The sequence below is a fragment of the Nerophis lumbriciformis genome, linkage group LG17 (genome assembly GCF_033978685.3).
Source record: "Nerophis lumbriciformis linkage group LG17, RoL_Nlum_v2.1, whole genome shotgun sequence".
NCBI lineage: Eukaryota > Metazoa > Chordata > Actinopteri > Syngnathiformes > Syngnathidae > Nerophis > Nerophis lumbriciformis.
In genome coordinates this window covers 28,882,532-29,026,710 of record NC_084564.2, presented here as the reverse complement: position 1 = coordinate 29,026,710, position 144,179 = coordinate 28,882,532, and the positions used below count along the sequence as shown (strand labels likewise).

General features: G+C 40.7%; 3 protein-coding genes across 9 annotated transcripts in view; all 3 read right to left on the bottom strand.

Moving 5' to 3' along the window:
* schip1 (schwannomin interacting protein 1) overlaps positions 1-22,459 on the bottom strand; it is a 797,934-nt gene extending 775,475 nt beyond the window's left edge. The window contains exons 1-2 of one of the 2 annotated variants that reach the window (XM_061973019.1): positions 22,299-22,459; positions 22,146-22,230 (exon numbers count right to left, since the gene is read on the bottom strand). In XM_061973019.1, coding sequence (XP_061829003.1) covers positions 22,146-22,230; positions 22,299-22,321 — 108 coding nt within the window. In that variant the 5' untranslated portion in view covers positions 22,322-22,459. Of the gene's footprint in view, positions 1-739; positions 819-22,145; positions 22,231-22,298 lie in introns of those variants that run through there. The other variant, XM_061973020.1, reaches the window with a different exon arrangement.
* Positions 22,460-32,806: 10,347 nt separating this feature from the next.
* Positions 32,807-61,270, bottom strand: mfsd1 (major facilitator superfamily domain containing 1). 4 transcript variants are annotated; one of them, XM_061973014.1, is made up of 17 exons: positions 61,047-61,270; positions 60,846-60,898; positions 57,961-58,073; positions 57,801-57,843; positions 57,652-57,719; positions 54,488-54,596; positions 54,315-54,417; positions 53,694-53,792; positions 53,406-53,517; positions 45,528-45,584; positions 44,861-45,017; positions 44,362-44,459; positions 44,134-44,246; positions 43,995-44,060; positions 43,838-43,904; positions 37,182-37,287; positions 32,807-33,409 (listed from the first exon to the last, which is right to left on the bottom strand). In XM_061973014.1, the coding sequence occupies exons 1-17, from the start codon at positions 61,219-61,221 to the stop codon at positions 33,350-33,352; spliced, it is 1,599 nt and encodes a 532-aa protein (XP_061828998.1). In that variant the 5' UTR covers positions 61,222-61,270; the 3' UTR covers positions 32,807-33,349. The 4 variants fall into 4 exon arrangements, with proteins under 4 accessions (XP_061828998.1, XP_061829000.1, XP_061829001.1 ...); XM_061973016.1 differs by having other exon boundaries at positions 32,809-33,409; positions 43,995-44,042; XM_061973017.1 differs by lacking the exons at positions 32,807-33,409; positions 37,182-37,287 and adding an exon at positions 37,394-38,158.
* A 13,641-nt stretch (positions 61,271-74,911) lies between these two features.
* p2ry13 (purinergic receptor P2Y13) lies at positions 74,912-124,638 on the bottom strand. Of its 3 annotated transcripts, XM_061973032.1 has the most exons (6): positions 119,280-124,638; positions 119,071-119,190; positions 118,792-118,875; positions 87,013-87,217; positions 86,532-86,921; positions 74,912-76,482 (listed from the first exon to the last, which is right to left on the bottom strand). In XM_061973032.1, exons 4-6 carry the CDS (start codon positions 87,190-87,192, stop codon positions 76,054-76,056), a joined length of 999 nt encoding a protein of 332 aa, XP_061829016.1. In that variant the 5' UTR covers positions 87,193-87,217; positions 118,792-118,875; positions 119,071-119,190; positions 119,280-124,638; the 3' UTR covers positions 74,912-76,053. The 3 variants fall into 3 exon arrangements, with proteins under 3 accessions (XP_061829016.1, XP_061829017.1, XP_061829015.1); XM_061973033.1 differs by lacking the exons at positions 118,792-118,875; positions 119,071-119,190; positions 119,280-124,638 and adding an exon at positions 108,663-108,725; XM_061973031.1 differs by lacking the exons at positions 118,792-118,875; positions 119,071-119,190; positions 119,280-124,638 and adding an exon at positions 92,805-93,002.
* Between the last annotated feature and the right edge of the window lie 19,541 nt (positions 124,639-144,179).

Sequence of the window (144,179 nt, the reverse complement as noted above, 5' to 3'; positions counted from 1 at the left end):
CAAAGTGCAGATTGGATTTTAACCAATTTAAAACATGTCATCAAAATTCTAAAATGTATCCTAATCAGGAAAAATGACTAATGATGTTCCATAAATGTTTTTAATTTTTTCAAAAAGACTCAAATTAGCTAGTTTTTCTCTTCTTTTTGTCAGTTGAATTTTGAATTTTAAAGAGTCGAAATTGAAGATAAACTATGTTTCAAAAATTTATTTTAATTTTTTTCGTGTTTTCTCCTCTTTTAAACCGTTCAATTAAGTGTTTTTTTCATAATTTATTCTCTACAAAAAACCTTCCGTAAAAGGAAAAATAAATGTACGACGGAATGACAGACAGAAATACCCATTTTATTTGATATATAAATGTATTTATTTAGCTATTCTTGTTTAAATCACACTTACGTGTAACTTACAAATGACAATATATTTATTTATTTAAGTGTGTATCAAACTGGTAGCCCTTCGCATTAATCAGCACCCAAGAAGTAGTTTTTGGTTTCAAAAAGGTTGGTGACCCCTGTACTAGGGCATAAAATCAGTGTCATTTGAGTCGGTCCATGGGTTGCCTGTAGGGATTTGTAATGTCCAGCAGATGTCAGTATTTAGTGACACAGTATCGACACAGTATCAATACAGTTTTGCAATGTGTCGAAACGCTTCATGACGCCTCATCAACCCATCACTAGGTACAAGTTAAGCATATCTAAGTAAGCGTTTCAAATGAAGAAGCATATTCACCGACCATTGGTGTGTTTGGAGAAACTTGTAGAGTAGATCTTGCTGTTCTTCCTTGCATGCAGCTTGTTTGTTTGGTGAATGAATCTGACTGAACCTCCATTCCTATTCAGGTGCCTGCCATTAGTAATTTGGCGGCCATTTTCCCCTTGGCATTCTGGGAATTGTAGTTCTCAATGGTTTTGACCATGTAGTTTTCCACCTTGTAGGGCATGGATTGACTCTCGACTGACACTTCTGAGTTTTTAACTCCACAATACCGGTATAGCGTACCACCCTAATTTGCACTTTTTTGTCTCTAGCTACAACAGCAGCTTGGAAGGCGAGACTTTGCTTTTGCATAAGTTACTAGGGGTGTAACGGTACACACAAATGTCGGTTCGGTACATACCTCGGTTTAGAGGTCACGGTTCGGTTCATTTTTGGTACAGTAAGAAAACAACAAAATATACATTTTTGGGCTAATTATTTACCAAATTTGCTAAATCTTCCACCAAAAATATTTTTCTTTGTGGAATATTTGATGTGAAGTAATCAGAACCTTGGATAGGTCAATAATTCATAATAACATTGATTTTGATTCAATATTATGTTTTGAGCAATGACAGTTTGAAAGAAAAAAAAAGACCTTTGTTTTATTAGTCAACATTGCAACTTTTTCTAAATTACATTTAACCTTTAAGTTTTTTATTTCACTTTTGTTATGTTTTTGTTTATTTTAATAGTATTTTTTGTGTGACAATCATTGGTACTTTAACTTTAACTTAACTTAAGAATGTGCCGTGGGCCTTTAAAACATTAGCTGTGGGCCGCAAATGGCCTCCGCGGCACACTTTTGACACCCCTGCTATAGATAATAAAAAATTAAATCTGATAAATCTATGGATAAAAAGCAGGGCCTGGTGACGCATGCGCGTTTATCATAACTCTCTCTCTCTCTCTGTGTCTGCCCCTCCCTCACCAATGCTGCTGCTCGCACAATTTGTTTTGTTTTTAACCCCTTCTTAACCCTGAACGTACATTGTTAATACACGCAACCCTAACTCAAAATGCCGGACATTTGAGGCATTTAAGAAACTCCGCCCTGACAGCTCCGCAAAAGAGGACATGTCCGGTGAAAAGAGGACGTATGGTCAGTCTATCGTAGCCTGTTAGCTTCTAGCATGTCGTGTGTTGTGCCTCGGTGTGCATTGTTTACACAATGTGCGTTACGCTACTTAATATGTCCGTGAGAAAACTCGTTCGGTACACCTCCGGACTGAACCGGAACCCCCGTACCGAAACGGTTCAATACAAATACCCGTACCGTTACACCCCTATAAGTTAGTGAAAAAGGTCATTAATACGTTCATAATTGGTAATAAATATTTGTTACACCTACTCAGTGGCCTAGTGGTTAGAGTGTCCACCCTGAGATGGGTAGTTCAAACCCCGGCCGAGTCATACCAAAGACTATAAAAATGGAACCCATTACCGCCCTGCTTAGCACTCAGCATCAAGGGTTGGAATTGGGGGTTAAATCACCAAAAATGATTCCCAGGCGTGGCCGTCGCTGCTGCTCACTGCTCTCCTCACCTCCCAGGGGGGAGAACAAGGGGATGGGTCAAATGCAGAGGACACATTTCACCACACCTAGTGTGTGTGTGACTATCATTGGCACTTTTAACTTTCACTTAAAATGTATGTTGTTAAAAAGCTAAGGTTAAAAAGTAAACAAAGTTGGCTCCGCTGTAGTGGCTGCTGGTGGCAGGAGCTCTGTGCTCTTGTGTCATCCTTTTGTGTTCCTGAAATTTCCCTCTTGTTTTGCCTTTTGGTTGGGGACCCTTTGGGACTGTGTGACAAGGGGTGGCACTTTCGTGACTTCTGCTGTGCTTTTTTGTAAACTTCTGGATCAGTCTCCCGGGAGCCTTTTGACCATGGAGACCTGCTGCTGGGTCTCTGTCACACCAGAGTCCGTTTGGAGAGACTGGAGGAGATGCGGATGAAGAGACAGGGCTGCGGAGCTGGCGCCGAGCGTCGGGACAGACATGCTTCACAGTGTCTTGACTGAATGAGCAGGTATCGGACACCTCAGTCTCCTTAGACGTATCCTCGCTCATCCATGCGGACTGGACATTGGCCGAGAGGTGGTGGGCGGCCGAGGGTAGAGTAACAAAGCAACCAACTCTCTTGGTTACTTTGTTGGGTCTGCTCTTGTCTCTGGCCATGCTCCACCCACCGCAGCAGAAGATGGCGTGAACACCGCAAAGGCCACCACAGTGTATGTTTTGGGTTTTTTTGTTGTTGTTTTACTTCTGTGGCTGTGTGTAGAAATGGCTGGTTGCATCAGCTATGCTCTTTTAAATGTTTTTAATGTCCTTTGTGTTGTTTGATGTTTACCTCTTACACACATGTTTATGTGTGCTATGGCTATGAGGTTTTTTTTCTTGGCCTCAGTCTGGACCCCCTCTCCAGGAGCCCAGGATTAGACTGAATTTATTTTTATTTTTTTCTCATCCAAGGCAGACCCGTCCGTGATCCTGTTCTGTCTCCCTGTAATGTTTGTCTGCTCTTGAATGGGATTGTACTGAAAATCTTAATTTCCCCTCGGGGATTATTAAAGTATTTCTGATTCTGATTCTGAAAGTGGGACATCCCCAGATGCTGCAGAGTGAGTCCTCTTCTGGCCCCTAGACAATCTTAGGCATTGCTTTTTTCCTCTTGGAGAAAAGAGGCCTGAAAGTCACTAATGAACACTCTGTGTCTCTTTAAATGTTTGAGCCTTGGGAAATGTTCATCTTTGTAAGTATCTATACGTCCAAAGCACCTGTTTTGGGCCGCCACAATCTTTCTGTTATATATTTATTGTATGATCTCGTACTTGATAGTTCGCATAGTAATGTCGTGTGTATATGGCTACGGTCCTCTCCAAGGTTTCTCATAGTCATTCTCACTGACATCCCAATGGTTTGTGAGTTTCTCCTTGCCCTTATGTGGGATCTGAACCGAGGATGTCGTTGTGGCTTGTGCAACCTTTTGAGACACTTGTGATTTAGGGCTATATAAATAAACATTGATTGATTGATTAATTTTGTGATCGGCATGTAAGATGCATCGTTGCGGTGATTGACGAACAAAGCAATAGATCCGTAGCCAGGACAGAGATTTTCAACTTGTTTGATATCAAAGCCACACCTGAGCCGCACACTCTAAAGCAGGGGTGTCAAACTCAAATACAGAGTGGGCCAAAATTTAAAACTGAACAAAGCCGCGGGCCAAGTTTGAACAAATTAACCTTTTAATAGGGACCCAAACAAGTTTTGCATTGAATATTAAACAAGCAAGGCTTATATAACTTTATAGTGACATGCAAAATCGAGTTTCAAATAATAATAATAATAATAATTAAAAAATATCAATGGCATATCAAATACAATTTAAATAAAAATGCAATGCCTCTTTTCTATTTGCAGCCTTCTGAGGTAAATATCAACATTAACTTTTTCCACAGGTTAATAAATTAGAAAATAAAATAACAATGAATAAACCAACCATTCAGGTCTTTAAACTGCTCAGTTTGCAACACACTGATCTAATCTGATGTGCCCAAGCCAGATGCCTGCCATCTTTTCTTGGATGCTAGTTCATTAATGTCGGGGCTCAGGCTTTGAGCTGAGGCAACCTTCATTATCGAACGAAGGTGTTCATCAGTCATTATACCTCGTACTCCACCCGTCCTCCACGAGCTGTCGTCACGTCTGCTTTGCATCCATTCCAACAACGTGCCGGCCCGATCACAAAATATGTGCGACTTCAGCACGCACACACACGTAAATACAAATGCATACTTGGCCAACAGCGATACAGGTTACACTGACGGTGCCCGTATAACTAACTTTAACATTGTTAAAAATATGCGCCACACTGTGAATCCACACCAAACAAGAATGACAAACACATTTCGGGAGAACATCCGCACAGTAACACAACATAAACACAACAAAACCGTGCGTCGGTTGAGGCGGGCGGGGTTCGGGGGGCGGTGTTTGGTGGTAGTGGGGGTGTATATTGCAGCCCGGAAGAGTTAGGGCTGCATGGGATTCTAGGTATTTGTTTTGTTGTGTTTATGTTGTGTTACGGTGCGGATGTTCTACCGAAATGTGTTTGTCATTCTTGTTTGGTATAGATTCACACTGTGGCGCATATTTCTAACAGTGTTAAAGTTATTTATACGGGCACCGTCAGTGTAACCTGTATTGCTGTTGGCCAAGTATGCGTTGCATTCACATGTGTGTGCGTGCTGAAGCCGCACATATTATGTGACTGGGCCAGCATTTGTTGGACTGGGTGAAAAGCGGACGTGACGATTTTTGGGAGGAGCACTGAAATTTGAGAGTCTCCCAGGAGGGTTGGCAAGTATGAGAATTAGCGGTGAATGCGGTGTTACCGCGACACCGCCGCTGAATATAGTCAGCGGGCCAGCTCTAGTGTTAATTTGATATCGCCTCAAGGGCCAAGTGAAATTACACGGCGGGCCAAATTTGGCCCGCGGGCCAGAGTTTGACACCCAGCCCCTAAAGACTTCCTCTGGTAAAGCTCTAACTACCGGCAAGAAAGCCGTGAACCTCTTCATACAATCCATGGACGTGATTCAGTGCCTGATGACAGAACTGGAATACCTTCACCCGAGATTGCTCAACATCATCCTCACCCGCTCCCAATAGCAAACAAGATCCACCTTGTCGAACACTACGCTCCTGGAAAGGGGCATCTTCAGGGTACATACGGTATAACGCTTCTTATGCGCACAGACTGGACTAGGGTTGGGTTATTGCGCGAAGCCGGAACAGACGGGCACGGACCCTGCGCAACAGGAAGCGAAACCGGTGCGACGCCAGACAAACCGGACCAACCAATCCACCTCCATTAAAAAAATAAAATAAATACAATTCAATAATATTTAAATCAATTAAAAACCTCACACCCTCAGCGAGGTCTCTGCACGGGAATGGCAAGCCACCAGATCGCAGTCCACGGAGCCTGCGACGGCCGAGGAGGCAGTGAGGGGCGTGCCACACCCCACCCGAACTCCAACTCACCCGTGCATGTGATGTGGGAGTGTATAAGACCCCCAGAGTGTCTACTGTGTACTTAAAAGTAGGAGGTCAGCCATTACATCCGACCCCCAGTCAGTTTTATGATCTCGTGCTTGATAGTTCGCATGGTAATGTCGTGTGCATATGGCTGTTTAGTGATCAGCATGTAAAATGCATCATTTGTAATTGCCTTTTTATTTTCTGTATGCAACAGTTACCATTCTCACATACTGAAAGCTTCACTAAAACAAGAAACGCAAGCCTTGTGTACAGAGTTTTCTTTAATTTTTTGCTAGCTGCCTAGCAGCACACAGACAGAGTTGTGAGGACAGCGCTGTCTAATTAATTGCTTGGAGGGTAAAAAACAACTGAAAATTAACTTCGGCAATTTGTTGTCAATTGACAAATGATCTAAATCTAAAATCCATCCAATTAAAAAACCGGGAAGCCATTTTTTTGCGCAGGTTCCAAAAACGGGGCATATTTTTAAAGTTCTTTGACAGCAACTTTAATGATAGTGTTTTATTTTCTGAGTGAAGTGTTCGATAATAACATACAGACTAAAAATTATTTAAACTGGATTTTATTTATACGGCACCAAATCATTGTGTTCTGAGATGACCATTTGTCAGACTGATTACAACAATTCAAATAACCCAAACTAATGAAACCCCTAAATGTGATCAATATGCAGTATATATATATATTGAGAACACCTGCACCATCGAATGCAAGAGCTGTGTGAAAATGATGGCCTGTTTGTATCGACACAGTCTGAGAAGTATTCATTAAGACTGTGACGATATAACCTTATGATACGATTCATTTTAGCTTACTTTTATTTTGCCACTATAAACTTTTTTCAATATTCTTCCTTAGTGAGTCAAATGAACGTTATGGGAGACAACCAAACAAACAACCAAACAATTACACAAGGCGACTCGGTAAAGAATCTGGGTATTATCTCCGACCCAACTCTCTTTGTTTAAGAATGTTACTAAAACGGCCTTCTTTCATCTCCGTAATATCGCTAAAATTTGTTCCATTTTGTCCACTAGCGACGCTGAGATCTTTATTCATGCGTTCGTTACGTCTCGTCTCCATTACTGTAATTTATTATTTTCGGGTCTCCCTATGTCTAGCATTAAAAGATTACAGTTGGTACAAAATGCGGCTTCTAGACTTTTGACAAGAACAACAAAAGTTTGATCATATTACGCCTATACTGTATGTACCTTTATATATATATATATATATATATATATATATATATATATATATACACATACATATATGTATATATATATATATATATATATATATATATATATATAAATATATGTACACATACATACATATATATATATATATATATATATATATATACACATACATATATGTATATATATATATATATATATATATATATATATATATATATATAAATATATAGATGCATAGATATATATATATATATATATATATATATATATATATACACATACATATATGTATATATATATATATATATATATATATACACATACATATATGTATATATATATATATATATATATATATATATACCTATACTGGCTCACCTGCACTGGCTTCCTGTGCACTTAAGATGTTTTACTACTTATGTATAAAATACTACACGGTCTAGCTCCATCCTATCTTGCTGATTGTATTGTACCATATGTCCCGGCAAGAAATCTGCGTTCAAAGAACTCCGGCTTATTAGTGATTCCCAGAGCCCAAAAAAAGTCTGCGAGCTATAGAGCGTTTTCTATTGGGGCTCCAGTACTATGGAATGCCCTCCCGGTAACAATTAGAGATGCTACCTCAGTAGAAGCATTTAAGTCCCATCTAAAAACTAATTTGTATACTCTAGCCTTTAAATAGACCCCCCTTTTAGAGCAGTTGATCTGCCGTTTCTCTTCTGCTCTGCCCCCCTCTCCTTTGTGGGGGGGGGGCACAGGTTTGGTGGCTACGGATGAAGCGCTGGCTGTCCAAAGTCGGGACCCGGGGTGGACCGCTCGCCTGTGCATCGGTTGGGGACGTCTCTGCGCTGCTAACCTGTCTCCGTTCGGGATGGTCTCCTGCTGGCCCCACTATGGACTGGACTCTCACTATTATGTTAGATCCACTATGGACTGGACTCTCACTATTATGTTAGATCCACTATGGACTGGACTCTCACAATATTATGCTAGATCCACTTGACGTCCGTTGCACCGGTCGCCCAGGTGGCCCCCACATCTGCGGTCCTCTCCAAGGTTTCTCATTGTATCCCATTGGGTTGAGTTTTTCCTTGCCCTGATGTGGGATCTGAGCCGGGGATGTCGTTGTGGCTTGCGCAGCCCTTTGAGACACTCGTGATTTAGGACTATATAAGTAAACATTGATTGATTGCTTGAAAATCCCACCAAAATGCCTTGGCTTACTTGCGTGCTATACTACAGTAAAACTGCCACATGATTTTGGTAAAAGTAGTTTTATTCCACAGATCTTGTATTTTCCTTAGATGAATATTCTAGAGCAGGGATGTCAAACCTATGGCTGATTTTTTTTTTTATCAAAGAAACTGCGGTTTTATATGTGTCCACTGGATGTCACAATAGCGATTCTGTTAGGCAAGCAAACGGTTCGTACCAGGGCCAAGCAAGAGGTACACAGTAAAGTGTGGCTGAGGCTCTTCTCCCTCGACACAAACGAAACGTAAAACAGCAGGTTTTAAACACATTGTTATTTGGCAACCTCAATGGCCCAAAATGTCTCTGTCAAAATGAGAAAAGTCAACGCAGAATGGAACTACCACCGTTTCTTATGGTTAGTTGAATTGGCACAGGGTTAATACGTGGACACGACAAATGAGGTTTTTGATACCTAGAAAAGTTTCCATCTATTTATTGTGCTTTTTATTAAATCCCAGATAGGCTTAAGGTTTGCTCATGGCTTTGTAAATACACTGCTCGGCCATGAAAACCCATTCTTTGAAGCTCTCTGCGTACTGTACGTGGGCTAATTGGAAGGTCACATGCATAGGCGCTGATCGACATTTCTGCCAGTGGGTGCTCGTACGGGCGGTAGATCTGCCGCTACTTTTCTTAGTGTAGACATAGCCTTCTAAGCCGGATAACCCCTTAAACAAATAATTATTTATCCTAAGCATCGTGTCAGCCACATTAAACCATCGTTTAAGGTAACCCTCCCTGGATAATTTTTTTACACGGGTAAGTGCGCCGTGTATTTTTTGAATCTCCGGCTCTTAGCTTTGTATGGACTCATTGATCGTTTACAAACCGAGTTTGGAGAGGAAGTGACGCCAGAAAGAACGCGCCCCACACAGGAAGTTACGTCAGAAAGAACGTGCCACAGCAAGCTTCATAATAACCTGTTTCCACTCGGAGGTAAACACTAGAAAGATGGAGGCGAGTCCTCCAGACATGCCGTGTTTCCCCCTCCTGTACATGTACAGACGCTTGTGGAAATCACACATGAATACCTTAAGAGAAGGAAACTGCAGCTATTTGGGATACAACACTTCTCAGACGGCAAGATCATTTTCGAATGTCCAGGTCAGCTGTGATTCTACTTACTGAAAAACTTTGTGCATTTGTCGAAGAAGAAACAACGAAAATGCGGCATCCCGTGGATGTGATAAAAAAAGGTAGCATGGGCTTTGTATCACCTGGCGGTCGAGGGAAGACTACGGAAAACATTGAATGCATTTGGACTGGCGAAGCAGACTGTATCAGTTATTGTCCGCCATGTATGTCGCAGACTCAACGTCTAGGTCCAGAGTATATAAAGTCACCAAAAAGGAATGGAGAATGAAGGTGAAGGCAAAAGAGTGAGGAGTGTCCAGACCAGATATCTAGATCCCTAGATTGATTGTTGTAAAATGTTCTTTGTCTCATTGTGTACTGTCACGTGTCTATTAAATATTTGATAAATGTATGATGTCTCAGGTGTGATTCACTACAATAGTGCCCCACAGCACACTGGATTCCAGTTAATTGAAATACCACAAGACTGGATATTGTTCAGATAAGTTGAATTTAATTCAAGAACTTGCACACAAAGCAACACTGGAGGTGACTATGACATGCGCATTTTCCGCGCATGCGTACTAGGTCGCGTTGCGCCGGCTGACAGAGGGGGTGAGGGGGTCTTAAACGACCATTGTGTGTGTGTGGACACAGATAAGGTTAGGTGGGATTTACCCTGGATAACCTGAACCGGCTTAGTGTAGAAGGGGCCTGAGCATGCGCGGTTTTTGCTTGGTGGTGAAAAAGAATTTGCCTTCAGTCCCACGTGGGTGCTCGGCGCCTGTGGTCACATGAAGTTTGGAGCTCTGTAGCAACTGACTGTGCAGAAAGTCTTTGCACTATGCGCTTCAGCATCCGCTGACCCCTCTCTGTCAGTTTACGTGGCCTACCACTTTGTGGCTGAGTTGCTGTTGTTCCCAAACTCTTCCATGTTCTTATAATAAAGCCGACAGTTGAGTTTAGAATATTTAGGGGGGAGGAAATTTCACGACTGGATTTGTTGCACAGGTGGCATCCTATGACAGTTCCATGCTGGAAATCACTAAGAGCGGCCCATTCTTTCACAAATGTTTGTAGAAACAGTCTCCATGGGATCGGTGCCTATGTTCAAAGTTATTTTGGTTTGCTTTCTAATGTTCACACTGTGTCCACATGCAATTCGTACTATGGGAATACAATCAAAACACAATCAAATTGAAGTATGTTATTGTGGTTGTAGTTCGCAGTGGACTGCATCGTACTGAAAGCTGTTTTTTTCTAATGTTTTCTCATGTACTGCTAAGTGAATAAGCCAACCGATACAGCTGCCAATGCAGTTACACACCACAGCAGATGTAGCTAATGAAGACGGTTGAAGATGCTTAGGCGTTGTAAATGTGACAAACAGGTGCATGCAGTTAGGGCTGCAACTAACGATTAATTTGATAATCGATTAATCTGTCGATTACTACTTCGATTAATCGATTAATAATCGGATAAAAGAGACAAACTACATTTCTATCCTTTCCAGTATTTTATTGGAGAAAAAAACAGCATACTGGCACCATGTTCTGGACATTGGGGGTGCAGCATACAGCAATAATAACACAGAAATGTAACTCATCAGATCAGAACTGGATCAGATATTGTACACGTTTCTGTTGTGAATAATAAAGGATTCATTTTAGGCTGCCTCTGAATAATAGCATGAAATATTCCAGTAACTTCATAACGTTTAGTTATACTAAAGCGTCACTCAAATCTAAATATATTTATAATGCTTTATCGGGCCCGGCTACATTGATCCATTATGAAACCAACCTGAGATATTTCTGTCCGTTACGTTTATTTCCAAATTGGTAACCGTGCGTTTTCTCTCTCAAAACGGAGTCAAATGTGCCGGAGACACATTATCAGCTCAGCGTTGCAACAAAGGCATAACAATAACGTTACTCACAAAAAAGCTGAACTCATGAATGCCTGTTGCCACTATGGACTTAAAAAGTTACGGACTGTGCGTTCCCTTCATCCATGGCTCCAACATGTTTCCTTTTCAGGTGCTCCTGAAGCAATGTTGTACTTCCGTACCATTTTGCAGGAAACACTCTTCTTTGAAGTCTTTAAAGTGAAGTGTTCCCACACTTTTGACGACTTAGGTCGTACACTTTTCTCCATTGAAGCAATAACTTCAAGATGTTTCTCTGCTAAACTAACCATACTGTTTTCCTGCGCCATTTTTCGAATGTTTCCGCAAAGGAGACGACGTCGTCACGTGAGCTGCACATGCCACATCATTGGCTAGCTTACCTCCACCTCATGAGACGTAGCCTTAGCGCCGCCCTGGCGCTGTTTTGTACTGTTTTTGTACTTATTTTGATTATTGTTTCTCAGCTGTTTGTAAATGTTGCAGGTTTATAAAGGTTTATAAAACAAACAAAAAAAAAAATAAATAAATAAATAATTATAATTTTTTTTAAAGCCTCCGCGCATGCGCATAGCATAGCTCCAACGAATCGATGACTAAATTAATCGCCAACTATTTTGATAATCCATTTTAATCGATTTAATCGATTAGTTGTTGCAGCCCTACATGCAGTGCTAACTTTTCAGAGAGTCAGCAATTACCAAAGTTTCTCGGAAGTTGAAAGCTGAAAGACACTAACGTGAACATTATTGTTTTACATTTGTTACACTGGACGTCTCTATTGTCAGTTTAAAGACATTTAACTGAAAGTATTTAAATATATATATATATATATATATATATATATATATATATATATATATATATATATATATATATATATATATATATATATGTATATACATATATGTACCCTATTTTTCGGATATATATATATATATATATATATATATATATATATATATATATATATATATATATATATATATATATGTATGTATATGTATATACATATATGTACCCTATTTTTCGGACTATAAGGTGCACTTAAAATCCTTTCATTTTCTCAAAAATCGACAGTGCGTCTTATAACCCGGTTCGCCTGATGTACGGCATAGTTCTGGTTGTGTTTACCGACCTCGAAGCTATTTTATTTGGTATTTATTTATTATTTACATGGTGTAATGATAAGTGTGACCAGTAGATGGCAGTCGCACATAAGAGATACGTGTAAACTGCAAGATGATGCCAGTCAACAACACCAAAACGTTATTGTGGGGACAGGTGAAGTCAGCGCTGCCTATAGGAGGAAAAGTCAGCGCCGCTGTCCATGGTACTGAGGACGAGCACCAGCGGGCAGGGGCTGGGACATGTGCTGACGGCGAGACACAGCTGGCAGGTGATTAGATTTCACAGGTGGTACGTGTCAATCTAATCATCTGTTGTCTTTAACAGTAAGCGGTCGGGAGCAGAGCGAGAGAGAGGATTGGGAGTGACGGCAACGTCACGACATGCGGAAAGACATTTTGAAAAATCTTGTGGCAAACATTAAAACTTTGTTAAACCTGCACGCTTGGCTCTTGTGCCGTGTCTACAGTGGAGCTGCTAGGAAGCGACTTCCACAGTTATATGTCCCATTGTTCAATCAAATTGAAGTATGTTATTGTGGTTGTAGTTCGCAGTGGACTGCATCGTACAGTTTCCTAATGTTTTCTCATGTACTGCTAAGTGAATACGCCAACCGGTACATTAGAAACAGCTGTCAATGCAGTTCCACACCACTGCAGGTGTAGCTAATGAAGATGCTTAGGCGTTGTAAATGTGGCAAACAGGTGCATGCAAGTGGAAGAGGCAGACATGAGGAGGGCGAGTTTTCGGGGAGACGAGGGCACGTATCTAATGTGGTGGAGGAGCGCAAGAAGAAGAAAGAGACATCCTGGAGTGGAGAGGAGCGCATGATCACAGAGTATAGATCAAAATGCAAAATGGAACACTTGAGACTATTCCCTCCGCTACTATTTACCGGTAGAGCGCGGGGCCTGGCTGACATATGGCGAGGGAGGGAAATGATGGTTCTCTTACACACTGTCTGTGATCAAAGAGCATGCTCGCTCATTGAGACGATACTCTCGCCCCTTCAAGCACGCTAATGCGAGGGAGATGACAACAAACATGGCAGCGGTGAATAGCGGCCCGCATCCGTGCACGCGTCGCTTTCTTTCAGGAGCACCATCATTTGGGTGAAGACCCTGAACCAAAACGACAAGAGGATGTGCACTGACCGGCCACATTATTAAGTACACCTGATGAGATCCAATACAAAAGCTGGCTTTAAAAATCTGCCTTAACTAAGATAATAAGGTAACACTTTAGTATGGGGAACACATATTCACTGCTGGTTTACGAGCAGACGAGCATGTTCGGCAGCGCGCACACACAGAGTACTTACAAGCAGACACAGTGTGTAGACAGAAAAGGGAAAACGGACGCATTTTGGCGTAAAAAGTAAAGATAAAGGTGAAGTTATAACACAAACACCCTCAGGAAGAGGTGCTTTAAGACATGGCTAGCTAGCTAGCGGCTAAAGTCCAGCCCCAGTCTGCAGTGTTTTAGCGACTTCCAAATCACTAATTCTGGTCTCCATGGCGACAAATAAAGTAAGTTTCTTACAAGTACCATTATCACTGCAGGACGAGGGATAGCTAAACATGCTTCACTACACACCGTAGCTCACCAGCATCAAAATGTAAACAAACGCCATTGGTGGATCTACACCTGACATCCATTGTAATGATATCAAGTACAGGCATGTATCTAGTCGATACTACTATGTTTACATGGATATTTTTTAGCATCACAACATCTTCTTTCGTTTTTTTTAAATGTATACTATGTTTATAAACTCAGGAAATACGTCCCTGGACACATGAGGACTTTGAATATGACCAATCTATGATCCTGTAACTACTTGGTATCGGATTGATACCCAAATTTGTGGTATCATCCAAAACAAATGTAAAGTATCAAAACAACAGAAGAATAAGTGATTATTACTAGGGATGTCCGATAATGGCTTTTTGCCGATATCCGATATTCCGATATTGTCCAGCTCTTTAATTACCGATACCGATATCAACCGATACCGATATCAACCGATACCGACATCAACCGATACCGATATATAGAGTCGTGGAATTAACACATTATTATGCCTAATTTTGACAACCAGGTATGGTGAAGATAAAGTCCTTTTTTTTTTATTAATAAAATAAAATAAGATAAATACATTAAAAACATTTTGAATAAAAAATTAAGTAAAACAATATAAAAACAGTTACATAGAAACTAGTAATTAATGAAAATGAGTAAAATTAACTGTTAAAGGTTAGTACTATTAGTGGACCAGCAGCACGCACAATCATGTGTGCTTACGGACTGTATCCCTTGCAGACTGTATTGATATATATTGATATATAATGTAGGAACCAGAATATTAAAGGGGAACATTATCACCAGACCTATGTAAGCGTCAATATATACCTTGATGTTGCAGAAAAAAGACCATATATTTTTTTAACCGATTTCCGAACTCTAAATGGGTGAATTTTGGCGAATTAAACGCCTTTCTAATATTCGCTCTTGGAGCGATGACGTCACAACGTGGCGTCACATCGGGAAGCAATCCGCTATTTTCTCAAACACCGAGTCAAATCAGCTCTGTTATTTTCCGTTTTTTCGACTGTTTTCCGTACCTTGGAGACATCATGCCTCGTCGGTGTGTTGTCGGAGGGTGTAACAACACGAACAGGGACGGATTCAAGTTGCACCAGTGGCCCAAAGATGCGAAAGTGGCAAGAAATTGGACGTTTGTTCCGCACACTTTACCGACGAAAGCTATGCTACGACAGAGATGGCAAGAATGTGTGGATATCCTGCGACACTCAAAGCAGATGCATTTCCAACGATAAAGTCAAAGAAATCTGCCGCCAGACCCCCATTGAATCTGCCGGAGTGTGTGAGCAATTCAGGGACAAAGGACCTCGGTAGCACGGCAAGCAATGGCGGCAGTTTGTTCCCGCAGACGAGCGGGCTAAACCCCCTGGATGTCTTGCCTCACACCGTCCCTTATGCCACCAAAGATGATCAGGACCCTAGCTTCCCTGGCCTGCTGACATCAACTCCAAAACTGGACAGATCAGCTTTCAGGAAAAGAGCGCGGATGAGGGTATGTCTCCAGAATATATTAATTGATGAAAATTGGGCTGTCTGCACTCTCAAAGTGCATGTTGTTGCCAAATGTATTTCATATGCTGTAAACCTAGTTCATAGTTGTTAGTTTCCTTTAATGCCAAACAAAGACATACCAATCGTTGGTTAGAAGGCGATCGCCGAATTCGTCCTCGCTTTCTCACGTGTCGCTGGCTGTCGTGTCGTTTTCGTCGGTTTTGCTTGCATACGGTTCAAACCGATATGGCTCAATAGCTTCAGTTTCTTCTTCAATTTCGTTTTCGCTACCTGCCTCCACACTACAACCATCCGTTTCAATACATGCGTAACCTGTTGAATAGCTTAAGCCGCTGAAATCCAAGTCTGAATCCGAGCTAATGTCGCTATAGCTTGCTGTTCTTTCCGCCATGTTTGTTTGTGTTGGCATCACTATGTGACGTCACAGGAAAATGGACGGGTGTTTATAACGATGGTTAAAATCAGGCACTTTGAAGCTCTTTTTTAGGGATATTGCGTGATGGGTAAAATTTTGAAAAAAACTTCGAAAAATAAAATAAGCCACTGGGAACTGATTTTTAATGGTTTTAACCATTCTGAAATTGTGATAATGTTCCCCTTTAATAACAGAAAGAAACAACCCTTTTGTGTGAATGAGTGTGAATGAGTGTAAATGGGGGAGGGAGGTTTTTTGGGTTGGTGCACTAATTGTAAGTGTATCTTGTGTTTTTTATGTTGATTTAATTAAAAAAAACAAAAACGATACCGATAATAAAAAAAACGATACCAATAATTTCCGATATTACATTTTAATGCATTTATCGGCCGATAATATCGGCAGGCCGATATTATCGGACATCTCTAAATATTACATTTGAACAGAAGTGTAGATAGAACATGTTAAAAGAGAAAGTAAGCAGATATTAACAGTAAGTAAACGAGTAGATTAATAATTCATTTTCTACCACTTGTCCTTAATAATGTTGACAAAACAATAGGTAGATAAATGACACAATATGTTACTGCAATATGTCAGCAGACTAATTAGGAATCTTTGTTTGTTTACTTACTACTAAAAGACGAGTTGTCTAGTATGTTCACTATTTTATTAAAGGACTTAACTGCAATAATAAACATATGTTTAATGTACCCTAAGATTTTTTGGTAAAATAAAGCCAATAATGGTCCCCTTTATTAAGAAAAGTACCGAAAAGTACCGAAATAATTTTAGTAACGGTACCAAAATATTGGTATTGTTACAACACTAGAACAGCATGAACACAACTCTTGTATTGGATGTTATTATACCGTGTTGTGCAGGGCCTCTACATCCTTTTACTTGTGATCTGTGTTTCCTGATGATTTGATTGAGAGTGTTGCAGGCTCAGACCGGATTTGAATCACCTCCTGGGGGATCTTGATGAATGACTTCATCATTCCAGCTACAAGTGCTGCGTCAACAATGCCACCTGCCCGGCGTATTTCACGCTGCATTCCGCCCATTAAAATGTGGCCACCCCCTCCCCGTGGCATGCTGCTTAAATAAGCTCTGTGTAAAATGGTTAACAACACCAGCCCGTTGGTCGTAAAAAAACGCCCTGTCTCATTGATTTTAGGGTAATAGCTGGGGCAGATGAATGTTATCTCCCAGTGGGGGGGGGGTGGGGGGGGGGTGGGGGGGGGGGGGGGGGTGATGTGAAGGAGAGGGTCTGCGCCTGAGTGATGCACCTGAATCACTCCCATAGACACCAGCAAGTGGAGAGGCCTCTATGACCAATAAACTGCATTTCTATCCCTTCGCTCATATTTCACACACCAATTACTGCTTAAAGTCCTTTCTCAGGGAAGTGTCCTCCACTGAGGTGAACTCCTTCCGACACGCCGCCTCACAGAGTTAAGCTTCGTCAAAATTTTGAATGTATTTTTTTTCTTCTCCTTTTTACACAACTAGATGAGAATTCCTGAAGGAATTGCGTGTGAATGCTCCAATGCTGACGTTGAACTGAAATCTTGCAATTTTAGAATTGCTGAAGTAGAGCACATAATTCCCAAACAGGCTGGATATTTTTAAGTTGGAAAAGTTTGAATCAGATGTAAAATGTGGGAATTGTGGAACTTTGAAGAATGTCCCATTCATTTCAATGGCAATTTCCAAACAATTTGGGAATTTCGGGAAAAGCGGAAATTGTTTTGAAAATGGTAAAAAAAAAAAAAAAACTTGAATGATCTAAATGAGTTGAAATGGTTGGTGTTGAAATTTTTCAAATCGGTCGAGAAATGTTGCAGCTGTAACATGTTGAATTGAGAAATGGTAATTACGGAATTGCTGGAATTTCGGGAAAACCGAGAATGTTTCATGTTCAAAAAATAACTTTAATTTTTGTCCTAATTAAGAGGAATGTTTTGACGGTGGAACGGTTAAAATGCGTTGAAAAATGTGGGAGGAGTAGTCGCCAGGAAAAAGGATGGAAATAGGGCTTTCGAAAACAAGAAATTCTGGAAAATTCTGGAATTTTTTTGAGCTTGGAAAAAGGGTAGTTTGAATTTCCAGAGCGGTGGAATGTGTAAAAGGTAGAATGGTTTGAATCGGTTGAAAAATGTGGAAATGATGGAAGTTTCTGGAAAATTCTGGAATTTTTTTGAGCTTGGAAAAAGCGTAGTTTGAATTTCCAGAGCGGTGGAATGTGTAAAAGGTAGAATGGTTTGAATCGGTTGAAAAATGTGGAAATGGTGGAAGTTTCTGGAAAATTCTGGAACTTTTTTGAGCTTGGAAAAAGGGTAGTTTGAATTTCCAGAGCGGTGGAATGTGTAAAAGGTAGAATGGTTTGAATCGGTTGAAAAATGTGGAAATGGTGGAAGTTTGAATAATGGCCAATTCATTTTGAATGGGGAAAAATGTCCCGGAAACCCTGGAATTCTGGGAAATCTGGGGAATTTTTGGAATTTGTCATGGAAAAACCCGCAATCCCGGAATAAGCTGAACAGTTTGAAGTTGGAACGGTTTGAATCAGGTGAAAAATAAGGAAGGTAGAGCACGCCAAAATGTGGAGGAGAAGAAGAATAGGTTGAAGTTAAATAAATAGATGAATTTTGGTGTATAAAACCATATGTGTGAATGCTTTGGTGCATTCACACAACTAGATGAGGCAATTCCTGAAGGAATTGCGTGTGAATGCTCCAATGCTGACGTTGAACTGAAATCTTGGAATTTATTTTAGAATTGTTAAAGTAGAACACACAATTCCCAAACGGGCTGAATATTTTAAAGTTGGAACAGTTTGAATCAGATGTGGGAATTGTGGAACTTTGAAGAATGTTCCATTGGAATTTCCAAACAATTTGGAGATTTTGGAAAAAGTGGAACTTTTTTTGAAATTGGTAAAAAAAACTTGAATGGTCTGAAGGAGTTGAAATGGTTGGTGTTGGAATTTTTTAAATCGGTCGAGAAATGTTGCAGCAGTAACGTGTTGAATTAAGAAATGGTATTACGGAATTGCTGGAATTTTGGGAAAACCGAGAATGTTTCATGTTCAAAAAACAACTTTGTTTTTTGTCCTAATTAAGAGGAATGTTTTGACGGTGGAACGGTTAAAATGCGTTGAAAAATGTGAGAGGAGTAGTCGCCAGAAAAAAGGATGGAAATAGGGCTTTGGAAAACAAGAAATTCTGGAAAATTCTGGAATTTTTTTGAGCTTGGAAAAAAGGGTAGTTTGAATTTCCAGAGCGATGGAATGTGTAAAAGGTGAAATGGTTTAAATCGGTTGAAAAATGTGGGAATGGTGTTGGAATTTTTAAAATCGGTCGAGAAATGTTGAAGTCGTAACATGTTGAATTGAAAAATGGTATTACCAAAGAATGTCTCCCGGCTGGCCTGGGAACGCCTCGGGATCCCCGGGAAGAGCTGGACGAAGTGGCTGGGGAGAGGAAAATCTGGGCTTCCCTGCTTAGGCTGCTGCCCCCGCGACCCGACCTCGGATAAGCGGCGGAAGATGGATGGATGGATATTACGGAATTCCTGGAATTTAGGGATAACCGAGAATTGTTCCAGGGGCGGTATAGCTCGGTTGGTAGAGTGGCCGTGCCAGCAACTTGAGGGTTACAGGTTCGATACCCGCTTCTGCCAACCTAGTCACTGCCATTGTGTCCTTGGGCAAGACACTTTACCCACCTGCTCCCAGTGCCACCCACACTGGTTTAAAAATGTAACTTAGATATTGGGTTTCACTATGTAAAGTGCTTTGAGTCATTAGAGAAAAGTGCTATATAAATATAATTCACTTCACTTCCAGTTAAAAAAAACTGATTAAGAGGAATGGTGGAACGGTTTAAATGCGTTGAAAAATGTGGAAGAAGTAGTAGCCATAAAAAAGGGTGGAAATAGGGCTTTGAAAAAACAGGAATTTTGGAAAATCCTGTAATTTTTTTAACTTGGAAAAAGGGAAGTTTGAATTTCCAGGACGGTGGAATGTGTTAAAGGTGGAATGATTGAATCGGTTGAAATACGTGGAAATGGTGAAAGTTTGAAAAATGGCCAATTCATTTTGAATGGGAAAAATGTCCCGGAAAACCTGGAATTCTGGGAAATCTGGGAATGAAAAGTGTGGTAGGTAGAGCGCACTAAAATCTGAAGAAAAAGAAGAAGTTGAACAAAATAGATGCAGTTTGGTGTAGAAAACTATGTGTGTGAACATTTGGAGCATTCACACAATAATGAAACTGAATCGCCGCAGATCTGAAAGAGTCATCCATCCATCCATTTCCTACCGCTTGTCTCTTTTGGGGTCGTGGGGGATGCTGGAGCCTATCTCAGCTGCATTTGGGCGGAAAGCGGGGTACACCCTGGACAAGTCGCCACCTCGTCGCAGGGCCAACACAGATAGACAGACAACATTCACACTCACATTCACACACAAGGGCCAATTTAGTGTTGCCAATCAACCTATCCCCAGGTGCATGTCTTTGGAGGTGGGAGGAAGCCGGAGTACCCGTCCAACCAGGAAAAAGTTTAAAGTTGCATCACGGTAATAATATATTGCGGCGCAGGTCAAAAATGATGGAACAGCGCGAGCGCCGCTCACATGCTCGATATCCTCAGCCGCCGATAATGCGCAACACTACATCACTGGCATGAAATATTCAGCAACTCATTGCCAGCAGGTGAACTTCTGCACCTCACAGGAAGGATGTGCCATCCGTGGTTAAATTACACAATGTACCAAATTGCCACATGCATTTTCTGCAGATTACCAGAAAAAAAAAAAGAAAAGTGAAGCACAATCTAATGATTTAGTAATCATTGGATGTGCTGATTTTGCACAGTGGTTTCCAATCTGTAAAAGTGTCAATGGGTAGTTGAATTGAAAATAGTGAAAAAATAAGTATATTGAGTCCATGCATTTCAAGAGGTCAACTAGAGCAGTGTTTTTCAACCACTGTGCCGCAGATACAGTCTGGTGTGCCGTGGGAGATTATCTAATTTCAGCTATTTGGGTTAAAAATATTTTTTGCAAACCAGTAATTATAATCCGCAAATAACGTGCCGTTGTTGAGTGTCGGTGCTGTCTAGAGCTCGGCAGAGTAACCATGTAATACTCTTCCATATCAGTAGGTGGCAGCAGGTAGCTAATTGCTTTGTAGACATCGGCAACATGGTTTGTGATGATCACAATATGAAGACGACAGCGGTAGGCAGTGTGCAGGTAAAAGGGTATCTAATGCTTAAACGAAAAATAAACAAAAGGTGAGTTCCCCTTAAAACAAAGGCATTGAAGCGTAGGGAAGGCTATGCAGAACGAGACTAAAACTGAACTGGCTACATAATAAAGAAAAACAGAATGCTGGACGACAGCAAAGACTTGCAGCGTGTGGAGCAGAGATGGCGTCCACAAAGTACGTCCGTACGTGAAGGATAGAAACAACTGAAACAGTCTTGATTGCTAAAGCAAATGGGGTGCGGGGAATAGCGCTCAAAGGAAGACATGAAACTGCGACAGGAAAACGGCAGCAAAACAGGAAAAGCCACCAAAATAAGAGCGCAAGACACTACACACAGGAAAACACCAAAAAAAAGTCAAAATAAGGCACAGCGTGATGTGACAGGTGGTGACACCTACTTTGAGACAAGTATAATGACACATGCTTGGTTATGGTTTAAATTCATATCCAACAATTGCGACGACGACTTTTTATTGTCAATATCGAGTTAACATTTTTTAATGATTTCTGCCGATGGTGCGCCTTGGGATTTTTTTCAATGAAAAAAAAAAAAAAAGTGATTTGTCTCAAAAAAAAAAAGGTTGAAAAACCACTGAACTGGAGGGAGACCAAATCCTAAGCGATTAAAGTTGCATGTTGCAAATGGCCCCCACTCGTGTTTCCTGCGCTGATACTTCTAACACAGCTTTTATTCCAATCAATGAGCCTCAGTCTCATCAACTTCCTGCTGCCATTAAAGCCCAGAAAAGTGGATTACATCATTGCTTGTTAGAAGCCAGGGATGGATAGAATGAGAGAGAGAGAAAGAGGGAGAGAGAGAGAGAGAGAGAGAGTGGGAGAGAGAAAGCATCCACCCACTCAAACATTTGCTTATATTGCGTGAATCCAATCCCAAAAAAAAAAAAAAAAAAAAAAAAAAAAAAAAAAAAAGAGGGCACTCACCTGGTTGTTGATGCACAGGGCAAGGTGTCTTCTTTCCCGCGCCACCGCGCGCATCCTCGCCTCCTCTCCCGCCGCCTGCATGCCTCTGCGGGGACGACCGCTCAAGTCAGGAAATGTGCGTGGAGCGGAGCGCGATATTAGAGTGACACCGACCTGTGCGTGGAGTTCCTCAGCATGCCTCTCTTTTTCTATCTCTGGCTTTTTCTTTTTTTTTTCTGTCCTCCCCTCCTTCGTTCTGCGAGCCGGTCCGCGGATCAAGTGAACACACTTGGCGGCGAGAGCCGATGACCTGACTTGGTTAGGGAGAGGTAGAAAGGGGCTGGGAGGGTGGGAGGTGTAGGGGGTTTAGTTGTGGGAAAAAAAAAGAAAAAAAAGAAAAAAAAAAAAATCTCACAGCCAATTGGATGCTGAGTGCGCGCGCGTTTTTTTTCTTTTCTTTTTTTTTTTTTATACAGCGCATTATTGTGCACGCCGCGGCTTTGGGAATGCACCGAAAACGGGCTAAAATAATATGCCCGTTGTCTTAGTCCGGTGGCTCTCCCTGTAGCATTAAAAAAAAAAAAAAAAAAAAGGATTGAAAATGGAAAAAGATGGGGGGGGGGGGATAATTTTGTTTTACTATGTTTTTTGTTTGAGGACAAACATGACACAAACCTTCCCAATTGTTAAAAAAGCTCACTGTTTAATATGAGTATTTGGTGAACATCGTTTTGTCCTACTAATTTCGGTGGTTCTTGAAGTCACCATTGTGTGGACTATGATGCAACAGTTTGTTTACATGTGAAGTGAAGTGAATTATATTTATATAGCGCTTTTTCTCTAGTGACTCAAAGCGCTTTACATAGTGAAAACCAATATCGAAGTTACATTTAAACCAGAGTAGGTGGCACTGGGAGCAGGTGGGTAAAGTGTCTTGCCCAAGGACACAACAGCAGTGACTAAGATGGCGGAAGCGGGAATTGAACCTGGAACCCTCAAGTTACTGGCACGGCCACTCTACCAACCGAGCTATACCGCTTCCACTCCTTTGTCTCATTTTGTCCACCAACCGTTTTAAAGCTGTGCGTGAATGCACAAAGGTGTGCTTTGTTGATGTTATTGACTTGTTGATGTGCTAATCAGGCATATTTGGTCAGTGCACGACTGTAAGCTAATCAATGCTAACATGCTATTTAGGCTATCTGTATGTACATAATGCATCATTATGCCTCATTTGTATTTGAGCTCATTTAGTTCCGTTTACTTGTATCCTCTTTGTATATAATTTAGTTGTGCATGTCTCATGACACATTTCAGATAGTTGTTTGTGTGCCATGTTGTTCCAGACCACAGTAAACATTAACCAGCTTGCCAAAAATTGTAATAAATCTATTAAAAGAAGACAGCCTGGGACCCTGTGATGAAATATATTGACTGCAAAAGTCAATAGACTGTTTTGGTCAGATGGTTAATGTGTGAATTTTTGTTATTATTATTATTATTATCTATTTTTTTTTATTATTTATTTTTTGTTTTTATTATCTTAATTTATTTTCATTTTGGATTTTCTCTAGTTAATATAAGCGTCTCTCAATGGATGTGTAATTGTGTGTGGGAGTAAGGGGGAAGGGTTGTTTTGTTTTGATTGGTTGTATTTGCTTTGTCTTGTGTGTTTTGGTTTTTTCTCTGTTTGGTATATGTTTTGGCTGGTGTTATTTTTGGAAAATAATTAATTAAAAAAAATAAATAAATAAATAAATAAAAAAAAATAAAAAATAAAATATATATATATATATATATATATATATATATATATATATATATATATATATATATATATATATATATATATATATATATATATATATAAAAGAAGACAGCCTGCCGTTTCCTTTAACTTGGACACACACCTTTGGCCATTAAAAGCCAGTAATTTCCAGGAGTTATCTCACCTTCTGCCTCGGATTTACTAAGTTGTAAAAATGTGTAGAATAAATATTACATTTCAACATTTCTGTCAAAGAAGATTTGCTTCAGCCTGTGACACATAGTCATTTTGATAGTAGGCTTTTATAGCTAATAGACACTTACATCATGTGTTGCCTTCATTATAACACGTATACAGTATAAGACTTTTAAAGTAATTTTGATAGTAGGCTATTATAGCTAATATAGACACTTATGTCATGTGTTGCCTTCATTATAACGCTTATATAAGACTTATAAAGTAATTTTGATAGTAGGCTATTATAGCTAATATAGACACTTACATCATGTGTTGCCTTCATTATAACACTTATATAAGACTTTACATTTTCTGTGGCTCCAGACAGATTCGGTTTTTGTATTTTCGGTCCAATATGGCTCTTTCAACGTTTTGGGTTAGTTGTCGCACATTACATCTCGCCACCAGAGGGCGCTGATTTGGAGTTTGTGTTACAGAAATCTATGAGATTGGGATTAGAGCTCTCATATAGTCTCCTCCAATGCAGTGGTTCTCAAAAATGCAAACATTGAAACACAGTAGCATTGTAGGCATACGCCAACCCACGGCTCCATAGAGATTTTTCAAAAATGTATGAAAATGGAAAAAGATGAGGTAAAATATAAGTTTTTTTTCCAATTTGGTTTCTGTAGAAGGACAAGCACGACACAAACCTTCCTAATTGTTAGAAATCCCACTGTTTATATTAAACATGCTTCACTGATGAGAGTATTTGGCAAGTGCCGTTTTGTCCTATTAATTTTGCGGTCCTTCAACTAACCATAGCTTGTTTGCATGTACAACTTTCTCCGATGCTGCCACATAAAGACGTATTTTATGCCACTCTTTCTTTGTCTCATTTTGTCCACCAAATGTTTTATGCTGTGCGGGAATGCACAAAGGTGAGCTTTGTTGATGTTATTGACTTGTTGGAGTGCTAATCAGGCATATTTGGTCAGTGCATGACTGCAAGCTAATCGATGCTAACATGCTATTTAGGCTATCTGTATGTACATATTGCATCATTATGCCTCATGTGTAGGTATATTCGAGTTAATTTAATTTCCTTTACTTATGTCCTCTGTGTATTTAATTTATATTTGCATGTCTCATGACACATTATCTGTATGTAATATTGGCTGCATTCAGTTGTTTGTGTGCCATGTTGTTCCAGACCACAGCAAACGTTACCCAGCTGGCAAATATTGTAATCAATCTATTAAAAGAAGACAGCCTGCCGTTTCCTTAAACTTGGACACACACATCTATACCGTTGGCCATTAAAATCCAGCAAATTCCAGGAGTTATCTCACTTTCTGAGAAACCTTAGTTTTACTAATGTTTTCCAATGTTGTAAAAATGGGGTAGAATAAATATTACATTTCAACATTTCTGTCAACGAAGATTTGCGTCAGCCTGCGACACAGTCATTTTGATAGTAGGCTATTATAGCTAATATAGACACTTACGTCATGTGTTGCCTTCATTATAACGCTTATATAAGACTTATAAAGCAATTTTGATAGTAGGCTATTATAGCTAATATGGACACTTACATCATGTGTTGTCTTCATTATAACACTTATATAAGGCTTTTAATTTTTTGCGGCTTCAGACAGATTATTTGTTTGTATTTTTGGTCCAATATGGCTCTTTCAACATTTTGGGTTGCCGACCCCTGTCTTCGTCATACGGGCAGGGAGTTAGTTGTCGCACATTACATCTCGCCACCAGAGGGCGCTGCCTTGGAGTTTGTGTTACAGAAATCTTTGAGACTGGGATTAGAGCTCTCATATAGTTTCCTCCAATGCAGTGGTTCTCAAACTTTTTTCATCAAGTACCACCTCAGAAAACACTCAGATCTCCATGTACCACCATAAATGCAAACATTGAAACACAGTAGCATAGCAGGCCTAAGGCGAGGGGGTCAGCCATAGTGGCTCCATGGAGTTTTTTTAAAGAATTATGAAAATGGAAAAAGATGAGGTAAAATATGTTTCTTGTTTCAATATGGTTTCTGTAGAAGGACAAGCACGACACAAACCTTCCTAATTGTTAGAAATCCCACTGTTTATATGAAACACGCTTCACTATTGCTTCACTGATGAGAGTATTTGGCAAGTGCCGTTTTGTCCTACTAATTTTGCGGTCCTTGAACTAACCATAGCTTGTTTACATGTACAACTTTCTCCGATGCCGCTACAGAAAGACGTATTTTCTGCCATGTAAAATCTTCCACTCCTTCTTTGTCTCATTTTGTCCAACAAACTTTTTATGCTGTGCGTGAATGCACAAAGGTGAGCTTTGTTGATTTTATTGACCTATTTGAGTGCTAATCAGGCATATTTGGTGACTGCAAGCTAATCGATGCTAACATGCTATTTAGACTAGCTGTATGTACATATTGCATCATTATGCCTCATGTGTAAGTATATTTGAGCTCATTTCATTTCCTATGTCCTCTGTGTATTTAATTTATATTTGGATGTCTCATGAAACATTATCTGTATGTAATATTGGCTGCATTCAGTTGTTTGTGTGCCATGTTGTTCCAGACCACAGCAAACATTACCCAGCTTGCCAAAGAGTGTAATATATCCATAAGAAGAAGACAGCCTGCCGTTTCCTTTAACTTGGACACACGCATCTATACCTTTGGACATTAAAAGCCAGTCATTTCAAGGAGTTATCTCACCTTCTGAGTAGCCTCTGATTTACTAATGGATTCTAATGTTGTAAAAATGTGTAGAATAAATATTACATTTCCAGATTTTTGTCAACAAAGATTTGCTTCAGCCTGCGACACATAGTCATTTTGATAGTAGGCTTATCTAGCTAATATAGACACTTACATAATGTGTTGCCTTCATCATAACGCTTATATAAGGCTTTTAATTTTTTGTGGCTCCAGACAGATTTAATTTTTAAAATTTTTGGTCCATTATGGCTCTTTCAACATTGTGGGTTGCTGACCCCTGTCTTAGTCATCATTAAAAGCGAGGCAGATGTTTTGTTTAACAAGTATATTGGAGTGTAAATGCTTGTCTGTCTATTTGTGTTGGCGACTTGTCCAGGGATTTTTGACCACTGTTACATTACACAGAGTTTGAACAGTAACACTTTTTGAATATAATAAAAATAAAACACTGTACTTTAATCAAGTAATTATTTTGCGTACCACTAGACAGAGCCTCCATACCCCTAGAGGTAGTGGTACGGGTGCTAATTTGAGAATCACAACTCTAGAGTAAAACGACTGAAGTTGAGGTCATGCATGCCGCCGTTCCCTATATGCAAATTACGCACATATGCATTTGGCCCCACAATTCGTTGGGGCCCCCGTTTTGCGTAAAGAAGGTCATGTAAAATGTCAGATAATGAATCACAGGGCACGCCATGTCAAACTTCCAAGTCGCTTCTTGCTCCATCACTAAAAAATGCACTCAAAGCGCTTCATCATTCATTCTATATTCACAAATGATGGTGGTAAGCTACAAACCCCGTTTCCATATGAGTTGGGAAATTGTGTTAGATGTAAATATAAACGGAATACAATGATTTGCAAATCATTTTCAACCCATATTCAACTGAATGCACTACAAAGACAACATATTTGATGTCCAAACTCATAAACTTTATTTTTTTTTTTGCAAATAATAATTGACTTAGAATTTCATGGCTGCAACACGTGCCAAAGTAGTTGGGAAAGGGCATGTTCACCACTGTGTTACATGGCCTTTCCTTTTAACAACACTCAGTAAACGTTTGGGAACTGAGGAGACACATTTTTTAAGCTTCTCAGGTGGAATTCTTTCCCATTCTTGCTTGATGTACAGCTTAAGTTGTTCAACAGTCTGGGGGTCTCCCTTCTGATATTTTAGCCTTCATATTGCACCACACATTTTCAATGGGAGACAGGTCTGGACTACAGGCAGGCCAGTCTAGTACCCGCACTCTTTTACTATGAAGCCACGTTGATGTAACACGTGGCTTGGCATTGTCTTGCTGAAATAAGCAGGGGCGTCCATGGTAACGTTGCTTGGATGGCAACATATGTTGCTCCAAAACCTGTATGTACCTTTCAGCATTAATGGTGCCTTCACAGATGTGTAAGTTACCCATGTCTTGGGCACTAATACACCCCCATACCATCACAGATGCTGGCTTTTCAACAGTGCGCCTATAACAATCCGGATGGTTCTTTTCCTCTTTGGTCCGGAGGACACGACGTCCACAGTTTCCAAAAACAATTTGAAATGTGGACTCGTCAGACCACAGAACACTTTTCCACTTTGTATCAGTCCATCTTAGATGAGCTCCGGCCCAGTGAAGCCGATAACGTTTCTGGGTGTTGTTGATAAACGGTTTTCGCCTTGCATAGGAGAGTTTTAACTTGCACTTACAGATGTAGCGACCAACTGTAGCTACTGACAGTGGGTTTCTGAAGTGTTCCTGAACCCATGTGGTGATATCCTTTACACACTGATGTCGCTTTTTGATGCATTACAGCCTGAGGGATCGAAGGTCACGGGCATACGTGCAGTGATTTCTCCAGATTCTCTGAACCCTTTGATGATATTATGGACCGTAGATGGTGAAATCCCTAAATTCCTTGCAATAGCTGGTTAAGAAAGGTTTTTCTTAAACTGTTCAACAATTTGCTCACGCATTTGTTGACAAAGTGGTGACCCTCGCCCCATCCTTGTTTGTGAATGACTGAGCATTTCATGGAATCTACTTTTATACCCAATCATGGAACCCACCTGTTCCCAATTTGCCTGTTCACCTGTGGGACGTTCCAAATAAGTGTTTGATGAGCATTCCTCAACTATATCAGTATTTATTGTCATCTTTCCCAACTTCTTTGTCACGTGTTGCTGGCATCAAATTCTAAAGTTAATGATTTGCAAAAAAAAAAAAAATGTTTATCAGTTTGAACATCAAATATGTTGTCTTTGTAGCATATTCATCTGAATATGGGTTGAAAAGTATTTGTACATCATTGTATTCCGTTTATATTTACATCTAACACAATTTCCCAACTCATATGGAAACAGGGTTTGTACATTTGTAGCCCCAGCTGCCTTTGGGTTGGGCTGACATAGCTGCCAATTTGCACCCACGGCCCGTCTGACCACCACCAAACATTCATTCACATTCATACACCAGTGTGAGCGGCACTGGGAGCAAGGGTGAAGTGCTTAGCGAAAGGCAGCTGGAATCAAACCAGGAACCCTCAAATTGCTGACAAAGCCGCTCGACCCGTATTGGGTTTGACTCCCAAATTGGGAAGTTTCATAGATATTTTTTTTATTGTGTTAAAATTGATATTTTTCTACTTAAAAATATTATTGAAAACTATATTTTCATTAATTCGTTTTAGTACACCTACTCAGTGGCCTAGTGGTTAGAGTGTCCGCTCTGAGATGGGTAGGTTGTGAGTCCAAACCCCGAGTCATACCAAAGACTATAAAAATGGGACCCATTACCTCTCTGCTTGACACTCAGCATCAAGGGTTGGAATTGGGGGTTAAATCACCAAAAAAATATTCCCGGGCGAGGCCACCGCTGCTGCTCACTGCTCCCCTCACCTCCCAGGGTGTGATCAAGGGTGATTGGTCAATTGCAAAGAATAATTTCGCCACATTTAGTGTGTGTGTGACAATCATTGGTACTTTAACTTTTAACTTTACAAAACATGCAACAAATTAAATTGAAGTTTGATTAAATAACAGTACAAATTGTTTAACAAAAATACAAAAAGCGTGGAGAAATAAATAAAAACAAAAAATTATGCTTTTCTTTTAGATTTTTTCATTTGTTTTGTGTAAAGAAGCGCATGTAAAATATGAACAAATGAATGACAGGGTCCTTCGAATGAAATGTTACCGCAAACATTTTCCTAGCCAATTCCTGCTCTGTCACTGATAAGAATATAATGGCAAATTTCGCCATATCGTCAGTGCTTGTCTTGAAAGGCAGAGGTACTGGGTTTGAATACTGGTCGGGGTTGAATTAGAAATGTGTATTTCACATTAATGTTTTAATGATGTTAGAATTGTTATTTTGATGTAAAAACTAAAATATTGAACAATTTATTTTTGGGAATTCTTTTTGGCATCACAATAAACTCATGTTTTATTAATAAGGTACAGTATATAAAAATAATTTCATATAAATGATTACAATTTTGCTTGGGGCCCAAATTTAGCCCACGATCAACAGGGGTGGGGGTCGGGGGGCATTTTGCAGGAAGAAGCGCATGTAAATATTAAATAATGTCAAATGAAATTGTACCGCAAACGTATTCCTAGCCTCTTCCTGCTCTGTAACTGATGAGAATATAATGGCAAATGACACCAGATATTGTCATTGTAGATGGTGGCACGCAGCGTTCTTGAGGGGCTTTTAAATAATTTTACTGGCATGGGATCCTGGCCAGCGATATGTCAGAGAGATCTGTATGCATGTTAAATATGTTATTTTGCACTAAACATATATTGTACAATGTACAAAACCCACAACCAGTGAAGGCACGTTGTGTAATTCGTAAATAAAATCAGAATACAATGATTTGCAAATCCTTTTCAACTTATATTCAAATGAATAGACTGCAAAGACAAGATATTTAATTTTCCAACTGAGAAACTTTGCAAATAATCATTAACTTAGAATTTAATGGTAGCAACACATTGCAAAAAAGTTGTCACATGGGCATTTTTACCACTGTGTTACATGGTCTTTCCTTTTAACAGCACTCAGTGAACGTTTGGGAACTGAGGAGACTCATCAGCTTAAGTTGTTCAACAGTCCGGGGGTCTCCGTTGTGGTATTTTAGGCTTCATAATGCGCCACACATTTTCAATGGGAGACAGGTCTGGACTACAGGCAGGCCAGTCTAGTACCCGCACTCTTTTACTATGAAGCCATGCTGTTGTAACACGTGGCTTGGCATTGTCTTGCTGAAATAAACAGATGATAATCTGTATGTACCTTTCAGCATCAATGGTGCCTTCACAGATGTGTAAGTTACCCATGTCTTGGGCACTAATACACCGTAGATCAGTGCTTCTCAAATATTTTCTGTTACCCCACCCCCTAGGAAGAAGAAAATATTTCGCGCCCCGCACTCTCCACCATGACTATAAATAGTATATTTTGTTGATACATTTGTTCTGACAATACCTCTGCATAACGTTGTAAACTTATCAAAAATAAAAGGAAACAACACACCAGTCTTTCCTCGTCCCCCACCGTGGTTACAGTGAAGCCAAGTGCGACATACGCTCATCATATTCTGGTACAGCAAAAAAAGCATGTTCCCAGAGGTTACGCGCCCCCCCTGACATTGCACCACGGCCCCCCAGGGGGCCCGCCCCACAGTTTGAAAAAGACCGCCGTAGACGGTGAAATCCCTAAATTCCTTGCAATAGCTGGTTGAGAAATATTGTTCTTAAACTGTTCAACAATATGCTCACGCATTTGTTCACAAAGTGGTGACCCTCGCCCCATCCTTGTTTGTGAATGACTGAGCATTTCATGGAAACTGCTTTTATACCCAATCATGGCACCCACCTTTTCCCCAATTAGCCTGTTCACCTGTGGGATGTTCCAAATAAGTGTTTGATGAGCATTCTTCAACTTTCTCAGTCTTTTTTGCCACTTGTGCCAGCTTTTTTGAAACATGTTGCAGGCATCAAATTCCAAATGAGCTAATATTTACAAAAAATAACTATTTCCAGTTCAAATGTTAAGTATCTTGTCTTTGCAGTCTATTCAATTGAATATAAGTTGGAGAGGATTTGCAAATCATTGTATTCTGTTTTTATTTACCATTTATACAACGTGCCAACTTCACTGGTTTTGGGTTGTGTAGTTTCTATGAATAGTTAAAACATGTCCTTCGCCATGTCCTGTAAACAAATGTACTTGAGTTAAAAAAATTTATCAATATGGTGGTAAAACATCAAACTCTGATAACAATGGTAATTCTTCATTGAAATAAGGTGACCAATGAATACATTCTGAATTATAATAATAATAATAATAATGGATTAGATTGATATAGCGCTTTTCTAGACACTCAAAGCGCTTCACAGAGAAGTGAGAACCCATCATTCAATCACACCTGGTGGTGGTAAGCTACATTTGTAGCCACAGCTGCCCTGGGGTCGACTGAGGGAAGCGTGGCTGCCAGTTTGCGCCTACGGCCCCTCCGACCCCCACCCATCATTCATTCACCATCATTCATTCACCAGTGTGAACGGCACTGGGGGCAAGGGTGAAGTGTCCTGCCCAAGGACACAATGGCAGCAATTTGGATTGTAAGAAGCGGGGAGCGAACTTGCAACCCTCAGGTTCCTGACACGGCCGCTCTACCCGCTACGCCACGCTGCCCCAATTGCGAATTTACGGACATGATTTCTATGCATTTGTGTAAACTAACTTCTACTCCTGAACTGCTTCTTGCATAAAGGTTAAAACATTTGTCAAAACATGCTGTTGCCTGTGCAATGTTTTTTTTCTCCATACAAATACACCACATGGTGGCGCTGTTAATAAACCCCAGAGTTTGACCGCCATATTGACTTGAGATTCATCACATTACTAGAAAGTACCTTAGAGTCCAATAATGCATCATATAATAAATGCATTGGGTACGTTATTGCAGATTATACTGTGCCTTGAAGGAGGGAAATAGATTTTTTTTCTGCACTTTTATTTCAGATTGGGTGACGAAATATAAATGACTAACTCTTATCAAATTATATGTTTTAGTTAACACTCAACTGCTTTGATTTATTTGGCACGATGCAACCTGGAGGGACTGTAAACGTGGCAAATGTGCTGAGTAGGCACACACACTTGGACACATCACAAAGGTTGTGAATAAAAAAAAAAGGTAGGAGTTAATACCGTCAAAATAATTTTCGTCTTTGTGAAATTGTGTTGTAATAAAATAAAAAAGCATAAAGTGTGACATATGTGCTCTGTGTCCCAAAGAGCTGACTTACTTAAAACTGAACAAAGGGAAACTAGATACCTGTCCACACAGAATAGCAATCACCCATGTGACTGTGATGACTGAAAGTGCCTTGAAGGGGAAACGTGATGTCTTCCTTAAGTTCAATAGGGGACTTTGTACAGTAAACAGTCTCGTCTATTGTTGTTGTCAGTGCATACTTGTCTGAAGTCACATAGCTAAAATGCCAGAGGTGTGCAGACGGCCAGATGAAGGGCATCACTTTAGAACACTCCTGTGGGCGAGCGATGACAGATGGGTCGAGCAGTGGCCTGGCAGCTGAGGGCAAAGAGGGAAATGGAGGATAAGACCTCATTTGTAACAGAGGAGATAGTAATAAATAAACAAATACATCAGTGGGGCATCAAAATCAATCCCTATAGCTCACTATAAAGACCTGCTGTACCAGATTAGAGGCTTAATCGGTTACAGTGGAGCCGCCTGCTTCTAAATGCATCCTTTTTTTTGTCACGTCTTTTGAAAAAATACGCCTCTTAAGTTGCAAAAAACTCAAACAACTCTTTAGAATATCTTGTGATATAGTAATGGCAAAGAAGAAAAAGGTGACGACAACCATAGAAGAGTAGTACAGAGCAGTGTACAATACTAGATGGACTAAGCAACATGAATAGTAAAAGAAAACGTGAACCTGCATCACAAAGTCAGCCTCATTCACATCATTCCCTGGGCTTTTGCAAAGTTTAACGACACCAGCGTTTTGAAAGAAGGATGAAGTGATAGACGGAAGGTAAAAATATAATACATCTATTTGTGGCAGCATAGGAAAAAACATATGTACCAGTTGTACTGTTAGCATATCATTACCCATAACTGTGGTGCATTTGAAGACCTCTGATTAAGGTTAGAAACCGAAGTGTCACTATGTTATAATAATAATAATAACAATCATCAGAATAATCATGTAATTTGATAATTCATATTGTCCAAAATTGATAAACTTATGTCTAACAACTAATCTCTACTTTACACTCTGAAGTAAAAGGGAAACCTGACAAATGTATAATCATATTTAAGGGACAAATTACAGGTTGTAGCATTATTTAAATTCATATTCTGCCACATTATATTGAATGTGTTGGCCTTTTTCAAAAATATCCAAATATTTTAGGGGTGTTTAGATGTGTTGTAGATATGTAAATCTCATATGTACAAAGTCAAAAACTTAATTAAGGTTTTTCGTGTGTTTTAAAAAGCTGGTTTGAACCAAAGCAATGCAAAAATAGTTTGTTTTTTTAGTGGATTTTAACATACTACATGTGTGTGAATGGTGCAGTTAAGAATGGAAGGCACAGCATTAGCTACTATGCCTATGCCCCTTCAATAGCCAATTATGTATAAGATTATACGACAGGAAAGTTTACAGCTGATACTCATGACATTTAAGCATGTCAAAAGTGCACTTAATACCGTATTTTTTGGAGTATAAGTCGCACCGGAGTATAAGTCGCACCTGACGAAAATGCATAATAAAGAAGGAGAAAAAACATATATAAGTCGCACTGGAGTATAAGTCGCATTTTTGAGGGTAATTTATTTGATAAAACCCAACACTAAGAACAGACATTTGAAAGGCAATTTAAAATAAATAGAGAATAGTGAACAAAAGGCTGAATAAGTGTACGTATTATGAGGCATAAATAACCAACTGAGAACGTGCCTGGTATGTTAACGTAACATATTATGGTAAGAGTCATTCAAATAACTATAACATATAGAACATGCTATATGTTTACCAAACAATCTGTCACTTCTAATCGCTAAATCCCATGATATCTTATACGTCTAGTCTCTTACGTGAATGAGCTAAATAATATTATTTGATATTTTACGGCAATGCGTTTATAATTTCACACATAAGTCGCTCCTGAGTATAAGTCGCACCCCCGGCCAAACTATGAAAAAAACTGCGACTTATAGTCCGAAAAATACGGTACATGACCAATAATTGATGACGGCAAAATTAGAAAGAGATTAGGAGAGCAAAGGTTATTAAATTTTACAATTGCAATGTATGTGCAAAATTTTTTTTTTTTCCACATAATAACCAAAACTCTAATATGTTGTAGTATCTCCTTTGGCCTAAAAAAGATTATGTTCAGGAATTCAAGCAAAAAAACTGCAACATAATTTGACAAGGTTTTTGTAAAACAGTACATTTGAAAATGTATTAAAATTCAGCATTAACATATGATTAAAGTGTATTAACCATGGCAGAAACATACAGATTATGTTGGTAACTAAATAACAATATTGTTGATTCAAGGCAGCTGTGGCAAAAGCCTTACACCTTATTGGGTGTTGAGCTTAAACAAACCCCAAAACCAGTGAAGTTGTCACGTTGTGTAAATGGTAAATAAAAACAAAATACAATGATTTGCTAATCCTTTCCTACTTCTATTCAATTGAATAGACTGAAAAAGACAATATATTCAACGTTCAAACTGGAATACGTTATTTTTTGCAAATATTAGCTCATTTGGAATTTGATGCCTGCAACATGTTTCAAAAAAGCTGGCACAAGTAGCAAAAAAGACTGAGAAAGTTAAGGAATGCTCATCAAAGACTTATTTGGAACATCCCACAGGTGAACAGGCTAATTGGGAACAGGTGGGTGCCATGATTGGGTATGAAGGCGGCTTCCATGAAATGTTCAGTCTTTCACAAACAAGAATGGAGCGAGGGTCACCACTTTGTGAACAAATGCGTAAGCAAATTGTCCAACAGTTTAAGAACAACATTTCTCAATGAGCCATTGAGAGGAATCTCACCATTTAAGGTCTGTAATATCATCAAAAATTTCAGATAATCTGGAGAAATCACTGCACGTAAAATTAAATGCCCGTGACCTTGAATCCCTCAGGCGGTACTGCATCAAAATCCGACATCAGTGTGTCAGGGATATCACCACATGGGCTCAGGAACACTTCAGAAAACCACTGTCAGTAACTACAGTTGGTCTCTACATCTTTTAAATGCAAGTTAAAACTCTACTATGCAAAGTGAAAGCCATTTATCAACAACACCCAGAAATGCCGCCTTCGCTGGGCCCGAGCTCATCTAAGATGGACTGATGCAAAGTGGAAAAATGTTCTGTGGTCTGACGAGTCCACATTTCAAATTATTTTTGGGAACTGTGGACATTGTGTCCTCCGGAACAAAGAGGAAAAGAACCATCCGGATTGTTCTGGGCGCAAAGTTCAAAAGCCAACATCTGTGATGGTATGGGGGTGTATTAGTGCCCAAGGCATGGGTAACTTACACATCTGTGAAGGCACCATTAATGCTGAAAGGTACATACAGGTTTTGGAGCAACATATGTTGCCAACCAAGCAACGTTATTGAGGACGCCCCTGCTTATTTCAGAAAGACAATGCCAAGGCACGTGTTACATCAACGTGGCTTCATAGTAAAAGAGTGCGGGTACTAGACTGGCCTGCCTGTAGTCCAGACCTGTCTCCCATTGAAAATGTGTGGTGCAATATGAAGCGTAAAATACCACAGCGGAGACCCCGGACTGTTGAACAACTTAAGCTGTACATCAAGCAAGAATGGGAGATAATTCTACCTGAAAAGCTTCAAAAATGTGTCTCCTCAGTTCCCAAACGTTTACTGAGTGTTGTTAAAAGGAAAGGCCATGTAACACAGTGGTGAACATGCCCTTTCCCAACTTTTTGCAATGTGTTGCTACCATTAAATTCTAAGTTAATGCTTATTTGCAAAAAAAAATGTTGTTTCTCAGTTTGAACATTAAATATCTTGTATTTGCAGTCTATTCAATTGAATATAAGTTGAAAAGGATTTGCAAATCATTGTATTCTGTTTTTATTTATGATTTACACAACGTGCCAACTTCACTGCTTTTATGTTTTGTAAATGTACAAGCAGGGTATGTTTCTAATATAATTGATTTACAAAGAAGCAAACACATCAACCAGCATCATATAAAATATTATGGTCAACTTTGGATGTTCCACTGCAATAAAGTAATAGATTAGCATTTTAAATGACAAAGTGTGAGCGTGTACTATACCTGTGTTCCCAGCCTTGAGAGATAGCGGTTGCGTAAGCCAAAAGCAGACATAGGTGTCAATCTCGCCAATTCACCGTCTGTCAGCTGACTGGGCCGCCGTCTATTCCTGCACATAACAAGAACAAAGTTACCACCTTTAAGCAAGTGCTACAGAAAAGTGCAATTGTGAATATTACCACATGAAAGGGAAATACAACAAACTCAGAAAGTCGTTTTATATCAATCATCTTTTATCAAAAATGTTACTTGGTTTGACAAAAATAGCTCAAGTTTTGAACAGCGAAAATGCAGTCCTTAAAAGGACATGTATTCTTAAAAATATAAAATGGCATAGTGGTTAAACGTAGACAAAAGTGCCTCATGTTTCACTCAAAGTACCCCTAAACCAGTCAGGAGCAAATGAAACAATTGGGAAAATTGATGTTGGTAGTTTTTAACATTTAAAAAGAACAAATGCTCTTGTATCCACCAAATTAAAACAACTCACTTTGTCTGAGCAGAGGCCAGAAAATACTGCAAATACTCATCAATGATATGTACAAAAGACAACATGACACATAAACACATTTAAAAAGTACTGTGGAGTACACATAAAACTAATACGGTTATTGAAGCTTTCATGGATTGTTAAGGATTGTCAGGAACTTTTCCATTCTGATACAAAAAGGCTATAAAGAAGTTCAAGCCACTCAACTTTCTTTTTAAACCGAAGAAAAACAAAAAATGAGGCAAAACAGAATTTAAAAAATGCCGCTTAAATGTGTCCTTCACGTTAACACAAGCAAATATCATATCCAGACATTCAGGTTTGGTGTTGAAGCGCCACTGATGACGGTGGTGGGCGGAGTCAGTGGCGCAGTCCCGCCCCCACGTTCCATGACTGACAGCAGGGGTGGACAATGCAGCCAGCTGGCCCTGTACGCTCAAGACTGAGTGCCGTCCCTCAACATCATCATCATCGTCATCATCATTATTATCTGGAAAATAGCAGCAACAGAAATTAGACACATTAGTCAGCTACATAAAACTTAGAAAAAAGACAAACAGATGGACTTAATTTCCCTATTGTGAACACTCTCAGACAAAGAATGGGGACGGAAAGAAGTGCCACCCACCGAGACAATCGTGCACGTATTTTGCAAATCCAAAATAAACTCAAGGGAATTGTGTGTGTGTGTGTGTGTGTGTGTGTGTGTCAACTATTTTCTGACTTGTATTAACCAACATTTTCAATACCCCATGTTTGTTTTGCTATATTACTTGTTTAATAAATAACACCTCAGCATTGACTGCTTCCAGCACGTAAACAGCAAATGTCATGAATGCCTCATTTTGTCTTGATCAATATAACATTTGTATTAAAATCCTGCATGAAAAAATCATACAAAATAAAATAACTATTGGGGCATCTAATTGGCACCCGGTCAAAAAACATAAGCATTAGCAGCTTTGGCTGTTAGCAATTTTCTGATTTAGTCCACAAAATGGCATTAGCTGCATCTGAACGATTATACCGTATTTTCCGCACTATAAGGCGCACCTTCAATGAATGGCCTATTTTAAAACTTTGTTCATATATAAGGCGCACCGCATTATAAGGTGCACCGCACTATAAGGCGCACCGGATTATAAGGCGCATAGAATAGACGCTACAGTAGAAGCTGAGGTTACGTTATGCATCCATTAGATGGAGCTGCGCTAAAGGGAATGTCAACAAAACAGTCAGATAGGTCAGTCAAACTTTATTAATAGATTACAAACCAGCATTCTGAAAACTCTGTTCACTCCCAAAATTAATAAACAGCTGTTTTATTATTTTCCCCGAGGTAAAGTCAGTGACGTGGTATTTCGTTTATCTTTTAACAACAGCAAGGTATAACATGTAGTGCAACATTTATATCACATACACTGCAAAAACTGAAATCTAAGTAAGGTTAAATATCTCAAATAAGGGTGATATTTGCTTATTTTCTGTCTGATAAGATAATTCTTCTCACAAAGCAGATTTTATGTTAAAGTGTTTTACTTGTTTTAAAGGTTTTGGTCCTAAGTGATCTCAGTAAGATATTACAGCTTGTTGCTGAGATTTGATGACCATTTGATGACCATGCTTGAAACTAGAATATCAACTGATGCAAAGCTGTGTCATCTACACTCACAAGTATAAAACTACTTTTTTAAAGTAATAATTCTTACTTCAAGCATGAAAAAAAATCCTGATGCCGAACACATATCATTATGTCAAGATAATGGCACTAGCATTTACTTAATTTAAGAATATTTTTCAACATATTGAGCAAAAAGGTCTCTTTTTTTCTACCAAGAAAAGTGCACTTGTTATTAGTGACAATATACTTATTTTAAGGTATTTTTGGGTTCATTGAGGTTAGCTAATTTTACTTGTTTTGGAAAGTCTTGACAAGCCAAATGTTCTTGTTCTATTGGCAGATAATTGTGCTTAGTTCAAATAAAATACCCCTAATTTTTGTATTTCTTTTTCTTGTTTTTGAACACTGACTTTTTGCAGTGTATAAGGCGCACCGGATTATAAGGCGCACTATCAGCTTTTGAGAAAATTGGAGGTTTTTAGGTGCGCCTTACAGTGCGGAAAATACGGTAAGTGGTCAACAGCCAGGAGCTTTATCTATTTCTCTGTGCACTTTAAAACTCAGATGTTGGTATGAAACTCATTACAACTTATATACACTTGCCATACTGTCGTTTGCAGAGTAATAATAGATCAATTCTTGCTCTTCATACGTATTACTGCATTGGTTCTGTTGCTGCCGTGTTGAGAATTATGTACACCAACAAAGGCCAAGTTGTTTTTTTCCACTGTCTCTAAATCATTATTAAAGTTAAATTATGAAGTTGTATTGAATGAGTTTCAAAATTTCAGAAATAATTCCTTGTCCTCTCGAGGTTGAGGTAACTTAATGGCCCAGCTATAAATATAGCATGTACAGTAATTACATGTTCAGTGTTCACCTGCATGTTATCAACAACCAATGAAAATAAGTTTTATCCCGCCATGTTTATAGTATCTCTATCCTCCAAAAAAACACATATTTACACTTCAAATCACACGTCCTCCACTAACTTTGTATTGGAGACACTCAGTAGGCTGAAAAGGCGTTCTTATCTTCAATGAACCAAGTGTCGACAACCTTGGATTATATTTGAATGTTTTGAACAGACACATAATCTAATGAGATCCAATAAATGTATCCCTCTACAAAAAGGTTATCGACTAGCACAGATGTAGTAATACAACAATAAAGTATGTTTATTATTGAGGTTGTAATTTGCAATGCTGAACTCCAAAGCATTATTTGAGATGTATTGATATTTGATCTGCCTTTGTGAGGGGGAGATTACAAAAACATCTGGTCTCACTCACTAGCAATAGTTTACAGCTAGAGATTGACATCACTTTATTTTTCAACCATTAGACTGGAGAAAGTGAGTTTGAAGGACAGTGCTGAGAAGAAGAATTAAAGAGAGAAATCATCAAAAATAATACCGTGCAGCCAACTCGGCGAGGCAGTTGGAGTGTAGCACTGCTGACGCAGAAGGAGTCTAACGCCAGCCAAGGATGCTAAAATAATATCTAACCGACGGACTTTTATCCATGAAATGATGGAGAGGCAGCTGATGGTGTGTTTGACAGAGAAGAAGCTTGAAAGAGATACCATAAAAGTCCACTTTCAAAGGTAAATGCTGTAGGGGGGTCCTCACATCTGCGGTCCCCTCCAAGGTTTCTCATTGTCATCCCATTGGGTTGAGTTTTTTCTTGCCCTGATGTGGGATCTGAGCCCAGGATGTTGTTGTGGCTTGTGCAGCCCTTTGAGACACTCGTGATATAGGACTATATAAGTAAACTTTGATTGATTCAGTGACTGTACATTAATAATACATTACTTCATAGAACTACTGTGGTTGTTTGAAGCCCATTCTATTGTGTTGTTTATCCATAAAATATTTTTAGCTAAAGATTTTTTTCTTTTTAAAAAGGCATGTTAAACAACAATTCAATTCATTTCGAAGGCGACATTGATTTGAGATACAAGTGTTTTGAGTTAAGAGCTCCATCAGAACGTCCATCCATCCATTTTCTACCGCTTGTCTAATACGGTATATTTATCTCGTTGCCAATACTGAGCAAGTTATCTTTTGTAAAGCCAGAGTTTATAAAGCTCTGTGGGTATACCTTACTACCTGACCAGCGACAGTGGGGTTTTTAGCAACAGATACACTAATTAATTACTAATTCAAATAATACAACATTTTTATAGTGAAATATTGTGTGTTACTACTGTGGTGATCCCGAGCCAATATGCGATAGTCAGAGATGTACTTCAGTTTTGCTGAGGCCAAGAAGCTTTATTAACTAGCAGTAACAACAGGCAGTTAGGCTTGGGCGGATAACACAATTTGCAGGATGATATGCTGTCCCAAAAATTATGAATCAATACTATTGTCAGAATTATTTTGAAATCAAATTCAGCACTAACGCAATAATAAAAATTAAATGAATAATTAGATATGGAACATCTTGAAGTGCAGTATTTACCCCAGCTGCAAAATCTGTCGAGTTTTGTTTAGTTGTCTTTTTTGTTGCCATCACTTTCAAACAAATTTGGCATACTGGCTCGTTCGTTCGTGTTGATGGGCTCATGTTGCTGATATGGTTTGAGCCATGACTAGCGAGGATATGTGCGCACATCCTGTGTGTGCAAGCTTGCGGTCCCGCCTCCGCCCACGGAGACAAAGATTATGGATGACTGACCGGAGGTTTCACTTTGTTTATTTAATTCTGCTATTGAATAAACACGGTCAGGTGTTAAGAGCAAAGCACCGTTTGAAAGCAAGAAATTAAGAAAACAAACACACACGGACATGGCAATTTATCGACGAGTTAATTTTCATTTATAGTTTGATTAATTGATTTACTGAGTATCAGCCCAGGTCACCACGCAGAGTACAGGAACCAAAATGTCTCCACATGTCGACTGCTAGCCCTGTGCTAACACAGTTAACTCCATGTCACTCAACAGGCGCCGCTGTTATTATGAAGTTTAATTTCATGAAACATTTCTTAATGGCATGCCAGACATTTTACAAAGAAACGTAATAATTACTTTCCGTGCTCACTAGTTACATTTAGTAATTCTGCTTAGTTGAATTACCTTTTGGGGAAAATAATTGTACATACACTATATTGCCAAAAGCATTTGGCCACCCATCCAAATGATGAGAATCAGGTGTCCTAATCACTTGGCCCAGCCACAGGTGTATAAAATCAAGCACTTAAGCATGGAGACTGTTTCTACAAACATTTGTGAAAGAAAGGGCCGCTCTCAGTGATTTCCAGCGTGGAACTGTCATAGGATGCCACCTGTCCAACAAATCCAGTCGTGAAATGTCCTCGCTCTTAAATATTCCAAAGTCAACTGTTGGCTTTATTATAAGAAAATAAAAGAGTTTGGGAACAACAGCAACTCAGCCCCCAAGTGGTAGACCACGTAAACTAACAGAGAGGGGTCAGCGGATGCTGAAGCGCATAGTGCAAAGACTTTCTGCACAGTCAGTTGCTACAGCGCTCCAAACTTCATTTGACCTTCCAATTAGCCCACGTACAGTACGCAGAGGGCTTCATGGAATGGGTTCCCATGGCCGAGCAGCTGCTTCAAAGGCATACATAACCAAGTCCAATGCAAAACGTGGGATGCAGTGGTGTAAAGCACGTCGCCACTGGACTTTAGAAAAGTGGAGACGCCTTCTCTGCAGTGATGAATCACGCTTTTCCATCTGGCAATCTGATGAACGAGTCTGGGTTTGGAGGTTGCCAGGAGAGCTTAATATTTCGGACTGCATTGTGCCGAGTGTGAAATTTGGTGGAGGAGGAATTATAGTGTGGGGTTGTTTTTCAGGAGTTGGGCTTGGCCCCTTAGTTCCAGTGAAATGAACTTTGAATGCTCCAGGATACCAAAACATTTTGGATAATTCCATGCTCCCAACCTTGTGGGAACAGTTTGGAGCGGGCCCCTTCCTCTTCCAACACGACTGTGCACCAGTGCACAAAGCAAGGTCCATAAAGACATGGATGACAGAGTCTGGTGTAGATGAACTTGACTGGCCTGCACAGAGTCCTGACCTGAACCCGATAGAACACCTTTGGGATGAATTAGAACGGAGACCAGGCTCGACCAACATCAGTGTGTGACCTCACCAATGCGCTTTTTGGGAAGAATGGTGTAAAACTCCTAAAAACACACTCCGCAAGCTTCCCAGAAGAGTTGAAGCTGTAATAGCTGCAAAAGGTGGACCGACATCATATTGAACCCTATGGTTTAGGAATGGGATGGCACTTCAAGTTCATATGTGAGTCAAGGCAGGTGGCCAAATACTTTTGGCAATATAGTGTATAACTAACTACTTTTTAAAGTAATAAGTAACACTGCCAGTGAGTGTAGATGTGTTCCAGTAAATAAATATTCAACAGTCGATTTGTGTCAGGGTAAATCGTTTTTCGGAAGTGTCACAAAATGGGAGTATACCACTTGATTAGACGAGTGGGTTGTTCATTATGTTTCTAAGATGCCTGCAAGTGGGTGGAAAAGCGGCGACGGAGTGTGAAGAGTGGCAGTACTCACTCTGCATCTGAAGTGGCTTCTTTCTGGAGTTTGGCTCTGGCAGTTGCTGACCGGTTTAAATCTCCTCCTGGAGCGGAAAAAGAGGAGAGATGGAAGGGATTACACACGGAGGACGAGTGTAAAGGTGCGTTTCGTGTTGACAAGTGTATTATCTTACCTCTTAGATAATCGACAAAGTAAAGTGTCACCACAGCCACCAATGCAACTGCAAGACAAAAGAAACCTAGATGACTGTGAATCAAAAAATTGCTTAATCGGTTTTTACAGTCATTAAAAGAGAGACAAAAAATACTGACTACATATGCAGATACAGAAAAAGACTTGGAGAACCAGGTATCCTTGTTTGTCTAGGATGGCTCCTGCTGCCATGGCAATGATTGCAAGTCCCAGGTTTTGAATGGACTGCATGCTAGAGAAGAAGATTAATATTACTATAAATATCATTATAGTCAATGAAAAAGCAAGAAACAGTTAACAGCTGGTGGGTAATGTCAAGCGGACACAATACGAAGAAGGGTACGTACAAGCCATAGGCCGTCCCTAGTTGATGCTCAGGCACCACAAAGGCAACCATGGGCCATAGGGCACATGCCAGGAGGGAGTATGACACACCCAGCAATGACTGGAAAACACAAAGATGCTTTTAAGCCAACATTACCATTGATACATACAGGCATGCACCCAAATTCAATATAACACGGAGTTATTTTATTGAAGGAAAAAATATTTTGTTGTAACGTACAACATTAACTAGTGAAGAAGCTACAGAAGAAAAATGTAAATTGCACAAACAATGGAATGAAAAAATTAAATTAACCAATTTGCTAGTTATTCAACTGTTCAATGTTTTATAACAATTCCCTTTCAAAACCAGGTTTATAACATATTCATGTACTGCTTGATGCAGTAACAAGAGTCAAGATTTCACTGTGTAACCTGAATCTAATTTCATTTCATTACAATTGTGCTGACAATGTCGATTATTATTGGCATTAGCATTTAAAACGCAAGTTCATTGGTTACCATGGCGATCCACGGGTTCCAGAAGGTGAAAGCCAGCATCATGTGAGAGGCGAGCGTGGTGCACACAGCACACATCACCCAAATCACGTTTTTCCCCGTCTTGTCCACCATGAAGCCCAAAACAGGAGACGCAGGCGCTGAGATGATGTAAACAATACTGAGGAAGACAGAAGGGTATAGTTTTAACTATTAACAATCAAGAAATATACACTGAAAGTAAGAATAAACCTTGAGATGTGAAAATATTTGTAATTCTACAAGAATGTAACATTAAGTATCCACACTCTTACTATGTAATGAAACGGTTTTGCATTTTTTGTTTGATTACATTTTAATGTAAACTAGCCTCTTTAAATGCAGCTGTTTAACTTATCCATTCAGAATCCTAAAGAAATGAATTTAAGGAAAAGCCTGAACAACTATGCGAATCAAGGAGGAGCCGAATCGTTTAAATTAAATTATTACGGTGGAGTAACAATCTCCCCAGTTTTTCAAAAGGCCTCACTGTTGATGTCTCACCAACAAAACAAGCCTGAGAACAAAGTCTAAAGTCCAAAAATGTAGATTTGACTAACCTGAAATGCAGTTTTCATGGACAAAATAATTTAAATATAACTCATAATTAAACTATTCTCAGTGCCTATAAATGACCCCTGACCTAAATTACCTATTGACAGCTCTGGCTTCAGCAGGGGAAAAGTTGAACTTCTGGATGAAAAAGACCCTGTAGGTAAGAACACAAGATGATGGTGACTGGTGCAATCAAAATAACTTATTTACCAAGTGTCAATCTTGCGTCTGTCATGTGTGTAACATTTGTATGACTACCATCGTTATATGTCACCTCTATTATCAACGTCAATGGTGTCCAAACATTTTGACTTGGAGCGGCCGCATTGGGTTAAACAAATGTGGCCGTGGGCCGAAAGCATGTAAAGTAACAATATATAAATCCTATACCAGGCCTATTCAAGTGGCGGGCGGCGGGTCATATCCGGCCTGCCAAAACTTTTAATTTGGCCTGCCAAACATCACCCAAACAGGCTCGATGAAACCATTTAAACTACGGTTGGTCTGTGTTGGCCCTACGATGAGGTGGCGACTTGTCCAGGGTGTACCCCGCCTTCCGCCCGATTGTAGCTGAGATAGGCTCCAGCGCCCCCCGCGACCCCAAAGGGAATAAGCGGTAGAAAATGGATTGATGGATGGTCATGAATTCAGTACCCCCGCCACACTGCAGGGGGCATCAACAAGGCATATGTGTCACAATGAAGCAGCAGTGTGGTGGGTAGAAGACTTCATTCAACCCTGAAAAAAATCAAAATAAATTGCGAAAATCTGACTTTTACCAACAACTGACAATCAAGTATGAATGTTCTGTCCCAAACAAGTGCTTGAGTCATTGTTTTAAGCAATGGACACTGTTCCAGACAAGCAGTAACAACGGTAGAAATCCACACATAAGTAAGCTTCATCAACAAACTTGATCAAATCTTTGTAGGTAGATATTGTGCATAAATTAATTTAGTTTGTGTTGTATTAAAATTGGTGACTTTGTGATGTATTTTGTATTTGTGGTTGTGCTGTTTTTTTGTCTGAAAGTAACTCTAGCAATCAAAGCTTGTTTAATACATGTAACGCTAAATTTGACCAGTAGAGGGCGATAGCGCTACACCTTAGGTTAAATTGTGATGAGTCACATACATTGTGTGCAATGTTTTTTTTTTTTTTTTTTTTTTTTTTTTTTTTTTTTTTTTTTTTATGTCCTGTCCAGCTTCTCAGGCAAATCATATAGTTGATGTAGATGCCCATGTCGGCTGTTCAGATTTACTTTACAAAAGAGAAGTGTAGGATACTTCTCTTGTTGCCTTATTTGTATTTGACTTTATTAAATGTATTTATATTATCATTTAGTGCAGCCGGGCCAGAGCAGGAGGGGATAGAAAGAGGAAAAAAAAGAAGACAGAGGGGGAAATTGTGGGGACAAGAGGGGGATTAGACAGAGAGACAAAAACAACAACAGCAAACAACAACAACAACAACAATAGAGCAACATCAGCAAATATGACATGTACAAATATGATGGTAAAAGTAATAGCAAATAAGCAGTTAGCGAAAAATAAAAAATAATACAGAAATGACAATGAGCATTATTACACTACAAATGGATCAATACAAATACCAATAGAAATAGCGCTATTGATAATGAACAATACCAATAATTTACCTTTATTATCAACAATACAGTTGTTTAAATGCAACAATACATATACGTAATGATAACTTGAGATACGAAAGAATGCAGAAAAATGGAGGGGGAGAAAGAGAAGCAACCTACATTAACCTTGTAGATTGTTATAGTCACAATAGGTTAAGCTTTGTCAGTGTGCCATGTGTTACACCCAGTTTACCCTAGGGCAACAACGTTAATATATGTTTGATGAAACGTGATTATGTGCATGAGTGTAAGTATGCATATGTACTTGTATATGTACAGAATGTGTATATGTGTTTGTACAATGAATGTATATGTACAGAATGTGTATATGTGTTTGTACAGTGAATGTATATGTACAGTATGTGTATGTGTATGTTTGTATATTGAATGTGCGTGTGGATGTACGAACATTAGGTAGGTAAATATGTACTGTATTTGTGTATGTATGTGGGAGCGTAGGTACCTATGTACGTATGTGAGCATATGTGAATTTGCATGTACAATACATTCGACTCCCAGAGTGCGTGGGAGCCAGAGCACGGCCCCATCACCCCCGAGAGCCCAACCCACAAACAGGAGGCGTGGTGCCCAGGGAACCAGGGACCACCGCCCCCACGCAGCCAAGCCGGCCAGCGACAGGAACCCCAGAGCCCGACCCACCGTACCGCCCACAAGGGCCAGCAGCAGGCCGCAGACAGACGCACCCGGCAGAGGACAGGGCACGAGAAAAGCAGGGGACAGCCAGACCCCAAGCCAGCGAGAGACCACACCCCACACGGGCAGAAAGGCGAGACGCCCCGCCCGAGGGACCCAGAGACTCCCCGCAACCGGACGGGAAGACCGCCCCCGCCCCACCGGCAACCGGGCCCCCACGAGCCCACCCCCCACCCCCGGAGAGCGCGGCGAGGCCAGCCCCCGGCCACCCCACCCAAACCGGCCGCCGCAGGACCACCCAGGCACAGGGCCACGGGAACCACCCACCCCACCCGCAGGGACCCCAACGATGGAGATGGAACAACCAGCAACCGCCCCCGCCGAGCCCCCCCCCATTGTGTGCAATGTTTGACGTGAATGTTGTGTAATTTCGATATTCGTAAACATCTGCAGTTTATTACATTAAATGTTCTATTTTATTGATATAAAATACACAATGGACGTTATACTTTTGTAATGTTTATTTTATGTTTATATTTCTAGTCTTAGTCTAGTCTAGTCTAAACTTAAATAGAGGAATTAGTGTAAAAATATAAAACTAAGGAAGAAAAATAATTTAAAAGACGGAACATTCATTCCCAACAAAACTTCTGTTTTTTTAATGCTGTTAACTATCTGTCCAGCTGCCCATGCTGGAAACGAGTAGCGAGGCCAGAATAATAAATTTATTGACAGTCTAGTGTGAAAGCCGATGTGTTTACCGTATTTTCCGCACTATTAGCCGCACCTAAAAACCACAAATTTACTCAAAAGCTGACAGTGCGGCTTATAACCCGGTGCGCTTTATATATGGATTAATATAATACGAAGGTCCTGAGTAGTCTTGGGTTCAATCCCGGGCTCGGGATCTTTCTGTGTGGAGTTTGCATGTTCTCCCCGTGATTGCGTGGGTTCCCTCCGGGTACTCCGGCTTCCTCCCACCTCCAAAGACATGCACCTGGGGATAGGTTGATTGGCAACACTAAATTGGCCCTAGTGTGTGAATGTGAGTGTGAATGTTGTCTGTCTATCTGTGTTGGCCCTGCGATGAGGTGGCGACTTGTCCAGGGTGTACCCCGCCTTCCGCCTGATTGTAGCTGAGATAGGCTCCAGCGCCCCCCGCGACCCCAAAAAAGGGAATAAGCGGTAGAAAATGGATGGATGGATTAAGATTCATTTTCATAAAGTTTAGGTCTCGCAACTACGGTAAACAGCCGCCATCTTTTTTCCCCGTAGAAGAGGAAGTGCTTCTTCTTCTACGCAAGCAACCGCCAAGGTAAGCACCCGCCCCCATAGAAGAGGAAGCGCTTCTTCTTCTACTGTAAGCAACCACCCGCCCCCGTAGAAGAAGAAGAAGCGCGCGGATATTACGTTTCATTTCCTTTGTGTGTTTACATCTGTAAAGACCACAAAATGGCTCCTACTAAGCGACAGGTTTCCGGTTCATGAAAAGACGCAATCTCTCCATCCGCACACGGACTACTATTTCACAGCAACTGCCTAAAGACTTTCAAGAAAAGGTGGCTACTTTCCGTGCATATTGTAAAAACAAGATAGCTGAAAAAAAGATCCGGCCAGAGAACATTATCAACATGGACGAGGTTCCACTGACTTTTGATATTCCTGTGAACCGCACTGTGGATACAACGGGAGCACGTACGGTGAATATTCGCACCACAGGGAATGAGAAGTCATCCTTCACTGTGGTTCTAGCTTGCCATGCTAATGGCCAGAAACTTCCACCCATGGTGATATTCAAAAGGAAGACCTTGCCAAAAGAGACCTTTCCAGCCGGCGTCATCATAAAAGCTAACTCGAAGGGATGGATGGATGAAGAAAAGATGAGCGAGTGGTTAAGGTAAGTTTACGCGAAGAGGCCGGGTGGCTTTTTTCACGCAGCTCCGTCCATGTTGATATACGACTCCATGCGCGCCCAGATCACGCTGTTTTTTAATATATTATTAAAGTTTGACTGACCTATCTGACTGTTTTTTTGACATTCCCTTTAGCGCAGTTAGATGCGGCTTATAACACGGGGCGGCTTATAGGTGGACAAAGTTTTGAAATATGCCGTTCATTGAAGGCGCGGCTTATAACCCAGGGCGGCTTATGGTGCGGAAAATACGGTACTTTGCAATCAAGTAAACAGTCTCAAAGGAAAATAACTGGCGGAGACACTTTCTGACGAAACATCCACATTTTGATGCCCGGCCCCGGAGCTCTTGGGCTCTTGAAACTGCAGCCCTCTTCATTATGAAGTTGAATAACCCTGGCCTATACATGTATATGTGTACATATTCGACCAATATATTGGATATATGGTTAGGATAATTGGAGATTAAGAGTATGTGCAAGTTCGACTCCTACAGTACCTTTTTTTTTTTACCTCTGTGACAACCTCCCTAAAGCAGCTAAAATGTGTCAAACATGAATACGTGTGGAGAGAGTGTGTTGTATGTTCCTATCATGATTGTAATGGATTTAAATTGGTGTCATTTAGAATATTTTATGGTGCTTTGTCATTTTTTTATATTATACACAAAGTACAGTGAACAGGGTGTGTGTTATGTGTAACCATGTGTGTTGACTTTTTGTCTTGGTTGCATTTTTTTTCCGCGTCATGAGTCTGCCTCACAATAAGAAGGTCCTGAGTAGTCGTGAGTTCAATCCCGGCCTCGGGATCTTTCTGTGTGGAGTTTGCATGTTAGCTCCGGATACTCCGGCTTCCTCCCACCTCCAAAGACATGCACCTGGGGATAGGTTGATTGGCAACACTAAATTGGCCCTAGTGTGTGAATGTGAGTGTGAATGTTGTCTGTCTATCTGGGTTGGCCCAGCGATGAGGTGGCGACTTGTCCAGGGTATACGACGCCTTCCGCCCGATTGTAGCTGAGATAGGCTCCAGCGCCCCCCGCGACCCCGAAGGGAATAAGCGTTAGAAATGGATGGATGGATGGAGTGGGGAAGGTTGTTTGGATTGGGTCATATAAGTAATTGCTGTGCTTGTTTCTAGAGATAAATGCTTTAAAATGCAATATCGGAAATTATCGGTACCGTTTTTTTTTTGTTTGTTTTTATTAAATCAACATAAAAACACAAGATACACTTACAATTAGTGCACCAACCCAAAAAACCTCCCTCCCCCATTTACACTCATTTACACAAAAGGTTTGTTTCTTTCTGTTATTAATATTCTGGTTCCTACATTATATATCAATATATATCACTACAGTCTGCAAGGGATACAGTCCGTAAGCACACATGATTGTGCGTGCTGCTGGTCCACTAATAGTACTAACCTTTAACAGTTAATTTTACTCATTTTCATTAGTTACTAGTTTCTATGTAACTGTTTTTATATTGTTTTACTTTCTTTTTTATTCAAGAAAATGTTTTTAATTTATTTATCTTATTTTATTTTTATTTTTTTAAAACAGGACCTTATCTTCACTATACCTGGTTGTCCAAATTAGGCATAATAATGTGTTAATTCCAAGACTGTATATATCGGTATCGGTTGATATCGGTATCGGTTGATATCGGTATCGGTAATTAAAGAGTTGGACAATATCGGGCAGCACGGTGGAAGAGGGGTTAGTGCATCTGCCTCACAATACGAAGGTCCTGAGTAGTCTTGGGTTCAATCCCGAGCTCGGGATCTTTCTGTGTGGAGTTTGCATGTTCTCCCCGTGACTGCGTGGGTTCCCTCCGGGTACTCCGGCTTCCTCCCACCTCCAAAGACATGCACCTGGGCATAGGTTGATTGGCAACACTAAATTGGCCCTAGTGTGTGAATGTGAGTGTGAATGTTGTCTGTCTATCTGTGTTGGCCCTGCGATGAGGTGGCGACTTGTCCAGGGTGTACCCTGCCTTCCGCCCGATTGTAGCTGAGATAGGCTCCAGCGCCCCCCGCGACCCCAAAGGGAATAAGCGGTAGAAAATGGATGGATGGATGGATGGATGGACAATATCGGAATATCGGATATCGGCAAAAAGCCATTATCGGAAAACCCTACTTGTTTCACTTTAAATAACAATTTATGGTCATTGACCTGATTTACTCACCTTAACCACAAAAAAGAAGAAAATCTGCAGCAATCAGGCTGTCAGACATTTGAATTTAAATTGGAGACACTTCACGGGCCAAATCTCTTATTATAATTAGTGCTTGATAATAAAGCCGCATCGTGGGGCTGCGCCACAAAAACCTATCACGCACTCGGACATTGTGCTCTTTTGATGAGGCTCTCAATTTTATTTCTAGAGTGTATCACACAACTACAATATATAATAACTGGCAACCAGCAGACTATAGTCATATTAATGACAAACATGACAATATACAAAAAACTGTGAATTAAACCATTTAAAAATGTAGAGTTAAAAGGGATATCACAACTTGTTTAAAGCCATATTTTTTTAAACCAAAAAATAACAAGAACCTCACTGGCTAGCTTATTTTACTGTTAGTGGTTTAACAGAACATATATGTCTATATTTTTCACAAACTGAATAAAAGTAGCATGTCAAAACTTCACACAGCCAAGTGGGGGCAATGCAACTTTTTATACAACGAACAAGACCATAATAACAAACAAACAAAGTCCTGCTAAAAAGCAGATTACTGTGGTGGAATCATTTACATTTACAAAGTATTATATACGATAAGAAAAGAACACGATAAAGGACGATTACTAAAGTGGTCAGTCTGCATGTTGCTAAAGATACCGCATCCTGAGTAGTTACAGTGGAAAACCCAGCATTTATCCACTTTCTAAAACTATAAAGCCCTCTCAATGTTGAACTGTATTATTTATTTGTATACAATGTACAATGCTACATGTTTGTTGACAGACGTATTTTATTTAAGACGGAATATTAAAATTAAAAAGAAAAAAGACGGGGGAAAAAATCTAAAAAAAATTGTAAATTATACTTAATGTGAAAAAAAATATTAGGTTTATTTTTAGGCCATATCACCCAGGACTAGTTTGAAATGTCCACTTTAGTGATAATCTTTTAAATCTTGTAAACAGAAATTAATCTTAAGATTTTATGGATCCACTCAATCACATTCAGCGATGTGTTGATGATATATTGCTTCTATACCTACTCAGTGGCCTAGTGGTTAGAGTGTCCGCCCTGAGATCGGTAGGTTGTGAGTTCAAACCCCGGCCGAGTCATACCAAAGACTATTAAAATGGGACCCATTACCTCCCTGCTTGGCACTCAGCATCAAGGGTTGGAATTGGGGGTTAAATCACCAAAAATGATTCCCGGGCGCGGCCACCGCTGCTGCCCGCTGCTCCCCTCACCTCCCAGGGGGTGATCAAGGGTGATGGGTCAAATGCAGAGAATAATTTCGCCACACCTAGTGTGTGTGTGACAATCATTGGTACTTTAACTTTAACTTTAACTTTATATTTGGCTTAAAACCTTTATCATACTCTGGCATCTGCTGAACAGGAGCTATTGAATGCTTGCCACCCAAGTGAAAACTGGAAGTGGCCCAAGATCACCCCTTTGCAACCCAACAGTGAAAAAAACAAAAATTTGGTGACTATAGAAGAAATTCACTAAAGTTAGACAAGATAAACAAATGTATAGAAAACCTCCTCCTTATGCAATACTCACTGTCCCAGTCCAATAAAGGGGAAGATAGCCACGTAGTAGCAAACACAAATGATGAAGATGATCCACAGGGGTAAGGGGAAGTCTTTCACATCGGTCAGTTTAACGACCTCACCTGACATTCAAGATAAAAACACACACTGAATGAAGCCTTAACTAATTAAAAACATCCATGTAATTAAGTAAACACTGTATAAGACAACACAGTCATGTAGCTAAAGTACGTTAGGGATAAAGGACATTTCTCTGAAGGTGCGAAAAATACTCATAGACCTATTTAGAATACTTCACCTGTTTTGCCCTGCTCCTTTTGGAGGATTTTTTCTGCTCTTCTGTCGAGGAATGCCAACACCAAAGCACAGATTAGTGAGAAAATGCAGGTTACAGCAGCTGAGGAACGAAAATAGGATTAAACTCAGATATGTAAATACAGTAGGGAGGCGAAACGTATCTGAAGTGACTAATTGATGGAAAGCATTGCATGTTTAATTATGAAATCAATTGTAAAAACATAGATTATGTAGAAAACAAACTACAAAGACTGTTTGCCATTAAAAAAAATATATAACCTTAAAAACATAAGATCATTAGTTTCCCCCGCCCCAATTGTCCATCCAGCAAATTGTGTCACATAAATTGTGAGCCCACAAAGCAAAGTTTGTTCAAATCAGATGCATGAGGGGAAAAACATTGCACATAAAAAACAATCCAACAAAAAGTTGAAAAAAGTGGAAGTACTACGAGCATAAGGGTTTAGCGGTGAGAAAAGTATTAGTAAGTTCCCCTGATTCAGCACTCTCAGTTCTTCTTGGCACTTTTGCTCATTGCCATCTGAGATTGTTAAAAAATATAGAGCAACCCTCGGATGTGCAACCCAAGCCTGAATGTTGTTACACTACATCGGTACTTTACCTATCATGAGTGAGGCGCCAAGAGTGGTGTAACCCGGAGCGCCGACAAGGACAGCCACTTTGCTGTACACCCAGCCCATGATGTTCATATTGACTGTGCTGCCCTTCAGATGATCAGACTTTAGAGTGTTTTTTCTCACATTGGTTAGTTAAGTGTCATCCTAGCGTTCTTACCAAGCGAGCCATGCTCAGCTGAAGACCAAACACTAGATTGAGCTCCTTTCCTTTAAACCAGTTGACTGCATACGTGTTCTGGGCCACGGCCAGGGACTCGCCTCCAATTCTATCCCAAATAAACAAATGAGAAAAGGAGGATAAAAAGACCACCACATAATTATATCCATTTTATAGAGCAACTTAAACCCTTGAATTCCTCACATAATCAATAGGGCAATCATTTTATATATTTATTTATTTTTCACTAATTTGTTAACCATCTACACAATTCAAACAAAAACGCATATCCATTTTATACATTATATTTAGCTACAAAAAACAATATTAATACTAAAAAAAAGAAAAACAAGAAAAGGAGCAGAAAGAAGAAAATCTTATTGTCCTGCCCTGTGACTAATCTGATTCTAAATCATCAATGCAACACATAATCATCAGCTACTTGACAATATTAGGACTATTAACAGGATACATATCCTATTTAGTTTCATTCACATATACTCACAATAATAAATCCGCTCATCATTTCATCAAATGTAGTTTGTATAAATACATTACACCTTTAAGATATTTTAGTTTTCTACTCTTTGATTCCATTGAGTCACCCCACAAACCAATATGCACATACTCAAAAGAGTTAGAGTAACAAGGCTGTTTTAATTTTAATTTACCCCTCAAATAATTGTTTCCATCTTTATCCGTGAAAACTGTTTGGATATTTGGTGGCAGCAGATTATTTATTGCTTTAAATGTTAATTGTGCTGTTTTGAATTTCACCAGATCCATATGGTATGTTTTATATGTAATTCCTGTAGTACGAATTTCTAGCCTGATGTCATCATCGGTATCATTCTTCTCAGGCAGTGTATTATTTATTTATTTGGTCAGTTTTGGTCCTACATTTACAAAGAAGTTAAATCCATCAACTACAAGCCTCAAAACCAGTGAAGTTGGCACATTGTGTAATTTGTTAATAAAAACAGAATACAATGATTTGCAAATCCTTTTCAACTTATATTCAATTGAATAGACTGCAAAGACAAGAAATGTAATGTTCGAACTGATAAACTTTTTTTTTGTGGAAATAATCATTAACTTAGAATTTAATGTCTGCAACACATTGCAAAAAAGTTGTCACAGTGGCATTTTTACCACTGTGTTACATGGCCTTTCCTTTTAACAACACTCTGTAAACGTTTGGGAACTGACGACACCAATTTTTGAAGCTTTTCAGGTGGAATTATTTCCCATTCTTGCTTGATGTACAGCTTAAGTTGTTCAAGTTGTTGTATTTTAGGCTTCATATTGCATCACACATTTTCACTGGGAGACAGGTCTGGACTACAGGCAGGCCAGTCTAGTACCCACCCTCTTTTACTATGAAGCTACGCTGTTGTAACACGTGGCTTGGCATTGTCTTGCTAAAATAAGCAGGGGCGTCCATGATAACGTTGCTTGGATGGCAACATATGTTGCTCCAAAACCTGTATGTACCTTTCAGCATTAATGGTGCCTTCACAGATGTGTAAGTTACCCATGCCTTGGGCACTAATGCACCCCCATACCATCACAGATGCTGGCTTTTGAACTTTGCGCCTAGAACAATCCGGATGGTCCTTTTCCTCTTTGTTCCGGAGGACACGACATCCACAATTTCCAAAAAAACAATTTAAAATGTGGACTCATCAGACCACAGAACACTTTTACACTCTGCATCAGTCCATCTTAGATGAGCTCGGGCCCAGCGGAGCCAACGGCGTTTCTGGGTGTTGTTGATAAATGGCTTTGACTTTGCATAGTACACTTTTAACTTGCACTTACAGATGTCGCTACAAACTGTAGTAACTGACAGTGGTTTTCTGAAGTTTTCCTGAGTCCATGTGGTGATATCCTTTACACACTGTCTCACTTTTTGATGTTGGTTTTTTGGCTTGCAGTGATTTAATACAGATTCTCTGAACCTTTTGAAGATATTACGCACCGTAGATGGTGAAATCCCTAAATTCCTTGCAATAGCTCGTTGACAAATGTTGTTCTTAAACTGTTGGACAATTTGCTCACGCATATGTTGACAAAGTGGTGACCCTCGCCTCACCCTTGTTTGTGAATAACTGAGCATTTCATGGAAGCTGCTTTTATACCCAATCATGGCACCCACCTGTTCCCAATTAGCCTGTGGGATATTCCAAATAAGTGTTTGATGAGCATTCCTCAACTTTCTCAGTCTTTTTTGCCACCTGTGCCAGCTTTTTTGAAACATGTTGCAGGCATCAAATTACAAATGAGCTAATATTTGCAAACAAACGTTAAGTATCTTGTTTGCCGTGTATTCAATTGAACATAGGTTGAAAAGGATTTGCAAATCATTGTATTCTGTTTTTATTTACAATTTACCCAACGTGACAACTTCACTGTTTTTGTACATCCTTCAAATCAGTAACTTGCATATTACAGGTTATCTTAATTTGGATTGTCTATTTCTAATGATACCATATACTGGGAATATATATTCCATACACCATGTATATTGTTTTTATTATTTTGTAATACTTTTCTGCAATAATATTTTTTTTGCATTTACTCCTAATATTTAGGTTTATTTTTATATTTCTTTTTTTTTTGTTCTGCCTCTTTCCTGCTCTAGATATCTACTTAAAATAGATAACTTTGTTTACAGGATTAAATTAGCATATTGATGTAATGTATGGACAAATACGCAATAATTGTACCTTTGCATCTAAATACCTAAATATGGAGTATGTTTATCCAAAATATTTCTCCACAGTATCTATTTATATCATGGTCATATTAATAAATGTTTCTATTACCTCATCATTAAAAATGGTCAGTTAAATGACATTGACTTCTGTTCGATTAAACACATTTTGAAATGAGTGAAAATGGTGTGCATTACTTGATTGCAACCAGCAGAGATGCTGTGGATTGAGTCAACTAGTTTGTGGTCTGAAAAACATAATCTCTTGTTGGCCTCCCAGGTTTTCTCTGCTTTTGTTACCAAGCATTTATTTGGAAAATAATGCAAAAAAGTATTATCCTTGGAAAAAAAAAGAAAACAACGAGGAAAAATACCTAATTAATTTTTTTTGTTTATCCGTCTATGCTACGATATATAGATATACCGGTATATAATGTATTGTTCTTACCCAAATATAAAACGTCCAATTTCCATCAACCAAAAGAGGTTCAGCAACGCTCCAGTAGCAAAGATGATCTGTTCAAACAAATAAATAAATACTGTAAATTGCATTTTTACCTTAGTACCGGTATATAAGAAAAAATCATATAAACCTACCTGTCCAACACAAACAAAAAGAGAAAAGATGATGGTTCCTAGCCTGCAAAAAGAACCAAATGACTTACTCGAAGTGTATTTTTTTTAACACCTTCTGGATCATGCAACTACAAACAATCATTTCAAAACACGGAGGCAATGGCGTGTCTGATGATGATACCTGATGCCAAAGACTCTGTCAATCAAGAAGCCACCAAAGAAACAGAGAATGACATTGGGCCACGAGTACCAAGCATACAGCTGCATGAACGTAGCTGTGTTCAGGCTCAAATCCTTTGAAAAACACATAAGTATATATTTTTTCATACATATACACACATATACATACATACATATAAAAATATACACGTTAGGTCAGGAAAAAACACAGAGGATAGATCATCCCTACAAGCCTGTTTCGCAGGTTTCCCCTGCGAAACGAGCAGGAAACCTGCGAAACAGGCTTGTAGGGATGATATAGCCGAGGTGTTTTTTCCTGACCTAACGTATATTCCGCTCTACCCCGGTGTTGAGCACTGTATAATGGATAAACCACAGAAACCTTGACTACATACATACATACATACTGTACATATACAAACCCCGTTTCCATATGAGTTGGGAAATTGTGTTAGATATAAATATAAACGGAATACAATGATTTGCAAATCATTTTCAACCCATATTCAGTTGAATATGCTACAAAGACAACATATTTGATGTTCAAACTGATAAACATTTTTTTTTTTGCAAATAATCATTAAATTTAGAATTTGATGCCAGTAACACGTGACAAAAAACTTGGGAAAGGTGGCAAAAATACTGATAAAGTTGAGGAATTCTCATCAAACACTTATTTGGAACATCCCACAGGTGAACAGGCAAATTGGGAACAGGTGGGTGCCATGATTGGGTATAAAAGTAGATTCCATGAAATGCTCAGTCATTCACCAACAAGGATGGGGCGAGGGTCACCACTTTGTCAACAAATGCGTGAGTAAATTGTTGAACAGTTTAAGAAAAACCTTTCTCAACCAGCTATTGCAAGGAATTTAGGGATTTCACCATCTACGGTCCGTAATATCATCAAAGGGTTCAGAGAATCTGGAGAAATCACTGCACGTAAGCAGCTAAGCCCGTGACCTTCCATCCCTCAGGCTGTACTGCATCAACAAGCGACATCAGTGTGTAAAGGATATCACCACATGGGCTCAGGAACACTTCAGAAACCCACTGTCAGTAACTACAGTTGGTCGCTACATCTGTAAGTGCAAGTTAAAACTCTCCTATGCAAGGCGAAAACCGTTTACTAACAACACCCAGAAACGTTGTCGGCTTCGCTGGGCCTGAGCTCATCTAAGAGGGACTGATACAAAGTGGAATGGTGTTCTGTGGTCTGACGAGTCCACATTTCAAATTGTTTTTGGAAACTGTGGACGTATTGTCGGATTGTTATAGGCGCAAAGTTGAAAAGCCAACATCTGTGATGGTATGGGGGTGTATTAGTGCCCAAAACATGGGTAACTTACACATCTGTGAAGGCGCCATTAATGCTGAAAGGTACATACAGGTTTTGGGGCAACATATGTTGCCATCCAAGCAACGTTACCATGAACGCCCCTGCTTATTTCAGCAAGACAATGCCAAGCCACGTGTTACATCAACGTGGCTTCATAGTAAAAGAGTACGGGTACTAGACTGGCCTGCCTGTAGTCCAGACCTGTCTTCCATTGAAAATGTGTGGCACATTATGAAGCCTAAAATACCACAACAGTGACCCCCGGACTGTTGAACAACTTAAGCTGTACATCAAACAAGAATGGGAAAGAATTCCACCTGAGAAGCTTAAAAAATGTGTCTCCTCAGTTCCCAAACGTTTACTGAGTGTTGTTAAAAGGAAAGGCCATGTAACACAGTGGTGAACATACCTTTCCCAACTACTTTGGCACGTGTTGCAGCCATGAAATTCAAAGTTAATTATTATTTGAAAAAAAAAATTATAGTTTATGAGTTTGAACATCAAATATCTTGTCTTTGTAGTGCATTCATTTGAATATGGGTTGAAAAGGATTTGCAAATCATTGTATTCCGTTTATATTTACATCTAACACAATTTCCCAACTCATATGGAAACGGAGTTTGTATATACATACATACATACATACATACATACATATATATACATACATACATACACATACACATATATATTCAAAAATATGTATATATGTATATATATATATATATATATATATATATATCCATCCATTTCCCACCGCTTGTCCCTTTCGGGGTCGCGGGGGTGCTGGAGCCTATCTCAGCTGCATTCGTGTGTGTGTATGTATATATATATATATATATATATATATATATATATAAGTTAAAGTACCCATGATTGTCACACACACACTAGGTGTGGCGAAATTATTCTCTGCGTTTGACCCATCACCCTTGATCACCCCATGGGAGGTGAGGGGAGCAATGAGCAGCAGCGGTGGTCACGCCCGGGAATCATTTTTGGCGATTTAACCCCCAATTCCAACCCTTGATGCTGAGTGTCAAGCATATACATATATATATATATATATACACATTTATATTCAAAAACATGTATATGTGTATCTATATATATATACATATATATAGATACACATATACATCCATTTACATATCTCGGGGGCTGTCATAATGTTCGAGAATGTATTTAGAAGGTAGTAAATATTTAATGCTCCAGCTATGAATACATTCCAATCATAACTAATGATTCCTACTTCGCAGAAATTCATTCATCATGGTTGATGAGGTGGCGAATTGTCCGCGCGACCCGAGAGGGACAAGCGGTAGAAAATGGAAGGATGGATGGATGTTAGCAACCATTCAAGAGCGAGAAACAAGGGATTTACTGTAATTGCAAACACATTATTTTGTGTGTACACAGGAAGTTAACATGAAATAAATCATAACACAACATTAAATTCATTCCTCCCTACCCCTTCTGTGTGTAGTGTAATAATATGAATGTGAATTGCTGACTTAAAGCCATACTATTTTACAACTGAGATTTACCTGGAGGACTTGAGTCTGAAGAGAAGCAGGGTTGTCATAACAGAAGTAGCTTCCTGTATGAATATAACTCAATTAGTACACAATTTGACAAATCACGTTACATGACACTTTTAAAGGCAACGCTAAAGGTTCAAATAGCAGGGGGAAAAAAGGTAGTTTATAAACACAAACTTCAACTTCACTCGGTAAACAACAGCTTACCGAATCCCAAGAAACACATGAAAAAGAGGACAACGATCCTGTGTAAAAAGTGTGCCGGGTCGCAGATGGCAGGGAGCGGTCTCCTGGCCCCACCGCTCGCCGGTGTTTCGGCTATGGAATCGTCATCATCTTCCTCCGCTTCCAACAGGCTGCGGTCCTCCTCGCCGTCCGCCATGTTTGGGATCAGCTGCGGGAAAAAAAAGTTGACTGAAGCGAAGAAGAGGCTGGAGTGCAATCACGTGAGCGCGCACCGCTTTGTCACGTGACGCGCACGTGATACGTACGTGTTAATCCGGAAATGCTTTACGTCTTTTTTTTTTTTTATTATTCTTTGATTTATTTTTTTAAACAAAAAACATACATTTATAATTCACACAGAAGTCAAGGCACTTTCAACATCAAGGAAAGAAAAAAAAAAAGCAAATACAGATAGAGTAATGTAACTGAGGGTTTATATATGTCGCCCTATATATACACCAGTGTTTTTCAACCTTTTTTGAGCCATGGCACCTTTTTTTCATTGAAAAAATCCGGAGGCACACCATCAAAAATCATTCAAAAACGAAACTCAGTTGACAGTAAAAAGTCGTCGTCACAATTGTTGGATATGACTTAAAGCATAACCAAGCATGCATCACTATAGCTCTTGTCTCAAAGTAGGTGTACTGTCACCACCTGTCACATCACACCCTGACTTATTTTAGTTTTGCTGTTTTCCTGTGTGTAGTGTTTTAGTTCTTGTCTTGTGCTCCTATTTTTGTGGCTTTTTCTATTTTTTTTTGGTATTTTCCTGTAGCAGTTTCATGTCTTCCTTGACCGCTAATCCCCACACCTGCTTGGTTTTAGCAATCAAGAATATTTCAGTTGTTTTTATCCTTCTTTGCGGGGACATTGTTGATTGTCATGTCATGTTCAGATGTACTTTGTAGGCGCCGTCTTTCCTTCACAGTAAGTCTTTGCTGTCGTCCAGCATTCTGTTTTTGTTTACTTTGTAGCCAGTTCAATTTTAGTTTGGTTCTGTATAGCCTTCCCTAAGCTTCAATGCCTTTTCTTAGGGGCACTCACCTTTTGTTTATTTTTGGTTTAAGCATTAGACACCTTTTTACCTGCACGCTGCCTCCTGCTGTTTCCGACATCTACAAAGCAATTAGCTACCTGCTGCCACCTACTGATATGGAAGAGTATTACATGGTTACTCTGCCGATCTCCAGACAGCACAGACACTCAACAACGGCACATTATTTGCGGATTATAATTACTGGCTTGCAAAAAATATTTTTAACCCAAATAGGTGAAATTAGATCATCTCCCACAGCACACCAGACTGTATCTCACGGCAGACAAGTGTGCCGCGGCACAGTGGTTGAAAAACACTGGCCAATACTGTATAAAACTACAAAATAACAAACACAGAGGCCCCCGTTTTACAAAAGGACCACTTTATTTCCTTTGTTTTCAAAACCTCCGTAACGTATACTTGCCAACCTTGAGACCTCAGAATTAGGGAGATATTCAAAAGGGGGGGGGGGGGGGGGGGGTGTATATATATATTATATATATATATATATATAAATACATCCAACACAATTTCCCAACTCATATGGAAACGGGGTGTATATATATATATATATATATATATATATATGTATTTATATATATACATATATATATATATATATATATATATATATATATATATATATATATATATATATATATATATATATATATATATATATATATACACCACGTTTCCATATGAGTTGGGAAATTGTGTTAGATGTAAATATAAACGGAATACAATGATTTGCAAATCCTTTTCAACCCATATTCAATTGAATGCACTACAAAGACAAGATATTTGATGGTCAAACTCATAAACTTTATTTTTTTTTGCAAATAATAATTAACTTAGAATTTCATGGCTGCAACACGTGCCAAAGTAGTTGGGCAAGGGCATGTTCACCACTGTGTTACATGGCCTTTCCTTTTACCAAGACTCAGTAAACATTTGGGAACTGAGGAGACACATTTTTAAGCTTCTCAGGTGGAATTCTTTCCCATTCTTGCTTGATGTACAGCTTAAGTTGTTCAACAGTCCGGGGGTCTCCGTTGTGGTATTTTAGGCTTCATAATGCGCCACACATTTTCAATGGGAGACAGGTCTGGACTACAGGCAGGCCAGTCTAGGACCCGCACTTTTTTACTATGAAGCCACGCTGATGTAATACGTGGCTTGGCATTGTCTTAAAGTTAAAGTTAAAGTACCAATGATTGTCAACACACACTAGGTGTGGCGAAATTATTGCTGAAATAAGCAGGGGCGTCCATGGTAACGTTGCTTGGATGGCAACATATGTTGCTCCAAAACCTGTATGTACCTTTCAGCATTAATGGCGCCTTTACAGATGTGTAAGTTACCCATGTCTTGGGCAATACACCCCCATACCATCACAGATGCTGGCTTTTACACTTTGCGCCTATAACAATCCGGATGGTTCTCTTCCTCTTTGGTCCGGAAGACACAACGTCCACAGTTTCCAAAAACAATTTGAAATGTGGACTCGTCAGACCACAGAACACTTTTCCACTTTGTATCAGTCCATCTTAGATGAGCTCAGGCCCAGCGAAGCCGCCGACGTTTCTGGGTGTTGTTGATAAACGGTTTTCGCCTTGCATAGGAGAGTTTTAACTTGCACTTAAAGATGTAGCGACCAACAGTAGTTACTGACAGTGGGTTTCTAAAGTGTTCCTGAGCCCATGTGGTGATATCCTTTACACACTGATGTCGCTTGTTGATGCAGTACAGCCTGAGGGATGGAAGGTCACGGGCTTAGCTGCTTACGTGCAGTGATTTCTCCAGATTCTCTGAACCCTTTGATGATATTACGGACCATAGATGGTGAAATCCCTAAATTCCTTGCAATAGCTGGTTGAGAAAGGTTTTTCTTAAACTGTTCAACAATATGCTCACGCATTTGTTGACAAAGTGGTGACCCTCGCCCCTTCCTTGTTTGTGAATGACTGAGCATTTCATGGAATCTACTTTTATACCCAATCATGGCACCCACCTGTTCCCAATTTGCCTGCTCACCTGTGGGATGTTCCAAATAAGTGTTTGATGAGCATTCCTCAACTTTATCAGTATTTATTGCCACCTTTCCCAACTTCTTTGTCACGTGTTGCTGGCATCAAATTCTAAAGTTAATGATTATTTGCAAACAAAAAAAACTTGTATCAGTTTGAACATCAAATATGTTGGCTTTGTAGCATATTCAACTGAATATGGGTTGAAAATGATTTGCAAATCATTGTATTCCGTTTATATTTGCATCTAACACAATTTCCCAACTCATATGGAAACGCGGTTTATACTTGAATTTCAGTGAATTACAATAGCTGTAATTCACTGAAATTCAAGTATTTATTTTATTATATATATATATATATATATATATATATATATATATATGTATATATATATATATATATATATATATATATATATATATACGACTTGTCCAGGGTGTACCCCGCCTTCCGCCCGATTGTAGCTGAGATAGGCTCCAGCGCCCCCCGCGACCCCAAAGGGAATAAGCGGTAGAAAATGGATGGATGGATGGATGGGATATATATAAATATATATATATATATATATATATATATATATATATATATATATATATATATATATATATATACACATTGGCGAATCCTCTTATCGAACCGATTCCTTATCGGATCTCTTATCGAATCCAGATAGGTTGTTGTGTGTGCACTGAGTTGTAAAAGCCATAGATGTTATGTGACTGGGCCGTCACCCTGTTTATATGGAGGAAAACCGGACATGACTGAGGACCGCATGCGAATGTGACTGAGGACAGCATGCGGCCGTTAAAGGGTGAAGGTTACAGCCTGGTGAGAGAGGACGCTAACGGCACGCCCCCAATATTGTTGTCCAGGTGGAAATCAGGAGAAATTCGAATGGTTGGCCTGGGAGATTTTCGGGAGGGGCACTGAAATTCGGGACTCTCCCGGGAAAATAGGGAGGGTTGGCAAGTATGCTGCAACGTGTCACCACTTCCACTCTTAGCACCTTCAAAATAAAAGCTCAAAGCATATACTGTATAACAGTGGTGCCCAACGACCGGGCCGCGGCCCGGTACCGATCCGCGGATCGATTGGTACTGGGCCGCACAACAATAAAAAAATAAAAATAAAAAAATTATTATTTTTATTTTTATTTTTTTATTAAATCAACATAAAAAACACAAGTTACACTTACAATTAGTGCACCAACCCAAAAAACTTCCCTCCCCCATTTACACTCATTCACTCTCATTCGCACAAAAGGGTTGTTTCTTTCTGTTATTAATATTTCTGGTTCCTACATTATATATCAATATAGTCTGCAGGTATACAGTCCGTAAGCACACATGATTGTATTTTTTTATGACAAAAAAAAAATCACTCTGGAAACACACTGTGGAAACGTTCCCCACCCACACTGCTTGGTGCCTCGTCTGAGCTGCTGTGACTTACATAAACATACTAACTAATTAGATGACCATAGTAACTAATTAGATTACCATAGTAACTAATTAGATTACCATAGTAACTAGTATATCATGCAAAATAACAGATTCCAACCATTTAAATACTTTGTATAGTTCAAGACTTACGGTCATTAGAAAACATCACTGCACCTCATAATGGCAGCTACACTTTCCATTTTAAATATCTAAAAAAAATATTTAGGAATGTCGGGCAGACCAGATTGAAAAGCTTAACGGGCCGCATGTGGCCTTTAGGGCCTTAATTTGCCCAGGTCTGGTATAACAGCTTATAACAGGAACTTAACATCACAAAGAGGGAAGTCCATAAAAATAGGTTACATACCTCCCCTCCTACAAAAACACAATAACAGGATAAGTGCAAAAACAACACCGGCAGTTAAATAAAAGTCCCTAAAAATAGGTTACAGTAATAATACAAAAAATATGGAAGGAAAAAAAAAAAAGACAAAAAGTGCTACTTAAATCACTTTAAATGTTTTTAATGAGGATATCAATTTAAGGGCTTACAAGTCTTGACGTGATAGGTTTCCACACCTTTTTGTTAACCCTCATTTTATGTTGAATTATGTACGATTATGAAAACATTTCATTACAAGATGTGTGTAGAGTAATTCAAGGGGGATGTATTTTAAATTGAACATTGAACAGTGATTTGTTAAGAATGTAGGGTTGTGTGATATTATGACACCTCATTATTTTTTACTTTGTACAGCATTCCAAAGCTTTTTTTATTTAGATTCATCTAAATACACTACATAAGTGTTTTTCAACCATTGTGCCGTGAGATACAGTCTGGTGAGTCGTGGGAGATTATGTAATTTCACCTATTTGGGGTAAAAATATTTTTTGCAAACAAGTAATTATAATCCGCAAATAATGTGCCGTTGTTGAGTGTCTGTGCTGTCTCGAGCTCGGCAGAGTAACCCTGTAATACTCTTCCATATCAGTAGGTGGCAGCCGGTAGCTAATTGCTTTGTAGATGTCGGGTACACGTCGTGTGAGACGACGAGGGCTTGTCGTTGTATCTAATGCTTAAACCAAAAATAAACAAAAGGCGAGTGCCCCTAAGAAACGGCATTGAAGCTTAGGGAAGGCTATGCAGAACGAAACTAAAACCGAACAGGCTACAAAGTAAACAAAAACAGAATGCTGGACGACAGCAAAGACTTACTGTAGAGCAAAGACGGCGTCCACAATGTACATCCGAACATGACATGACAATCAACAATGTCCCCACAAAGAAGGATAGCAACAACTTAAATTGTCTTGATTGCTAAAACAAAGCAGATGCGGGGAATATCGCTCAAAGGAAGACATGAAACACCAGCACAACAGGAAAAAACACCAAAATAGGAGCGCAAGACAAGAAGTAAAACACTACACACAGGAAAACAGTAAAATAGTCCAAATAAGTCAGGGTGTGATGTGACAGGTGGTGACAGTACACCTACTTTGAGACAAGAGCTATATTGATGCATGCTTGGTTATGGTTTAAAGTCATATGCAACAATTGCGACAACAACTTTTTACTGCTGCTGAGTTTCATTTTTTAATGATTTCTGCTGGTGGTGTGCCTCCGGATTTTTTCAAAGACAAAAATGTGCCGTGGCTCAAAAAAGGTTGAAAAACACTGCACTACATATTGTAATTCCCCCTACATTATAAATTAGTATACATATAATTAAGCAAAACCTAATTTCCCTCACAGGTTTAATGAGGTGCTATGAGTCTAGTTCAATCATTTGTTTCTTTCACAGGTTTAGAGGAATATATTTACAAAAACAAATTAAAAAAAGGAGCACTGAAATATCCCTAAAACATGTCAGGTCAATATTTCATAATCCACAAATTAAAAAAAACAAAAAAACACACATTACAAATATAGACTGCAGTGGCAGTACAGAATGAGAGGACGTGGAATGAAAGATTAGCATTTGAAATGATAAAAAATATAAAAATAATAATAATTGTTTTGTGTTGTTAATTATACCAAGACAATAATAAACAAAATAGATGGGTGACACCGTTGAATGGGGGAATATGGAATGAAAGAACCTATGGAATTAGAAACAATAAAACAAGGAATCATTTCAGTTAATATGGTGTCACCTGTTAATAAAAACAGGAAAAAAACAAAACAAATTGTTGGATAGTGTATTTGTACAGTAGGCTCGCTTTATAATGTGCAGGCTTTTGAGGGTAATAGCATTAAATGTGAGAACAGGGAAAAAATATCCTTTAAAAATAAAAAATAAAATGGTCCATTATTAGTTGTACATGATTATATTATCTAACCAGGACCCCAAAAGGTAGTAGTAGTTTCACCCACAGTGCTACCGTAGGTCCTTTCTAGACTTTACAACGCACTTATTTGACTGCTGTGATCTTTTTTCTTGTGCAATACGAATGTTATTGTTTTTTTTGTTTTTATTTCATTAGTGTGCAATATATAGTATTTATTACAAAATGTTGTTTTTCTTTGCATTTTAATTATGTTACTGTAAGTGAAAACCTGCACGGCAGCAATGTAATTTCCCCATTTTGGTATAAATACAAGTATATCCTGTCCTATCCTAAAGAAAACATGGTACAATATAATATGACTGAGATGGAGCAAGGCATTTAAAAAAAAAATATTGACCCCTAGTGGCAAATGTGATGTTGGTATGGTCTTAGCGTTTTTATTTACAGGATTTTCTCTCTATTTCGCCCTTATTAATGTCAAAATGATCTGTATGCTTACAATTATACAGTGGCGGGCCGTGTGTTTCTCACCTAGGCCTTCAGTGATGTCCTACTTCAGGGGTCTGGAACCTTTTTGGCTGAGAGAGCCATGAAAGCCAAATATTTTAAAATGTATTTCCGTGAGAGCCATGTAACATTTTTTTTAACACTGAATACAACTAAATGCGTGCATTTTTAAGTAAGACCAACATTTTTAGAGTATAATAAGTCTCTCATTCTTTTTAATACCATTGCTATTCTGAAGCTAACCAATAATAAATAAAATACTTCTTACCATTAATGCGACTTCTTGAACAGGTGAGGTAGAAAACGGATGGATGGATTAAAATGCATGAAAATATTTTATATTTTGAACGTTATTTTTAACACTGTGATTACCAGCTGAATTATTCAGTACTTATCCTGTTAAGTAATGTCAGCTAAGATTTATCTGAGAGCCAGATGCGGTCATCAAAAGAGCCACATCTGGCTCTAGAGCCATAGGTTCCCTTCCCCTGTCCTACTTAGTCCGACTTCATCTCTCAAAATACCGTAATTGATGTCACCACATGGACACGGTTGCAGAAATACTATACAGAAACACACTTGCACTCGACTGCGCATTGAATCCCCTCAACAAATATTGAAAGTAAACAGGTTTTTGAAAGGAAAGTCATATTTTATCTGAGTCTGTAAATTAGTTTGCTTGTTGATGATTTCTGTTTGGTTTTGTATTGTTTAGTTATATTTATATGGTAATTATTATTATGTGACTGTAAATTGTTTGCTTGTTTTCTTATTGATGCTTTCATTTTTTTCTGTATTGTGTAGTTATAATTATATGCCTTTACTTGTACTTGTATTGAGTGTGTGGACCCCAGGAAGACTAGTGGGTTGTTGTGGCAACCAGCCAATGGGGATCCTTAATAAAAATCAAAAATCAGATCAACTCAACAGTGTACAAAACGGTTTATTTTTTGGCGCATTTAACATTCAATAAACCCGCTTCAGTAATTAAAACATACTGTATTTTAAGCGGTATTGTCAAAATTTTATTAATTGTATAAAACAAATGAAGCATGAAAAAATAAAATATTTGAACTCACAATTTGTAGAACCCATTCTACACCGTATAAGCCAGTGGTGCCCCTCGTAGTCGATAGTTGGTCGTAGTCGGTTGTTTCGTGTGAATGTCGCGGGCAAACCATTTCACCTCTGGGATAGCTTCCGGTGTCGGTCGACATGGTCTCACAAGATGTAGTTTCTCTTAAATATCCTTCTTGAAAATGGCCTTGCAAATATATATCTGCCACCTAATCAACATTTTGCTCTCCTTCTTTGTGAGTACCGGTGAGGTTTCTGTGGCATTCTATGGCTCCGGTGCCACCTACGGTTTTCGCAGCTTGTGATTGGATACTCACTTGGGACTCACGAGTGAGTATCCAATTACAGGACGTGTAAATGTCAGGGCCAGCTAGAAGGCCTTACTGACAACAACTCATGATCTGATTGGCTATGGCAATTGTCTATCAACTGTATGTGCCCGTTCACCTACAGTGCGCAGACGCCCGCATTGTTGATTCTGAAGCCCCCGGGCAGATTTAGTACAACGTGAATTCTGATTGGATACAAACTGTAACCTAAAAACAACAGCACTGGAAGGAGCATAATATGACATGAAGAGAATATGCACACTTTTAGATATTTAGGGAAAGTAAATTAAAAATTAATTGTATCTTTAATTACGATCATGATTTCTGGTTATGTTAGGCCAGCAGAGAAGGCCTTGCTGGCCCTAAAGGTATATTCCCCTGAAAAAAAGCATGATTTTGCCTAAAAATGTATTAAACAGTCCCGATTTTGTTTGCATTTTGCAATAAAACATGGCTCACTTATGCAGACACATGCATGTTTCACTAGCAAGCATCCAGGAACATGAATCTGTCAGGCACTTTGCCTGTTCTTTACCTCTGCGACTCCTTCCTGACCCCCAACTTGTGTCAGTGCACATGGTGCCAGGCAACAGTATCTAATGGAGTTGATTTAATTTCCATGAATGTCATTTTGAATTTCTCATAATTCACCGGTGGAGTTGTCAGACAATTTAATCGGAGGGTGACAAATGGCCTTTCTTCTGGCTGCAGACCGCGGTGAATAGCTCATTAATTTCCTGACCAGATATCAGCCTGTGCAGTACAGCCAATACAGCACGAGGTGGGGGAAGATCATATATCATTATTGCATTAATCATATCTGCATGCAGACAAGATTGTAAATCCGGTGAGAGGTAGCATTAATCCCTAGAAGTAGTTTGTAAATGTCCAGAAAATTGTTAATGTGTAGTGCTGCAAGGCTTAAAGAAAACGGCTCTGGAAGTTCTGGTAGGGTTTTCCCTGGCAGTACGGTTCTTTTTGTCAAGTGTCAATAAAATCCCCCGAACCCTGGTGTGCACTGAACAAGCGGACGGAGACTGTTTAAGAAACAGGTCTCGGTCTGCTTGCAACAGTGGCGGGTTGGTGATGATCTTTTCCGCCGTCCTCGCCACTCTCTGCAGAAACTTCCAGTCTGAGGCACTGCAGGCTCCAGTCCAGACAGAGATGCAGTTGGTCAGTAGGCTCTCTATAGTGCATACTTGCCAACCTTGAGACCTCCGATTTCGGGAGGTGGGGGGCGTGGTTAAGAGGGGAGGAGTATATTGACAGCTAGAATTCACCAAGTCAAGTATTAGAAAAGCGCTATACAAGTACAACCCATTTATCATTTATTTATATATATATATATATATATATATATATATATATATATATATATATATATATATATATATATATATATATATATATATATACATATATATATATATATATATATACATATATGTACATATATATATATATATATATATATATATATATATATATATATATATATATATATATATATATATATATCTGCATCCTGAAAATATGCAAACAAAACTGTGTTTAGATAATTGATACTTCAAACTTGTATAAATAAATATTAAGGAATATAACTTGGCTTCTGAGAGCTTCAAAATGTAATGAATAAAATGCTAAAGTTGTTGATAAACAAGCAATTATTTTAATAATTAAATATGGTCATTTTAAATGAATTATTATGATAATTTAAAATGAATTATTTCAAATATGTTTATTTTAATGTATAAATTCTATGGCTGGATGTAATAAGGAGTCAGGAAAAAATACAAATATAAAAACAATTAATTTTGATGTTTTTAGCAAAATAAAGTAAACATTTATTTAGTTTTTGTTTTTTTAAATGAATAAATATATTTATTTTTAGGTAAGATAAACATAATAATACAATTGATCTCTAGTCTGGATGATTTAGTTCTTGTCACCCTGTTGTCCTCCCATCGTGAAAAAAGGCTGTCCTCACTCAGGTCCGCATGGAGCTGGAGGGGGCGTGGCCTCCAGCTCCGGCTGAAAATCGGGAGACTTTCGGGAGAATATTTGTCCCGGGAGGTTTTCGGGCGAGGCGCTTAATTTCGGGAGTCTCCCGGAAAATTCGGGAGGGTTGGCAAGTATGCTATAGTGCTTCTGTAGAATGTGCTGAGAATGGGGGGAGGGAGCTATGCTCTTTTTTGACGCATGCGCTGCTGAGCTCTGTTTACAAGAGCTCCGGTGTGTAGGGATCAGATCATATTGTCAGTTATCTGCACCTCCCAGGAACTTGGTGCTGCTTACGATCTCCACTGCTGTGCCGTTGATGAAGAGTGGAGCGTGGCTGGACTGGTGCCTCCTGAAGTCAACGATGATCTCCTTGGTCTTGTCAACATTCAGGACCAGGTTGTTGGATCTGCACCAGTCAACCAGATGTTTCACCTCCTCCCTGTAGTCCATGTCGTTGTTGTCACGGATGAGGCCCACTACTGTGTCGTCTGCATACTTCACAATGTGGTTAGTAGCGGACCTGGCGCAGCAGTCATGGGTCATCAATGTGAACATTTTGTGTCAGCTAAAGCGACTTTTCTTTTTGCACCGGCTTATAAGCTTCCAATTTAGTGCTTATCCAGACTGAAATGACCAACTATGCAGTTTATACTAGATTAGCAAGCTTTGTGTTGTCGACTTTATTGGAAACAAAATATCGGTCATTTAAAAGTAGAAGGGGCAAGCATACTGAATGAGTCAGTAACCAAGTAAATTCAATATAAGTCAAGTAAATTATAGACCATGCAGTCTCCAACTTTAAATTGTTCTTTATTTACAACTCATTTACATTAGAGCAACAATCTATTATTGTTTGCCTGCGTTGTCTGCAGTGTGTGTGTTCATAAGTGCTGACTAAACATTGATAAAGTGCAGTTTCATTGAGAGTAGCAATCAAGATGTAGACCACTACACTTGTCAAACGTGTCCAGTGACTTGTCAAGACATCGTGTTCGTGTCCTAGCAGGAAAGCGCGGTCATTGTTGTGCAATGATGTAATGTCCTGTGTTGGCCATGTACAGTGGGTTCAGCCTTTACTATACTGCAGTGGTGGGCCGTCAGTTAAGTTAATTTTATTTTAATTTACTTTCCATAGATATATAAAAGTATATTCATCATATTCTCTTCATGAGTTGCTTGTTTTTACATTTGAGCTTTTATCCAATCAGAAGTCAGCTGGCTTGTTGCCAAAGCTTTATGATTTTAGCCGTAGCCTTCTGAATCAACAGTGTAAACGAACAGAACACATACAGTTGATAGACAGTTGCGATAGCCAATCAGATCACAAGTTGTTGACAGTAGTCAATCTAGGTAGCCTTATGTTAACGAGACTGATTGGATACTCATTTGTGTGCCAATCAGATCACAAGTTGTTGACAGTAGTCTATCTAGGTAGCCTGACGTTAACGAGACTGATTGGATACTCACTTGTCATTCCAAAGTGAGTATCCAATCACAAGTTGCAATTCACTGAAGCAGGAAGTGTTGCGCCGTCGACATACCGGGCTAGCAGAGAAATCACCGATATTGACTTTTTTAACCCACAAAGGAGGAGAACAAAACGATGATTAGGTGGCAGATATTTTTCAAGAAGGATATTTAAAGAGAAACTACATCTTGAGAGACAACGTCAGCCACCCCCGGAAGCCAGCTGAGCTGTTCTGGCGATGAAATGGGGAAATGCCCGCCGCTTCTGCTTGAATCAACCGACTACGAGCGGTACCACTGGCTTATACGGCGTCGCATGGGTCCTACAAATTGTGAGTTCAAATATTTTATTTCTTTATTTTTTCACATTTAATATTTTTTTATAATTTTAATTTTGACAGTACCGCAAGATGTTTTAGTTGCTGATGCGGGTTTTATTGATTTCATAAAATAACCCGTTTTGTACACAGTTCATGTGCTTCAATGAGCTGTGGGGCATAAATGTGTTTCTGTATAGTATTTCTCCAGCAATGGTCATGTGGTGACATCAATTATGGTATTTTGAAAGGTAAACATTGAAGTTGAACATCACTGGCCTAGGTGGGAAACGCACAGTCTGCCACTGCTATACTGTATATCTCATACTTGCCACCCCTCCCGGATTTTCCGGGAGACTCCCGAAATTCAGCGCCTCTCCCGAAAACTTCCCGGGACAAATTTTCTCCCGAAATTCAGGCGGACTCGGACCTGAGTCCGCTAACCCATAATATAAACAGCGTGCCTGCCCAATCACGTTATAACTATAGAATGATGGAGGGCGAGTTCTTGGTTTCTTATGTGGGTTTATTGTTAGGCAGTTTCATTAACGTCCTCCCAGCGCGGTAACAACACACAACAGCAGTCACGTTTTCGTCTACCGTAAACAGCAATGTTGTGACACTCTTAAACAGGACAATACTGCCCTCTAGTGCATTTGATGAAAGCACTTTTGTGCGTGCCACAGAGCAATGCATCATTAGAGAGGGTGTTCAGCATGGTTCGAAAAATAGTGACAATAGAACAAGGATGGACAATTCAAACCTTAACTGAACAATGAGTAGATGAGTGTTATGTGTGTGTATATGTGTAAATAAATGAACATTGAAATTCAAGTATTTATATAATATATATATATAATAAAATACATATATATTTATAGCTAGAATTCACTGAAAGTCAAGTATTTCTTATATATATATATATATATACATGAAATACTTGACTTGGTGAATTCTAGCTGTAAATATACTCCTCCCCTCTTAAACACGCCCCCTGCCCCCCACCTCCCGAAATCGGAGGTCTCAAGGTTGGCAAGTATGGTGTATCTTAGCAGATGTTCAACTACTGAACGTGCCATGCCGTTGGTTCATCAAGCTCACAATGCTCTCAATTTCCGGTGTTTTGACAAAGATGTGCATCTCCTCGCTACTGCGCATGCATATAAAACAGACGTTTGTTCTAATAGTGAAGATTTTACTTGGCAATGCATGAGCTATCTATTATTAAAGTATACAGAAATAGATTTTTGTCATATTCATATGAATATATCACAACCTAATAAATTGCAAAATGTGATCATTTAGATGGTTGTATGTACGAAGTGTAAAACATGTATATCAAAACACTAAATTAATACAGCTTTATTTACAGTAAATATTCCTATATAATCACTCTGGGAAATTCATGGCAACGATTCATTTAAAAGGGAAAGGGCACAAATTTGATGTAAACAAATTCAGTTCACAAAATTCAAACAAAATTAAATTGCATTAATTCAGTGTAAAAAAAAAGCTTTCATAATAAAGACACAAATTAACCTCCATAGTAAGATAGTCGGTGGTGTTGCAAATAGCGCTTTTAACATACTTTAATGAAATGGTTACTGAAATGTGAGAGGAAACGGAATCTTAGTGGAGATATAATCACAAGCTTGTAAATGCCCAAGAGCCATTAGCATGAATGCTGCCAAAGCAGCAGTTTTATCAGCAGTGCAAACAGCCCCTTTACAAATACCCTATTAAACTGGTTGCTAAATAAGAGGTGGACTCACTTTTGTGAGAGGAAACGGCATCCATAGTGGAGATATAATCACAAGCTTGTAAATGCCCAGGAGCCATTAGCATGAATGCTGCCAAAGCAGCAGTTTTATCAGCAGTGAAAACAGCTCCTTTACAAATACCCCATTGAAATTTTTGCTAAATAATAAGGGGTGGACTCACTTTTGTGAGGAAACATTCTTAGTGGACATATCACAAGCTTGTAAATGCCTAGGAGCCATTAGCATGAATGCTGCCAAAGCAGCAGTTTTATCAGCAGTGCAAACAGCCCCTTTACAAATACCCCATTAAAATGGTTGCTAAATAATAAGGGCTGGACTCACTTTTGTGAGAGCAAACGGCATCCATAGTGGAGATATAATCACAAGCTTGTAAATGCCCAGGAGCCATTAGCATGAATGCTGCCAAAGCAGCAGTTTTATCAGCCATGCAAACAGCTCCTTTACAAATACCCCATTTAAATGTTTGCTAAATAATAAGGGGTGGACTCTTTTTAGTGAGAGGAAACGACATCCTTAGTGGAGATATAATCACAAGCTTGTAAATGCACAGGAGCCATGGTTAGGATGCTGCCAAAACGACAGATATATCAGAAGTGGACAGCAATTCTCCAGCATTTCTAAAATCACCTTCCAAGTATCCTATATTTACCAAGCATTTTCTAACTTGGTAACAAATACAGTTTTAGCTTTTTACTGTATCAACGGTGTTACATCGACGTGCCAGTGTTTGTCATCTCCAGCTGTGTGGACGCGACCATGTGGGAGTTCTTCTGCCGACGGCTGACCGTAGCTGTGAGTCTTCTCCTAAAAACCTTACACAGGAACACGTAAATGAGCGGAACCAGACACACGTTAAAGGCCGATATCCACAGTGTGGTCTCTTTGGCGATGTACAGTGCATTCTTCTCCCAGCAGGTCATCATGTCGCGGGTCTGGGTCAGAGTGTAGGGTACACGTACAAAGTGATAGGGGGCAAAGCTGATGAAGAACACAACCACCACCACGAAGACTTTCCCTTTGGTTCTGCGACTGGCTGCTTTAGAGGTGCTTTTCGATGCTTTGTAAGAGTCATAAACCTTCTTGCTGATGAACGTGTAGCAGTACACCATCATGGTCAGCGTTCCCCAGAAGATGAACTGGAGGAAAACATAAGCAATATGGAATGATCACTGAGTGGGAAGCGCTTCTGTCTAATAGTCCATTTTTAAGTTGCTTTCCAAAAAAACATACATTTGACCACTATATCTTCTGGACTGTCAGTTAATACTTTATTCCCCACACTTTGAACTCTACACTTTTTGCACGTACACATTTTTTTCCGGGTTCACGAGCATCACACGGCGTTAATAAACTTCGCCTCGCCACATCTGACCTATGAAATTGCCGAACGGGTCACGGACAGTCATTCAGTCAGCCATTTAGGGCGTGATGGACTCACCCTCGTCATGGAGAAGAAACGGCGAAATGCACACAACACAGCACTAAAGCTTAAGACGATGTATCCAAAAAGAAGGAACAGCTGCTGCACTTAAAAAATATATCCGCCACTAATGGGCTCGGACCGCTGCCCGCCGAAAAAGAAAGCACAATAACCCGGATGCGACCCGCCTTGAGACAAAAGTGAAAGCTAAAACAAAACCGAGAAATTATCGGATGCAGAAACCCTTAGTCCCCTCGACGCAGACACTAACGAAGGCGGCCTCTGCACAGCAGCAGAAGAAAATCAAATGTCGCACCCAATGATTTCTCCGGTAGATTAGGTTAAATTTAAAAAAGAACCCAATCACCTGTGTAAATACTTCCATGTTTCAATGTGTACAGCTGCGGCTAATTGACTTGTGTCTCCAATAGATTAGATTACACTCGTACTCACTAGATTACACTTGTACTCACAGGTACAAAACCCAAAAGCAGTGAAGTTGGCACGTTGGGTAATTCGTAAATAAAAACAAAATATAATGATTTGCAAATCCTTTTCAACTTATATTCAATTGAATAGACTGCAAAGACAAGATATTTCATGTTCACACTGAGAAACTTCTTTTTTTTTTGCAAATAAATATCAACTTAGAATTTAATGGCAGCAACACATTGCAAAAACATTGGCACAGGGGCATTTTTACCACTGTGTTACATGGCCTTTCCTTTTAACAACACTCAGTTAACGTTTGCGAACTGAGGAGACCAATTTTGGAAGCTTTTTAGGTGGAATTATTTCCCATTCTTGATTGATGTACAGCTTAAGTTGTTCAACAGTCCGTTGTTGTATTTTAGGCTTCATATTGCACCACACATTTTCAATGGGAGACAGGTCTGGACTACAGGCAGGCCAGTCTAGTACCTGCACTCTTTTACTATGAAGCTACGCTTATGTAACACGTGGCTTGGCATTGTCTTGCTGAAATAAGCAGGGGCGTCCATGATTACGTTGCTTGGATGGCAACATATGTTGCTCCAAAACCTGTATGTACCTTTCAGCATTAATGGTGCCTTCACAGATGTGTAAGTTACCCATGCCTTGGGCACTAATACACCCCCATACCATCACACATGCTGCCTTTTGAATTTTGCACCTATAAGTTAAAGTTTAAGTACCAATGATTGTCACACACACACTAGGTGTGGCGAAACTATTCTCTGCATTTGACCCATCACCCTTGATCACCCCCTGGGAGGTGAGGGGAGCAGTGGGCAGCAGCGGTGGCCACAATCTGGATGGTTTATTTCCTCTTTTTTCCGGACGACACGACGTCCACAGTTTCCAAAAACAATTTGAATTGTGGACTCGTCAGACCAGAGGACACTTTTCCACTTTACATCAGTCCATCTTAGATGAGCTCGGGCCCAGCGAAGCCGGCGGCGTTTCTGGGTGTTGATAAATGGCTTTTGCTTTGCATAGTAGTTTTAACTTGCACTTACAGATGTAGCGACCAACTGTAGTTACTGACAGTGGTTTTCTGAAGTGTTCTTGAGCCCATGTGGTGAGATCCTTTACACACTGATGTTGCTTTTTGATGCAGTACCGCCCGAGGGATCCAAGGTCACGGGCATTCAATGTTACGTGCAGTGATTTCTCCAGATTCTCTGAACCTCTTGATTATATTACAGACCTTAGATGTTCCCTAAATTCCTTGCAATAGCTCGTTGAGAAATGTTGTTCCTAAACGGTTCAACAATTTGCTCACGCATTTGTTGACAAAGTGGTGACCCTCGCCCGATCCTTGTTTGTGAATGACTGAGCATTTCATGGAAGCTGCTTTTATACCCAATCACGGCACCCACCTGTTCCCAATTAGCCTGTTCACCTGTGGGATGTTCCAAATAAGTGTTTGATGAGCATTCCTCAACTTTCTCAGTCTTTTTTTGCCACTTGTGCCAGCTTTTTTGAAACATGTTGCCGGCATCAAATTCCAAATGAGCTAATATTTGCAAAAAACAACAAAGTTTTCCAGTTCAAACGTTAAATATCTTGTCTTTGCAGTCTATTCAACTGAATATAAGTTGAAAATGTTTTGCAAATCATTGTATTCTGTTTTTATTTACCATTTACACCAGTGGTCCCCAACCACCGGGCCGCGGCCCGGTACCGGTCCGTGGATCGATTGGTACCGGACCGCACAATAAATTAAAATGTTTTTATCAAATCAACATAAAAAAACACAAGATACACTTACAATTAGTGCACCAACCCAAAAAACCTCCCTCCCCCATTTATATTCATTCGCACAAAAGAGTTGTATTAATATTTCTGGTTACTACATTGTATATCAATATAGATCAATACAGTCTGCAGGGATACAGTCCGTAAGCACACATGATTGCATTTTTTTATGACAAAAAAATAAAAAAAATAAAAAATAAAGCTTTTTTTTTTTTTTTTTGTGTCCTGTCCAGCTTCTCAGGCAAATCATATAGTTGATGTAGATGCCCATGTCGGCTGTTCAGATTTACTTTACAAAAGAGAAGTGTAGGATACTTCTCTTGTTGCCTTATTTGTATTTGACTTTATTAAATGTATTTATATTATCATTTAGTGCAGCCGGGCCGGAGCAGGAGGGGATAGAAAGAGAAAAAAAAAGAAGACAGAGGGGGAAATTGTGGGGACAAGAGGGGGATTAGACGGAGAGACAAAAACAACAACAGCAAACAACAACAACAACAATATAGCAACATCAGCAAATATGACATGTACAAATATGATGGTAAAAGTAATAGCAAATAAGCAGTTAGCGAAAAATAAAAAATAATACAGAAATGACAATGAGCATTATTACACTACAAATGGATCAATACAAATACCAATAGAAATAGCGCTATTGATAATGAACAATACCAATAATTTACCTTTATTATCAACAATACAGTTGTTTAAATGCAACAATACATATACGTAATGATAACTTGAGATACGAAAGAATGCAGAAAAATGGAGGGGGAGAAAGAGAAGCAACCTACATTAACCTTGTAGATTGTTATAGTCACAATAGGTTAAGCTTTGTCCAATAGGTTAAGCTTTGTCAGTGTGCCATGTGTTACACCCAGTTTACCCTAGGGCAACAACGTTAATATATGTTTGATGAAACGTGATTATGTGCATGAGTGTAAGTATGCATATGTACTTGTATATGTACAGAATGTGTATATGTGTTTGTACAATGAATGTATATGTACAGAATGTGTATATGTGTTTGTACAATGAATGTATATGTACAGAATGTGTATATGTGTTTGTACAGTGAATGTATATGTACAGTATGTGTATGTGTATGTTTGTATATTGAATGTGCGTGTGGATGTACGAACATTAGGTAGGTAAATATGTACTGTATTTGTGTATGTATGTGGGAGCATAGGTACCTATGTACGTATGTGAGCATATGTGAATTTGCATGTACAATACATTCGACTCCCAGAGTGCGTGGGAGCCAGAGCACGGCCCCATCACCCCCGAGAGCCCAACCCACAAACAGGAGGCGTGGTGCCCAGGGAACCAGGGACCACCGCCCCCACGCAGCCAAGCCGGCCAGCGACAGGAACCCCAGAGCCCGGCCCACCGTACCGCCCACAAGGGCCAGCAGCAGGCCGCAGACAGACGCACCCGGCAGAGGACAGGGCACGAGAAAAGCAGGGGACAGCCAGACCCCAAGCCAGCGAGAGATCACACCCCACACGGGCAGAAAGGCGAGACGCCCCGCCCGAGGGACCCAGAGACTCCCCGCAACCGGACGGGAAGACCGCCCCCGCCCCACCGGCAACTGGGCCCCCACGAGCCCACCCCCCACCCCCGGAGAGCGCGGCGAGGCCAGCCCCCGGCCACCCCACCCAAATCGGCCGCCGCAGGACCACCCAGGCACAGGGCCACGGGAACCACCCACCCCACCCGCAGGGACCCCAACGATGGAGATGGAACAACCAGCAACCGCCCTGCCGAGCCCCCCCCCTGAGGGAGGGGAAATTAAAAAATAATATTAATAAAATATATTTAAAAAAAAAAAAAAAAAAATTAATTAATTAAAAAAAAGAATTAAAAGAAGATCACAGACATGCTGACAAACAAGGTCACTACCCCAGCAACTGGTCGACTCGCAGCACCTCGGAATACCTTGCAGCACCAAGCTACCACAATAGACGCAGGGACTAGGCCCAACAGGCCCCAACCAAGACGGGCACCCGGAAGGGATGGACAGCGGGACCCAGGAGCTCCAGACACGCAGTTCGGATGCAGTAGCCTGAGGCGTCGACCCCCGTCTGACAGGCAGGCCCAGAGCGTACCCCCAGAAATATACATACATACATACATATATACATACACATACACACATACATGTATACATACCCACACATACACATATATACATATACATACACATTAGAGATGCGCGGATAGGCAATTATTTCATCCGCAACCGCATCAGAAAGTCGTCAACCATCCGCAATCCACCCGATCTAACATTTGATCAGAACCGCATCCGCCCGCACCCGCCCGTTGTTATATATCTAATATAGACGATGCAAGGCATTAGTGAGGTTATAAAGCTTTTGCCTGTTAAAGAAAAGAGACTGATCCAATGCAGCATTCGCGTGCCACGCTGTCACGACCCAGACGCACACCAGTGCGCAATCATATGGGAGCCGCGCTGAGCGCACCTCCAAGCGCGTCTCGCTGCCGGCGACGGCCGGGTATATGGGCCCGACGCTCCAGCGCCATCCATTTTCAGGGCTAGTTGATTCGGCAGGTGGGTTGTTACACACTCCTTAGCGGGTTCCAACTTCCATGGCCACCGTCCTAGCTGCTGTCTATATCAACCAGGGTGAGCCCCACCCCTTTCGTGAGCGCACTGCGCGCGGAGTGACCCGTTACGCGCCCCCGGCAACAGGGGTGGCGGGCAGGTAAGCTGCGCGGGCGGAGCGCGCGGAGTGACCCCTGTTACGAGCCCCCGGCCACGGGGGTGGCGGGCAGGTAAGCTGCCTACCTGCTGCGCGTGACGCCGGCCGCGGCGAAAGCGGACGAGGCGGGGTGTCGGTGCGGTGGGCGCGGTGGTGACCCTGGACGTGCGTCGGGCCCTTCTCGCGGATCGCCTCAGCTACGGCTCCCGGTGGGGCCCTCTCGGGGGAAGGGGCCTCGGTCCCGGACCCCGGCGAGGCGTCGGGGGCCTTCTCCGCTCCGTAAAAGTGTCCATCTCTTTTTTTTTTTTCTTCTGTTGTGGCATATGCAGCAGGTGCCTGCTCGTTTTTCGTATGTGGGTAACAACATTTAACTATGTATATATATTTCCCAATTGGTTTAACTGCCACCCGCCTGAATCTATTTAAAATCTAATTTTTTTAAATTTCAATCGCCCGACCCGACCCGCTGATAAAATCTAATTTTTTTAAATTTCATCCGCCCGATTCGCGGATAATCCGCGGACTACGCGGTTGTGCCCGCAAACCGCGCATCTCTAATACACATATATATACATACATACATACACACACATATACATACATATACACAGTTCGTCAGCCCCGACAGCCATCACGCGCGCGCGCTGCCACCAGTCACAACATCAGCCACACCCTTGCACCAGACCCAGCAGCCACGGGCGCCCACACCACAAACAAATGGCAGCAGAAACAGCAGCCGCAATAACCCCAGACAGCCAGCACCAGCCAATCAAATCAAAGCGATAAAAAAAAAACTGCGACCAGCAACCACACGCCACCAGGACCACGGAGACCAGCCGGCGCCAGCCCGCCAGTCAGCCCGAACGCCAACACGCAAACAAGAGACACCAACACCCCCCCCCCAACCAAAAGGCCCCCCACCCCAACCCAAACCCGCACAAACACACCACCGCCCAAACAACCGAGACACAGCATCCAGACCAGACACGGGGGCTGCGCCGCCACCACATCAAGTCACCAACAGAGACCCCACAGCGCAAGGTCGGGCCACACGGGCACGGACCCCACCCAACAGGAAGTGAGACCCGCGCGACGCCACACACAAATAAATAATAAGATTTAAAAAAATATATATTTTTTTTTAAATAAAATAAAATAAAAATAAGTAAATAATAAAAATAAAAATAATAAATACATTAAAAATAAATAAAAAATATATAACAATAATAAATGAATAAAAGCCTGGCAGGCCACCAGACCGCAGTCCCCGCCGGCCGACGAGGCAATGAGGGGTGCGCCGAACCCCAATCCCCCCATGCATGTGTACAAGGCCCCCAGAGTGTCTACTGTGTAGTTAAAATTAGGAGGTCAGCCGTTACAGCCGACCTCCAGTCCCTATTGATGTGTGTACTGTAGCGTGAGTGAGATATGTATGCTTGTGGGAACTAATAATGCGATTAAAATTGGGGGACATCAAGGTCATGGTGGGTCCCAACCAAGCCAAGCCCCCCAAATCCTAAGCGTCTAATATGCAGCTAAGATTGAGGGATGGACGAGCAGGGGACAAGACAGGAGGACTGGAGCCCCATTGGAGGCATCCTCAACCCCCCGCCATGCCTCCCCGCAGGACAATCCCCAAAGTCCTATATATGTGTGACTGTGTGCGCTATAAGTAGGAGGAGTAGAGGGCCCGGACATCCCCCCAGTCCACGCGTTCGACAACCAGGAACTACGGCCAGGAGGCCGCCACCCCCCGCCACAGCCGGTGACCCACACCAGACCACTTTAACGTGACGCCACGCGAGCCCTCCCCCCGCCAAACAAAGCCAGCCCCCGCCCGCCCCAACCCAACCCTGCAGAGCCCATACCGGCAACCAAACGCAGAAAAACTGCACAGCCCCCACGCCCAATGCAAACACCGCATCCCGGCCATCCACACAGCAACGTGCCTATACGAGTCCCGGCCAGGGGAAGGAGCCCCCCAACGGGGGAAGAAGCCAATGCATCCCGTCCGCACGCCAGCCCCCAAACCAGCCGGCAAGCCAACGCCAGCCAGCCCCACAACCCCACAAGCGCACAGACACCAGCCACAGTCCCCCAACCACTCCAACCCAACACAGCGATGCCAACCGCTGGTATCACCGCAGCAACCATCACCACCACCGCCCGTCCGCAGTGCAAACACCCGCGGCCGCCGAAACCAAAACAAAAAAGCGACCGACCCCGTAAACCACAACAACGCACACCCCCGGCTACCACCGAGGCCACCAACCCACCTACCCCAACTCATCCACAGCCAGGCCAATTGAGCCACCGGACATCCACACCCATGCACACACCTACACATTCATATACACATACATACACACATATATACACACATACACATATACATACATATATGCATATACATATACATATACATACACACATATACACACGCATGCATATACATATACACATACACATCCACACATATATACACATTAATACACCCACACACATATACATAAGCCCACATTTACACAAACACATACATACACAACACAAAAAAAATAAATAAAATAAAATAAAAAATAAAAAAAATAGAAAGAAAAGAAAAAAATAAAATAAAAATAAACCCTTTAAATAAAATAAAATAAAAATAAACAAGAGGCCTGGTCGCCAACAGTGCCCAACGCCACCAAACCCCGCAGCCCTTCCCGCACGTCCAGGCCCCCCCCGCCCACCTGGCATCCCATCCGGCAAAAAGCCATAAGGGCCCAGCCCTGCGCCCACAGCCGGCATGCCACGGCACCTCAGCACCCGGCGCCGCGATCAGCAATGCACACCGGGGCAGCGACACATACATACAGGTAAAAGCCAGTAAATTAAAATATTTTGAAAAACTTGATTTATTTCAGTAATTGCATTCAAAAGGTGTAACTTGTACATTATATTTATTCATTGCACACAGACTGATGCATTCAAATGTTTATTTCATTTAATTTTGATGATTTGAAGTGGCAACAAATGAAAATCCAAAATTCCGTGTGTCACAAAATTAGAATATTACTTAAGGCTAATACAAAAAAGGGATTTTTAGAAATGTTGGCCAACTGAAAAGTATGAAAATGAAAAATATGAGCATGTACAATACTCAATACTTGGTTGGAGCTACTTTTGCCTCAATTACTGCGTTAATGCGGCGTGGCATGGAGTCGATGAGTTTCTGGCACTGCTCAGGTGTTATGAGAGCCCAGGTTGCTCTGATAGTGGCCTTCAACTCTTCTGCGTTTTTGGGTCTGGCATTCTGCATCTTCCTTTTCACAATACCCCACAGATTTTCTATGGGGCTAAGGTCAGGGGAGTTGGCGGGCCAATTTAGAACAGAAATACCATGGTCCGTAAACCAGGCACGGGTAGATTTTGCGCTGTGTGCAGGCGCCAAGTCCTGTTGGAACTTGAAATCTCCATCTCCATAGAGCAGGTCAGCAGCAGGAAGCATGAAGTGCTCTAAAACTTGCTGGTAGACGGCTGCGTTGACCCTGGATCTCAGGAAACAGAGTGGACCGACACCAGCAGATGACATGGCACCCCAAACCATCACCCAACCATGCAAATTTTGCATTTCCTTTGGAAATCGAGGTCCCAGAGTCTGGAGGAAGACAGGAGAGGCACAGGATCCACGTTGCCTGAAGTCTAGTGTAAAGTTTCCACCATCAGTGATGGTTTGGGGTGCCATGTCATCTGCTGGTGTCGGTCCACTCTGTTTCCTGAGATCCAGGGTCAACGCAGCAGTCTACCAGCAAGTTTTAGAGCACTTCATGCTTCCTGCTGCTGACCTGCTCTATGGAGATGGAGATTTCAAGTTCCAACAGGACTTGGCGCCTGCACACAGCGCAAAATCTACCCGTGCCTGGTTTACGGACCATGGTATTTCTGTTCTAAATTGGCCCGCCAACTCCCCTGACCTTAGCCCCATAGAAAATCTGTGGGGTATTGTGAAAAGGAAGATGCAGAATGCCAGACCCAAAAACGCAGAAGAGTTGAAGGCCACTATCAGAGCAACCTGGGCTCTCATAACACCTGAGCAGTGCCAGAAACTCATCGACTCCATGCCACGCCGCATTAACGCAGTAATTGAGGCAAAAGGAGCTCCAACCAAGTATTGAGTATTGTACATGCTCATATTTTTCATTTTCATACTTTTCAGTTGGCCAACATTTCTAAAAATCCCTTTTTTGTATTAGCCTTAAGCAATATTCTAATTTTGTGACACACGGAATTTTGGATTTTCATTTGTTGCCACTTCAAATCATCAAAATTAAATGAAATAAACATTTGAATGCATCAGTCTGTGTGCAATGAATAAATATAATGTACAAGTTACACCTTTTGAATGCAATTACTGAAATAAATCAAGTTTTTCAAAATATTCTAATTTACTGGCTTTTACCTGTATGTACCTACATACATACACACAGATTTCACCATACATATATACAAACGTACACACACCCACATACACGCGTACCCATATATAATTTAACAGAATAAGTTAAATATATTAAATTGATTAAAAAAAAAAAATATATATATATATATATATATATATATATATATATATACATATATATATATACACACATACATACACACACATACATATATATATACATATACATATATACACATACATATACATACATATATATATATATATATATAAAATAAAAAAAATAAAAAATAAAGCTTTCTGAAAATGTGGACCGCAGCGCTATTTACAGTAGTTGAATAGCCATGTTTTATTACATACCTGACAGAAGTAGTTGTATCCTTCATGCCAAGTCAGGCCCGCTTTACTCTTCATGGAGGTACACTTCACTTGTCCTCCATTGTAGCGTAGTGGCTGGTTGCTTAGAATCGAATTGGGGAGTGCTAGAGAACAGACAGTGACCCAGACAGCTGCGCTGATCACTTGACCAAGCCTGATCCGGTGCAAGACGTCTTTTCCAAAAGGTTGGACTATCTTCATGTATCGATCTAGGCTGATGAGGCCCAGGAAGATGATGCTGATGTACATAGTGATATAGAAAAGGACCGCAGAGTAACGGCAGTAGATGGCTCTTAGTTTCACCGATCCCACACCAGCATCGGTTATAATCTTCAAAGGGATTGTGAAAGTCATCAACAAGTTAGCCGCCACCTGTTGAGTTCAAATATCACATGTAAGCTGTCTGCAACAACTCCACACAGTTGTGTGTGGTGTAAAAAAAACAACAACAAAAGGAACTAACCACATTCTTTAAAAAGACCAAAAATGTTGACGTGTTTGGGATGTTGCAGAAGATCCAAGCAGCTACAGAGTTAAGTGCCAGTGCGACTAGAAAGATGATGCTGTAGAGGTAGGGGAACACCACTGAGGTCACGCTGGTATCCCTAATACACTTGGAGGCATTAGCTAGCGAACTGTACATCTTCAAGGCTTTTGTCCTGGGAAGGCTGAAAAGAAAAGAAGGGTTGTATGATGAGAATGGAACAGAGATGCCTCCTGCTGCAGTGAAGCCAATTGAAAACTGCTATGCTAGACTGGCCTGCCTGTAGTCCAGACCTGTCTCACATTAAAAATGTGTGGTACAATATGAAGTGTAAAATACGACAACAGAGACCCCGGACTGTTGAACAACTTAAGCTGTACATCAAGCAAGAATGGGATAGAATTCCACCTGAAAAGCTTAAAAAATGTGTCTCCTCAGTTCCCAAACGTTTATTGAGTGTTGTTAAGAGGAAAGGCCATGTAACACAGTGGTAAAAATGCCCCTGTGAGAACTTTTTTGCAATGTGTTGCTGCCATTAAATTCTAAGTTAATTATTATTTGCAAAAAAAAAAATACGTTTTTCAGTTCGAACATTAAACATCTTGTCTTTGCAGTCTATTCAATTGAATATAAGTTGAAAAAGATTTACAAATCATTGTATTCTGTTTTTATTTTACGATTTCCACAACGTGCCAACTTCACTGGCTTTGGGTTTTTTATGTTGCTTTGTAAAAATGACCTCCTAGGTCAGGGGTCGGCAACCCGCGGCTCCTGAGCCGCATGCGGCTCTTTGATCCCTCTGATGCGGCTCAGCTGCATACTTGCTGACCCTACCGATTTTTCCGGGAGACTTCCGAATTTCGGTGCCTCTCCCGGAAATCTCCCGGGGCAACCATTCTCCAATTATCACCCGGGCAAAAATATTGAGGGCGTGCCGTGATGGCTCTGTCTTTAACATTGTCGCGTCTGCGTGCCGGTACAGTCAGTCACATGTTGGATGCAACACGTAAGTGACTGCAACGCATACTTGTTCAACAGCCATACAGTTCACACTGAGGGTGGCCGTATAAAACAACTTTAAAACTGTTACTAATTTACGCCACACTGTGAACCCACACCAAACAAGAATGACAAACACATTTTGGGAGAACATCAGCACCGTAACACAACAGAACAAATACCCAGAATCCCTTACATCCCTAACTCTTCTGGGCTACATCATACACCCCCGCTACCACCAAACCCCGCCCACCTCAACCGACGCACGAGGGTGGGGGGGTTGATGTGTGTGTGTGTGGGGGTGGGGGCGGGGTGTAAAATGTAGCCCGGAAGAGTTAAGGATGCAAGGGATTCTGGGTATTTGTTCTGTTGTGTTTATGTTGTGTTACGGTGCGGATGTTCTCCCAAAATGTGTTTGTCGTTCTTGTTTGGTGTGGGTTTACAGTGTGGCGCATATTACTAACAGTGTTAAAGTTGTTTATACGGCCACCCTCAGTGTGAACTGTACGGCTGTTGACTAAGTATGACTTGCAGTCACTTTTGTGTGTCTGCAGAAGCCTCATACAACATGTAACTGCGCTGGCACGCTGTTTATACAGGTTGTAAAGGGCGCTAAAGACAGTGCCATCACGGCACGCTTATTGTTGTTAGGGTGAAAATCAGCAGACATACAATAGAATAGTTGCCATGAATTTCGGGAGTCTCCCGGAAAAATCGGGAGAGTTGGCAAGTATGACGCTGTCAGTGCGTGGTTTATACATAGCACAAAGCAAAAAAAACTTTGTATGCTGTGTTATTTCATTTTAAATTTCAAAAGAGTTTTGCGGCTCCCATTGTTTTCTTGAATTTGTGAAACGGGTCAAAAAGGCTCTTTGAGTGGTAAAGGTTGCCAACCCCTGGACTAGGTGATGAGACTGCTCACATCAGATGTTGATGTCAGAGGATTTATAGGAACTGCTTAGGGCAGACCTGGGCATTCTGAGGCCCGCGGGCCACATCCGGCCCTTTGTACGTCCCTGTCCGGCCCGCGTGAGGCCAATCATAAATTACAAAATAAATTTAAAAAAGTATCTACATCGAGTGTGCAGTACAACGGTGCTGTTTTTGTTTTGAAAAGCTTTATTTGTATTACTTCCGTGTGAACGTATGCACGTGTGTGAGTGAGTGAATGTGAACAGCGGCAATCACAAATTACAAAATAAATGTAAAAAAAAACATTTATGTCGTGCGTGCAATACAACTGTACCGCTTTTATTTTGAAAAGTGTTATTTATGGGCGTATGTCCGTGTGTAACCTGTGAGTGAAGGTGCACAGCGACAAGTGATGCCCGGTTATCCCCGAGACGCTGAAAAAAGAAAAGTTGATGACGAATGGCGTGTTTTCAACAAGACATGGACTGCCAAGTATTTCTTTATTAAAGATTAAAAATTAAAGGTAAAGCCGTGTGCTTAATTTGTGGTACACATGTTGCTGTGTTTAAGAATATAGTGTAACGACCTGCTGAAGTTGATGTTGTGTTCTTTAGTTGCGGAAATGAGGAGTGAGGATAGACGTGCGTGTGGAAGGAACGAGATAAGTTGAGCTGTGTTAGTATAGGTTGCTCAATGAAAGTTTAAAAAGAGCGTCAGACTTGGTGTGCACTTCTTCTGGATGCTACAATTGGTGTCAGAAGTAAAACTTTGGGCATACTGCCGCTGCTAGTGTGAGCATACTGCTACGTGCCACAATGTTTCCTGGCGACTTTGTCAAGATTGAACGGGAGGGAAAAACACTGAGTGGGGACTTAAGGTGCCGTGTCTGTGTGAATCCCGGACGTGAGGAGCTCGTCGCAAAGAGAGAGAGAGAGGGTGGAAGGAGAGAGGCAGCGTCTACAGGTGCAGCGCACGCTGCTTGGCATGGGAGAATTCCACCCTCAATGAAGACTCCCAGGTTTGATGGCAAGGCGAACTGGGAGGCATTTCATCCCACTTCAGACACCAATTGTAGCGTCCAGAAGAAGTGCACACCAAGTCTGACGCTCTTTTCAAACTTTTATTGAGCAACCTATACTAACACAGCTCAACTTATCTCGTTCTTTCCACACGCACGTCTATCCTCACTCCTTATTTCCGCAACAGCAACACTTCCTCCTTCTTCGCCAATCACCTTAAAGGCGTGATACGTTCACAACAAAGAGGATGCATGATAAAGTGACAGAAATTGAAATTTTTGCATTGTATTAAACATCAGGAAGTGTTAAAGACAAAACCATCAAAAGCCATCTGCTTTTTTATAAAGATAAGTTAGGTTAAATGAAAATATTATTATTACTATTATTTATCTTACGGTATATCAAAAATAATTTGAGCAAAATTTAATTGAAATATTGTCGCTGTGGCCCTCCAGCAGTGCTCGGGTTGCTCATGCGGCCCCCGGTAAAAATTAATTGCCCACCCCTGGCTTAGGGTCATTTTTGACGCCACTTGTGGAAGAGTGGGTAGTGATACAAGAGACTTCAATTTCCTAAAATGTATGAAAAACTTCACTGGTTTTGTATGTATGCAATGTAATAGCAAACACATTCATGATAACATGTAATATTACAGTATTTTAAGCATTACCGAAACTCCTTTCCTTGGCGCATTAATTTCATAGAGCGTCTCGGTTGCTATGCGCTAAACGTTTGAAATAGGAAGATAACACAGTGATTTACGATTTTTACGCTCATTGGGATTCCGACTGATGGAATGTTGTTTCTCTCTTGACCTACTAAATTCTGAATAATCCTCGCCCTTCAGATACAAATGTGTCCTAGCGATGTTGTAATGGACTACCGCGTTCCATTTGTTGAGAGCCATATGGTGTCGACTGTCAAGTTGATAGCGTGTAGATTTTAAATGTTGACCAACTTCCCAGTTTGGTTCCACAACATTCTACGATACATATGAGATACATGATCTATAACCCAGAATTACACTATATTGCCAAAAGTATTTGGCCACCTGCCTTGACTCACATATGAACTTGAAGTGCCATCCCATTCCTAACCCATAGGATTCAATATGATGTCGGTGTACCTTTTGCAGCTATTACAGCTTCAACTCTTCTGGGAAGGCTGTCCACAAGGTTGCGGAATGTGTTTATAGGAATTTTCCACCATTCTTCCAAAAGCGCTTTAATGTTGGTCAAGAAAACCTGGCTCTCAGTCTCCGTTCTAATTCATCCCATAGGGATTCTATCGGGTTCAGGTCAGGATTCTGTGCAGGCCAGTCAAGTTCATCCACACCAGACTCTGTCATCCATGTCTTTATGGACTTTGCTTTGTACACTGGTGCACAGTCATGCTCCAAACTGTTCCCACAAGGTTGGGAGCATGGAATTGTCCAAAATGTTTTGGTATCCTGGAGCATTCAAAGTTCCTTTCACTGGAACTTTACACCACCGCATCCGACGCTTGCATATCTCGACTGGATTTGTTGCACAGGTGGCATCCTATGACAGTTCCACGCTGGAAATCACTGAGCTCCTGAGAGTGGCTCATTCTTTAACAAATGTTTGTAGAAACAGTCTCCATGCCTAAGTGCTTGATTTCATACACCTGTGGCCGGGCAAAGTGATTAGGACACTTGATTCTGATCATTTGGATGGGTGGCCAAATACTTTTGGCAATATAGTGTACTTTCCTATTGATTTTATGGCAAGTCACAACAAACATTTTTAACAGCTCAGCGAGCATCTGGCTAATCGCCAGTGGTCGGAGGAGCAGTGTGAGCAAGGGGATGTGTCACTACACCATGAAAGTAGTTCCTCTGTGTTAGCTCTTACAATAAAAATGTCGCTACAAGTTTGGTTAATATATGCAGGTCCAGCATGCATGTGGAGCGTTATTGGCAGTTTTTGGAGGTTTTTTTAGAGGGCTCTGTAGGCGGACGTTTTAAACACATAATTGTCATGATTGGGTCTTATGTTTATGCGTGGGTCGTTCTCCCAAGATACAGACGGAGCTCCGAATGCAGTGTGGAGGTAAGACAATGATTTATTCCTCATAAATCAGTCAACAACAAAACAAAGCAAGCGTGCCGATAGCACGGGGAGCTCAGGCGAAACGTAGCACAGGGATCAAAAGCATAGAAACAAGTAATCATCCAACGTAACTGTTGCTTACAGCAAACAAGGAAGCCAGACCAAGGGTGGCGAGAAACGGGAGTAAGTAGCTCTCTGATTCATGCCCGGAAGCAGGTGAGCGTCCCCGACACTAATCAGAGGCAGGTAAAACTAGTCAGCACCCATGGCAACCAAAACACACAAACTCAAGGGTGCTGAAAACAAAACTGATGGAGTCAAAACAAAACAAAACATCATCATGACAATAATATGAACAAATTATTAGTATTCTCTGAGATTCTACCTACTCCTTTTCGGACATGTTGAATTGTCCAAGTGTGAAGTGAAGTGTGAAGTGAATTATATTTATATAGCGCTTTTTCTCTAGTGACTCAAAGCGCTTTACATAGTGAAACCCAATATTTAAGTTACATTTAAACCAGTGTGGGTGGCACTGGGAGCAGGTGGGTAAAGTGTCTTGCCCAAGGACACAACAGCAGTGACAAGGATGGCGGAAGCGGGGACCGAACCTGGAACCCTCAAGTTGCTGGCACGGCCACTCTACCAACCTAGCTATACCGCCCCAGTGTAATCATGTGCTGTTCCACAATGTTAAATTAAATACAACCATATATTCAATACACTCTTTTTTCCAGAAGATGACATTATTGAAATAATTTCTTCTTACCTTCTTGTTGTGACCCTGTTAGCTGTGTGATACTGTGAAGCATTAGAAGATGAGTATATAGAGCAGTCGTGAAAAAAAAACCCAAGATACATCAGCAGAAGGAAGAAGTGAAATATCCGATTCTGCTTAACTAACCACCGGAAGTTGGTCAAACGCAGAAAACCCGATGCTCAGGTTACTTTAGTTCTTCTGAGGAAATACCATGTCTGTTCTTGAGGGATGTGTGTGTGTGTGTGTGTGTGTGTGTGTGTTATCTTACAATGGACCTTCAACTGCTACTGTCTCAGGCGGCAATATGTTTGCCAGGCTTCCTGTTAAAGAAAGACCCATTCCACGCACACTTCCTATCCCAGTTGACACTGAGAGGTTGGTTCTCTCTGTGTCCGAGTTGACCAATGACAGATCAAGACTGTGAGCTCGGGCAGCACGGTGGTAGAGGGGTTAGTGCATCTGCCTCACAATACGAAGGTCCTGAGTAAGGCTGCAGCTAACGATTATTTTTCTATCGATTAATCTATAGATTATTTTTTCGATTAATCTATAGATTATTTTTCCTTTTACCGATTATTTTTTTTATTTAAAATGAAGATGAAAAAATAAATGTAGGCCAGTTTTTTCAAAAGGCATGGCTTTTATTTACAAAAAAAAAGTATGGCCACTCAGTCAACATTGACAACAGCATGACAAAATATTCTGTAACAATGTAAACATTTAACAAAATTAAAAGTAGCTTATTTGCTTTTAATGTGCAAATATAAAAGTAAACATCCAGTGCAAATCTTAATATTCTGCAATAGTATAAGCATTTCAAAAGTAAAAGTATTGCTTATTTTGCTTTAAAATGTGCAAAAATAAAGATAAACATCCAATTCAAAAAAGTGCAAAACGGAAATATTCTGTAACAACAGTGTAAACATTTCAACAAAAGTAAAAGTATTGCTTATTTGCTAAAATGTGCAAAAATAAAGATAAACATCCAATACAAAAAAGTGCAAAACGAAATATTCTGTAACAACAGTGTAAACATTTCAACAAAAGTAAAACTTTTGATTATTTTGCTTAATAACACAACAATGATAGTATGATTAAAGTGAAAGTTAATTGTTCGTTTGTACATAGTATACGTAATTGTTAATGTTGTAAAAGGTATTTGCACAACTAATTAACGTTAGCGTTAAAGAGGAGCGCGTCTTTGTAAACACTGAACAGGCACGCCAAACGCTCCTCTCAGAGCGAAACGGTGCTTTAGTTTATGAATTTACAACGCAGATACAAATGACACATTCATGTTTTTGTGTAATGATGACAACGTATACTCACGCGAACGATTGACTAGTTGATGGTGATGGCAAGAACGCTGCCGTTGTGCTGCTATGATAGGCCATTTCCGCTCGACAGTGTGCATACAACAACATTATTAGCAGAGGTGGGTAGAGTAGCCAGAAATTGTACTCAAGTAAGAGTACTGTTACTTTAGAGATTTATTACTCAAGTAAAAGTAAGGAGTAGTCACCCAAATATTTACTTGAGTAAAAGTAAAAAGTATGTTGTGAAAAAACTACTCAAGTACTGAGTAACATACACACACATATCATATATATATATATATATATATATATATATATACAGTGGGGCAAAAAAGTATTTAGTCAGCCACCAATTGTGCAAGTTCTCCCACTTAAAATGATGACAGAGGTCTGTAATTATCATCATAAGTACACTTCAACTGTGAGAGACAGAATGTGAAAAAAAATCCAGGAATTCACATTGTAAGAATTTTAAAGAATTTATTTGTAAATTATGGTGGAAAATAAGTATTTGGTCAATAACAAAAATTCAACTCAATACTTTGTAATATAACCTTTGTTGGCAATAACAGAGGTCAAACGATTACTATAGGTCTTTACCAGGTTTGCACACACAGTAGCTGGTATTTTGGCCCATTCCTCCATGCAGATCTTCTCGAGAGCAGTGATGTTTTGGGGCTGTCGCCGAGCAACACGGACTTTCAACTCCCTCCACAGATTTTCTATGGGGTTGAGGTCTGGAGACTGGCTAGGTCACTCCAGGACTTTCAAATGCTTCTTACGGAGCCACTCCTTCGTTGCCCGGGCGGTGTGTTTGGGATCATTGTCATGCTGGAAGACCCAGCCACGTTTCATCTTCAAAGCTCTCACTGATGGAAGGAGGTTTTGGCTCAAAATCTCACGATACATGGCCCCATTCATTCTTTCCTTAACACGGATCAGTCGGCCTGTCCCCTGAGCAGAAAAACAGCCCCAAAGCATGATGTTTCCACCCCCATGCTTCACAGTAGGTATGGTGTTCTTGGGATGAAACTCAGTATTCTTCTTCCTCCAAACTGTCGAGTTGAGTTTCTACCAAAAAGTTCTATTTTGGTTTCATCTGACCACATGACATTCTCCCAATCCTCTGCTGTATCATCCATGTGCTCTCTGGCAAACTTCAGACGGGCCTGGACATGCACTGGCTTAAGCAGGGGGACACGTCTGGCACTGCAGGATTTGATTCCCTGTTGGCGTAGTGTGTTACTGATGGTAACCTTTGTTACTTTGGTCCCAGCTCTCTGCAGGTCATTCACCAGGTCCCCCCGTGTGGTTCTGGGATTTTTGCTCACCGTTCTCATGATCATTTTGACCCCACGGGATGAGATCTTGCGTGGAACCCCAGATCGAGGGAGATTATCAGTGGTCTTGTATGTCTTCCATTTTCTGATAATTGCTCCCACAGTTGATTTTTTCACACCAAGCTGCTTGCCTATTGTAGATTCACTCTTCACAGTCTGGTGCAGGTCTACAATTGTTTTCCTGGTGTCCTTCGACAGCTCTTTGGTCTTGGCGTTAGTGGAGTTTGGTGTCTGACTGTTTGAGGCTGTGGACAGGTGTCTTTTATACAGATAACCAGTTCAAACAGGTGCCATTAATACAGGTAACGAGTGGAGGACAGAAGAGCTTCTTAAAGAAGAAGTTACAGGTCTGTGAGAGCCACAGATCTTCCTTGTTTGAAGTGACCAAATACTTATTTTCCACCATAATTTACAAATAAATTCTTTAAAATTCCTACAATGTGAATTCCTGGATTTTTTTTTCACATTCTGTCTCTCACAGTTGAAGTGTACCTATGATGAAAATTACAGACCTCTGTCATCATTGTAAGTGGGAGAACTTGCACAATCGGTCGCTGACTAAATACTTTTTTGCCCCACTGTATATATGTGTATATATACACACACACACACACACACACACACATATATATATATATTATACATATACATATATATATATATATATATATATATACATACATTGATATATACAGTATATAATTTATATTTATTTATTTTGCCGTTTTTGTTTACATGTTAAAGGTGTTTTAATAATTATACATGCATGTTTAACATATAGATTCCTTTCTTTCATGAAGACAAGAATATAAGTTGGTGTATTACCTGATTCTGATGACTTGCATTGATTGTAATCAGGAAGCAGTGCTGGTAACTTCCACGTTTTCAAATGGAGGAGAAAAAAAGTTCCTCCTTTCTGTCTAATACCACATGAAAGTGGTTGTTATTTGGCATCTTATTTGTCCACCTTCCATATTCGTTTTTATACACTTTACAAGAAATACATTGGCGGCAAACTCCGTAGCTTGCTAGCTTGTTTGCGCTGGCTTTCGGAGACTCTTATTTTGAAAGCGCAAGCGCGATGGAGCGGGACTTTTATTGTGAAGACAGGAACTGTGCAGTCAGTCTTTACGGTTGAAATAAAAAAGGGTCTTTTTTCCTTCACACTTTTGATTGATTGATTGGAACTTTTATTATTAGATTGCACAGTACAGTGCATATTCCGTACAATTGACCACTAAATGGTAACACCCGAAGTTAGCTCGGAGCCAGTCAGGTCATGTGACCCCTGGCTCTGTTTGATTGGTCCAACGTCACCAGTGACTGCATCTGATTGGTGGAACGAAGTGAAACGTCACCAGTAAGGCAGGCACTTTGAAGGTCTGTCTGACAGACCAAAACAAACAAAGCGTGCATTAACAGATCGATAAAAATTAGTAGCGAGTAGCGAGCTGAATGTAGATAAAAGTAGCGGAGTAAAAGTAGCGTTTCTTCTTAGGCCGTTTATTGAAATACTCCCACACTTTTGACGACTTTTGGCGTGCTTTTTTCCCCTCGCTCGCACCGCTAGCATCGTCTGCTTTGCGCTCCGCCATGACGGTAGTGTGACGTAAATATGCGACGCGTCGACGAACAAAAACGTCCTCGACGTATTTACGTAACCGATGACGTCGACTACGTCGACGCGTCGTTTCAGCCCTAGTCCTGAGTAGTCTTGGGTTCAATCCCAGGCTCGGGATCTTTCTGTGTGGAGTTTGCATGTCCTCCCCGTGACTGCGTGGGTTCCCTCCGGTTACTCCGGCTTCCTCCCACTTCCAAAGACATGCACCTGGGGATAGGTTGATTGGAAACACTAAATTGGCCCTAGTGTGTGGATGTGAGTGTGAATGTTGTCTGTCTATCTGTGTTGGCCCTGCGATGAGGTGGCGACTTGTCCAGGGTGTACCCCGCCTTCCGCCCGATTGTAGCTGAGACAGGCTCCAGAAAATGGATGGATGGATGGACTGTGAGCTCCTTTCAACACCCTCATCCAGTAACCTGCATGCTTCCACTCATGATTATCATTCATGTTATGACGCTAACTACAAGAGCTACTTCCTTTTCTCACGAAATGCCAGACTTTGGAACCAGAAGTGTTGTTTTGGTGTTGGATGCGTTAGAATGCTGAAAAGATATGGGTCAGTAGTGAGCAATAGTTAGTTTAGTTTAGTCTTTATTTCAGGGGTCTCAAACTCAATTTACCTGGGGGCTACTGGATGCAGAAACTGGGTGAGGCTGGGCCGCAAGAAAATATTTCTTAAAAAAAATCTAACATGCACTTTTTAATGAATTCACCTTCTTTGAATGGCTATCCCGCCCTAGCAACATACTTGTCAACCCTCCCGATTTTTCCGAGAGACTCTCGAATTTCAGTGCCCCTCTTGACAATCTCCCGGGGCAACCAATTTCCCGAATTTCTCCCGATTTTCACCCGGACAACAATATTAAGGGTGTGCCGTGATGGCACTACCTTTAACGTCCCCTACAACCTGTCGTCGCGTCTGCTTTTTCACCATACAAACAGCGTGCCGGACAAGTCACATGTTGTATGCGGCTTCTACAGACACACGTAAGTGACTGCAAGACATACTTGGTCAACAGCCATACAGGTCACACTGAGGGTGGCCGTACGAACACCTTTAACACTGTTACAAATATGCGCCACACTGTGAACCCACACCAAACAAGAATGACAAACACATTTCGGGAGAACATCCGCAGCGTAACACAACAGAACAAATACCCAGAACCCCTTGCAACACTAACTCTTCCGGGCTTGAGGTGTGGGGGTTTGGTGGTAGCGGGGGTTTATATTGTAGCCTGGAAGAGTTAGGGCTGCATGGGATTCTGTGTATTTGTTCTGTTGTGTTTATGTTGTGTTACGGTGCGGATGTTCTCCCGAAATGTGTTTGTCATTCTTGTTTGGTGTGGGTTCACAGTGTGGCGCATATTTGTAACAGTGTTAAAGTTGTTTATACGGCCACCCTCAGTGTGGGAACAGGTGGGTGCCATGATTGGGTATACAAGTAGATTCCATGAAATGCTCAGTCATTCACAAACAAAGATGGGGCGAGGGTCACCACTTTGTCAACAAATGCGTGAGCAAATTGTTGAACAGTTTAAGAAAAACCTTTCTCAACCAGCTATTGCAAGGAATTTAGGGATTTCACCATCTACGGTCCGTAATATCATCAAAGAGTTCAGAGAATCTGGAGAAATCACTGCACGTAAGCAGCTAAGCCCGTGACCTTCGATCCCTCAGGCTGTACTGCATCAACAAGTGACATCAGTGTGTAAAGGATATCACCACATGGGCTCAGGAACACTTCAGAAACCCACTGTCAGTAACTACAGTTGGTCGCTACATCTGTAAGTGCAAGTTAAAACTCTCCTATGCAAGGCGAAAACCGTTTATCAACAGCACCCAGAAACGCCGTCGGCTTCGCTGGGCCTGAGCTCATTTAAGATGGACTGATACAAAGTGGCAAAGTGTTCTGTGGTCTGACGAGTCCACATTTCAAATTGTTTTGGAAACTGTGGACGTTGTGTCCTACGGACCAAAGAGGAAAAGAACCATCCGGATTGTTATAGGCGCAAAGTTGAAAAGCCAGCATCTGTGATGGTAAGGGGGTGTATTAGTGCCCAAGACATGGGTAACTTACACATCTGTGAAGGCGCCATTAATGCTGAAAGGTACATACAGGTTTTGGAGCAACATATGTTGCCATCCAAGCAATGTTACCATGGACGCCCCTGCTTATTTCAGCAAGACAATGCCAAGCCACGTGTTACATCAACGTGGCTTCATAGTAAAAGAGTGCGGGTACGAGACTGGCCTGCCTGTAGTCCAGACCTGTCTCTCATTGAAAATGCGTGGCACATTATGAAGCTTAAAATACCACAACGGAGACCCCCGGACTGTTGAACAACTTAAGCTGTACATCAAGCAAGAATGGGAAAGAATTCGACCTGAGAAGCTTAAAAAATGTGTCTCCTCAGTTCCCAAACGTTTACTGAGTGTTGTTAAAAGGAAAGGCTATGTAACACAGTGGTGAACATGCCCTTTCCCAACTACTTTGGCACGTGTTGCAGCCATGAAATTCTAAGTTACCGTATTTTTCGGACTATAAGTCGCAATTTTTTTCAGTTTGGCCGGGGGTGCGACTTATACTCAGGAGCGACTTATTTGTAAAATTATTAACACATTACCGTAAAATATCAAATAATATTATTTCGCTCATTCACGTAAGAGACTAGACGTATAAGATTTCATCGGATTTAGCGATTAGGAGTGACAGATTGTTTGGTAAACGTATAGCATGTTCTATATGTTATAGTTATTTGAATGACTCATACCATAATATGTTACGTTAACATACCAGGCACGTTCTCAGTTGGTTATTTATGCGTCATATAACGTACACTTATTCAGCCTGTTGTTCACTATTCTTTATTTATTTTAAATTGCCTTTCAAATGTCTATTCTTGGTGTTGGGTTTGATCAATTACATTTCCCCCCAAAAATGCAACTTATACTCCAGTGCGACTTATATGTTTTTTTCCTTCTTTATTATGCATTTTCGGCCCTTGCGACTTATACTCCAGAGTGACATATACTCCGAATAAAACGGTAATTACAATTTGAAAAAAAAAAAAAAAAGTTTATGAGTTTGAACATCAAATATCTTGACTTTGTAGTGCATTCAATTGAATATGGGTTGAAAAGGATTTGCAAATCATTGTATTCTGTTTATATTTACGTCTAACACAATTTCCCAACTCATATGGAAACGGTGTTTGTAGAATATAAAGGTGGGCAGCTATGGATTAGGTTGTTTGATAAGTCGACTAGTCAAGTTAAACACCTTTAGAGCCTCAATGCGCATTTTAGGGAAAACAGTTTAAATAGACAACAATTTGTATGCTTGTCTATAATACAGTAACACAGTAAATGCGTATCATCGACATTGAAATGTAGACTTTTATAGACTTTTAACATGTGCACATTAATAAAAATAAACCAGAAACCTCAGATTACGGTAAACACACACCACCGCTAATGTGAATGTCTGCATTGTTTACAGATTCGGGAACTCCATGTGGTCCGGATTTTATACATTTTTATAGTTACACTCATTAAACAAATATTCAAAGCACTAAAATATAAATCAAAGCTTTTTCCTAATCAAATTGATCAATTTAATCAAGCAGCCCTAAAGAAATGTATATGTGTGTATTCTATATTTTTAGGGATATTCATTTTCATTTTTTTTGCATTCCTGCTAAATTGAAACTTGGGAATGGATACTCATTTTGGAATGACAAGTGAGTATCCAATCACAGTCTCGTTAACATCATGCTGCCTAGATAGGCTACTGTCAACAACTTGTGATCTGATTGGCTATCACAACTGTCTATCAACTGTATGTGTTCTCAAATTCATCCGCTAACGATCCCGATGAGTATCCAATCACAGGACGCGTAAATGTCACGTTCAACGTGAGGTCATCTAGAAGGCCTTACTGACAACAACTCATGATCTGATTGGCTATGGAAATTATCTATCAACTCGCTGACAGTGCACGGACGCCCGCATTGTTGATTCTGAAGGCCTTGGGCAGATTTCGTACAGCATGGCAACATAAGATGGCGGATTGGATACAAACTAAACTATCGAATATGCTTCTTAAATAAAATGCTATTTAACTAGTTTTTATCATTTTTCTAGAGAAAAACACTTTGAAACACTCCATTCAAATTTGTATGTTGGTCATTATGGTGGTACTTGGGAGCCAAGTTTTTGTCTGAGGTGATACTTGGTGAAACAAGTTTGAGAACTACTGATCTGGACCACAAGGAAGTGGTTGAAATGTACATTAAAACACATCATAGGTCTCCCCATTGACAAGAAGCTCATAAAGTGAAAGCATGGTAATTAAAAACAGCAACTCATGCGTTGATTTAAAAGCCAATAAATAAGTTAACATTGTTAAATAATCTTTGAAAACATTGGCAATGTTCTTTATTGTTTAACAACAAGTTGAAATGATGAAACTTGGTACATTCATTGGTTGTTATTGTAATTACTATTTGAAAGTAATGAAACGTGCTTAGACTTCTATTTTGAAAGATTCATTCTGTAACCAATGTGCCTGGCAGCAGCCAGGCGGATCGTTCTAAGCCTTATTTAATACTTAATATTGTTTTATATCCATGTAAAATCAGAATCAGAATAGTTTTTTATTGCCATTGTTTTAGAACGGGTTCACAAACTAGGGAATTTTTCTTGGTGCAATCGTGCAACATAAAACACATAACGCAGAATAGGAATAAAATGAGCTGTAACTGAGCTATCAGATCTTGTTATTGGTATTGGATATCGGTAAAAATATGGTAGGTCAATTAAATTTATATTATTTACAGTCAAATTTAAATATCACTGTGGAGGGGGGCGTGGCCTGCGGGCCTGCCGCGAAACGAGGTGTGCAAGGACCGGCCTCGAAGATAGCGACAGGTGTGTAGATGGCCCAGGTGGACCTTGTGATCTAATCATCTGTCGCCTTTATTAGTAGCAGCCGGAACGAGACACGGGAGTTGGAGTGGGAGCCAGAGAGAGAGAGAGAAAGACGAACTGAGAAAAAGCCAATTTGCTAGAAAGCAAAAGCCTAGCACGACTTATGAAAATAAAACAGTGTTGTACCCTGAAGTCCGGGCTCTCGTGGCAGTGTGTGGTGGTCCGCAGAACCCACTAGAGGGCAACCTCTACAATCACATCCTTACAGGTTGCCATATTTGTTGATCATCAACTTATTATTTAACAGTTTTAATCCATATGACAGAAAACATAAGGATCCAGCAAATATCAGAAAGACAGTACGCTGTGATGTGCCCAGAAACTGTTTAATAACCCTAATTTTACTAAACCACATGTGCTGTACTGTGCAGGAAACCAAACATTGCTTTTCTGCCAGGTTTAACAAGAAAGTGCAAGCACCCGTCATGTGCAACTGTTTTCAATCCTGCCATTTTACAGAAAAAAAAGGCTATGCTTGCAATTAATTAGCACCGGATAAACATCTCTGTTCAGTCCACGCAGTAAACCTTCTCACCCCGAACGGATAGCACTGATCAATAAAGACAGCAGCTCATAAAGATGCAAGCTGGTGTATGTTATCGCGCAAATAAAAGAAAAGTTGATGTTCACCTGCTTGAAAGTCATTTGCTGAACACAGCATAGTGCATTTATGTGGCTGTTGTGGACCTTGTAAGTTCTTTATAAGGTGGCCTCATCCACACACAGACAAACAAACAATGGGGCCAAGCAGCTCATTGTCTCACCAAGGACTCCATGAGGGATCGTTCACATGACACTTTCACTCAGAATTCTGAACTGCTGCAAAGGTTATTCTATTGTTTCCTGCGGTCTCATATTTCTGACAAATACACCACTTGGTGGCACTGCTATCAAACCCCATAAGTTGGATTGAAGTGAAACTTGTAACACAACTCAATGATCTCTACCAAACTGTAACTTAAAGTACCAGTAGAGTGGAAAAACAAGTTGCCTCTATATTAAAGTTATTATCATATAAAAAAAACAAAAGCAAAAGCAGTGAAGTTGTCACGTTGTGTAAATGGTAAATAAAAACAGAATTCAATGATTTGCAAATCCTTTTCAACTTATATTCAATTGAATAAATTGCAAAGACAAGATACTTAACGTTCAAACTGGTAAACGTTATTTTTTGCAAATATTAGCTCATTTGGAATTTGATGACTCCAACATGTTTAAAAAAAGCTCGCACAAGTGGCAAAACAGACTGAGAAAGTTGAGGAATGCTCATCAAACACTTATTTGGAACATCCAACAGGTGAACAGGCTAATTGGGCACAGGTGGGTGCCATGATTGGGTATAAAAACAGCTTCAATGAAATGCTCAGTCATTCACAAACAAGGACGGGGCGAGGGTCACCACTTTGTCAACAAATGTGTGAGCAAATTGTCAAACAGTTTAAGAACAACATTTCTCAACCAGCTATAGTAAGGAATTTAGGGATTTCACCATCTACGGTCCGTAATATCATCAAAAGGTTCTGAGAATCTGAAGAAATCACTGCATGTAAGCAGCAAGGCCGAAATTCACGTTCTGCACGTGTTACAACAGCGTGGCTTAATAGTAAAAGAGTGCGGGTACTAGACTGGCCTGCCTGTAGTCCAGACCTGTCTCTCATTGAAAATGTGTGGCGCAATATGAAGCCTAAAATACCACAACAGAGACCCCAGACTGTTGAACAACTTAAGCTGTACATCAAGCAAGAATGGGAAAGAATTCCACCTGAAAAGCTTCAAAAATGTGTCCCCTCAGTTCCCAAACGTTTACTGAGTGTTGTTAAAAGGAAAGGCCATGTAACACAGTGGTAAAAATGCCCCCGTGACAACATTATTGCAATGTGCTGCTGCCATTAAATTCTAAGTTAATGATTATTTGCAAAAAAAATAAAAGTTTCTCAGTTCAAACATTAAATATATTGTCTTTGCAGTATATTCAATTGAATATAAGTTGAAAAGGATTTGCAAATCATTGTATTCTGTTTTTATTTACCATTTACACAACGTGCCAACTTCACTGTTTTGGGGTTTTGTACAACTGAACAATCACCTACCAAAATTCAGGAACACTATGGCAAATGGGTGCAAGCCTTTCACCACAAATTTGGTCACAGCCCGGTGACATTTGTAGTCATAATTTGTCTCTCGCCAAGCTCATTTAAAAGAAAAGGCATTCATCGAAAGTTAATAGGTTTGAAAAGTAGGCAGATGCCTCAAAGGCAGGTTAGTACCTGTTGTTGTTGTCTTGGCTCAGTCAACAGTAGATCCCGGATGCAGAGACGTGAGGCGCGGCAGCAATAAGTGCAGTGCTTTAATTTTGATGACAATCCAAACAAAAAGAGACACGGCAAAATTGCACACTATAACATTTTGTCCACGATGAGCTTTCCAGCAATCGGCGGGGGAATGGCCAAGACCCACTGGGAATGTTCAGTCTAATGAGGAATAACTCCACCTCTTGAGAGAGGAGAACAAAAAATGGAGGTAAGAACAAAACTGACCTGCGGCAGAAACATCGAAGTTAGGTATGACGGCACAGGAAGCAATACGCCAGCGAGGACAAGCTGTCCGTGCCCTGCTTAAATAGCTCAGTGTCAAATTAGGACCAGGTGTATCCAATTAGGCTATAATAATCCTGAGTAAGATGAATAAGATCATCTCAAATGAGGTTTAAAGGGGAACATTATCACCAGACCTATGTAAGCGTCAATATATACCTTGATGTTGCAGAAAAATGACCATATATTTTTTTAACCGATTTCCGAACTCTAAATGGGTGAATTTTGGCGAATTAAACGACTTTCTAATATTCGCTCTCGGAGCGATGACGTCACGTTGTGACGTCACATCGGGAAGCAATCCGCCATTTTCTCAAACACCGAGTCAAATCAGCTCTGTTATTTTCCGTTTTTCGACTGTTTTCCGTACCTTGGAGACATCATGCCTCGTCGGTGTGTTGTCGGAGGGTGTAACAACACGAACAGGGACGGATTCAAGTTGCACCAGTGGCCCAAAGATGCGAAAGTGGCAAGAAATTGGACGTTTGTTCCGCACACTTTACCGACAAAAGCTATGCTACGACAGATGGCAAGAATGAGTGGATATCCTGCGACACTCAAAGCAGATGCATTTCCAACGATAAAGTCAAAGAAATCTGCCGCCAGACCCCCATTGAATCTGCCGGAGTGTGTGAGCAATTCAGAGACAAAGGACCTCGGTGGCACAGCAAGCAATGGCGGCAGTTTGTTTCCACAGACGAGCGATCTAAACCCCCTGGATGTCTTGGCTCACACCGTCCCTTATGCCACCAAAGCTGATCAAGAGAACAATATCGACCCTAGCTTCCCTGGCCTGCTGACATCAACTCCAAAACTGGACAGATCAGCTTTCAGGAAAAGAGCGCAGATGAGGGTATGTCTACAGAATATATTAATTGATGAAAATTGGGCTGTCTGCACTCTCAAAGTGCATGTTGTTGCCAAATGTATTTCATATGCTGTAAACCTAGTTCATAGTTGTTAGTTTCCTTTAATGCCAAACAAACACATACCAATCGTTGGTTAAAAGGCGATCGTCAAATTCGTCCTCGCTTTCTCCCGTGTCGCTGGCTGTCGTGTCGTTTTCGTCGGTTTCGCTTGCATACGGTTCAAACCGATATGGCTCAATAGCTTCAATTTCTTCTTCAATTTCGTTTTCGCTACCTGCCTCCACACTACAGCCATCCGTTTCAATACATGCGAAATCTGTTGAATCGCTTAAACCGCTGAAATCCGAGTCTGAATCCGAGCTAATGTCGCTATAGCTTGCTGTTCTTTCCGCCATGTTTGTTTGTGTTGGCTTAACTATGTGACGTCACAGGAAAATGGACAGTGTTTATAACGATGGTTAAAATCAGGCACTTTGAAGCTTTTTTTAGGGATATTGCGTGATGGGTAAAATTTTGAAAAAAACTTCAAAAAATATAATAAGCCACTGGGAACTGATTTTTAATGGTTTTAACCCTTCTGCAATTGTGATAATGTTCCCCTTTAAGATGTTTCTCAAGATACATTTTTGTACTTTTTATATACTTTGGGCCTGATTTACTAAAGGTTAGTGTGTACGAGACACGTGCAAACTTGATAGCACACGCAAGTCTGATCTACTAAGCGTCTCTTGAGTGAGCAGAATGAGGCGTGCAATCCATTTTGCATCTGTCTTTCATTAATATGCAGAATATATGTTGATCATCAAAACGCCCACAATACAGTGTGGAGAAAATGCAAATATATTAAACAGCATGTGCAATGTGATCTATGAACACTCATCACCGTTTTGCAAGCACAAATGTTAGAATAATTATATATACGTTATCACACAACTGTTATGCTTAAAGGCACATAACTTGTTATCTTCCACTGCAAGTTAGGAGTTGCCTCGCCGCAGCTGTTTGTGTTTTTCAGCCTGCAAACAGCCAAGGACAAACCTCAAGTACCTCAACGGAGATAAGGCAACACCGGGCAGACAAAGCAGAGAGAGGGCGAAATCACAAGGCTCAGCACATTTCCATTCTGAATAATCACGTATTGTGTCTACTGGGGCTGCTTGCATAATATGTGACCCCTCCCTTTAGAAGCAGCCTCAGCGATGTAACTAGGGAACTCCTGAATAAAATGGGGGGCGCGGGAGCTGTTCCCCAGAGCGTGGTGGGAGACTGTTACTGAGTGTGCAGCTCCATGCGTTCTCCACATGAGCAAAATTGAAATCTGTCTCTGCTTGATTCCTTGCTTCTTGTTGTGTTTAATAGATAGTCCAGTGCTTAAACTTGACAACTATTTTGCGTTTTATTTAGCACGTGTGAAAAAGGGCGTGCTATCCGAGAGAGACGCACATGGCTGGGAGGAAAGTGGTGCTCGCGCTGCGATGGACAGAGAATCATCTGTGTGTATGTTTCAATATATTTGAAATGACAGAAAAAAAAAAATACTAAGACATATTATCTATTCAGCAATTTCCTTCTATAATATTATAGCTTTTTTAAATGTTGTTTTTTTTTAATTTCAGGAAATACATTTGTGCAACTTGTCCGGGGTGTATGCTGCCTTCCGCCCAAGTGCAGTTCCTCGCGACCCCGAGAGGGACAAGCGGTAGAAAATGGATGGATAGATCACTATATCTCCTACATGACAAGATGTTTTTCTTTATGCATTTTCTTGCATTTGAGTCATTCCAGATGCACAAGTGCGCTGGTGATGCGATCCACCAGTATGAATCAATCCATAGCCTTGTTGTTTGAGGTCACCAAATGCTGTCTGTAGGAAAAATACGGAAAAACTGCTCAAACCTAAGCCTAGCATTGAACCAATAAAGCAGTGTTTCTGTAGACTATTCGATGTCATTGGGGTTTGCAAATGTGTCTCCATTTGTGTTGTTTTTCAAATGTATTGTTATTTTTCTTACTTACAGAACTCACTGACTTTGAACAGCACGGATTGATTCACACCGTATTTGTGCTTGTAAACTGCATGACGTGATATAAACACACGCACCCTCAAAATGTAAATTTCACTAATTTATTAACAAAACTGTTCCATATTAATATAAGGATAATAAATTAAAGGAAAATATTGTGTTTGTTTCACAACACCTCAGTCACCTTTGATTAAGCATATCTAGCCTTATAACTGTGGCTATGATAACAAATGAACAAAAAGACAAAAGTTAACTTGTTTTGCTTTCACTGAGTAGCCAGGCAAGTTAAGTAGACAACGAAAATAATAGAGCAAGAAAAAGCATACAACCATGTTGTGTAAAAACTACAAAATCATTCATATTAACTCCGCTCTTAAGTTGTAAAAAAGGTTACACATTATACACTAAATGACCTTCACAGTACAAACAAGTCCAATAATGGACTAATAATTTCCATCCAATGTTCATTAAAACGACAACCTCCCGGCATGATGGACCGATACACCATCGTCCTGTTGGGGGCAACACAATATACGGCTCTGGTATGTAAGGGCTCGTGCAAAGCCAACAGATCAAGCGTGTAGCTTTCATTTTTAAGGAAACTTATTTACCTTTTTTCCATTTTATAATTTGCCTATAGAGTCAGACTGCCAAGAAATATGATGAACATTTCCATGCATTTCACCCAAAATTCAAACATTTTTCAAACCTTGAAAACACAACATTAATTTCAAGCATTTTCAAGGTTTTTAAGCACCCGTACCAACCCTGAACATTAAGTGTATATTTCTGGCTACGGTATCATTCTAGTTTTCAACAGATACATGATCTGGAATTCTTCTCTCCAGATTTGGTCTAACATTTACAAAGTAGTTATTAGAGCTTTCAATTACTTCGAACATATTGTCATTTTTCACGTTTGTGTCTGAAAAGTATAATCCTTAAAATATCCTTTAGAATGCCCCATGTTGCTTTGTTTTGTTCTTTCCTAAATATTCACAGTATGCCAGTTAGCTTGTTAAGTTTTGTACATATTTTCTGTCCATATAGATCTTTGTGTTATTAATGTTCTACATAATGTATTAATCTTGTTACAAGCATTTTTCAGTACCTTTGTCATCTGTGGTTGATCGTTCTTCTTCTGTGTCTTACTAAGTTGTTTCCACGGACGATGTTTGTCATTAAGAATCATGAAAGTGAAATGACCTCATGTTTCATCTACATCATTTTCACTGTACGCATCATCCCAACTTGGCTTTTTTGCATATCATTCATAAAGCCTTCATACTTTATCTTTGATATGTCTTTTTTAGCATCCTTGCTCTTCTTACTGTAGTGTCCGTCATAAATTGTAAAAACCTGGGAGATGACCACTGATTATTAGCAGACAGATTGTAGTATTACTATCAAAATCATTAGTAAAAATATTATCAAAAAGAATGTCTTGCGATTCTGCCTGGTCTTGTAATTTTAGGATATAAACTCATGCTATACATTATACCTATGAAGTCATCAATGGTATTTTGCTTATTCGGGTTAAAGAGGTCAATGTTGGACTGATCACTTAGGTCATTTTTGACTGATTTTAGTGAAGGTTGTCGTAATGCAGTCCTCAGTCAACTCAATCCTTGCCTTAAGTGTTCTGTATATACAACTGATAAATAAATGTTTGCTTTTTTTATGACAAATTTCAATGGTTATACATTCTAAAATATTTTCAAAAGCAAAATACAGGGTTTTTTTACCACTTTGTTTTTCAGCTTTTTCATCACAAACAAAAATCCAATGTTTTCATAACTAGTGGATATAAAAAAACTGTTGTTTACCTTCTAAATATTTGGGCCCTTTAGACATGAAGTGACACCTTTTAGTCACCTTAACACTCTTAACCCAATGTAGTATTGCTTCCTGGGGATGAGCCAATCAGTTGTCACAATACTGAACAGTGCGCAGTGATTGGTTTGGTCTCCTTGAGTGGCCAATACTACTGTAGTATTGATATTTTTTTAGAAAATGCTTAATTTAGGGCACTGATGTTATAAAATTTGCTTTAAAAAAAACCCAGATTTGATGTGCGATGTCTGTATGTTCTCACAAATTATCAAATACATCACCGTAAGTCAATAATTTGTCTAAATATTATACGAAACCTAAAGCCAGTGAAGTTGGCACATTGTGTAAATCGTAAGTAAAAAAGGAATACAATGGTTTGCAAATCCTTTTCAACCTATATTCAATTGAATAGACCGCAAAGACAAGATATTTAATGTTCACACTGGTAAACTTTGTTATTTTTTGCAAATATTAGCTCATTTGGAAATTGATGCCTGAGACATGTTTCAAAAAAGCTGGCACAAGTGGCAAAACAGACTGAGAAAGTTGAGGAATGCTCATCAAACACTTATTTGGAACATCCCACAGGTGACCAGGCTAATTGGGAACAGGTGGGTGCCATGATTGGGTATAAAAGCAGCTTCCATGAAATGCTCAGTCATTCACAAACAAGGATGGGGCGAGGGTCACCACTTTGTTAACAAATGCGTGAGCAAATTGTCGAACAGTTTAAGAACAACATTTCTCAACGAGCTATTGCAAGGAATTTATGGATTTCACCATCTACGGTGCGTAATATCATCAAAAGGTTCAGAGAATCTGGAGAAATCACCAAAAATCAATGTTGAATGCCGGTGACCTTCAATCCCTCAGGCGGTACTGCATCAGAAAGCGACATCAGTGTGCAAAGGATATCACCACATGAGCTGAGGAACACTTCAGAAAACCACTGTCAGTAACTACAGTTGGTCGCTACAGCTGTAAGTGCAAGTTAAAAGTCTACTATGCAAAGCCAAAGCCATTGATCAACAACACCCAGAAACGCCGCCGGCTTCGCTGGGCCCGAGCTCATCTAAGATGAACGGATGCAAAGTGGAAAAGTGTTTTGTGGTCTGACGAGTCCACATTTCAAATTGTCTTTGGAAACTGTGGACGTCGTGTCCTACGGACCAAAGAGGAAAAGATCCATCCGGATTGCTATAGGCGCAAAGTTCAAAAGCCAGCATCTGTGATGGTATGGGGGTGTATTAGTGCCCAAAGCATGGGTAACTTACACATCTGTGAAGTCACCATTAATGCTGAAATGTACATACAGGTTTTGGAGCAACATATGTTGCCTTCCAAGCAACGATATCATGGACGCCCCTGCTTATTTCAACAAGACAATGCCAAGCCACATTCTGCGCGTGTTACAACAGCGTGGCTTCATAGTAAAAGAGTGCGGGTACTAGACTGGCCTGCCTGTTGTCCGGACATTGAAAATGTGTGGTGCAATATGAAGGCTAAATAATCAGAAGGGAGACTGTTGAACAACTTAAGCTGTACATCAAGCAAGAATGGGAAAGAATTCCACCTGAAAAGCTTCAAAAATTGGTCTCCTCATTTCCCAAAGGTTTATTGAGTGTTGTTAAAAGGAAAGGCCATGTAACACAGTGGTAAAAATGCCCCTGTGACAACTATTTTGCAATGTGTTGCTGCCTTTCAATTCTAAGTTAATGATTATTGGCAAAAAAAACAAAAACAAGTTTCTCAGTTCAAACATTAAGTATCTTGTCTTTGCAGTCTATTCAATTGAATATAAGTTGAAAAGGATTTGTAAATCATTGTATTTAGTTTTTATTTACATTTTATTGTATTGTTATTAAAATTGTTAACTCTTGTTAGGCCATTTGGATTGTAAAAATGATACTTGCCTTAAAAGATTACCTGCACAGTCAATAAATATGTTATGATGGCCACAGTTTGATCCCTCAACAGACTAATTTTGTTTCCGTAGTTTTTTCTTTTTTTTTGGCATGTATTAATTTTCTGGTTGTACAATTAATTGTATTTATTTCTCGTCTTTGACATGTATAATGAAGGAAAACACATCTGTTCCTCCAGGTCGCTATAAAGACACAAACACATCACAGTGACCTACAGTACATAGAGAAGTATCAATTTGGGTATTTTACAGCATGTTGTGTTCTCATTGTTACACAACATGACAATTCCCTGTACTGTACTATAACAAACTGTACTGCTTGGTGATAGCGGTGCACTGCGGGTCATTCAAACACACACAGGCATTCCATAGATTTAAAGGGGAACAGCACTTATTTTGGAATATCGTTCACAATCAAGAATACATATGTCTTTTTTTTTTTAGGATTTTAAAGTTGATAAAAAAACGCTAGGAAGATGCGGCTAATAGGAGTCACCGTTGTAGAAAAACAAAACAAAATAACTTCAAAACCTTCCATAAACGTTTTATATACACACTGCAAGTATATATATATATATATATATATAATGTAGTACCAGATAGGTTTATAAAAAAATATATATTTATACAATATTTACTGTATTTTGGTCATTCTAAGCGTTTCCGGAACTAATTTCCTTGACACATTAATTTCCATTTCCATAGCAGCGCACTTCCGACTTACAAGTTCTGGCAACAAATGCGTGGTCCTAACGTGTTTTCCAATCACGGCAGACTTGGTAACAGACAACAAAGACAACTATTTTCTGACAAATGAGGATTCACAACCTTATCTTTTTGAAGCTGAGTATACTGAGGATGAACTTATCGAAGCAAGCAGTGAGAGAGGGTGAAACGTTGGAACAGACGACAGCCGAGAGAGTGAGGTTACGTGACTTTGACGCTGTAAACGTGGAACTCGGAGCCAAGCTATGCCGACAAATATGGATTTCTTGCCCCAAATCAACTGGAAATAAAGACTTAAGAACACTTTTTACCCGAGAGCAATAGGGTCGCTGAACACAAGACGACAATAATGACTGTGCATGTGAGCTGTGTGCTTGGTATTTTTATCTATGTTCTTATGTGTTATGAATTTGCACTAAATTAGTTTTGCTTACAATTTCGTTGTACAATGTACAATGACAATAAAGATATATTCTATTCTGAAATGTCCCCGGCCGGCTGGACCAAACCATCGAGTGACTCACTATAATACTGATCATGATACAGCCGCATGTCATGTGTGTTAGTACAACAACAGTACATACTGTCAAGCTAGCTGTGTACAAACAAAACATGATATGTTGGTTTTAATACTATACACATACTGTAATATGATCATTTATGTTTTTCAGATTGGTGATCTATCCCATTGTGTTGTGCATTACAAACTCAAACGAGATTCGTGTGCTGACGTAGGAGCTAGCTTTTCTCTTGCTGTAGCTAGCTCACAGCTAATACTGTAGCACACCAAAGTGTTAGCACGCTAAAAAAAAGTCAGTTCCGCAGTGTTCGCTCTATTATTATACAAGTGTACATAAATTAAGTACAATTAAATCCACATGGAGAGGAGCCAGATGAGGTGGTTCGGGCATCTGGTCAGGATGCCACCCGAACGCCTCCCTAGGGAGGTGTTTCGGGCACGTCCGACCCGTAGGAGGCCACAGGGAAGACTCAGGACACGTTGGGAAGACTTTGTCTCCCGGCTGGCCTGGGAATGCCTCGGGATCCCCCGGAAGGAGCTGGACGAAGTGGCTGGGGAGAGGGAAGTCTGGGCTTCCCTGCTTAGGCTGCTGCCCCCGCGACCCGACCTCAGATAAGCGGAAGAAGATGAATGGATGGATGGATGGACATAAATTAAGGTTTTTTGGGCAGTTTTTAAATGCGTTTTTAAAGTGATTTAGACGCAGAACGGACTGCTCTACATTGCTAGCCACCAAAAACAAGCCCATTTTTAACAGTTAGAACGCAAAGAAAAACTTTTTGTCTTCTTGTCTCTCATAAGTACTGTGAACAATGGGAAAAATTACAGAACAAGTGCAGTTCCCCTTTAAAAAAAGAACTCTCATTTCCTCCAAGGGTGTTACTACAGAACGTGGGAGTTCACGAAAATTGCATTGTTGGTGCAATGTTGAGACGTCACATCGGCATGCACTGAAAGTCCATTTTTACACCGATAATCGAGCTTACATAAGCAAATAATCACAATAACCTCTGACACAAAAGTAGACATAGATTCGGATTGTGCAATTTGTACTTCAGTGGATATCAACTCAGGACACACTTTGCTCCTCCCTGGGTATGAAACTTACTAAAACAGTAAAATAAACTGTGCAAAAAACAAACGATTATTTATTATTATTATTATTATTATTCCTTCTCTATTTAAAAATCTACCACTTTGATTTTCCTTACTTTGACTCCATGGTATTCAAAGTAGCTTCAAAGCCTTTATGCATGAGGTCATATGTTTCAGTTAAACAAACTATGCTAACATATTGGATGATATATGGCAAACACATGTAAAGAAAGTATTATGACATAAGGTCTAAATTGGAGCCAATGCAATATTCATTTAGAAGCTTCCAAATTGGGAAATTCCAAACAGCAGTGTAACAACTCTCCTTCTTAAAGTTGTTTAACCTGGGGGGTCAGCAGCCCGCGGCTCTCGAGTTGAGGAATGCTCATCAAACACTTATTTGGAACATCTCACAGGTGAACACGCTAATTGGAAACAGGTGGGTGCCATGTTTGGGTATAAAAGCAGCTTCCAATAAATGCTCAGTCATTCACAAACAAGGATGGGGCGAGGGTCACCACTTTGTCAACAAATGCGTGAGAAAATTGTCCAACAGTTTAAGAACAACATCTCTCAACCAGCTATTGCGAAGAATTTAGGGATTTCACCATCTACGCTCCATAATATCATCAAAAGATTCAGAGAATCTGGAGAAATCACTGCACGTAACATTGAATACTGCATCAAAAACAGACATCGGCGTGTAAAGGATATCACCACATGGGCTCAGGAACACTTCAAAAAACCAATATCAGTAACTACAGTTCGTGGCTACATCTGTAAGTGCAAGTTAAAACTCTACTATGCAAAGCGAAAGCCATTTATCAACAACACCCAGAAACGCCGCCGGCTACGATGGGCCCGAACTCATCTAAGATGGACTGATGCAAAATGTCTTGACTCATTTTTAGTTCATAAATAGTAAATCTACTCTGTTATACAAGCTGTACACTAACTACCTTTGTACTGTGAATTGTCTGTGTGTTCATGTGCTATTAAATGTTAATTTAATAATAAAATATATATTTGTATTTGACATTTAGTGAACTGATAACTGTGCTGTCCAGATTTGTATTGTTTTCCTGCCCTTTTGAGAATCATTTGCACGTATTATATAGTGGACTTTACATACAGTTGCACGTTAGATGACAGTTATGTAGGGTGTGTTGCTTAGTCTAGGAGTAGTCTTTGCAACTTTGCTTAATCTAGTCTTTTGTTTTGTCCTAAAACGTGTATACACTGTAAGTATTGTACTTGATACACACCAGCTGTTTGATTGTTACGTGTACCATATTTTCCGGACTATAAGGCACACTTAAAATGTTTTTGTTTCCTCAAAACTCAGCGGTGCGCCTTATGTACGGAATAATTCTGGTTTTGCTTACCGACCTCAAAGCTATTTTATTTGGTACATGGTGTAATGATAAGTGTGACCAGTAGATGGCAGTCACACATAAGAGATACGTCTAGACTGCCATATAATGGCAGTCACACGTAAGACATACGTGTAGACTGCAATATGACGCAAGTAAACAACACCAACATTTTATATGTTCCATTGAAAATATAAAACATTACACAAGGCGCTCAAAAATCTATCAAAATGTTTTAGTGCGACTTTGGTAAGCTATGAAGCCGCACCATTTGATGGATTGTACTGTGCTTCAACAGACGAGTATGATTGTGGTGTGTGTATAAGGTAAGACATATTAACTGGTGTTTTGTTTCGCAATATAATGCAAAAGCAACTTTTCTTACCTTCTGGTACCTGCTTATCTCTATTTGGGATCTGCATAAGTCCTGAAAAATTGCGCGCGACCGTAGTCGATAAGCTTCTTCTTTTTCTCTATTTAATTGATTGAAACTTTTATTAGTAGATTGCATGGTACAGTACATACTCCGTACAATTGACCACTAAATGGTAACACCCGAATAAGTTTTTCAACTTGTTTAAGTCGGGGTTCACGTTAATCAATTCATGGTAATATATATGGTATATCTATCTTCTTGTTATGGGACATTCATCCTCCGCTGTTGCCATTTCTAATGTAAAGTAGTGTAAAGTTCTTACATATATCTGTCAGTAAACGCGCCATGAAAGCGCTATAACATACCGGTGTAGTGAGTTTACATTATTCACCCAAGGAACTTTAGTTATTAGAGAGTTCCGGTCGGATGTTTTTTCACGGGACACATTGTTGTTTTTCGGATGAGGAGATGCTGCTCCGTTATTGATTGAAGTAAAGTCTGAATGTCAATAAAACAGTTAGAGCCATCTTTTGACACTTCTTCCACTCCCGTCCTTGCACGCTACACAACTATAACAAACATGACGAGGAGAAGACGCTGCCGAAGGTGAGCCACGTAATTAAGACCGCCCACAAAACGGCACATCCTGAAGCGACTGTCAGAAAGCGGCTTGAAGATGATGTGTAAAACATCTATAAAACATTTTGACCAAAGAACCACCATTACATGTTATGTAGACCACAAGGAAGTCTTTTACATTTAGAAAAAAATAATATGACTCCTTTAATGCGCTTTATAATACGGTGCACCTTACATATGAAAAATGGTCGAAAATAGACCATTCATCGGCAGTGTGCCTAATAATCTGGTGCGCCCTATGGTACGGAAAATACGGTAACCCTGGATTTCCACTTGATACGTAAGGTCTGCTGAACGGTGCCACCACGGATTGACTCCGCCATCCGCCAATACCCACTGTTGCGGCTCAACCGTGCAGCGAAATAGCGCAGACCTTTACGATATCTCGCGAATACGCACTTAATCACGTAAAAATGGGATTTGTAGTGAAGCGAACCACGAACAGTTTTTTCTGTCCTTCCAGAGGAGCCGAAGCAAAAAAAACTTGGTCTTGGCCATTTGAGACACATAACAGCTGCTGAGCGGCAACACCGCAAATCATCTCAAGCTTTGTCGGCCGTCAATACTCACAGGCGGGCACGTCTGTGACGGCGCTAACTGGATTTCTGCCTTGCAGAACGACGCCTTTATTTTTTTATTTTTTTGTAGCAGGTAACAACAACATAACAGTAATATCATCCTTAGTGAGCGTTATAAACACACACACACACACACACACACTGGTTATCATATGGAAAGGGGACCAAGTTTTTGATCATCACTTGTGGGGACAAGGGAAAAATACATTAGTTTTAAGTAAGGATGGATACCATACAGAATTACAGTACTATTAATGCCAGGATAACACGTTTCACTTTTCAAGAAAATGTATTTTCTCTTTTACCAATATTTGAAACACGTAAACAAAGTAACCCAAATTTCCCTGTTGTGGGATCATTAAAGGATTATCTTATCTTACCTTAAACCACAGAAATAAAATACAAACTAATTTAAGCTTTTATTTTTACTTTTTATTTTTAACATTGAACATATAGAACATAAAAAACTGTTCTACTTAACCAGTCTTGCTGATTATCTCTTAAGCGACTATTTTACCTGCAATCTCCTTTTGTAGGCCGTAATGCGGTTGTACACATAGAACTTCAATGCTTGCCATTCCTGGTTTTGGAGAGCTTCTGGTTCGGCCCTCAAACATTTTAAACAGTCACTTAGGGCTGGGCGATATATCGATATACTCGATATATCGCGGGTTTGTCTCTGTGCGATATAGAAAATGACTATATCGTGATATTCGAGTATACGTTCTCATGCAGTTGCTTTTAACTGCAGGCATTACACTACAGGCTCTTCCCACTCTTTCTTGTCTGTCCTCACAGACAACAAGCGCACCTTCTTACATACGTCACATACGTATACGCCCTCGCGGAGCTGAGAGTTAGCAGCATGGCTAAAGTTAGCTGTGGTCCATCGTCTGGCGGTGGTTTGGCTTCAAGTGGGAATATGTCGAACAGACAACCGTAATTTGTCAAGTGTAGGGAAAAAGCGTTGCTACAAAAAGTAGCATTACTGCTAATATGTAGCATCATTTGAAAAGTCACCTGCTAGAGAATGAAGAGTGCTTACTCCGCATATCAACATCTCCGCTCGGTGCCACACGCCCACACCATCAAAATGCCGAGGCAAACATTTCCAGATAAACACCGTATGTAGATTAACTACGATCAAAGTACTGGACATGTGAAATAAAGTTGTACTTTATATAAGAAAAAAATGGCATACAAAACGATCCTTATCTGTCATTCACTCACCCGAAGGCTTATAATCCTCAATCTCAACAACCACAATGCACCTGCTCACGGTTTTTTAACATCCGGTTTGCCGCAATGAATTGTGGAACATGCAGTGTTTTAGTTAACCCTTTGTTAGGCTATGAAGTAGAAAACACCTCAATTCAATGTCAGTGTTTCTCAAATAATCAATATCAAATACATGTATAAATCAAATCAATTCTCTTTTAACTCTTTTTAGCAGTAAATAATAATAGATCAATTTATCAGCAATTAAATCAAGCATGCAAATTATGAATGATCATCACACATGAACTATATAACCCATAAGTTGCAACACTGTATGAAAAAATTGTCAACAAAAGGAGACAACGTCTGCAGGAACCTACCACATAGCGAAGGACGTACAGTCGTACACAATTTGATTTCCTATTATGCAGCTAATTTTTATTTGACATTTATTGAAATATCTTGTGTGACATCATGCACAAAAGTGCACTTTATTTGTTTTAAACTATTGTAGTGGCGTTCTGTACAAAAAGTGCACTTTAATTTAATGTTTTTATATGTCATCTTAGTGACATAATGCACAAAAGTGCACTAATAGCTTGTTTTAAAATGTCTCTGACAATCTTGCACTTTCTGTTTTGGAAATGAAATGAATGTTTGTGCCACTGCTTAATAACTGTTTAATAAATAAAGTGTTGGTCAATTGACTTAGTTGTGATTTCCCTCCCTGCATGAAAGTTTAAAATGAGCATATATTAATGCAGTGTGAAGAAGAATGTTTTAATGTAGACACATAGAATCATCATACTGCTGTGATTATATGCATCAAGTGTTCATTCAAGGCTAAGGCAAAATATCGAGATATATATCGTGTATCGTGATATGGCCTAAAAATATCGAGATATTAAAAAAAGGCCATATCGCCCAGCCCTACAGTCACTGTTTCCTGGTACAATACCAGAAGTGATGAATCGCTTCATGTGCTTCTCGACAGCCTTCGACTCGTTCTGTGTCCAGGGTCGCCTTTTCTGGGCAGCTTTACCTGCAAGTGACCATACAAAATATGTGTATGAAAATAAAAAAAATAAAAGAAGATTAAGAAATTAAGTTATACATTTGTTTGTTATAATGTCTCTAGCCCACAGAGAACAATGCATACATATGCATTTGCATTATTTGTGAGAAAACAAAGACTGATAAAACTTGACTAAAAAAACTGTTTATGTGTATAGTTTACCTTAGGAAGAATGTCTCACTGCACGATCTCCTAATGATGCATCCCCTTCTTTTAAAAAATGTGTCAGTCTCTTGTGGGGTGGGACTTCTTCCTCCACAGTGGTTGGAAAGGCCACCTCTTCTGTGGGTTCAATGTAATAAACATTCAGTGTCATGCTTACCATAGGCCACATTTAATAAACCACAAAAATTAGTATTGACATTACATACCATTATCAAGATATAAATAGTGTTCGTCCTCTCTGGTAAGATCTTTCTCTTCAGTTTCCACAACACCATCTGTGGGAGACATAACATGTTAAGCTTATAATTGAGTTCAAACCAAACAAAAGGATTATGTCCGACTCTTCTCATGTTCTTCCAACTTGTACGACTCTTCTCAAGTTCCACCAACATGTCCGACTCTTGTGACGTTCGTCCAAAATGTCCGACTCTTGTGACGTTCCTCCAACATGTCCGACTCTTGTGACGTTCCTCCAACATGTCCGATTCTTCTCACGTTCCTCCAACATGTCTGACTCTTGTGACGTTCCTTCAACATGTCCGACTCTTGTGACGTTCCTCCAACATGTCCGACTCTTGTGACGTTCGTCCAAAATGTCCGACTCTTGTGACGTTCCTCCAACATGTCCGACTCTTGTGACGTTCCTCCAACATGTCCGATTCTTCTCACGTTCCTCCAACATGTCTGACTCTTGTGACGTTCCTTCAACATGTCCGACTCTTGTGACGTTCCTCCAACATGTCCGACTCTTGTGACGTTCCTCCAACATGTCCGACTCTTCTCACGTCCCTCCAACTTGTCAGACTCTTCTCATGTTCTTCCAACATGTGCAACTCTTCTAACGTTCCTCCAACATGTCCAACTCTTCTGACGTTCCTCCAACATGTCTGACTCTTTTCATGTTATTCCAACATGTCCAACTCTTCTCTCGTTCCTCCAACATTTCTGACTCTTCTCACGTTCCTCCAAAATGTCCGATTCTTCTCACGTCGGACATGTTGAAGAGTCGGCCATGTTTCTCCAACATGTCCGACTCTTCTCACATTCCTCCAACATGTCCGACTCTTCTGACGTTCCTCCAACATGTCTGACTCTTTTCATGTTATTCCAACACGTCCAACTCTTCTCTCGTTCCTCCAACATTTCTGACTCTTCTCACGTTCCTCCAAAATGTCCGACTCTTCTGACGTTCCTCCAACATGTCCGACTCTTCTCAAGTTCCCCCAACATGTCCAACTCTTCTCACGTTACTCCAACATGTCCGAATCTTCTGAAGTTCCTCCAACATGTCAGACTCTTCTGGCGTTCCTCCAAGGAATGTGAGAAAAGTCACACTTCTCATGTTCCTCCAACATGTCCGACGTGAGAAGATTCGGACATATTGGAGAAACATGAGAAGAGTCCGCCGTGTTTCTCCAACATGTCCGACTCTACTCACATTCCTCCAACATGGCCGACTCTTCTCACGTTCTTCTAACATGTCCGACTCTTCTCACGTTTCTCCAACATGTTCGCATCTTCTCATGTTCTTCCAACATGTCCGACTCTTCTCACGTTCCTCCAACATGTCCGACTCTTCTCACGTTCCTCCAATATGTCCGACTCTTCTCAAGTTCCTTCTTTATGTCCGACTTTTCCGATGTTCTCCAACATGTCCGACTTTTCTCAAGTTCCTCCATTATGTCCAACACTTCTCACGTTCCTCCATCATGTCCGACTCTTCTCAAGTTCCTCCATTATGTCCGACTCTTCTCACATTGCTCCAACATGGCCGACTCAACTCTTCTCACCTTCCTCCAAGATGTCCGACTTTTCTGACGTTCCTCAAACAGGTCCGAATCCTCTCAAGTTCCTCAGTTATGTCCGACTCTTCTCACATTGCTCCAACATGGCAGACACTTCTCACGTTCCTCCAACATGGCAGACTCTACTCACGTTCCTCCAACATGGCCGACTTCTTCTCATGTTCTTCCAACAAGTCCAACACTTATGACGTTCCTTCAACATGGCCGATTCTTCTCAAGTTCTTCCAACATGGCCGACTTTTCTCACGTTGCTCCAACATGGCCGACTCTTCTCACCTTCCTCCAAGATGTTCAACTCTTCTCACGTTCCTCCAACATGTCCAACTATTCCCAAGTTCCTCCATCATGTCCAACTCTTCTGACACTCCTCCAACATGTCCGACTCTTCTCACCTTCCTCCAACATGTCCACATCTTCTCATGTTCTTCAAACATGTCCGACTCTTCTCACGTTCCTCCAACATGTCCGACTCTTCTCATGTTCCTCCAACATGTCCGACTCTTCTGATGTTCCTCCAACATGTCCGCCTCTTCTCATGTTCTTCCAACATGTCCGTCTCTTCTCAAGTTCCACAAACATGTCCGACTCTTCTGGCGTTCCTCAAAAATGTCCGACTCTTCTGAAAAACCTCCAACATGTCTGACTCTTCTCAAGTTCTTCCAACATGTCCGACACTTCATATGTTACTCCAACATGTCCGATTCTTTTCACGTTCCACCAACATGGCCGACTCTTCTCTCGTACCTCCAACATGTCCGACTCTTCTCAAGTTCCCCTAACATGTCCGTCTCTCCTCAAGTTCCACAAACATGTCCGACTCTTCTGGCGTTCCTCAAAGATGTCCGACTCTTCTGGTGTTCCTCAAAGATGTCCGACTCTTCTCAAGTTCCTCCAACATGTTCGCCTCTTCTCACGTTGCTCCAACATGGCCGACACTTCTCACGTTGCTCCAACATGGCCGACACTTCTCACGTTGCTCCAACATGGCCGACACTTCTCACGTTCCTCCAACAAAGCCAACTGTTCTCACCTACCTCAAAGATGTCCGACTTTTCCGACGTTCCTCCAGCATGTCCGACTCTTCTCAAGTTCCTCCAAAATGTTCGCCTCTTCTCGCCTTGCTCCAACATGGCCGACACTTCTCACGTTCCTCCAACATGTCAGACTCTTCTCACGTTCCTCCAACATGGCCGACTGTTCTCACGTTCCTCCAACTTGTCCGACTGTTCTCACGTTCCTCCAACTTGTACGACTCTTCTCAAGTTCAACCAACATGTCCGCCTATTCTCATGTTCTTTCAACATGTCCGACTCCTCTCACGTTCCTCCGTTTCATGTTCCTCCAACATGTCCGACTCTTCTCAAATTTAACCAACATGTCCGACTCTTCTCATGTTCTTCCAACATATCAGACTCTACTTACGTTCCTCCAACTTGTCTGACTCCTCTCACGTTCCTCCAACATGGCCGACTCTTTTCATGTTCCTTAAACATGTTTGACTCTTCTCATGTTCAACCAACATGTCCGACTCTTCTCATGTTCAACCAACATTCAGACTCTTCTCATGTTGCTCCAAGATGTCCGACACTTCTCACGTTCCTCCAACATGTCCGACTCTTTTTAAGTTCCGCCAACATGTCAGACTTAACTCACGTTCCTCCAACATGGCCGACTTTTCTCAAGTTCCACCAACATGATCCGACTATTCTGACGTTCCTCCAACATGTCCGACTCTTATCAAGTTCCTCCAACATGTCCGACTCTTCTGGCGTTCCTCAAATATGTCCGACTCTTCTCAAGTTCAACTAACATGTCCGCCTCTTCTCATGTTCTTCCAACAAGTTCCTCCAACTGGTCCGACTCTTCTCAAGTTCCACAAACATGTCCAACTCTTTTGACGTTCCTCCAAGATCTCCGACTTTTCCGACGTTCCTCCAACATGTCCGACTCTTCTCGGGTTCCTCCAACATGTCCGCCTCTTCTCAAGTTCCTCCAACATGTCCGCCTCTTCTCACGTTGCTCCAACATGGCCGACTGTTCTGACGTTCCTCCAAATTGTCCGACTCTTCTCACGTTCCTCCAACTTGTCCGACTCTTCTCAAGTTCCTCCAACATGTCCGCCTCTTCTCACGTTGCTCCAACATGGCCAACACTTCTCACGTTCCTCCAAGTTGTCCGACTCTTCTCACGTTCCTCCAACTTGTCTGACTCTTCTCACGTTCCTCCAACATGTCCGACTCTTCTCAAGTTCAACTAACATGTCCGACTCTTCTCATGTTCTTCCAACAAGTTCCTCCAACTGGTCCGACTCTTCTCAAGTTCCACAAACATGTCCAACTCTTTTGACGTTCCTCCAAGATCTCTGACTTTTCCGACGTTCCTCCAACATGTCCGACTCTTCTCAGGTTCCTCCAACATGGCCGACTGTTCTGACGTTCCTCCAAATTGTCCGACTCTTCTCACGTTCCTCCAACTTGTCCGACTCTTCTCAAGTTCCTCCAACATGGCCGACACTTCTCACGTTCCTCCAAGTTGTCCGACTCTTCTCACGTTCCTCCAACTTGTACGACTCTTCTCAAGTTCCTCCAACATGTCCACCTCTTCTCATGTTCTTCCAACATTTCCGACTCTTCTCAAGTTCCTCCAACAAGGCCGACTGTTCTCACCTACCTCAAAGATGTCCGACTTTTCCGACGTTCCTCCAGCATGCCCGACTCTTCTCAAGTTCCTCCAACATGTTCGTCTCTTCTCACGTTGCTCCAACATGGCCGACACTTCTCACGTTGCTCCAACATGGCCGACACTTCTCACGTTCCTCCAACAAAGCCAACTGTTCTCACCTACCTCAAAGATGTCCGACTTTTCCGACGTTCCTCCAGCATGTCCGACTCTTCTCAAGTTCCTCCAACATGTTCGCCTCTTCTCGCCTTGCTCCAACATGGCCGACACTTCTCACGTTCCTCCAACATGGCCGACTGTTCTCACATTCCTCCAACTTGTTTGACTCTTCTCAAGTTCAACCAACATGTCCGCCTATTCTCATGTTCTTTCAACATGTCCGACTCCTCTCACGTTCCTCTAACATGGCCGACTTTTTTCATGTTCCTCGAACATGTCCGACTCTTCTCAAATTTAACCAACATGTCCGACTCTTCTAATGTTCTTCCAACAGATCAGACTCTACTTACGTTCCTCCAACTTGTCCGACTCCTCTCACGTTCCTCCAACATGGCCGACTCTTTTCATGTTCCTTTAACATGTCCGACACTTCTCATGTTCAACCAACATGTCCGACTTTTCTCATGTTCAACCAACATTCAGACTCTTCTCACGTTCCTCCAACATGTCCGACTCTTTTTAAGTTCCACCAACATGTCAGACTTAACTCACGTTCCTCCAACATGGCCGACTTTTCTCAAGTTCCACCAACATGATCGACTATTCTGACGTTCCTCCAACATGTCCGACTCTTATCAAGTTCCTCCAACATGTCCGACTCTTCTCAAATTCCTCCAACATGTCCGACTCTTCTCACGTACCTCCAACATGTCCGAGTCATCTGAAATTCCTTCAACATGTCAGACTTTTCCGACGTTTCTCCAACATATCCGACTCTTCTCAAGTTCCTCCAACATGTCCAACTCTTCTCACGTTGCTCCAACATGGCCAACACTTCTCATGTTCCTACAACATGGCGAACACTTCTCACGTTCCTCCAACATGGTCGAAATTTCTCACTTCTCATGTTCTTCTAACATGTCCGACTATTATTACATTCCTCCGACTATTCTCACGTTCCTCCAAGATGTCCGACTATTCTCCCGTTCCTCCAACATGTCCGACTATTCTCCCGTTCCTCAAACACGTCCGACTCTTCCCAAGTTCCTCCATAATGTCCGACTCTTCATATGTTCTTCCAACATGTCCGCCTCTTCTCATGTTCTTCCAACATGTCAGACTCTTCTCACGTTCCTCCAACATGGCCGACTCTTCTCACCTACCTCCAAGATGTCCGACTTTTTCGACGTTCCTCCAATATGTCCGCCTTTTCTCATGTTCTTCCAACATGTCCGACTCATCTCAAGTTCAACCAACATGTCCGACTCATCTCAAGTTCTTCCAACAAGTTCCTCCAACTTGTTCGACTCTTCTCAAGCTCCACAAACGTCCGAGTCTTCTGAAGTTCCTTCAACATGTCAGACTTTTCCTACATTCCTCCATCTTGTCCGACTCTTCATATGTTCCTCCAACATGTCCGCCTCTTCTCATGTTCTTCCAACATGTCCGACTCTTCTCACGTTCCTCCAACATGGCCGACACTTTTCACCTACCTCCAAGATGTCCGACTTTTCCGACGTATCTCCAACATGTGCGACTTTTCCGACGTATCTCCAACATGTCCGACGTATCTCCAACATGTCCGACTCTTCTCAAGTTCCTCCAACATGTCCACCTCTTCTCATGTTCTTCCAACATGTCCACCTCTTCTCATGTTCTTCCAACATGTCCGACTCTTCTCACGTTCCTCCAACAAGGCCTACTGTTCTCACCTACCTCAAAGATGTCCAAATTTTCCGACGTTCCTCCAGCATGTCCGACTCTTCTCAAGTTCCTCCAACATGTTCGCCTCCTCTCACGTTGCTCCAACATGGCCGAAATTACTCACGTTCCTACAACTTGGCAGAATCTCCTCAAGTTACTCCAACATGGCCGAGACTGTTCTGACGTTCCTCCAACTTGTCTAACTCTTTTCACGTTCCTCCAACTTGTACGACTCTTCTCAAGTTCAACCAACATGTCTGACTCTTCTCATGTTCTTCCAACAAGTTCCTCCAACTGTCCAACTCTTCTCAAGTTCCACAAACATGTCCAACTCTTCTCACGTTCCTACAACATGTCCGAGTCATATGAAGTTCCTTCAACATGTCAGACTTTTCCGACATTCCTCCAACATGTCCGACTCTTCTCAAGTTCCTCCAATATGTCCAACACTTCTCACGTTCCTCCAACATGGCCAACACTTCTCACGTTCCTCCAACATGGCCAACACTTCTCACGTTCTTCCAACATGGCCAACACTTCTCACGTTCCTCCAACATGGCCGAAACTTCTCACGTTCCTCCAACATGTCCGGCTCTTCTCATGTTTTTCTAACATGTCCGACTATTCTTACGTTCCTCCAACATGGCCGACTCTTTTCACATTCCTCCAACATGGCCGACTCTTCTCAAGTTCATTAAACATGTCCAAACTCTTCATATGTTCCTCCAACATGACCACCTCTTCTCATGTTCTTCCAACATGTCCGACTCTTCTCAAGTTTCACCAACATGTCCGACTCTTCTGACGTTCCTCCAACATGGCCGACTGTTCTCACATTCCTCCAACTTGTTTGACTCTTCTCAAGTTCAACCAACATGTCCGCCTATTCTCATGTTCTTTCAACATGTCCGACTCCTCTCACGTTCCTCTAACATGGCCGACTTTTTTCATGTTCCTCGAACATGTCCGACTCTTCTCAAATTTAACCAACATGTCCGACTCTTCTCATGTTCTTCCAACAGATCAGACTCTACTTACGTTCCTCCAACTTGTCCGACTCCTCTCACGTTCCTCCAACATGGCCGACTCTTTTCATGTTCCTTTAACATGTCCGACACTTCTCATGTTCAACCAACATGTCCGACTCTTCTCATGTTCAACCAACATTCAGACTCTTCTCACGTTCCTCCAACATGTCCGACTCTTTTTAAGTTCCACCAACATGTCAGACTTAACTCACGTTCCTCCAACATGGCCGACTTTTCTCAAGTTCCACCAACATGATCGACTATTCTGACGTTCCTCCAACATGTCCGACTCTTATCAAGTTCCTCCAACATGTCCGACTCTTCTCAAATTCCTCCAACATGTCCGACTCTTCTCACGTACCTCCAACATGTCCGAGTCATCTGAAATTCCTTCAACGTGTCAGACTTTTCCGACGTTTCTCCAACATATCCGACTCTTCTCAAGTTCCTCCAACATGTCCAACTCTTCTCACGTTGCTCCAACATGGCCAACACTTCTCATGTTCCTACAACATGGCGAACACTTCTCACGTTCCTCCAACATGGCCGAAATTTCTCACTTCTCATGTTCTTCTAACATGTCCGACTATTATTACATTCCTCCAACATTCCTCCGACTATTCTCACGTTCCTCCAAGATGTCCGACTATTCTCCCGTTCCTCCAACATGTCCGACTATTCTCCCGTTCCTCAAACACGTCCGACTCTTCCCAAGTTCCTCCATAATGTCCGACCCTTCATATGTTCTTCCAACATGTCCGCCTCTTCTCATGTTCTTCCAACATGTCAGACTCTTCTCACGTTCCTCCAACATGGCCGACTCTTCTCACCTACCTCCAAGATGTCCGACTTTTTCGACGTTCCTCCAATATGTCCGCCTTTTCTCATGTTCTTCCAACATGTCCGACTCATCTCAAGTTCAACCAACATGTCCGACTCATCTCAAGTTCTTCCAACAAGTTCCTCCAACTTGTTCGACTCTTCTCAAGCTCCACAAACGTCCGAGTCTTCTGAAGTTCCTTCAACATGTCAGACTTTTCCTACATTCCTCCATCTTGTCCGACTCTTCATATGTTCCTCCAACATGTCCGCCTCTTCTCATGTTCTTCCAACATGTCCGACTCTTCTCACGTTCCTCCAACATGGCCGACACTTTTCACCTACCTCCAAGATGTCCGACTTTTCCGACGTATCTCCAACATGTGCGACTTTTCCGACGTATCTCCAACATGTCCGACGTATCTCCAACATGTCCGACTCTTCTCAAGTTCCTCCAACATGTCCACCTCTTCTCATGTTCTTCCAACATGTCCACCTCTTCTCATGTTCTTCCAACATGTCCGACTCTTCTCACGTTCCTCCAACAAGGCCTACTGTTCTCACCTACCTCAAAGATGTCCAAATTTTCCGACGTTCCTCCAGCATGTCCGACTCTTCTCAAGTTCCTCCAACATGTTCGCCTCCTCTCACGTTGCTCCAACATGGCCGAAATTACTCACGTTCCTACAACTTGGCAGAATCTCCTCAAGTTACTCCAACATGGCCGAGACTGTTCTGACGTTCCTCCAACTTGTCTAACTCTTTTCACGTTCCTCCAACTTGTACGACTCTTCTCAAGTTCAACCAACATGTCTGACTCTTCTCATGTTCTTCCAACAAGTTCCTCCAACTGTCCAACTCTTCTCAAGTTCCACAAACATGTCCAACTCTTCTCACGTTCCTACAACATGTCCGAGTCATATGAAGTTCCTTCAACATGTCAGACTTTTCCGACATTCCTCCAACATGTCCGACTCTTCTCAAGTTCCTCCAATATGTCCAACACTTCTCACGTTCTTCCAACATGGCCAACACTTCTCACGTTCCTCCAACATGGCCAACACTTCTCACGTTCCTCCAACATGGCCAACACTTCTCACGTTCTTCCAACATGGCCAACACTTCTCACGTTCCTCCAACATGGCCGAAACTTCTCACGTTCCTCCAACATGTCCGGCTCTTCTCATGTTTTTCTAACATGTCCGACTATTCTTACGTTCCTCCAACATGGCCGACTCTTTTCACATTCCTCCAACATGGCCGACTCTTCTCAAGTTCATTAAACATGTCCAAACTCTTCATATGTTCCTCCAACATGACCACCTCTTCTCATGTTCTTCCAACATGTCCGACTCTTCTCAAGTTTCACCAACATGTCCGACTCTTCTCAAGTTTCACCAACATTTCCGACTCTTCTGACGTTCCTCCAACATGTCTGACTCTTTTCAAGTTCCTCCAACACGTTCGCTTCTTGTCACGTTGCTCCAACATGGCCGACACTTCTCACCTACCTCCAAGATGTCCGACTTTTCCGACGTATCTACAACATGTCCAACCCTTCTCAAATTCCTCCAACATGTCCACCTCTTCTCATGTTCTTCCAACATGTCCGACTCTTCTCACGTTCCTCCAACAAGGCCGACTGTTCTCACCTACCTCAAAGATGTCCAAATTTTCCGAGGTTCCTCCAGCACGTCCGACTCTTCTCAAGTTCCTCCAACATGTTCGCCTCTTCTCACGTTGCTCCAACATGGCCGACACTTCTCACGTTCCTCAAACATGTCCGCATATTCTCATGTTCTTCCAACATGTCCGACTCCTCTCACGTACCACCAACATGTCCGACTGTTCTGACGTTCCTCCAACTTGTCCGACTTTTCTCAAGTTCCACCAACATGTCCGACTCTTCTGACGTTCCTCTAATATGTCCGACTCGTCTCACGTTCCTCCAACTTGTACGATTCTTCTCAAGTTCCACCAACATGTCCGACTCTTCTGACGTTCTCCAAAATGGCCGACTCATTTCATGTTCCTCTAACATGTCCGACTCTTCTCAAGTTCAACCAACATGTCCGACTCTTCTCATGTTCTTCCAACATGTCAGATTTTTCTTACGTTCCTCCAACTTGTCCGACTCCTCTCATGTTCCTCCAACATGGCAGACTCTTTTCATGTTCCTTTAACATGTTTGACTCTTCTCAAGTTCAACCAACATGTCCGACTCTTCTCAAGTTCAACCAACATGTCTGACTCTTCTCATGTTCTTCCACCATGTCAGAATCTTTTTAAGTTCCTCCAACATGTCTGACTCTTCTCAAGTTCTTCTATCATGTCCAACTCTTCATATGTTCCTCTAACATGTTTGACTCTTCTCAAGTTCCCTCAACATGGCCGACTCTTCTCACGATGCTCCAACATGGCCGACTCTTCTCACGTTGCTCCAACATGGCCGACTCTTCTCACGTTGCTCCAACATGGCCGACTCTTCTCACGTTGCTCCAACATGGCCGACTCTTCTCACGTTGCTCCAACATGGCCGACTCTTCTCACGTTGCTCCAACATGGCAGACTCTTCTCACATTGCTCCAACATGGTAGACTCTTCTCACGTTGCTCCAACATGGCCGACTCTTCTCACGTTGCTACTAGATGTCCGACTCTTCTCACGTTGCTCCAAGATGTCCGACTTTTCCGACGTTCCTCCATGTCCGACTCTTCAAGTTCCTCCAACATGTCCACCTCTTCTCATGTTTTTCCAACATGTCCGACTCTTCTCACGTTCCTCCAACAGGGCCGACTGTTCTCACCTACCTCAAAGATGTCCGACTTTTCCGATGTTCCTCCAGCATGTCCACCTCATCTAAAGTTTCTCCAACATGTACGCCTCTTCTCACGTTGCTCCAATATGGCAGACTCTTCTCACGTTCCTCCAACATGGCAGACTGTTTTGACGTTCCTCCAACTTGTCCCACTCTTTTCACGTTCCTCCAACTTGTACGACTCTTCTCAACTTCCACCAACATGTCCGACTCTTCTGACATTTCTCCAACATGTCCGACTCAACTAACTGCTTGTTAGTTTCTTTTCCTCCGCTTAGTGATATGCTTAAGTTTAGCGGTCGCCTCGTCTGATCTGAGGTCGTATTCGAATGGGGGTCGGAGGGGTGTTGCTTGCACCACAGCCGTGGTTCAAGCAGCGCTCTGTACCCCCAGACAGGAGCGGGTCGCCATCAAGAGGGTCAACCTGGAAAAACGCAAGACCAGTATGGATGAGTTACTGAAAGAATTTCAACTCTCCTCTCACGTTCCTCCAACATGGCCGAATCTTTTCAGGTTCTTCCAACATGTCCTACTCTTCTTATGTTCCTCCAACATGTCCGACTCTTCTGACGTTCCTCCAAAATGTCCGACTCTTCTGACGTTCCTCCAAGATGTCCGACTCTTCTCACGTTCCTCCAACATGGCCGAATCTTTTCATGTTCCTCTAACATGTCCTACTCTTCTCAAGTTCAACCAACATGTCCGACTCTTTTCATGTTCTTCCAACATGTCCTACTCTTCGTATGTTCCTCCAACATGTCCGACTCTTTTGACGTTCCTCCAAGATGTCCGACTCTTCTGACGTTCCTCCAAGATGTCCGACTCTTCTGACGTTCCTCCAAGATGTCCGACTCTTCTGACGTTCCTCCAAGATGTCCGACTCTTCTGACGTTCCTCCAAGATGTCCGACTCTTCTGACGTTCCTCCAAGATGTCCGACTCTTCTGACGTTCCTTCAAGATGTCCGACTCTTCTGACGTTCCTCCAAGATGTCCGACTCTTCTGACGTTCCTCCAAGATGTCCGACTCTTCTGACGTTCCTCCAAGATGTCCGACTCTTCTGACGTTCCTCCAAGATGTCCGACTCTTCCGACGTTCCTCCATGTCCGACTCTTCAAGTTCCTCCAACATGTCCACCTCTTCTCATGTTTTTCCAACATGTCCGACTCTTCTCACGTTCCTCCAACAGGGCCGACTGTTCTCACCTACCTCAAAGATGTCCGACTTTTCCGATGTTCCTCCAGCATGTCCACCTCATCTAAAGTTTCTCCAACATGTACGCCTCTTCTCACGTTGCTCCAATATGGCAGACTCTTCTCACGTTCCTCCAACATGGCAGACTGTTTTGACGTTCCTCCAACTTGTCCCACTCTTTTCACGTTCCTCCAACTTGTACGACTCTTCTCAACTTCCACCAACATGTCCGACTCTTCTGACATTTCTCCAACATGTCCGACTCAACTAACTGCTTGTTAGTTTCTTTTCCTCCGCTTAGTGATATGCTTAAGTTTAGCGGTCGCCTCGTCTGATCTGAGGTCGTATTCGAATGGGGGTCGGAGGGGTGTTGCTTGCACCACAGCCGTGGTTCAAGCAGCGCTCTGTACCCCCAGACAGGAGCGGGTCGCCATCAAGAGGGTCAACCTGGAAAAACGCAAGACCAGTATGGATGAGTTACTGAAAGAATTTCAACTCTCCTCTCACGTTCCTCCAACATGGCCGAATCTTTTCAGGTTCTTCCAACATGTCCTACTCTTCTTATGTTCCTCCAACATGTCCGACTCTTCTGACGTTCCTCCAAAATGTCCGACTCTTCTGACGTTCCTCCAAGATGTCCGACTCTTCTCACGTTCCTCCAACATGGCCGAATCTTTTCATGTTCCTCTAACATGTCCTACTCTTCTCAAGTTCAACCAACATGTCCGACTCTTTTCATGTTCTTCCAACATGTCCTACTCTTCGTATGTTCCTCCAACATGTCCGACTCTTTTGACATTCCTCCAAGATGTCCGACTCTTCTGACGTTCCTCCAAGATGTCCGACTCTTCTGACGTTCCTCCAAGATGTCCAACTCTTCTGACGTTCCTCCAAGATGTCCGACTCTTCTGACGTTCCTCCAAGATGTCCGACTCTTCTGACGTTCCTCCAAGATGTCCGACTCTTCTGACGTTCCTCCAAGATGTCCGACTCTTCTGACGTTCCTCCAAGATGTCCGACTCTTCTGACGTTCCTCCAAGATGTCCGACTCTTCTGACGTTCCTCCAAGATGTCCGACTCTTCTGACGTTCCTCCAAGATGTCCGACTCTTCTGACGTTCCTCCAAGATGTCCGACTCTTCTCAAGTTCCACAAACACGTCCGACTCTTCTGACGTTCCTTCAAGATGTCCGACTCTTCCCAAATTCCTCCAACAGGTCAGACGCTTCTCAAGTTATTCCATCATGTCTCACTCTTCTCAATTTCCACCAACATGTCCGACTCAACTCACGTTCCTCCAACATGGCCGAGTCTTCTCACGTTGCTCCAACATGGCCGACGTACCGACTCTTCTCTTCTACCTCCAAGATGTCCGACTTTTCTGACGTTCTTTCAACATGGCAGACTCTTCTCACGTTCCTCCTACTTGTCCGACAGTTCTCACGTTCCTCCAACTTGTACGACTCTTCTCAAGTTCCTCCAACTTGTACGATTCTTCTCAAGTTCCACCAACATGTCCAACTCTTCTCACGTTCCTCCAACATGTCCGCCTCTTCTCACGTTCTTCCAATATGTCCGACTCTTCCGACGTTCCTCCAACATGTCCGCCTCTTCTCATGTTCTTCCAACATGTCCGACTCCTTTCACGTTCCTCCAACATGGCCGACTCTTTTCACGTTCTTCCAACATGTCCGACTCATCTCAAGTTCAACCAACATGTCCTACTCATCTTAAGTTCTTCCAACAAGTTCCTCCAACTTGTCCGACTCTTCTCAAGTTCCACAAACATGTCCGAGTCTTCTGAAGTCCTTTCAACATGTCAGACTTTTCCGACGTTCATCCATCATGTCCGACTCTTCATATGTTCCTCCAACATGTCCGCCTCTTCTCATGTTCTTCCAACATGTCCGACTCTTCTCACGTTCCTCCAACATGGCCGACACTTCTCACCTACCTCCAAGATGTCCAACTTTTCCGACGTATCTCCAACATGTCCGACTCTTCTCACATTCCTGCAACTTGTCCGACTCTTCTCACGTTCCTCCAACTTGTCCAACTCTTGTCACGTTCCTCCAACTTGTCCGACTCTTTTCAAGTTCCCCCAACATGGCCGACTCTTCTTATGTTCCTCCAACATGGCAGACTCTTCTCACCTACCTCCAAGATGTCCGACTTTTCCGATGTTCTTCCAACATATCCGACTCTTCTCAAGTTCCCCTAACATGTCCGCCTCTTCTCACGTTGCTCCAACATGGCCGACACGTCTCACGTTCCTCCAACATGGCAGACTCTTCTCACGTTCCTCCAACATGGCCGACTGTTCTAACGTTCCTCTAATTTTGTCCGACTCTTCTCATGTTGCTCAAACTTGTCCGACTTTTCTCAAGTTCCACCAACATGTCCGACTCCTCTGACGTTCCTCCGACATGTCCGACTCTTCTCACGTTCTTCCAACATAAAAATAATGTGAGTAGTTATTAACAAAGATGTAAAAAAGGTGTGTAGTTAACAAAGATGTAAAAAAGGTGTGTAGTTATTTACAAACATGTTAAAAGGTGTGTAGTTAATTACAAACATTAAAAAAGTGTGTAGTTATTTACAAACATGTTTAAAAGGTGTGTAGTTATTTACAAACATGTTAAAATGGTGTGTAGTTATTTACAAACATGTTAAAAAGGTGTGTAGTTATTTACAAACATGTTCAAAAGGTGTGCAGTTATTTACAAACATGTTAAAAGGTGTGTTGTTATTTCCAAACATGTTAAAAAGGTGTGTAGTTATTTACAAACATGTTTAAAAGGCGTGTAGTTATTTACAAACATGTTAAAAAGGTGTGTAGTTATTTACAAACATGTTAAAAAGGTGTGTAGTTATTTACAAACATGTTCAAAAGGTGTGTAGTTATTTACAAACATGTTAAAAGGCGTGTTGTTTTTTACAAACATGTTAAAAAGGTGTGTGGTTATTTACAAACATGTTTAAAAGGTGTGTAGTTATTTACAAACATGTACAATTTGTATTTACACACACACACACACACACACACACACACACACACACACACACACACACACACACACACACACACACACACACACACACACACACACACACACACACACACACACACACACACACACACATATACATACATACATACAGTCATGCTCATAAGTTTACATACCCTGGGAGAATTTGTGATTTCTTGGCCATTCTTCAGAGAATATGAATGATAACACAAAAACCTTTCTTCCACTCATGCTTAATGGTTGTGTAAAGCTATTTATTGGCAAACAACTGTGTTTACTCTTTTTAAATCAAAATAACAAAAGAAAGTACCCAAATGACCCTGATCAAAAGTTTACATACCCCAGTGACTTTGATCTGATAACATGCACAAAAGTTGACACAAACAGGTTTGAATGGCTAATCAAGGTTCCAATCCTCACCTGTGACATGTTTGTTTGTAATTAATGTGTGTGTATAAAAGGTCAGTGAGTTTCTGGGCTTCTGACAGACCATTGCATCTTTCATCCAGTGCTGCACAGATGTTTTCTGGATTCTGAGTCATGGGGAAGGCAAAATAATTGTCAAAGAATCAAAACAGCATAAAACAGGAAAAGAGGTATAAAAAGATATTCAAGGAATTGAAAATGCCAATCAGCAGTGTTCAAACGTTGATTAAGAAGTGGAAAGTGAGGGATTCAGGTAGACCAGCAAAGATTTCAGCCACAACTGCCAGGAAAATTGTTCGACATGCAAAAAAACCCCAAAAAAACAACGTCAGCTGAAATACAGGACTCTGCAAAACTGTGGTGTGGCTGTTTCAAGATGCACAATAGGAGGCACTTGAAGACAAATGGGCTGCATGGTCGAGTTGCCAGAAGAAAGCCATTTCTGCACAAATGTCACAAAGTATCACGCTTACATTACGCCAAACAGCACAAAGACAAGCCTCAAAACTTCTGGAACAAAGTAATTTGGAGTGATGAGACCAAAAGTTCATAGCCTTGCTTGCATCACTAATGATGACATTTATAATTTTCAGTTTTTCCTGCTCGCAGTTATCTACATTGATAAGATAACTTATGTTATGCTAACAACGCTACATGGATGATCCTAGCAAGCATAGTTATGCTAACAACGCTATATGGATTGGGGCAGCAAGTACAGTTATGCTAACAACGCTACATGGATTATACTAACAAGTACAGTTATGCTAACAACGCTACATGGATTGTGTCAGCAAGTACAGTTATGCTAACAACGCTACATGGATAATCCTAGCAAGTACAGTTATGCTAACAACGCTACATGGATTATACTAACAAGTACAGTTATGCTAACAACGCTACATGGATTGTGTCAGCAAGTACAGTTATGCTAACAACGCTACATGGATAATCCTAGCAAGTACAGTTATGCTAACAACGCTACATGGATTGGGGCAGCAAGTACAATTATGCTAACAACGCTACATGGATTATACAAGCAAGTTCAATTATGCTAACATTGCTACATGGATTATGCCAGCAAGTACAGTTATGATAACAACGCTACATGGATTGTGCCAGCAAGTACAGTTATGCTAACAACGCTACATGGATTAAACTAACAAGTACAGTTATGCTAACAACGCTACATGGATTGTGTCAGCAAGTACAGTTATGCTAACAACGCTACATGGATAATCCTAGCAAAAACAGTTATGCTAACAACACTACATGGATTGTGGCAGCAAGTACAGCTTTGCTAACAACGCTACATGGATTATACAAGCAAGTTCAGTTATGCTAACATTGCTACATGGATTATGCCAGCAAGTACAGTTATGATAACAACGCTACATGGATTGGGGCAGCAAGTACAGTTATGCTAACAATGCTACATGGATTATACTAGCAAGTACAGCTATGCTAACAATGCTACATGGATTGGGCCAGCAAGTACAGTTATGCTAACAACACTACATGGATTATGCTAGCAAGTACAGTTACTCTAACAACACTACATGGATTATGCTAGCAAGTACAGTTATGCTAACAATGCTACATGGATTGTGCCAGCAGGTACACATATGCTAACAACACTACATAGATTGTGCCAGCAAGTACAGTTATGCTAACAACACTACATGGATTAGCTAGCAAGTACAGTTATGCTAACAACACCACATGGATTATGCCAGCAAAAACAGTTATGCTAACAACACTCCATTAATTGTGGCAGCAAGTACAGTTATGCTAACAACGCTACATGGATAATCCTAGCAAGTACAGTTATGCTAACAACGCTACATGGATTATACTAACAAGTACAGTTATGCTAACAACGCTACATGGATTGTGTCAGCAAGTACAGTTATGCTAACAACACTACATGGATAATCCTAGCAAGTACAGTTATGCTAACAACGCTACATGGATTGGGGCAGCAAGTACAATTATGCTAACAACGCTACATGGATTATACAAGCAAGTTCAATTATGCTAACATTGCTACATGGATTATGCCAGCAAGTACAGTTATGATAACAACGCTACATGGATTGTGCCAGCAAGTACAGTTATGCTAACAATGCTACATGGATTGGGCCAGAAAGTACAGTTATGATAACAACGCTACATGGATTGGGGCAGCAAGTACAGTTATGCTAACAATGCTACATGGATTATACTAGCAAGTACAGTTATGCTAACAATGCTACATGGATTGGGCCAGCAAGTACAAATATGCTAACAACACTACATAGATTGTGCCAGAAAGTACAGTTATGCTAACAACACTACATGGATTATGCTAGCAAGTACAGTTATGCTAACAACACTACATGGATTATGCCAGCAAAACCAGTTATGCTAACAACGCTACATGGATTGGGGCAGCAAGTACAGTTATGCTAACAACGCTACATGGATTATACGAGCAAGTACAGTTATGCTAACAATGCTACATGGATTGGGCCAGAAAGTACAGTTATGATAACAACGCTACATGGATTGGGGCAGCAAGTATAGTTATGCTAACAATGCTACATGGATTATACTAGCAAGTACAGTTATGTTAACAATGCTACATGGATTGGGCCAGCAAGTACAAATATGCTAACAACACTACATAGATTGTGCCAGAAAGTACAGTTATGCTAACAACACTACATGGATTATGCTAGCAAGTACAGTTATGCTAACAACACTACATGGATTATGCCAGCAAAAACAGTTATGCTAACAACGCTACATGGATTGGGGCAGCAAGTACAGTTATGCTAACAACGCTACATGGATTATGCTAGCAAGTACAGTTATGCTAACAATGCTACATGGATTGTGCAAGCAAGTACAGTTATGCCAACAACGCTACATGGATTGGGGAAGCAAGTACAGTTATGCTAACAACACTACATGGATTATGCTAGCAAGTACAGTTATGCTAACAACGCTACATGGATTGTGCCAGCAAGTACAGTTATGCCAACAACGCTACATGGATTGGGGAAGCAAGTACAAATATGCTAACAACGCTATATTGATTATGCTAGCAAGTACAGTTATGCTAACAACGCTACATGGATTGTGCCAGCAAGTACAGTTATGCTAATAACACTACATGAATTGTGCTAACAAGTATAGTTATGCTAACAATGCTACATGGATTATGCCAGCAAAAACAGTTATGCTAACAACACTATATGGATTGTGACAGTAAGTACAGTTATGCTAACAACGCGACACGGATTGTGCCAGCAAGTACAGTTATGCTTACAACGCGACATGGATTATGCTGCAAGTACAGCTTTGCTAACAATGCTACATGGATTATGCTAGCAAGTACAGTTATGTTAACGTGCCAGCAAGTACAAATATGCTAACAACACTTCATGGATTGTGCCAGCAAGTACAAATATGCTAACATTGCTACATGGATTGTGGCAGCAAGTACAGTTATGCTAACAACGCTACATGGATTGTGCCAGCAAGTACAGTTTTGCTAACAACGCTACATGGATTATGCTAGCAAGTACAGTTATGCTAACAACGCTACATGGATTATGCCACCAAGTACAGTTATGCTAATAATGCTACATGGATTGTGCCAAAAGTAGAGTTATGCTAACAACGCTACATGGATTGTGCCAGCAAGTATAATTATGCTAACAACTATACATGGATTGTGCCAGCAAGTACAGTTATGCTAACAACGCTACATGGATTGGGTAAGCAAGTTCAGTTATGCTAACAACGCTACATAGATTGGGGCAGCAAGTACAGTTATGCTAACAATGCTACATGGATTATACTAGCAAGTACAGCTATGCTAACAATGCTACATGGATTGGGCCAGCAAGTACAAATATGCTAACAACACTACATAGATTGTGCCAGCAAGTACAGTTATGCTAACAACACTACATGGATTATGCTAGCAAGTACAGTTACTCTAACAACACTACATGGATTATGCTAGCAAGTACAGTTATGCTAACAATGCTACATGGATTGTGCCAGCAGGTACACATATGCTAACAACACTACATAGATTGTGCCAGCAAGTACAGTTATGCTAACAACACTACATGGATTAGCTAGCAAGTACAGTTATGCTAACAACACCACATGGATTATGCCAGCAAAAACAGTTATGCTAACAACACTCCATTGATTGTGGCAGCAAGTACAGTTATGCTAACAACGCTACATGGATTATACGAACAAGTACAGTTATGCTAACAATGCTACATGGATTGGGCCAGAAAGTACAGTTATGATAACAACGCTACATGGATTGGGGCAGCAAGTACAGTTATGCTAACAATGCTACATGGATTATACTAGCAAGTACAGTTATGCTAACAATGCTACATGGATTGGGCCAGCAAGTACACATATGCTAACAACACTACATAGATTGTGCCAGAAAGTACAGTTATGCTAACAACACTACATGGATTATGCTAGCAAGTACAGTTATGCTAACAACACTACATGGATTATGCCAGCAAAACCAGTTATGCTAACAACGCTACATGGATTGGGGCAGCAAGTACAGTTATGCTAACAACGCTACATGGATTATACGAGCAAGTACAGTTATGCTAACAATGCTACATGGATTGGGCCAGAAAGTACAGTTATGATAACAACGCTACATGGATTGGGGCAGCAAGTATAGTTATGCTAACAATGCTACATGGATTATACTAGCAAGTACAGTTATGTTAACAATGCTACATGGATTGGGCCAGCAAGTACAAATATGCTAACAACACTACATAGATTGTGCCAGAAAGTACAGTTATGCTAACAACACTACATGGATTATGCTAGCAAGTACAGTTATGCTAACAACACTACATGGATTATGCCAGCAAAAACAGTTATGCTAACAACGCTACATGGATTGGGGCAGCAAGTACAGTTATGCTAACAACGCTACATGGATTATGCTAGCAAGTACAGTTATGCTAACAATGCTACATGGATTGTGCAAGCAAGTACAGTTATGCCAACAACGCTACATGGATTGGGGAAGCAAGTACAGTTATGCTAACAACACTACATGGATTATGCTAGCAAGTACAGTTATGCTAACAACGCTACATGGATTGTGCCAGCAAGTACAGTTATGCCAACAACGCTACATGGATTGGGGAAGCAAGTACAAATATGCTAACAACACTATATTGATTATGCTAGCAAGTACAGTTATGCTAACAACGCTACATGGATTGTGCCAGCAAGTACAGTTATGCTAATAACACTACATGAATTGTGCTAACAAGTATAGTTATGCTAACAATGCTACATGGATTATGCCAGCAAAAACAGTTATGCTAACAACACTATATGGATTGTGACAGTAAGTACAGTTATGCTAACAACGCGACACGGATTGTGCCAGCAAGTACAGTTATGCTTACAACGCGACATGGATTATGCTGCAAGTACAGTTATGCTAACAATGCTACATGGATTATGCTAGCAAGTACAGTTATGTTAACGTGCCAGCAAGTACAAATATGCTAACAACACTTCATGGATTGTGCCAGCAAGTACAAATATGCTAACATTGCTACATGGATTGTGGCAGCAAGTACAGTTATGCTAACAACGCTACATGGATTGTGCCAGCAAGTACAGTTTTGCTAACAACGCTACATGGATTATGCTAGCAAGTACAGTTATGCTAACAACGCTACATGGATTATGCCACCAAGTACAGTTATGCTAATAATGCTACATGGATTGTGCCAAAAGTAGAGTTATGCTAACAACGCTACATGGATTGTGCCAGCAAGTATAATTATGCTAACAACTATACATGGATTGTGCCGGCAAGTAGTTATGCTAACAACGCTACATGGATTGGGTAAGCAAGTTCAGTTATGCTAACAACGCTACATAGATTGTGGCAGCAAGTGCAGTTATGCTAACAACGCTACATGGATTGTGCCAGCAAGTACAGTTATGCTAACAACGCAACATGGATTGTGCTAACAAGTACCGTTATGCTAACAACGCTACATGGATTGTCGCAGCAAGTGCAGTTTTGCTAACAACACTACATGGATTGTGCCAGCAAGTACAGTTATGCTAACAACGCTACATTGAATGTAACAGCAAGTACAGTTATGCTAACAACGCGACATGGATTGTACCAGAAAGTACAGTTTTGCTAACTACACTACATGGATTATGCTAGCAAGTACAGTTATGCTTACAACGCTACATGGATTGTGCCAGCAAGTATAGTTATGCTAACAATGCTACATTGATTGTACCAGAAAGTACAGTTATGATAACAACACTACATGGATTATGATAGCAAGTACAGTTATGCTAATAACGATACATGGATTGTGCCAGAAAGTACAGTTATGCTAACAACGCTACATGGATTGTGGCAGCAAGTGCAGTTTTGCTAACAACGCGACATGGATTGTGTGAACAAGTATAGTTATGCTAACAACGCTACATGGATTGTGTTAACAAGTATAGTTATGCTAACAACGCTACATGGATTGTGGCAGCAAGTGCAGTTTTGAAAACAACGCTACATGGATTTTTCCAGCAAGTACAGTTATGCTAACAACGCCAAATGGAATGTACCAGCAAGTACAGTTATGCTAACAACGCTACATGGATGGGGGAAGCAAGTATAGTTATGCTAACAACGCTACTTGGATTGTGCCAGCAAGTACAGTTATGCTAACAACGCTACATAGATTGTACCAGCAAGTACAATTATGCTAACAACGCCAAATGGATTGTGCTAGCAAGTACAGTTATGCTAACAACGCTACATGGATTGTACCAGAAAGTACAGTTATGCTTACTACACTACATGGATTATGCTAGCAAGTACCGTTATGCTTACAACGCTACATGGATTGTACCAGCAAGTACAGTTATGCTAACAATGATACATGGATTATGCTAGCAAGTACAGTTATGCTAACAACGCTACATGGATTATGCTAGCAAGTACAGTTATGCTAACATTGCTACATGGATTATGCTAGCAAGTACAGTTATGCTAACAACGCTACATGGATTGTGTCAGAAAGTACAGTTATGCTAACAACGCTACATGGATTGTGCCAGCAAGTACAGTTATGCTAACAATGCTACATGGATTGGGCCAGAAAGTACAGTTATGATAACAACGCTACATGGATTGGGGCAGCAAGTACAGTTATGCTAACAATGCTACATGGATTATACTAGCAAGTACAGTTATGCTAACAATGCTACATGGATTGGGCCAGCAAGTACAAATATGCTAACAACACTACATAGATTGTGCCAGAAAGTACAGTTATGCTAACAACACTACATGGATTATGCTAGCAAGTACAGTTATGCTAACAACACTACATGGATTATGCCAGCAAAACCAGTTATGCTAACAACGCTACATGGATTGGGGCAGCAAGTACAGTTATGCTAACAACGCTACATGGATTATACGAGCAAGTACAGTTATGCTAACAATGCTACATGGATTGGGCCAGAAAGTACAGTTATGATAACAACGCTACATGGATTGGGGCAGCAAGTATAGTTATGCTAACAATGCTACATGGATTATACTAGCAAGTACAGTTATGTTAACAATGCTACATGGATTGGGCCAGCAAGTACAAATATGCTAACAACACTACATAGATTGTGCCAGAAAGTACAGTTATGCTAACAACACTACATGGATTATGCTAGCAAGTACAGTTATGCTAACAACACTACATGGATTATGCCAGCAAAAACAGTTATGCTAACAACGCTACATGGATTGGGGCAGCAAGTACAGTTATGCTAACAATGCTACATGGATTATGCTAGCAAGTACAGTTATGCTAACAATGCTACATGGATTGTGCAAGCAAGTACAGTTATGCCAACAACGCTACATGGATTGGGGAAGCAAGTACAGTTATGCTAACAACACTACATGGATTATGCTAGCAAGTACAGTTATGCTAACAACGCTACATGGATTGTGCCAGCAAGTACAGTTATGCCAACAACGCTACATGGATTGGGGAAGCAAGTACAAATATGCTAACAACGCTATATTGATTATGCTAGCAAGTACAGTTATGCTAACAACGCTACATGGATTGTGCCAGCAAGTACAGTTATGCTAATAACACTACATGAATTGTGCTAACAAGTATAGTTATGCTAACAATGCTACATGGATTATGCCAGCAAAAACAGTTATGCTAACAACACTATATGGATTGTGACAGTAAGTACAGTTATGCTAACAACGCGACACGGATTGTGCCAGCAAGTACAGTTATGCTTACAACGCGACATGGATTATGCTGCAAGTACAGTTATGCTAACAATGCTACATGGATTATGCTAGCAAGTACAGTTATGTTAACGTGCCAGCAAGTACAAATATGCTAACAACACTTCATGGATTGTGCCAGCAAGTACAAATATGCTAACATTGCTACATGGATTGTGGCAGCAAGTACAGTTATGCTAACAACGCTACATGGATTGTGCCAGCAAGTACAGTTTTGCTAACAACGCTACATGGATTATGCTAGCAAGTACAGTTATGCTAACAACGCTACATGGATTATGCCACCAAGTACAGTTATGCTAATAATGCTACATGGATTGTGCCAAAAGTAGAGTTATGCTAACAACGCTACATGGATTGTGCCAGCAAGTATAATTATGCTAACAACTATACATGGATTGTGCCGGCAAGTAGTTATGCTAACAACGCTACATGGATTGGGTAAGCAAGTTCAGTTATGCTAACAACGCTACATAGATTGTGGCAGCAAGTGCAGTTATGCTAACAACGCTACATGGATTGTGCCAGCAAGTACAGTTATGCTAACAACGCAACATGGATTGTGCTAACAAGTACCGTTATGCTAACAACGCTACATGGATTGTCGCAGCAAGTGCAGTTTTGCTAACAACACTACATGGATTGTGCCAGCAAGTACAGTTATGCTAACAACGCTACATTGAATGTAACAGCAAGTACAGTTATGCTAACAACGCGACATGGATTGTACCAGAAAGTACAGTTTTGCTAACTACACTACATGGATTATGCTAGCAAGTACAGTTATGCTTACAACGCTACATGGATTGTGCCAGCAAGTATAGTTATGCTAACAATGCTACATTGATTGTACCAGAAAGTACAGTTATGATAACAACACTACATGGATTATGATAGCAAGTACAGTTATGCTAATAACGATACATGGATTGTGCCAGAAAGTACAGTTATGCTAACAACGCTACATGGATTGTGGCAGCAAGTGCAGTTTTGCTAACAACGCGACATGGATTGTGTGAACAAGTATAGTTATGCTAACAACGCTACATGGATTGTGTTAACAAGTATAGTTATGCTAACAA

Coding starts and splice junctions, on each gene's coding strand:
- mfsd1 (XM_061973014.1), bottom strand. CDS start 61,221: ATGGCGGACGGCGAGGAGGACCGCAGCCTGTTGGAAGCGGAGGAAGAT. Junction 57,844..57,960: donor GACAGAGTCTTTGGCATCAG/GTATCATCATCA, acceptor TTCTTTTTGCAG/GCTAGGAACCATCATCTTTT. Junction 53,793..54,314: donor TGGCGCCTCACTCATGATAG/GTAAAGTACCGA, acceptor TTCGTTCCTCAG/CTGCTGTAACCTGCATTTTC.
- p2ry13 (XM_061973031.1), bottom strand. CDS start 92,896: ATGTATCTTGGGTTTTTTTTTCACGACTGCTCTATATACTCATCTTCT. Junction 87,218..92,804: donor AACAGGGTCACAACAAGAAG/GTAAGAAGAAAT, acceptor TTTTCTTTTCAG/CCTTCCCAGGACAAAAGCCT. Junction 76,483..86,531: donor GATACAACTACTTCTGTCAG/GTATGTAATAAA, acceptor GTTTTCCTCCAG/TTCATCTTCTGGGGAACGCT.